The 142562-nt window shown below is 49.3% G+C and overlaps 1 protein-coding gene, 2 long non-coding RNA genes and 3 pseudogenes across 3 annotated transcripts; 5 read left to right on the top strand and 1 right to left on the bottom strand.

Moving 5' to 3' along the window:
• Positions 1-5976: 5976 nt before the first annotated feature.
• On the top strand, positions 5977-14959 carry LOC143677438 (uncharacterized). The gene is made up of 3 exons (XR_013172604.1): positions 5977-6151; positions 13259-13354; positions 14688-14959. It is a non-coding gene; the product is annotated as an uncharacterized LOC143677438 (long non-coding RNA).
• Positions 14960-18390: 3431 nt separating this feature from the next.
• On the top strand, positions 18391-21588 carry LOC143677437 (nuclear pore complex protein Nup153 pseudogene; annotated as a pseudogene).
• Positions 21123-22366, top strand: LOC143675680 (nuclear pore complex protein Nup153 pseudogene; annotated as a pseudogene).
• Positions 22367-34362: 11996 nt separating this feature from the next.
• On the top strand, positions 34363-95769 carry LOC143677439 (kinesin-like protein KIF1A). Its single transcript, XM_077153390.1, is given in 38 exon segments — positions 34363-34608; positions 39901-40066; positions 47190-47266; positions 48099-48278; positions 48814-48879; positions 49336-49499; positions 49501-49512; positions 50463-50574; positions 51422-51499; positions 52156-52221; positions 52806-52823; positions 58892-58967; positions 60626-60704; positions 61314-61456; positions 63154-63287; positions 64327-64406; positions 64569-64644; positions 67107-67186; positions 67523-67629; positions 68715-68798; positions 70853-71033; positions 71368-71440; positions 71828-71921; positions 72523-72671; positions 73270-73448; positions 75187-75324; positions 82951-83069; positions 85429-85514; positions 86124-86262; positions 86501-86672; positions 86854-86944; positions 87241-87359; positions 88039-88094; positions 89269-89377; positions 90167-90233; positions 90327-90411; positions 92806-92911; positions 95514-95769. Coding segments are annotated over 37 exon segments (3774 nt in total). The 5' UTR covers positions 34363-34608; positions 39901-39960; the 3' UTR covers positions 95587-95769.
• LOC143677440 (uncharacterized) lies at positions 44287-45261 on the bottom strand. Its single transcript, XR_013172605.1, has 3 exons — positions 45101-45261; positions 44655-44895; positions 44287-44387 (listed from the first exon to the last, which is right to left on the bottom strand). It is a non-coding gene; the product is annotated as an uncharacterized LOC143677440 (long non-coding RNA).
• A 40625-nt stretch (positions 95770-136394) lies between the features above and the next one.
• On the top strand, positions 136395-139996 carry LOC143675681 (tyrosine-protein kinase RYK pseudogene; annotated as a pseudogene).
• The last annotated feature ends 2566 nt before the right edge of the window (positions 139997-142562 follow it).

Below are 142562 nucleotides of genomic sequence, written 5' to 3' on the forward strand. Positions count from 1 at the left end.
TAAACTGTTCTGTAATTGAGGGAAAATATAATTGCTTGCCTACTGAAATAGCCACCTGTAGGATTATTAAACTCTGTCCCCCACAAAGACATGCTCAGGTCCTAATCTTTGGTCCTTTGGGTGTAAACCCTTTTGTAAATAGGATTTTCAAAGATCCTTTTAGTTAAGGTGACGTGAAATTCAATCAAGATGGGTCTTGATCAATTATGACTGGAGTCCTTATAAACAGGAAAGTTTAGATACAGAATCAGGAGACAGATTGCTACATGTTATGGTTGTAGAGATTAAGTTATGCCAGCAAGCCACCACCAGAATCTACAGATTTCAGAGAAAACTTTATCCTGGTGACACTTTATTTTGAACTTTATCCTCCAAATAGAATAAATACTGGTTGCTTGATTACGCCATCTGGTCTGTGGCATTTGTCACAGTAGCTCTGGCAAACAAGTACTACCCTTTTCATCACTTGAGGGATTTTAAGCGTGAATGAAACATGACCCCTGCTCTGGAGAAACTCACTGATAAATGGGAAAGACAGAAACAAACAAGCTCTTAACACTTTGTGGTAAATATTAGGAACATAAGCTCTTATGGGAATGTGGGCAAAGAATGGTTTTCTTAAGGGGATGTTACTGTTTTTCAGTATTTATCTGAAAATTTAGGTAAAAGTTGCTATGTATTATGGAAAGATGCTATCGGTTTTTTTCTTTGAAACCTAATTTTTAAAGATTACTTATAGACCCATCGGTCAAGAGAATTATTTTTTTAATTAGTTTTTTAAATTAATTTTTAAATTTTTAAAAAATATAACAAACACAAACATTCTTAACTTATGATCATTCTATTCTACATATATAATCAGTAATTCACAATATCATCACATAGTTGCATATTCATCATCATGATCATTTCTTAGAACATTTGCATCAATTCAGAAAAAAGAAATAAAAAGACAACAGAAAAAAATTCATATACGCAATACCCCTCACCTCTCTCTTTCATTGATCACTAGCATTTCAATCTAAATTTATTTTAACATTTGTTCCCCCTATTACTTATTTTTATTCCATATGTTTTACTCATCTGTTGATAAGGTAGACAAAAGGAGCATCAGACACAAGGTTTTCACAATCACACAGTTACATTGGGAAAGCTATATCATTATACAATCCTCTTAAAAAAATGTGGCTACTGGAACACAGCTCTACATTTTCAGGCAGTTCCCTCCAGCCTCTCCATTACATCTTAACTAACAAAGTGATAGCTATTTAATGCATAAGAATAACCTTCAAAATAACCTCTCGACTCTGTTTGGAATCTGTCAGCCATGGACACTTTATTTTGTCTCATTTCGTTCTTCCCCCTTTTGGTCAAGAAGGTTTTCTCAATCCCTTGATGCTGAATCTCAGCTCATTCTAGGATTTCTGTCCCATGTTGCCAGGAAGGTCCACATGCCTGGGAGTCATGTCTCACGCAGACAGGGGGAGGGTGGTGAGATTGCTTGTTGTGTTGGCTGGAGAGAGAGGCCACATCTGAGCAACAAAAGAAGTTCTCTTGGGGGTGACTCTTAGGCCTGATTTTAAGTAAGCTTGACCTATCCTTTGTGGGGCTAAGTTTCATATGAACAAACCCCAAGATTGAGTGCTCAACCTTATAGCTTTGGTTGTCCACACTGCTTGTGAGAATATCGAGAATTCAACTTGGGGAAGTTGAATTTCCCCCCTTTCTCACCATTCCCTGAAGGGGATGTTACAAATACTTTTTTATTCACTGTTCAAATCACTCTGTACAAACCAACAAAATCTCATGCCCTGCTCAAGGTTCTGTGTACTTACAGTGTTCACTTAAGCTGTCTACAGAAGTTATATTAGGAAATGCATTATACAAATGTAAATTTTGTCCCAAATAAACTTTTTTTGCTTTAGTGTCACACATAAGTTGAAAATTTAAAATATTAATTACCATCTATTTTCCACACCCTGCAGTAATCACATTCCTTTGTTCTTCCTCATGCAAAAACATTTTTTTAATTTGTGCATTTAGTCACTATCATTGTACACTCATGGCATTCCTAGATTATACCATCTCAGTCTTTATCGTCTTTCTTTCTGATTTCATTTGTGCCCCCAGCCCTCCTCCCTCTATCATTCTCACATTCAGCTTCATTCAGTGTTTTAGCATAATTGTATTAGAGTTAGGTAGTATTGTGCCATCCATTTCTGAGTTTTTACAATCAGTCCTGTTGCACAATCTGTATCCCTTCAGCTCCAATTACCCAATATCTTACCCTATTTCTGTCTCCTGATGGTCTCTGTTACCAACAAAATATTCCAAGTTTATTCACTAATGTCAGTTCATAGCAGTGAGTCCATGCCATATTTGTCCTTTTATTTCTGACTAATCTCACTCAGCATAATGTCCTTAAGGTCCATCCATCTTATTACATACTTCATAACTTTATTCTGTCTTACAGCTGCATAATATTCCATCATATGTATATACCACAGTTTGTGTAGCCACTTGTCTGATGATGGACATTTTGGCTGTTTCCATCTCTTCGCAATTGTGAATAATGCTGCTATAAACATTGGTGTGCAAATGTCCATTTATGTCATTACCCTCATGTCCTCTGAGTAGATACCTAAGAATGGTATTACCTGGTCATATGGCAATTCTATATTTAGCTTTCTGAGGAACCATTAAACTGCCTTCCACAGTGGTTGTACCATTTGACAGTCCCACCAACAGCGGATAAGTGTGCCTTTCTCCACATCCTCTCCAGCACTTGTCATTTTCTGTTTTATTGATAATGGCCATTCTGGTAGGTGTGAGATAATATCTCACTGTGGTTTTGATTTGCATTTCCCTAATAGCCAGGGAGGTTGAGCATCTTTTCATGTGCCTTTTGGCCATTTGTATTTCCTCTTCTGAGAAGTGTCTGTTCAAGTCTTTTGCCCATTTTGTAATTGGGTTGTCTATCTTTTAGTTGTTGAGTTGAACAATCTCTTTATATATTCTGAATACTAGACCATTATCTGATAAATTGTTTCCAAATATTGTCTCCCATTGTGTAGACTGTCTTTTTACTTTCTTGACGAAGTTCTTTGATACACAAAAGTGTTTAATTTTTTTTAACATTTTTTATTGTGAAATATAGCATATATAAAAGCAAAGAAAGAAAAAACGATAATTTTCAAAGTACACTTCAACAAATAGTTACAGAACAGATTTCAGAGTTTGTTATAGGTTTCCATATTTCTATTTCAAATCCTTCCTTCTAGCTGCTCCAAAATACTGGAGTCCAGAAGGAATTTCAGTATAGTGATTCAGCAGTAACATTCGTCTGTCAAATCCTATTTTCTCTGTTATATCTTCTCCCTCTCCTTTGATCCTTCTCCCAATCTATAAGGCTCCTTAGGCAATGTCTGTTCTGACTTTTTCATGTTAAGAAGGGCTGTCAGCAGTAAAGGATAGGGGGATGTAATTAATTGATAATATTGAGGCTGGTACCTCTGAGTTCCAGGATTTATCTGATCTAGGAATCCTCTGGAAATTGTAGGCTTCGGGAAAGCAAATTTAGTGAATGAGACCCCTATAGAGTGTCATCTCAAGCCCTGTTGGTTTTCAAGAGTGAACAGGAGTGATGTTGGTTGAGGTTTAGCAAACCATGGCAATTAGCACTATCTGACTGAAGCTTGCATAAGAGTAGCCTCCAGAATAGCCTCTTGTCTCCATTTGATCTCTCTTGGCTACTGATGCCTTATTTTATTGCACTTCCTTTCTGCCTTTTGGTAAGGAGGGCATTGTCTATCCCACCGTGCCAGGGCCAGACCCATCCCTGGAAGTCATACCCCATGTTGACAGGGGGATTTTCACCCCTGGATGTCGTGTCCCACTAGGGGGGAGGTTAATGATTTTCCTTGCAGAGTTGAGCTTAGAGTGAGACTACAGCTAAGCCACAAAAGGTTTCCTGGAAGCGACTCTTAGGCTTCATTATGGCTTGTCTTGGCTTTTCCACTAGAGAAATAAGTTTCATAAGGGCAACCCTCAAAATCAGGGGTTTCACCTATTTTCTTGATAGTCCACAGTGGTTGAGAGGCTACAGAGTTTCCATATGAGATAGTTCCGTATTATATTTATTTCTTCTTCAGACCCTCAAGGGACTCGACCCATTTTTAATTATCAGCCCAGCATAGTCTGAGATGTGTCCTGTTATTACAGGAAGCTACACAAAATTGCAAGGCCCCATTCCCATTCTGAACTCCCAAGAGTTTGGGTTGTTTAAATGAGCTGTCCAGACAGGTTGATTAAGATTGTGTGTTACAGAAAATTTAGGTTCTACACATCATAAACCTCTCTGCTTTGGTTGCATACAGTAGGTGAAGGTCTAGGGTACATACACTATCATCTTTTTTCCTGTATTCTGATTTACATTAATCCCATCTTGACTAGCTTGTTTTTTTTTTAATTTATTTTATTAATGTTTAAGTTTAAAAAAATATATAACAAAGAAACACAAACATTCTTAACATATGCTCATTCCGTTCTACATATATAATCACTAATTCATGATATCATCACATAGTTGCATATTCATCATCATGATCATTTCTTAGAATATTTGCATCAATTCAGAAAAAGAAAAAGACAAGAAGTGTTTAATTTTGAGGAGTTCCCATTTCTTTCTGTCTTTCTTCAGTGCTCTTGCTTTGGGTATAAGGTCTAGGAAACCGCCTCCTATTATAAGATTTGTAAGATACTTCCCTACATTTTCTTCTAACAGTTTTATAATCTTAGATCTAATATTTAGGTCTTTTATCCATTTTGAGTTAATTTTTGTATAGGGTATGAGATATGGATCCTCTTTCATTCTTTTGCATGTGGATATCCAGTTCTCTAGGCGCCATTTATAGAAGAGACTGTTCTGTCCCTGGTGAGTTGGCTTGACTGCCTTATCAAAGATCAGTTGTCCATAGATGAGAGGGTCTATATCTGAGCACTCTATTCGATTCCATTGGTCAATATATCTATCTTTAAGCCAGTAACATGCTGTTTTGTCCACTGTAGCTGCATAATACGCCTTAAAGTCAGGTAGCATGAGACCTCCAACTTTGTATTTTTTTCTCAGGATACTTTTAGCTATTTGGGGCACCCTGCACTTCCAGATAAATTTGGTTATTGAAGAGAATTATTTTAAATGAAGATGATGAGCAAGAGATGTGGGTAATAGGGAATATTTGAAATGGGTTGAGTTGGTGGGCTATATGAGACTGTCAGATCAGGAGGATGGAGACTTCTAGCTCCTGGTCCAATGCCTAAGACAAAGTAGGCAGTAACCAAGTTAAATGAGCAAATAGTAGATTAGTACAGATACAAAACAGAATTTGAAGTACATTGTTAATATGTGTAATCAGAGACCTTGGCCTTATCTAAATGTGATAGTTCTTAAAATTGAATATAATACTAGCATTATAGAAATATAAAGAATATAAGCACATGCAAAGCAGAGGAAAATAATCCTTGGTTGTGGTGCAGTTTTCAGTCAGTAACTGGACTAATTAGGATAATAATGTATCATCATTTGTTAATAGTATGTCTACATTGGCTTCTTTGATGTCAGAAATTTACCTTACTCCTCCCATATTATCTAAATTGTAGCATCACATAGAGTCCAGTGTACTGTGTTCACTGTCCAGTGAACACAGTCCAGTCCAGTGTTCACTCGTGTGGATGAAAGTAAAGATACGGCATATAAAGCCTCTACAGTTCAGCAGAGGCAGAGATTTGCTGTCAGTCTCTGGTGCAGAATACTTAGAAGCAGACTTTTTAATGGAATTTAAACTTTTGACGTTTAAATGGAGTATAAAGACTCTAAAGTTTCAGCAGAGGCAGAGACTTGTCTCTGGTGTGAAATACTTAGAAGCAGACTTTTGAATGGATATTTTCAGTTGACATCAATTCTTTTCACACAGTTTGAAACTGCTGAGACACTTCTCAATTCAGAAGTTCATATGCTCCTAGAGCACCGAAAACAGCAGAATGAGAGTGCAGAAGATGAACAGGAACTCTCAGAGGTCTTCATGAAAACCTTAAATTACACAGCCCGTTTCAGCAGGTTCAAAAACAGAGAGACCATTGCCAGTGTCCGTAGGTGAGTGCTAAAAGGAGGTTTTTATTCATCCGAACTCTTGAGCTTCTGTATGTAGAACACAGTTTTCTTCCCCTTCCTCTTGAATTTAATGTAAATAAAATCATCTCTGAATTTAATGTAAATAAAATATAATGTCTCTGTCAAAAATGTAAAAACTGCTTGTAAGGCCAAATTCCCCCTTTGACTGCTTTCTCCTACAGTTACCTCCCTGCAAAGTCACTGCTTTTAGTTTGGTGAGAGTAGCCCTCCAGGTCTTTTCCATGTATTCACATAAACACCTCTAAGCAGATGTAGCACTGTTTTGTGGTGGTTTGTTTGCTTTTTAATAAGAGGAGCTTACTTCACTGTGTGTTAGTGAATTCAGATCTCTACGGGAGCATTCTCTCTCTGGATTTCTGTTTTACTTTTCCAAAGGTGACTGACTTCTAGTCTTGTTCCTAAAGTATTGCTTCTCAGGTTGGGTTGGGTGTGCTTGGGAAACACAATGATGTTCAAATGGATTGGAGGCCACAGGAATGCATATCTTCCTGAGGTACCAGTTTTACGTGAAAGCAAATAAATATCAGTATATCATGGTGTAAAAAAAAATAGTATATAAAATTAATCATGAGACTTAAAAATTTGCAGTTGCAGAAAGCCATTTCAGTCTGTGCCTCCAGATCCTGTGGGGATCCTCCTTTGATCTACTTTGTTGAAAGAGTTTGAGAAATGCTGTCATAGGAAAAAGGCAGATGGACAAAAAAATGTAGATATGCAGATATTCTTTGGAGAGCTGTTTATAATAATAAGCCAAATTTAAAAACCTAAACCTGCAACAGTGATTGAATAAATAGTGGTAAATCCATTTGGCGCACTACTCTATCATCATTAAATATTCTGGTAATACGTGAACTTGAAAGGTATTCACATCTGTTAAGTGGGAGAAATGAAGGAAGTAAAACACTATATGAAGTATAATCTGCTTTAAAAAGATTGGAAGGAAATATGCAGAGCTTCCATACAAACCACAATCTGTTGGACCCCATGACCTATATAAATAAAGGTGGACATGTGTGTTTGTGAATAAGAGATCTTAATATTGTAAAAATTTCATTTCTCTCCAAGTTAATGTATACATTTAATGCCATTCTAGGTTTCCTGAGGCATTTTGAAGATCTAGACTTAATAAAATGGTGAGAGGGATTTAATAAAATTATCTTAACAAATAAGAATTGTCAGTACAGTTTTTAAAAGAATAATGAAGGGGAATTTGCCCTACAAGATATTAAAATACATTAATAAATGAGAATAATTAAAATAATCTCACTTAGGCATCAGAATCGTTAGAAAAGAATAGCAAATTCAGGAACAGATGAAATATGATTCTACTATCATTTTAAATGAGTCCATGACCTAGTAAAGATCGTACTGTTAGTTGGGAATTTTTTTGAAACAGACTTTGTACTCTACCTTATAATTTGCGCCAAAAAAAAAAATGCCCAGGGAATTAAAGATTTAAATGTAAACTGATTGGTAAAAGTGCTAGGTGATAACATGAAGGATTGTATTTGTTGTCTTGGCTTTGGCCAGCAGGACTTCTAAGTGTGGAGAAAGCTGACAGGTTATAGTTGAATATAAGCCTCATGAGGGCATGGACTTTGTCAAGTTCACTACTGGCGTTTCTAGGTCATTGTAGGCACTAAATAAATATTTGCTGAATAATTAAATGAATTTGCACAAACATCTTTAAACTTTCTATATCAAATAAAATGCCATCTGTAAAATTTAAGTATAAATTGGGAAAGTGTTGATAGCCTTCATATTAAGAGCTCAACGAATAATTAAGGAAGAGATGGGAATCCTTAGATCTTCCCAATAGCACGTGGTTTTAGAGTGTCCATCCTGTTCCTTCTGCCACCCAGAAATTTTCCACTTGAATTTGATGCCTCCAGTATTCTTTTGTGCTTCCCACATTCTACTCCCAGGTCTAAAGTTCACTTTATGCAACATTTGTAATGTGCGGATTTATTTTAGTCTTTGCCTATGCTGACCTCATACCATTACATGTGAAGCTGAGGATGGCAAAATTCTTCAGATTCTTCATCTTCTCTCAATGATTCAAATGTTTCAACCATTAAAAAAAAGAAAGAGATGACATTCAATTTTATAAAATGAACTTAGTCTGTTAGAACTTCAGATGGCTCATTTTTTCACATGAAATAATGTTCATTCTCAAATAAATCAAAGAAATGGTAATATATCCAAGTAGATTTAAATAGGTTGAAGAGAATGGGAAACCCAATGTGCTAGTTTGAAAGGATGTGTGTACCCTAGAAAAGCCATGTTTTAATCCTAATCCCATTGTATAAAGGCAGCCGTTTCTTTCTAATCCCTATTCAGTACTGTATATTTGAAACTGCAATTAGATCATCTCCCTGGAGATGTGACTCAATCAAGAGTGGTTGTTAAACTGGATTAGGTGGAGACGTGTCTCTACCCATTTGGGTGGGTCTTGAATAGTTTACTGGAATCCTGTAAAAGAGGAAACTTTTGGAAAATGTGAGAGATTCTGAGAGAGCCAGAGAATGACATAGCCACAAGACGCAGAGTCCACCAGCCAGCAACCTTTGGAGATGAAGAAGGAAAATACCTCCCAGGGAGCTTCATAAAAGAGGAAGCCAGGAGAGAAAGCTAGCAGATGATGCTGTGTTCACCATGTGCCTCTCCACTTGAGAGAGAAACCCTGAACTTCGTCACCTTTGTGAATCAATGTATTATTCCTTGGATGCCTTAGACTGGACATTTCTATATATTGGCTTTAACTGGGATATTTTCTCAGCCTAAGAACTGTAAACTAGCAACTTACTAAATTCCCCTTTTTAAAAGTCTTTCCATTTTTGTTATTGCATCCTGGCAGCTAGCAAAAAACACCCAGTTTAACAAGTAAGCAGGCATTTCCTTCATTTCTGATTTCATTGAGCCGTTTTAAGGCTCAATTTGTTACTGCATCTCAAAACCCTTCAAAATGGGCATATCCTTGGTCTGAATAAATCTACTTTCAGGAATTTATCTTTAAGAAACACAATAAACAAGCACACAAGGAAGTATATTTATAATTATATTAAAAAGGTGTGTTTTAAAATAGTGAATAATAGGAAACTGCTAAAAGAATAGGAAATTTCATGTAAAAATCAGGGCACAGCCTTTCAATAGAATGCTGCATTCAAGATAGAGTTGTGCACTACCGTATTATCAAGTGAGAAAGAAGCCAGTTAGAGAATAGCATTTGTTATGATTCCTTTTGTTAAAAAAGTTGTGGGTACGGATAATCATAATTATATAATACATGTAATAATACACGAAGGGAGGGAGAATCTTCATGAAAACTTTAACCTTGATTATTATAATTTCATGTGATTTTCGGCTTATTGGTATTTTTTGGTATTTATATTGTTCGTGAGTGCATGTTCATTTCACAACAAGCTTCCGCACACATACACACGACATTTTGAACTCCTTCTCATGTAGCTAAGACTATAACATTGTGTTTATGGAACCAAAGTCACTTTATTAAGTGGCAATTAAAAAAACAGAAATTGGGCCATGGTGGCTCAGCAGGCAGAATTCTTGCCTGCCATGCTGGAGACCCAGGTTGGATTCCTGATGCCTGCCCATGCCAAAAAAAAAACAAAAAAAAAAAACCCAGAAATGTGTGAATTTATGTTCAAAAACAGAAAGATGTTTGAAATAGTATACCAAAATGATAATGTTAGTTAGGTCATGATATTAGTAGCTTTTACCTTTTTGCCTTTCTCTTTTTTTTAAATTTAGAGCATTGACTTACATTCTTGTAGTAGAATGATTAGCATAGTAAATGTTTTTTGTTTCTTAATGAAGAAGATCCACTGAGATTAATAGGGATTATTGATGATCCTCTCTGAAACTAAATTTACTATAAATAAGCTCTGTTTTAAGAGATGGATTGAGAAAATCCGTCTTATATTAACATTCCTTTATGTAGTTTGAACATTTCTAGTACATTTAAAGGATGATGCAGTTAACACATATTTGCACAAAGGCAGGCATGCCTGTATTTATTAATCGTTAAATAAATGTTAAAGATGTTAGAACACTGTAACTGAAGGAGAACAAACGCTCATCCAATTGTGGAGGAGAAAATTTATTCCTCATCTTGTGAGAAGGGGCACCTAGCCTAACACAAAATGGTGGCTGGCTGGCGAGTCAAATAGTAGAATGCCAAGAAGGTATACCTGTGCCTGACCCGCAGACCCTCCCCTGTTTCTCCATTGATTGGATACTCTAGGGGTTACAGCCTATCCTGGAAATCTAACTAATTTGAGCTTCCCCCTCGAAGTTTCCCCCTTTGATTATGTTTTACATTTGTAATGACCCTGGCCATTAAGGATTTGGTGCCAATTCTAAGCTTACATCAGAGGCCCTCCCTTTTCCTTGCTTGTGTCATCCTTGTGAGAGCTAAGCTTAGTTTGATTCTTACAAAAAGAGAATTTCCTTCAAGTCAAAATATCTGATAAATTTATGGTACTCTGTGGAAGCAGCCAAAATGTCCATCAACAGATGAGTGGCTAAAGTCGCTGTGGTATATACATATGATGGAATATTTTTCAGCTGTAAGACAGAATCAAGTTATGAAGTATATAACAACATGGATGGACCTTAAGGACATTATGCTGACTGAGATTAGCTCAAAACTAAAGGACAGATACTGTATGGTCTCTGATATTGTTCTAGTTTGCTAGCTGCTGGAACACAACCACCAGAGATGGAGTGGCTTTTAATAAAAGGGGATTTATTTTGCTAGGTCTTCAGAGGAAAGGCAGCTAACTTTCATCTGAGGTTCTTTCTTACATGGGAAGGCTGAGGGTAATCTCTGCTGGCCTTCTCTCCAGACCTCTGGGTTCCAGCAACTTTCCCCAGGGTGATTCCTCTCTGCACCTCCAAGGGCCTGGGCTGAGCTGCAAGAGCTGAGATATGAGGTATGCCGAGCTGCTTGGGCTGTGTTACATTGCGATCTCTCATTTAAGCACCAGCCAATTAATTCAAACGTCATTCATTGCGGCAGGCACGCCTCCTAGCCAACTTCAGATGTAATTAGCAACAGATGAAGTTTATACCGTTGGCTCATGTCTGCAGCAACAAAACTAGGTGCCTTCACCTGGCCAAGTTGACAACTGAATCTAACTACCACAGATATGAACTGACATTAGTGAGTAAACGTGGAGAATTTCATTGGTAACAGAGACCATCAGAAGATAGAAATAGGGTAAGATATTGGGTAAGTGGAGCTGAAGGGGTACAGATTGTACAACAGGACTGATTGTAAAAACTCATTAACGGATAGCACAATACTACCTAACTGTAATACAATTATGTTAAAACACTGAATGAAGCTGAATGTGAGAATGACAGAAGGAGAAGGGCTGGGGGCACAAATGAAATCAGAAGAAAAGATAGACAATAAAGACTGAGATGGTATAGTCTAGGGATGCCTATAATGATAGTGACTAAATGTACAAATTTTAAAATGTTTTTGCATGAGGAAGAGCAAAGGAATGTCATTAGTGCTGGGTATTGAAATAGATGGTAATTAGTATTTTAAAATTTTAATTTATGTGTGAGGATAAAGCAAAAAATGTTTATTTGGTACAAAATTTATATTTTGACTAGTGCAGTTCCTCATATAACTTATGTGGACAGCTTAATTGAACACCATAAGTACATGGAACCTTGAGTAGGGCATAAGAGTTTGTAGGTTTGTCCAGAGTGATGCCCCAATAAATCCCAGAGTGATTTGAGCAGTGAGTAAAAAAGTATTGCAAAGTCCCCTTCGGGGAATGGTGAGAAAGGGGGAAAATTCAACTTCCCCAAGTGGAGGATTCTTGATATTCTCACAAGCAGTAGAGACAACCAAAGCAATAGGCTGAGCCCCCAATCTTGGGGGTTGTTTATATGAAACTTAACCCTGCAAAGGATAGGTCAAGCCTACTTAAAATAAGGCCTTAGAGCCAACCCCGAAAGAACCTCTTTTGTTGCTCAGATGTGGCCTCTTTCTCCAGCCAATGCAACAAGCAAACTTACCACCTTCCCCCATCTACATGGGACATGATTTCCAAGGGTGTGGACCTTCCTGGCAACATGGGACAGAAATCCTAGAATGAGCTGGGACTCATCATCAAGAGATTGAGAAAACCTTCTTGACCAAAAGGGGGAAGAGCAAAATGAGACAAAATAATGTCAGTGTCTGAGAGATTCCAAAGAGTCAGTAGGTTATCCTGGAGGTTATTCTTAAGCATTAAGTAGATATCACCTTGTTATTCAAGATGTAATGGAGAGGCTGGAGGGAACTGCTTGAAAATGTAGAGCTGTGTTCCAGTAGCCATGTTTCTTAAAGATGATTGTATAATGATATAGCTTTCACAGTGTGACTGTGTGATTGTGAAAACCTTGTGTTTTATGCTCCTTTTACCTACCTTATCAACAGATGAGAAAAACGTAGGGAATAAAAATAAATAATAGGGGGAACAAATGTTAAAATAAATTTAGATTTAAATGCTAGTGATCAGTGAAAGGCAGGGGTAAGGGATATGGTATGTATGAATTTTTTTCTGTTGTCTTTATTTCTTTTTCTGAATTGATGCAAATGTTCTAAGAAATGATCATCATGATGAATATGCAACTATGTGATGATATTGTGAATTACTGATCATATATGTAGAACGGAATGATTATAAGTTAAGATGTTTGCATTTTTTGGTTGACATAAAATTAAAATCAAAGGAAGCTGAAGAAAAGCAGGGAACAGAGGACAAAATTCTGGGCAAAAGTTTAAGTTCCTGAGTTGTACCTATAGAGGCTTTTCAAAACTTGTAGTCCTCTGCCCTTTTTGGCCTGTGACTGATTTACTGGAACTTCCCTGTTCTCCAGGATTAGGTATAGGAGATGATTTGAAAGTAGGATTTTGCAGCCATACCTAGCCATAGTAGAAGGATTTTGAGTGCTCTACTTTTTCTTTGCTAGCTATATTTGATGCCCCCTTTTCCTGTGGAGCAGTCTCTGATCTTTTCTTTTGGATTCTCTTCCTATGATCAGCTTGTTGCTCCAGAAAAAGCTTCATAAGTTTGAGTTGGCCTGTTTGGCCAATCTTTGCCCAGAGACTGCTGAGGAGTCCGAGGCCCTCATACCAAGGTTAGTAGTGGGAGGTAAGAAATTCTAAATTTTAAATTAAGGTTAAAATTTAGGTATATACGGCCGGCGTACCACACCAAATGTTAGGAAGAATGGCAAGAGTGTAAATTGTTGCAGTAACTTTTGAGAGAATTTGGCTACATCTAGTAAAGTTAATGCCATGTGATCCAAAAATCCATTTCTAGGTATATGCTCTCAAGCAGGTTTACAAGAAGACATATATTATATATTACAGTGTTCATTGCAGCTTGGTTAGTAGTTACAGAAATTTGCCGAATGTCAGTCAACAAGAAAATTGATAAATAGCTTATTATATCTTCATACAATGTGGATTTTACAGCAGTAAAAATATTAATGAATTAGAGTACTTCAGCAGTAGAATGTTCACCTTCCATGCAGAAGATCTGGGTTTGATTGCTGGACCATGCACCTAAAAAAGAAAAAAAAAAAATTAAAGAGTTAAAACAGCATAGAATGTGTATTAAAATTAATCTTGAGAGAAAAAAGTTGCAGGAAGAAACCATGGTTATGATGCCATTCCTTATAAAGTTGAAAAATAATGCTATATATTGTTTATGGATACTTATGTATAATAAGTATAAAGGTTTGTATAACAATGATAAATGCCAAGTATAGGATAGTGGTTACTTCTGGGGGAAAAGGGAAGGTACTAGGATGGGACAACATACGCAAGGCCCATCAGTTTCTGTCAGGTTTTAGTAAAGAAATCTAAGTCAAATAGGGCTAACTGTTAAGGTTAACTTATTTTGTATTACCTTTTATATGCTTGAAATAAAAGGAAAAGAAACAGATAGAAAAAATATATAGTAAAAAGTGTTTATGCATAAATATACAGTGGGTTTCACCCCAACTCCAAAGTTATCTTGATAACCAAGACTGAATCTAACCAAAATGGACCTGCCTGACATGTGCAGTAGCTTAGACTTCAACCTACAAGTCACCTGTACCCCATTCTTCCATTTTCTTAACATATGTTCTGTGACTAAGCATGTAATCAATCTGCACATGCTCAATAATTAGGTCTCCTTTAATTACATCATCTGGGGCCACTGTTCTCATTACCCTAAACCCTGCCCATCTTTTTCTTTAATAAAAACTTACCAGAATTACTGCAGTTCTGGGAGACAGATCTTGGGCTGGTAGGCTATCTGCTCTCCTACTATGTGCCTAGTAATAATCTCTTTGTCTCTTTGAAAAAAAGTAGAAAATAACAACAGAATGTGTGGCAAGCTCATAGATAAGCGTGCATTAAAGAAGAGTGTGGGGAGACCCTTTAATCACTAATTATCCCTTTCTTTTGATTTTCTTGTAGCCTGGAGGGGCGATTTGAAGATGAGGAGCTGCAAGAGATTCTTGATGATATCCAGACAAAACGTAGTTTTCAGTATTAATTTCCAGACCTCACTGCTACTTGGAGCTGACATCTCCAGCCCTGGAGCTGGGGCAGAAACTCAAGTCCAGAAAACACATGGGCTTCCTATGGCGAGAAAAACACAGCTTGATGTTGGTTTTGTTGCCATCTCAAACTGGGCTCTTGGACCCACGTGACCATGTAGTCTTGGAGGGATCTTGCAATGGCTGTCTGTGAGTTCCTGAGCATGCTAAATTTTCTCCAGCCTCTGAGAAGGTGAGGTGGGACGATTTGAGTATAAGCTACAGTATTGACTATCTCATACCATGGTATTTGGCTCCTGTGTTATTTTTGTGTTTCCTGTTTTAGTTTCAGTGTGTTTGTAGTTTTGAAACTAGGCTAGAAGATGTAAAACAGGTTTTGGGGAAAAGATAAAAAAAGGAAGAATTAAACCAGACAAGTATGTGGTTTGGAATTCTTAAAGAAATGATGACTGTTAGTGACTGAGATCCCCTCAGCACCATTGGGCCTAACCCAGGAGAAAAAGTTCACCATGGAAAGCAGTTCCACCTGAAGACAACAGTGTAGCATGTTGGGGGTGGCCATAGCCTTGAAGTGAGGCAGATACTTTGCCTTTCTTTTGGAATGTCTGGCAAAATGTGAATTTGGAATAAGTGGTCCTGAAGCACTGATTTGGTTAGCTCAAACCAAGATTTTTTTTCTTCAGAGGCCAGACCTTATAGGTCTGACTTTGAAGTCTCTTCCTCTTCGAGGGCATCCAGTATAGATTCTGCGACTGCTGTGAGCAACTGGTGTTCTTTGGTGGGGGTGATTGGGAAGGAGAGAGTTGGCCTTTCCTCAGCCATTCCAGATGAAGCCACTTGCTCCAAGGCTAGTTCAGGAAAAATGCTGGGAGCTTTCTTAGCATTCTTCTGATGGGAAAAGGCATGTTTTTCTCACAATTTGGGTTTCTTTTCTTTGGAGCACTTGTCAGCTGGATATAAATTCATGATCCAAGAAGAAGTCTGGGGACAGAACACAGTTGGCTTTGAAAGTTGAGAGTTTTTTTTACCAACACTGCTGGCTAAAGTAAAAATAAAATACTCTTGTTTTCAGAAGTTTTTGCTCTTTTGGAAATAACATGGTTCCTGAGTCACCAGTATTCTTGGTCAGTGTTACAATTATCTTTTTTCCCTTGGGCAGCTTCACTTCTTGGCAGGCTCAGTGTTCTCAACTGTAAGATATGCATAATGATAGGACCTACCTACCCCATGGATTTTCTGAGAAGATTTGATGTATAAAGAGCCCAGTGGTGTGTGACACACAGTGTGCCTTCACTTAAAGTTGGCAGCTATCATTAGCTCCATCACATGAACAGATATAAATGGTGAGCCAGCTTGCTTCTCTAGATAAAAATTGCTGCAGAAATTTGGTAGTGTGGCAACTGATACTTGTATCAGACTATGAAAAGAAACAAAGTCTCCAGAATTACTTTTTTCCAAACATTTTTAAAATTGTACTAACAATGTACAACCTCAAATATCCTATTTTAACCACTATCAACTGTATAGTAGTATTACTTGCACAGTAATTTGCTTCCATCACCAGTATTCATTACCCCAACTTTTTTATCACCTCAAAAAATCTGTACCCATTAAGCAATAACTTCCTCTTCTCAGCCCCTGGTAACCTATTTCAGAATTGCTTTTTTTTTTCATTTATTAATTTTAAAAAATGAACAAACAAAAATATTAACATATCATTCCATTCTACATATATAATCAGTAATTCACAATATCATCACATAGTTGCATATTCATCATTTCTTAGAATATTTGCATTGATTTAGAAAAAAATAAAAGGACAACAGAAAAAGAAATAAAATGATAGGGAAAAAAAGATTATACATACCATACCCCCTACCCCTTGCTTTCATTTATCACTAGCATTTCAAACTAAATTTATTTTAACATTTGTTCCCCCTATTATTTATTTTTATTCCATACATTCTACTCGTCTGTTGATATGGTACAGAAAAGGAGCATCGGACACAAGGTTTTCACAATCACAGAGTCACATTGTGAAAGCTATATCATTGTTCAATCATCATCAAGAAGCATGGCTACTGCAACACAGCTCTACATTTTCAGGCCGTTCCCTCCAGCCTCTCCACTACATCTTGAACAACAAGGTGATATCTACTTTAATGCATAAGAAAAACCTCCAGGATAACCTCTCGACTCTGTTTGGAATCTCTCAGCCATTGACACATAGTCTCATTTCACTCTTCCCCCTTTTGGTCTAGAAGGTTCTCTCAATCCCTTGATGTTAATTCTCAGCTCATTCTAGGGTTTTTCTCAATCCCTTGATGCTGAGTCTTAGCTCATTTCAGGATCTCTGTCCCACGTTGCCAGGAAGGTCCACACCCCTGGGAGTCATGTCCCACGTAGACAGGGGGAGGGTGGTAAGTTTGCTTGTTGTGTTGGTTGGAGAGAGAAAGGCCACATCTGAGCAACAAAAGAGACTCTCTTGGGGGTGACTCTTAGGCCTAAATTTTAAGTAAACTTGACCTATCCTTTGTGGGGTTAAGTTACATATGAACAAGCCACAAGACTGGGGGCTCAGCCTATAACTTTGGTTGTTCACACTGCTTGTGAGAATATCAAGAATTCAACTTGGTGAAGTTGAATTTCTCCCCGTTCTCACCATTCCCTGAAGGGGGCTTTGCAAATACTTTTCCACTCACTGATCGAATCACTCTGGGATTCATCGGGGCATCACTCTGGACAAACCAACAAACTCTCATGTCCTACCTGAGATTCCAAGTACTTATGGCATTCAATCAAACTATCTACATAAGTTATATTAGGAAATGCACTAGTCAAAATATAAATTTTGTAACAAACATTTTTTGCTTTAGTCTCACACATAAGGTGAAATTTTAAAATATTAATTACCATCTATTTTCAGCACCCTTCAATAATGACATTCCTTTGTTCTTCCTCATGCAAAAACATTTTTAAAATTTGTACATTGTACATTTCACTATTATTATACACTCTAGGCATTCCTAGATTATACTATATCAATCTTTAACATCTATCTTTCTTTCTGACATCGCAGGGCTTAGGCATAAGAAGGCAAGCTAGCTCTTAGGGATGAAATGGAGATGGCACACCCAGGAAAAAGTGTAAAACAATCAAAATGGTTTCCTGTGGGAGAAGGACATGGGGTGAAGCATATAGTGGTGTTGTTTTCTTAATAAAGAATTTTAGAACTATTTAGCCCCCTAAACTAATCCCTAGGCAGCCTGTAATCTTTATCCAGGGGGTCCCAGATATTGAAGGTTTGATTCCAGACTGCTGCAATTCAGCAAACATTGCAATAAAGTGAGTTCCACGTTGTTTTTGGTTTCCCAATGCATATAAAAGTTATGTTCACAATTTGCTATAGTATATTAAGTGCTCAATAGAATTATGTTTGAAATAAATGTGGACATATCCTCATTAAAAACAACGGAATAGGCAGAGCTGCGCTATCTACCGCGGCAGGGGCAGGCGCTGTGCACAAAGGGGTAGGGAAGGCGGGTGGCACCGGGGGGCCTCAGGTGCAGCAGCAACCACCTGAGCAATGGAAAAGAACAGGCCATGGGTCCAGCTGGAACTCAGCAGCGCGAGGAGCCTCCCAGCCTTTCTCTGCGGGGCATCTCCATGGAGACCGTGATGTCACAGACGGGGGCTCCTGCGGGGGACTACCGGACAGGAGCCAGCTTCGCGGTCTCTCCACCGCCAAGCCCCCCCTCTGCCAGTGCGCACTGTTGCTCTGCTCGTATTCTCAACCTCGCGGTCCCTGGGGTGCTGTGTCCCCATCCGGGCGGCCATCTGGGCCAAGCCCGGGTGGGGGATTGCCCCAAGATCCCACTCCCCGCTCTCCTGCCCCTCTCACCTACCCCCTTACCCGCCCGGTCGCCGGCACGACCAGGAGCCGCAGAGCCTCGCCATGGCCTCCGGAGCCGGAGGACTGGGAAGGGGCAGCGGCAAGATCCGGACACGAACTATCCACAAAGGGCTGATTAAGCCTTATATGCAGGGGCGACCGAGGCGGGGGGGAATCCTTAGAAGGCTTACAGAATCCATAAGGAATATTGTGCCAGGATGGCTGCAGAGATACTGCAACACGAATGAAGATGTACTCAGGTGCTCAGCAGACACAGGGGAGGTACCACGTGGGCAGGAAAATAGAGAAGATGAGCGTCTCACGCAGGCCACTGAGGAGAGCTCCAGTACTAGTGATGGGAGGATCACTCCTGCACCAACAGTCGATAATACAGAAGAACCTTCAACAACTAGCTCTGCTTCAAGTCATGCAGATGTGTCAACAAGGCCTTCTCTTCATCAGAGCCATCTGCGGTTCTCCATGTTGGAATCCCCTGCCTTATACCGCCGGTCGACTGTATCATTGGCATTGCCAATTGGCGGTTCTGGATTTTCCTTTGTAAAGAAAAATCAGCATGATGATAACAGCTCAACTACCAGTGATTTTTCTTCAAGAGCTTCTGATAAAGATATAGCTGCTGCAAAGTATCCTTCAGTCCCACCTCTGTGCTCCATAGAACCTGAGGCTTCTCCAGCTGCCCCACAGCACATTGCCACCAGCTCAAAAAACCCAGCATTCAACCTGTCTGCCTTTGAAACATATTCCTCTTCACTTGGGAATTCTTCGATCCTTCAAACAAATCAGTTTGGGGATTCTCCTTTTTATCCTGGAAAAACAACATATGGTGCTGCCTCAGCTCCTGCAGGATGGTCTCAACTACAGAGTACTCCTTATCAGGCACCAGTTAGAAGACAGATGAAAGCTAAGAAACTCAATGCACAATCTCTGGGTGTGACTAGTTTAGCAGCTCGGCGAATATTACAATCCTTAGAGAAGATGTCCAGCCCTCTACAGGATGCAAAAAAAATACCTTTTGCTGTTTCGTCAGCTGTGAATTATCTTGATAGAAGTGATATATATTCCACAGATTTTCAGGCTAAAAAGATTAAGCTGGACTCTCAGTATCCCCCTGTTAAAGGACCTTTGATCCCAAAGCCAGTTTCCATAGCAACAAATCACACTGTTCATTTTAAACCATCTGTGATCCTTACTCATAAATTGAGAAAGACTTATCAAAGAATAGCTGACAACTACAAGAACAATACTCAGTATGAAAAAAGTGTGACACCAGGACAAAATAGACAACAAGAAAGTGGATTTGCATGCCCAAATTTCAGTCCACCTACAGCCTCTGAGTTATCTTCTGGAATAGGGAATGGAGGCAGCAAAACAAGACAAGACAGAACACACTTTGCTGCAACTAAATTGCCAGAGGAGAAGGGAATGGAAGTACCGGTATTATCAAAAATCTCTCCACCAATCACCAGTTCTTCACTGACTGCCTGCAGTTCAAGTTCCTCTGGAACCACACTTTCCCCTCCATCACCCATCAGTTCTTCACAACCATTACCAAATAAGGAACAAATGAACTCTCCAAGCAGGACCAGCAGTCCTGAGTTTAGAGTTTCATTTCCAGTTGTAAAAGTCCCTGAGGCAGATATACAATCTCCACCATCTAGTGTGCCTGCTACAAAAGCAGAAATCTCTGACACCACTAGTACTTCAGACGCAGTGATAAATACTTCAGCTCAAAATATCACTTCTGTGAGTAATACAAGCTGTAAGAAGAAACCAGATGAAGTTTGTGAAGGCCTTTTTAGTCAAGCAAAATCTGTGAAAGAAGGAAATGTCCTAGATTTTGTGGAAAACCCTGGTATCATATCACCGAAGGTAGATCCTTTTGCTGCTCAGCATACTACGACAAGCCAGGTAGTTGATACAAAACCAGCAATAGGTAGCTTTACTCCTAGTGTAATTGGACTTGAGGAAAGTTTAAAAGGTCAGTCATCACGGCGGCGTAAAACATGTCTACTCCGGAACAAAGTTCCGGAGAAGTGCCTGGTCTGTGAAGCTGCAAAGTTGCCATCAAGAGGTGCTGCTAAACAGTCTGGAAGTGGGACATCAAATATAAATGGCAAACCAACTGTCTCTGCATCCGGGTCCGGCTTTGGACACAAATGTAATCCAGCAGTAGGAACATGGGATTGTGATACCTGTTTAGTGCACAACAAACCTGAAGCACTAAGATGTGTTGCTTGTGATACAGCCAAACCTGGAATTGGTGTTAAGTGGTTTCTTACATGGCCAGTGACTTCAGAAAGCCTGTAAATATGACTGCTCCATCTTCTAGCTGCCCTGTGACCACTGGTACTTTTGGATTTCGAGATGAGCTCAAAAGACCCACAAAATCTTAAGAGTGTCTAATAGGCTGCCTTTTTAATAATGCAAAAGAAAATCAGGATGTGTTCTGTATGTCTGCCAAACCAGAGAGTTTAGTACCTGCCTCAAGTAGCAGCACTCTAGCTGACTCTCTGTCATCTGGAAGCCAGCTTGAATTGGACAAGTTTAAGAAACCAGAGGGAAGCTGGGACTGTGAAGTATGCCTAGTGTAGAATAAAGCAGTCTTTCAAATGTGTAGCATGTGAAAGTGCAAAGCTGGGGAGAAAATATGAGCTTAAAGGCTTTGGTATTTCTTCTTCGTTTTCAAATTCAGCATCCTCAACCTTCAAATTTGTGATCTCATCATCCCCTTCCTGGCTTCTCAGACTTTAACAAACACTGGAAACTTTTAAAGGAGGCTTCAAATTTGGTGTGTCATCAGATTCTGGGTCCATGAATTCTATAAGTGAAGGATTAAATTTTCTAAACACATAGGAGATTTTAAATTTGGAGTTTCATATCACTGTTAGCATTTTGGTAGCACCATCTATTCCTCCAATCCACCTGTGGCCACTTTTGTGTTAGGACAGGTCAGCAATCCTGTGCGCAGCTCTCTCTTTGGTAACTCTACTGAATCCAGCAAATATCAATTTTTGCTATTTTCTCAAGATAAGAAACCAGCAGCCTCATCTAGCATTGGTAGAGCTGTCACCCCATTTATCTTTGGTCTGGGAAAGCAGCCAATAAACTTCAATCCCTGGTTTCAACTTTGGAGCTACAACCACATCTAGCTCTGCAGGATCCTCCTTTGTATTTGGCACTGGACCTTCAATATCTGCCAGTCCAGCATTGGGTGCTAAGAAGTCTCCAACATTTGCATAAAGTCAAAGTGCCAACCGGCCTAATCCCCCAGGCTTTAGATCTGTATCATCTTCAGTAGCATTATTTCCAACTGGTTCTCAGCCTGAACCACCACCTACTTTTGGCACAGTATGAAGCAGTACGAGCCTCCTGTGTTTGCATAACAGCCTAGTCAGTCTGCATTTGTCTCTGGAACAACTCCTAATTCCAATTTGGTTTTCCAACTTGGCATCAGCACTACAAATTTCAACTTCACAAACAATAATCCATCAGGAGTGTTCACATTTGGTGCAAATCTGCCACACACCTGTAGCCCCAGCCCAGCCTTCAGGCTCAGGAGGATTTCTATTTAACCAGTCTCCAGCAGCATTTACAGTGGAGTCAAATGGGAAAGATATGTTTTCTCTTCTGGAACTTCAGCTTCTGCTTGTAAGATAAAGACTGCTCTCAGATGTGGGAAATAGTCACAATGGTTTTATACCCAATAGTTTTATTAACAAGAGCTGGTTCCCTGCGTTCAGAGAAGGGATTATACTATGTGCTGGAGTTATCTGAAGTGAGATCTGCCGGACATCTTTAATTTTGGGATTTTCCTCCTCGCTCTTTCTTTATGCCTCACCCCTTAAAAAAAAAAAAGCTGGACTGATGGTTGATTCTTCAGCAAGAATATTATATGGTCCAGAAAATTACTCACTGATTTTACCTGGTCTGGTTGTACACAAGAATCGAGGCCAAACGTGAATGACTTTGTGTAAAATCTCTTTGTTTGCACCATTCGTCTATTTCATTTATGGAATTCATAAATTGCATTTATGGAATTCTTTGAGGTTGTAGTTATATTTCAGGAGTTTTGTATTTATTAGAGGGTGTCGAAATGAATGATTTCTATGCTGAGTTTATGCTGCGTATGTGTGAAGTGAGTGAGTTAGGTACATGGGGCACTAAAATTTACTGATAGAAGAAGGCTGACTGAGACTGGCCCATGCACAGGACTTGTTAGATCTATCTACTTCTCAATCTAATAATTATATGCTATTTCTATATTCTCCTTGTTATGATTATCACCTACCTTGTTTTTTTCATTGTTTATTATAAAATGTGTAAACACTATTTTGTTTCTATACTTTTTTGGCATAAAATAAATCTTGAACTTGAAATTTTAATTTTGTGTTAGAAATTTTTTGTTGTTTGTTTAATCTTGTCTCAGATCTTATTATGGAAATCTCATTATTCAAAGTTGCCTTAATCCATTTGTTTTTACAATTGAGGATTGTTGATGTGAATTTATTGGCTTTTTTGATATAATTTTGTTTGGACAAAAATCAGTATTGCACAAAGTATTAAGCAAATGTTTTTATATGTACTGAAATGGACATGATGACTTTTTTAAAAAGCTTTTTTTATTAATTAAAAATTAACAAACAAAACATTAAAATATCATTCCATTCTACATATACAATCAGTAATTCTTAATATCGTCACATAGTTGCATATCCATCATTTCTTAGAACATTTGCATCAATTTAGAAAAAGAAATAAAAAGACAAAAGAAAAAGAAATAAAACAATAATAGAGAAAAAAAGATTATACATACCATACCCGTTACCCCTCGCTTTCATTTACTACTAGCATTTCAAACTAAATTTAACATTTGTTCCCCCTATTATTTATTTTTATTCCATATGTTCTACTCTTCTGTTGATAAAGTAGCTAAAAGGAGCATCAGACACAAGGTTTTCATATTCACAGGGTCACATTGTGAAAGCTCTATCATTGTTCAATCATCATCAAGAAACATGGCTACTGGAACACAGCTCACTAGTTTCAGATATTTCCCTCCAGCCACTCCAAAACACCATAAACTAAAAAGGGATATCTATATAATGTATAAGAATAACCTCCAGGATAACCTCCCCACTTTGTTGGAAATCTCTCCGCCACTGAAACTTTATCTCATTTCTCTTCCCCCTTTTTCTCACCACACTTGCTTTTGAGGTCTCAGGTGAGAAACAAAGGAAGCACTAGTATCTGGGAACATGGAACTGTATCTTAAAATCCACAATCGGGGGCTCGCCGCCCCCATGGCCCGTTAACCAGCTTAGCACAGGCCTGTCACCCACCATTCCTGAGGGGCCAGGGGCAGCGGGCCCAGGGCAGCCACCCCCGCTCTCTTCCCTGCACCCCTCACTCCTGGGCATGCAGACTGAGATGGGGGACCCCACAGGTGGCAGGAGGCCGTGGGCCCGGCCGCCCCCTTGCCCATCCCCCCCAGACACAGCTGTTCTGCAGACCCCAGATGCTGCCCTTGGAAGAAACTGGCTGTCCTGGGGCCTGTCCGGCACGGACAGATTCCTCAGAGGAGGTGTCTGAGAGTCAAGGGCAGCCTTTCATCGTGCGAGTCCATTCAGGACGTGCCAGGCCCGGACTCCAGGCCACGGCCCACCCCACTCACAGCCTGGCAGGCCCCGCACGATAGCAGCACCATCCACTCACGGGCACTGTGCCCAGGCCCAGCTGCCCTTGCCAACTGCGGGGTACATGTGCGGACCCTGGGATGTCGCTGGGGGTCAGCTTGTGGGGTTGGGGGAGGGACGCTGGGTGCAGGATCCAGGGTGGGCCGGGGCCAGCTGGGCTCCTCCACAGCTTGGGTGGCTGAACCCAGTGGGGGATTGGAGACCTCCCACCTGGAAGGCGTGGACAGGTCAGCACCAGGCTGGCCTGAGTGAGGACGGCGGTGGGGTGCCCCGCAGAAACCCTAGCTTTGGGTGCTCCCCAGACACCGACTGGGGAGGTGAATCAGGGGGAGTTCAGCCACACAGGGAGGGGCTGTAGATGGTGAGATGGGTTGGGGGCCTTTCCCAGCTTTGGCTGCAGTGGCCTGGGCAGGTGGCTGTACCCTGAGAGCACCCCAGGCCCTTCCTCCTTGTCCCTAACCCCTGCCCCTTGGCCCCTCCTGTTGTCACCTCCCTTGTCGCTGGGGGTCTCTCACCTTCCTGTACCTCCTCCTTCCCCAGCCCCCCCACTGCTTCACGTGGGCCTGGAGGTTGCCACAGGGACCGTGGCCCCAGCTGCTGACCCCAGCCAGCCCTTCCTGCTGGCAGCCAGACCCCGTCACCTGTAGATTGTAGAGTTGGCGGCCCAGGGAGGAGGGGTGGGGAGGGGGCAGCGGTCAGAGAAGACTTGGGGAGACCGTGGAGAACCATGGGGCACCTGTCTGCTGCCGGCCACGTCTGAGCCCCGCTGTGAGATGTGGGCCTGAGCCTAGGTGACAGAGCACAAGGCAGCTGCCACTTCCCCTGTGGCCTGAGGCAGGCGGCCAGGCGGTGGCAGGACGGCGTGGCTGGGGGCAGTGCCCACCTCTGAGCCCCGAGGTCCAAGAGCCGGACCTGAGAAGCTGGCACCTGAAAACATGGGGTTCGGGGAGCTTGCCGTGACCCAGGCTGAGGGCTGCTGCAGGGTCTCAGCTTCCCGAAGACCCAGAGGCGGGTAGGACCTGAGGACCCTGCCCCGGGGGCAGCCCTGTTGCCTGTACCAACCACCCGGGGTGGGGGCTTGGAAATGGAGTCCTGCCCCCCTGAGGCCACTCTCCCCTGTAGGGGTGCTGGGCTGCCCCTTGTGGCCCAAGAGTGCACGTGCCCCCAGGGGTGCTGCATGGAAACCCAGCAAGCAGGGCGGCCGCGGGGCAGAGGCCGCCTGCGAGAAATCAGATGGGAATGTTCCAGAAAGGCCCAGAGGCCGGGGGGGTGTTATCACCACCCCACCTCGGGGAGACCAAGCACAGCCACTCCAGGGATGCCAGGCGCCCTGGAGGGGAAGGTGCCAGTGCCCAGCAGACAGCGCCAGGCTCTGGAGGAGGCTCTTTGGAGCTGAGGAGGGGTCTGCTTTGCTGTCCACAAAAGCATCATTTTCCTATGGGCCCAAGGGAACAAAGAATGACACGGCCTCGGAGACTGACCCCTGACCCTCTCTGCACTTCTCAGCTGAGCTGAGGACCCCCCCACAGCGACCACAATCACCCAGAGGTGTCCACTCCAAAGCACGGGAATATTCTTTTATAAACATGACTACTTGATTTGAGGGTCCTAAAAAAATGGTTTCTGCAGAGCAAGAGTCCTCCGGAAGAGAAATAACTTCCCAATTAACACTAAACTTTCTAGATGGCTCCGGAGAAGTAAGACTTTAACCAAGTTCAACTCTCCAGTCGCTCTGGCCGCCCCGTCGGGCCGTTTTCCACAGCAGCTGGGGGAGTCTTTTTTTTTTTCCCCCAATACAGTCTTTTATTTATTTTCTTCAGATTCAAAGTTTGTGTGTTTTAATCATATAAAGATGAAGAGTTGATTTTGCAAACTAAAAATATTTACTTATTAAAGCTATATTAATACTTTAATAAACTATACAAAAAAATGAGACAAAACATGTGCATTTATAGACCCGCATGTCAGTCCTGCCAGATCCCTGCAGAGGGAATTCCCAGCACGCCCTCACTCATCTGTGTGAGGACACAGAGCAATTCCTGTTTAGACACACACATTCATCCATTTGTCCAGCATGGTCTGCCCTCCTGTTCTTAATGGTTTCCTTCCGCTGTGAATGTGCATGTTCAACTGTCTGCTTTTTAGAGCAGACATTGACCTTCCTCACCCACCAGCCATTGGAGGAGGACTCGGTCCACGCAGATGATTGATTCGACCCACTCTGCGGGGAGGGTTTCCTGGTGACCCTCTTCCATCATCATATCTGGAATCAGATGAGCTTCCACAGCCTCTTCTTTTTTTGTCCAGACGGCTGTCCGGTGCTCTCAGTCCGGTCAGTTGGTGCCAGACTGGCCCCGGGTCCAAGCCCTGTCCCCTTGGGCCTGGGGGTGAATGAGCATCTGGATGGCGAAGGCCAAAGCAAAGCGGGGCGCCCCTCGCTGGCCCAAGACTCCAGGGCTCAAGTGTGCAGGAGGGCACAGACCTGAGCCCAGCTCAGGAGGGCCTGGGGGCCCCACACCTCCAGGGGACCCCAGGCCACCCTGCGTTTCCAGCTCCCAGGCCCCCTTCCCAGAGCCCTGAATGAGGGGTGCCCAGAGAGGCCGAGGTGGTAGGCCTGGGTGGGGGGACCTGTCCGAGCAGGCCCCACAGGGGAGTGTCATCTGCCTGTGGCACCCCCCTCCCAAAGACCCAGACCCCAGAAGGTTGGGGGTGGCCCGGGAGGCCCCTGCAGGGGCAGCTGTGCCCAGGGCTGCAGGCCCGGGAGGGGCGTGGGGGGTGCCTGAGCGTCTACTGCCACCGCGTGGTGAGCCTCCACGTCCCGGGGGGGGGGGGGCAGGCCCGCCGGGGTGTCCCTGGGCTCCCCCATGGGCTTGTTAACGAGACTGATCTTAAATGTATGGGACTAGGTAGAGGTGTTGGTAGTATGTTAGTGGGATTATAAGTAATAGTGCCTGAGAAGGTGAATATGATTGAAAGGGGTTCTTCAGAGCAGATTAACACTACAAATACGAGTTCTTGCATGAACTACTTCAAAGGTATGACACTTGTACAAGAAGTTAATAATGGAGGGTTATATGGGAAAACTACCTATGGTGTACCATGGTTTATATTAACAGGAATACATCACTAGAACTGCAGCAATACTAGAGGTAAATATTTGATGGGATAAGAGTTATGGGGTGTTTGGGGTTTTCCCTTTGGTGTGGGTATGTCTACCTGGTACTTTTCTCTTTGGAGCAATGAAAATTGTCTAAAATTGAGAGTGATGATGATTGTACGGCTAACTGAGGCTCCTCTGAGACACTGATGGTTTATTTTGGATAGAATATGTGCTGTGAATATATCGCAACAAAATCTGCAGATTCAAAGTATGTAAACAGAAAGATGAAGTGCCAGAGAAGACGTGGAGAGACGTACACCTAATCAGTGTTGGGAGGGAAGTGGAATGGGGCAGACCCTCCGGAGGGGAACGTAGTATCCACAGGAGGCTAAATATAGGGTCGTCACAGGATTAGGCAATCTCATTACCAGGAACATACTCAGCAGAACTGAAAGCAAGGACTCAAATAGACATTTGCACACCAAAATTCATGGCAGCATGATCCATGATGCCCAATGGATGGAGGTGGCTGAAGGATACATATATGACTGAGAAGTAGATAGGTCAGCCGTGGTATAGACAGATGATGGAATATTGTGGCTACAGAAAGGAATGAAGTCATGAGGCAGGCAATGAGGTGAATGAACCACGAGGACATGCTGAGCAAAATAAGCCAGAAACAAAAGAAGATTGTCATTTTAGAAAATACTTATAAGAAAATTGGGGCCTAGATTGTAAGCTCTTATAGCAGTCACATTTATTCCTGAGCTTTAAGTGTTATTTCTAGATTCTGAGATGCTGGGCTCTGTGTGTGCAACCTGGCATTTTCCTGGCACTTTGGGCACTTGTGACAACTAAGACTCAGCTGGATCCAGTAGCTCTGAGAGTCAGCATTGCTAGATACAACTGTTAGAAAGAAACCAAAAAAGGAAATCAGACTTTAATTAGAGGTAAGAATGAAGCCTATTGGGTTGGGACTAAGGTAAATCAGAATACAAAGTAAGGGTGATATTATCTATATTTTAGAACTTCACCTACTGTATGAGACTGAAGGAAGAGATGCTTATTCTGTCCCAAACTTAAAATTTCTGTTGCACACAATCTAACTTAATCTTGCTGGCCAGTTAATTTAAACAACTTAAACACATGGAGGCTAGAATTGGGAATGAGACCTTGTAATTCTGGATAGCTTAATGTAATACCCTGATCCATTCTAGAGTGTGTTGGGCAGATAATTAAAAAGCATTGGCAAAGTCTCTTGAGGGCCTGGAGAAAAAATATGGAAGTGTTAAACTTCCACACCTCAGAAAAAATCCTGATACTCTCTCAAGCATTAGAGACTCCCAAGTTAATAGACCAAATCCTTGATCTTGAGGTTTGTTCTTATGAAACTTATTTCTATAATGGGGAAGCTAAGCCCATCTATAATTATGCCTAAGAATCACTTCCAGAGAACCTCTTTTGTTGCTCAGATGGGCCTCTCTCTCCCTCAGCCCAACTCTACAAGTGAACTTAGTACCCTCTATTTTAGTGCGTTGAATGCTGCCAGAGCACAATCTGGGAATGGAACAGCTTTTTAAAAAGGGAATTTATTAAGTTACAAGTTTATAGTTCTAAGGCCATAAAAATGTCCAAACTAAGGCATCCAGGTAAAGATACCTCGACTCAAGAAAGGCTGATGTCTGCCATGTGGGAAGGCACTGGCTGGCGTCTGCTGGTCCTTGTTCCTGGTTCCACTGCTTCCAGCTTCTGATGCCAATGGCTTCCTCTCTGAGTGTCTGTAGCCTTCACTTAGCTCCTCCAGGACACAGCGCTGGGCTCTCATGGGTGGTAACACCTGCTGGGCTCTGCATCTCCAAATGTACTGTCTCGGCATCTGCTCTTTCTGCCGGTGCCCCAAGCATCTCCAAATGTCTGCATCTCTGTCAGTTCTGAAGCAACTGTGTTTTCTCCAAAATATTTCCCCTTTTAAAGGACTTCAGTAAATTCATCAAGACCCACCTTGAATGAGTGGAGTCACATCTCCATTTAATTAAAAAGTCACACACCCCAGTTAGGTGGGTCACATCTTCATGGAAACAATCCAATCATAGTTTCCACCCTAAACAATAGGTCTACCCCCACAAAAATTGGATTAGGAAAGAAAATATGGCTTTCTGGGGTACATAATAATTTCAAACCAGCACACCCTCCCCCCGACATAAGACATGATGTCCAGGGCTGACAGTCTCTCTAGCAACATGGGACATGATTCCCAGGGATAAGCCTGGCCCTGGCACTGTGGGATTGACAATGCCTGTCTGAGCAAAAGGAGGAAAAGAATTCTAACAAAATAAGGTATCGGTAGCTAAGAGAGATCAAACTGAGTTGAGAGGTTATTCTGGAGGCTGCTCTTATGCAAGTTTCACTTAGATATTGCTAATTACCACTATATGCCAACCCCGAACCAACAGTATTCCTGAAAACCCTAAAGAATACCCCAAGCTCTATCTGAGACTCTATAAAATTTCACTCATTATTTTTCAGAAACCTAAAACCTCCAGGCAGTTTCTAGGACAGATAAACTCTGAAACCCAGAGTTACCAGTCTCTCCAAAAGCATCAGCCAGTTGCATCCCCCTGCTCCATAATATCAACAATCCTTTTCACCATGAAGAAGTTAAAATGGTCATCGTCCAAATGTGCTGATCTGAACCTGTCATGCACCCTGGAAAAGTCATGTTATTTGAAACCTAGCCCAGTCTTGCTGGGGCAGCCATGCTCTTTCAATCCTGATCCAATATTGTAGGGTGACACCTTTTGATTAGGTTGTTCCCATGGAGATGTGACACACCCAAATGTGGGTGCAACTTTTTGGTTATATTATTTCCATGGAGGTGTGACACAGCCCATTCCAGGTGAATCTTGATTACTTCACCAGATTCCTTCAAAAGAGAAAACACTTTGGAGAAAGCTCACACACAGACCCTTGGAGATGAAGAGGAAAATGCCGGAAGGACCCCCAGGACCTGAGAGAGTCATCTGAAACCAGAAGCTGGGAGAAGAGCCCAGCAGACGTCACCACGTGCCTTCCATGAGCTGCTGAGCAAGACAGAATCCAGAGCTGTGCCTCAGGGAAGCTCAGTGAGGCCCACAAATGCTTAGGGAGGAAACCACTGGACCTCTACTGCCAGCCACGTGCCCTCCCAGCTGACAGGGAGACCCCGCACGCCACTGAACCTTTCTTCGGAGTCAAGGTATCTTTCCCTGGATGCCTTACTTTGGACATTTTTATAGCCTTAGAACTGTAAACTTGTAACTTAAATCCCCTTTATAAAAGCCACTCCACTTCTGGTACATTGCATTCTAACAGGAATAGCAAACTAAAAGACCAAATATCCCTGAGGATTGGGAGAAGGACCAAGTGAGAGGGAGGAGTTGTAACAGAGAAGAAAGCGTTGAACAAGTGGTTGTGACTATGAATTTCTATATTGGTATTTCTCGTTAGTCTCTAGTGTCTTGGAACAGTTAGAAGGAAATACCTGAAATGGTGGAACTTGGAAATTTGCTATTTGTTAAACTATACTTCTAAATTTATCACTTTTCTGCATATATGTTATATTTCACAATAACAAATGTTAAAATTTTTTTAAAAAGTAATCTGGCAAAAAAAGAAGTAAAAAATGAATAAAGAAATAAAGCAAAGCAAATATCAACTCCAGGAAAAACAAAGAAAAAAGTAAGCAGAGCCCACTACCTGGCTCAGCAGGGAACACTATTTATGGATTCACAATCATGTAACCAAAAATTATGAAATAACTCATCTGAGAAGATGAAGGAACAGAAAGAGGGGCAGTCCCTCACCCTCCAAGAACCACTCACGTATCTAAGCCCTGCAAACCAAGGAAGGGCAGCGGAGCACATAACTTAGAAATATGGACTTAACTGAGACAGGAGGAACCAAGGGGGGCCTGGGTGCTGGCCCTGGGGGGTTGGTGGGCAGGGGGCATCCAGGAGCCCCACAGCTTTGGGGGAACTGGCCTCACCTAGGTCCTTTGCCTTCCTTTTATTATGTATCTGCACATCTTTGGTAGGAACCAAAATAAACAAATAAACCAGAACGCTAAATTAAACATAAAAAACATAGAAAAACTGGCTCATATTCCCAATCAAAACACAAGACCATTTGGGACAATAAAAGACACACACTTTAAATAAATCATCAATTAAACAAGAAATCAAAATGGAAACCACCAAATGTCTGAGTGTTCTGCTGTCGGTCGGAATTGCTGGAAGCAGCTCAGGTGGTACTTGTGGGTTCACAGCCTTCAGTCCACGTTGCAGAAAACAGGCAAGTGGGCTTTGCCGAGTGGAGGAACTACAGATATTTCCATTTTTTTTCTTTCTGCTGATCTGCATTTTCCGGCTTTCCACGAACACTGCTTGGCGACCTCTCCCTGCTGCTCTCTCCAGACATGGGCCTTTCTGCTGGGAGGGTGGGTGTCGGGGGTGGGTGGTCCTGGGGTGGGGACCTGTGAGGGATGGAGCGGCCAGCCCCCACTTGCCCATCTGCCCCTGAGGCTCGGCCCCAGGCCCCGGCCGGCCCAGGCCCACCTTTGCCACTTGGTGGGAGTGGGAGAAGGGAAAGGTGGGCCCTTCTTGAGCAAAGCAGAGGCTCCCGCGGCCTGCTCCAAGGCTCCCTGCACGGTCAGCCTGGCTGGTCCCCGCCCTGGGCAAAGCTGGCCTCTCGGGGCCTGGGCAGGGGCGTCGAGCAGCCCCAGGAGCCAGGAGGTTGTCTTGCCACATACCCCCGCCCACGACGCACGTTCAGGGGGCCCGGCCAGGCCGAGGCTGCAGATGCAAAGCCAGCGCCGAGACCCTGTCCATGCAGGAGCCAGAGCCCCCAGGGACGCTGCACAGGGGACAGAGAGGCTGAGGGGCCATGGGAGGGGGGCCCCCAGGGGCTGGGAGGTGCACCTGGGCCTCCGCCAGTCTGTCCAGGGCCTGCTGCCCCAGGCCAGCTCCCGGCCTGGCCCTGTGGACACAACCTCAGCCTCTGCACGGGAATGGCCCCACTCGGAGGAGCCGGGTCCTGGGCCGTGGTAAGAGGTTGCACGTGGGTGTCCGTGCCCTGCACCCCTTGTCCCTCCAAGCCCTGCAACCGGGGCGTCCTGTGCCGCTCTGGTGGGTGGCCTCTGTGCACTGTCCGCCTGGCAGCACCCCGCCCGCAGATCACAGGTGGGTGGTCCCAGCCCAGCCCAACTCGCGGAGGAAACCCCATGGGGGCCTGGGGGGGAGTCTGAGCTGGTGGGTAGTGGGGGGCCTGCCCTGGCAGGAGGGCAGAGGGCAGCGGCCAGCACCCCGAGAAAGGCCACCTCCCAGGCTCCCCAAGCTGCCCCTGGGAGGGTCTTTGGGTGACCTGGGCCCTGACATCCCGGCCTAGCTAGTGCCTGGGGGGGGCGGTGGGCAGGGAGCGCTGGGTGGCCGCGTGGCCAGGAGCCCGGGGGGAGGGCACCTGCCAGTCCCCTGCAATGCCAGAGCCCCACACCCATGGCCCACAGCCACCTCCCCTGAGCCATCTCACCCCGCTGTCCCGGGCAGGCCCGCGGTGAGCTCAGCCCTTACATAAGGCCTGGGAGACGCTTCTCCGGCCTCGGCCCCAGGACGTGGGGCTCCATTTCCCTCTCCTGACCGCAGCGAGCCCCGGCACCTGTGCCCGCCAGCTGGCAGGGCCTGGGCTGCATCCTGAGAACAGGAGGGGTGGGGCTCCCCAAGTCCCAGGGTCCTGGCGCAGTGTGGGGTGGGCAGAGCCCCCGCCTCGGCCGGCCTCATGCCCAGAGAGGAAGAGGCGTCCAGCCGGCCCAGGTGGCGATGGTGGCTGTGGTCAGGTCTTCCCTCTCCTCTCGGGGTGGGGGCTCCCCTGGGAGCGCTCGGCCCATTGGGAGGCTCCTGGGTGACCTGAAGGCCTCGAGCTCAGAAGACCCCCTTCGTGGGGGGAGCCCGGAGCACCAGACAGGCGGTGCCCACCATCTCCCAGGGGCAGCAAGGACTCCTCCCCACCCCAGTGAAGCCCCCACCTCCGCTGCTCCCACAAGTGCTGGGAGGGTGGCATCCCTTTCCCAGGGGGTTGGGGCGGCCAGAGAGCAGCAGCTCAGGCCTCAGACCTCCTGCCCCCCTTGGCATGGCGGTTGTTTCCAAGGCCCAGCCACCCCCCTGGCCTGCTGGGCCACCCCCTCTCCAGGAAGTGGTGTGGGGCAAAGGGGGGCATGCACTCTTCCCCAGCCCCCAAACGAGGCCAGAAAAGAGCAACATGGGGTGCTTGGTGCCCTCAGCCTGTCAGAGGCCCCTGGCACCGCCCCCCCGCGCCCAATGCCCCCTCAACGTGGGGCCCCCTGAGGCTCCTCCTGGAGAAGCCAGTGTGCTGCTTGGGGACCGTCCAGGCCTGAAGACACCAGCCCAGGGGGCAAGCTCAGGGCGGCCCTCCCCTTGGTCCCGGCCAGGGCCCTGCTGCCAGCGGCCAGAACATGTCTTCCCTTCTTTCCTGACTTGCATTCTTGGAACTTGCACCCTCTTTGCTTTGCTATTTTTACCCACCCTGAGCCTTCCGGTCTCCATGGCGACGCCTCCAAACAGCAGATTCCAGGCGGCAATGACGTCACCACTCCCTTTCCTGCGGCCTCCCCGCCCCCCACCCCTCCCTGCCCCAGACCCCGAGTTTCTGGGGGCACCACAGCTGGCCCTGAGTGGCCTCCGCCCCCCTTTCCCCCTCCCCCTTCCCTTTTCCCTGCTCCCCCTCCCTCCCTGCTTCTCTTCCCTCCTCTCCCTCTCCTCCCTCCCCCTGTGGCCCTCTCCCCCTCCCCCCTTTCTTCTCCCCCTCCCCTTCTGACCCGCCTCACTGGCGGCCCCTGGGACCTGCCGCAGCGGCCAAGGGGGCAGAAAGCAGGCGGTGCTGGGCTGCTGGGCCTGGCCTGGGAAGCCCCCCGCTGACCGCCACCCCATCAGAAACTCATCCCCGAGAGAGAGCAGTGTGGGGGGCACGAGGGACCCACAGAGGGGGCTGGGACACAGAAGGCCTGTGGCCTGGCTCATGGGGGCCCCCCCGTCCTGGAGAGATGCTGGGGGACGGCCAGAGCCCACACTCCTCCCTACGCCCGGTGAGGACCCGAGCCCCGGGGGGCTGCCAGGGCATCGGAGACACTGGGGGGCCTTGGGCTTCCAGTGACCAGCTTCTCTTAGGACTCCCCGGGCCCCCCCATCCAGTGGGGAGTGTGGGGAAGGAGCCATATCTCCGAGGGAGGCTGGAGGGCTGGCGGTCCGGGGGCACTGTCCTCAGGCCCCAGAGGAGGGGGCTTTGGGGTGCCCGGACGGGGGGCTCCACTCCCTGAAAAGGACACAGATCCAGGGGGAGGCGCGCGACGGGGAGGGTGGGAGGCCCCGGGGGGCTCAGTGAGGGACCCCATGGAGAGAGGGCTGTGAGGTCCAGTGAGGGGCGCTGTCGCAGGGGTGCTGTGGGGGCCAGGGAGGAGAGGCCGCCTGGGAGATGGGGGCTGCACCCCATCGGTGCAGACATTCATCTGGCCTCGTGCCCCTCTACCCTCCCCCACGAGGCTTTTAGGGGACAGCTCAGGCTCGGGGGCCACTACAGCCCCTTCCCAGGCCTGCCCTGCTGTCCCCTTGGCCTGCTGGCCCCGCCGGGGGACCCCAGGGCTGGGTGCAGGGACCCAGGTGTCAGGAAGGGCCACACCCCAGGAGGAGTGGGCACCGCGAGGGTGCCACCCCATGCTAGGGGTGTGTGCAGAGTCGACTGGGCCCCCAGACTGACTAGGCGAAGTGCGGCTCGCAGAGCCCCTGGGGTCTGTGTGGCGCCATGGCGGGCAGCGGCTGCGCCCTCCAGAGGAGCTGGACAGCCAGGCAGGCGGGTGCTGGGCCACGGTCCCCGAAACCTCACTTGAGCAGAGCCCTTCAACAGCTGAAGGAGAGTGCGTGGAAGGGCATTCAGGCAGGGGAACAGCAGGTGCCAGGTATGGGTGCCTGCAGAGGACGGAGGCGGGAAGGTTGAACGGCGGAGCGAAGCGGGGCTGGGACGGGTGGACCAAGACTGTGGCGGCCCCCCCAGCTCCCCCTGCTCCCCAAGGGCCCCGACCCAGGGTGATGCTCCAAGCTGGCCCTGAGGCCACAGCTGCACCCTGCGTGCAGGCTGGGGAGGAGCAGCTGCGGGGCAGGGCGGGGGGGGGGGCTTGCCTGGAGGGGGCGGGACGGACCCCCCCTAGATAAGATGAATTGATTCACCACAGCCGAGGCTATTTTTCTGAACATTTTGTTCCCAGTCCCACCCCCAGCCTGGCACAGAGGTGGAGTGACTGCCAGGGGAGGGGGGTCTGCTGGAGCCCCCGGTTGGGCCCCTGCTCCTGCCCGGGGAACCCCCGCACCTGTCCCCAGCTGCAGCACAGGGTTAGGCCCACAGCGCGCTGGCGACTTCAAAGGACGGGGCGGGAGGCCCAGGGGCGCGGGTGCCTGGCCTGTGGCCCAGAGCCCACCCCTCCACTGCCCACAGGCCCGTTTGCCTGTAGCCCCTGCAGGCGGCCTGCGGGCTTCCGAGGCAATGAGTAATATTTAACTTGAAGGGCTGTCTGACAACTGCAGGGGGTTAGCAGCAGGTTTGCATTATATGTGCTGGCAGGGGGAGGGCAGGGGAGGGGGGAGGGCAAAGTCGAGAGGGAGCGGAGGGTGGGAGGCCGTGGGGGACCAGGACCCTCCAAGGGGTCGGGACTCAGCAGACAGATGGACGGGCCTGGGGCCCCAGCGCCGCTGCCCGCCTGTCCCTGGGGGCCTGGACCCCAAGAAGCTGGGGCCGGGACACCATTGCCCCCAGACCCTGCAGGTCTGGCCGCCACACCCAGGCATGTGCTGAGCCCACCGAGCCTTGGTTTGGCCAACGGGACCACCCTGGGTCAGGCAGAGCCTCAGGCTCCAGCTCAGGACAGACAGTGCCCCACGGCTGCAGACAGGCAGTACCACCCGTGGCCCCTGCCAGGACCTGAGACCCGGCGCCCCTGGCCATGCCCTTCCTCTCTGGGCAGTGGCTGCTTCTGCGGACCCTGGGGACTGAGATGCAGCAGGCACGCATGGCAGGGTGGGCACCCCGGCGGGGGGCGGAGGCAACGAGTTCACAGGAAGGAGCCAGGACCAGGGGCCTGGGGCACCGAGAAGCCGGGTGTGGCCCAGGGCTGGCTCCTGTTTTAACAGACAGGGTCGGGGGTCCTGTGTGCTTGTGATGGGGGCCCCTGCCAGGGGACACACTGCAGGGTCTGCCCGGGCTGCCCCAGCCCTCACTCATTTGTTCCCACATGGAGCAAATCTAAGTTTCTAGAACAACTCGTTTTTTGCAGAGGCACATTTTCACAGGGAAAACTGCCCTGTCCCCCAACATCCCATTTATCCTGACTTGCCCCCTTCTCGGGGAAGGGCTGCCGCCCTGCGGGGAGGGTCACTGTGGGCCCCTTGGGCCACGCTGCTTCCCTCCCCCGCGCTGCCACGCTCCCGCCCCCTCCTTATTGGGTTCTGCCCTGAGTGTCCTCCTCGGTCCCGGGGGTCCTGCCAGGCCCTGGAAATGTGTTCCAGGGCTCCCTGAGGACCCCCGCTGGCCGCCTCTGGGCCACAGCTCAGCATCCACCATGGGACAGTGACCCCTGTCTATGCTCCACAGGCTGGCCGGGCGCGGGCTCTGGAAGGGAGGAGCTCTCAAGCCTCGGGGGTCCTGTCCGAGGGCCCCCAACCCAAGAGATGGGAGCAAATGACCATGCAGGGGGGCGCAGCACCCGGCAAGAGCTGGGAGGCATGGAGGCGCCATGGCCAGGGTGGAAACCCTTTGTAGCGACCCCCCACAAGGGCAGCAGGGCAGAGGCACTTAGCTTCGGGGCCGGAATGACCCCACGTTTCCCCGTCCCCCAGGGCTACTCTGTCCAGCTTGCAGCCACTTGCTGCCCTGTCAGGCCACGCCAGGACGTGAGCCCAGGGAAGCCCCCTCCGTTCCAGGGCTCCTGTCTCTCCTGCCTGGAGGCGCTTCCGACTTGCAGTGGGGGTGCAGGCCTGGGGCATCCCAGGTCCTGCAGAAACCAAGGGCCGCCTGGGTGGCACAGGGGGGCACAGGCCTGGTTTGCTCCAGCCCGAGCTGGAAAGTGGACACTGCCTCCCACTGTGCTTGGGGGTGGGGGAGGGGCCCCCAATCCAGCAGGGTAGGCCCCAGACCAGGTGGGTGGCCCTCCTCGACAGGGAGGGGGTGTGGGCTGGTGGGGACTCCTGGGGGCAGGTGGATGAGCCCAGGGGCAGGTGGTAGGTGGAGGACAGGTGCCGTGGAGGGGAGCTGGGAGGCCTTGAGATCCTCTTTTGAATTCACATGGTTGGGACTAGGGAGTATACCTTCTTGCTGAGCTGAGGGATGCGCTGTGACTTTATCTTCTTTCTTGTAGAGCATCCTAGCTGGTCTGTCTGAAATAAGTGGTAGCACACGTTCCCACAACCCACTCCTCATTCCACACCAAGCCCTCCGCTGGCCGTGCTCCCTGTGCAGCCAGGTGGCTGCAGCACGCACACCCCACATCTTCCCTACCATGTCTCTCCGTAGCCCCTGCACCCCTTCCCCTCTGTACTTACCTTGAGGCAGCACGTCCTGGGACTTGCCTGGCCCTGGTCCCGCATCTTCCTCGCTTCCTGGCAGCATGTTCCCTCGTGGACCAGAGCACGGATCCTAGGGTCTTCCAGAGGTGCGAGGGGAGACCCTCCTACCCTCGCCCTTGGCTAGGGCTTGGCTGAGCAGAGAACTCATAGAACTACGTTGAAAATCGTTTTCCTTGGATGTATGCCTTGGAGCCGCTCCATTCTCTGTCCTCTGCATCACCCTTGAGAGGTTGTTTCAGTTTGCTGAAGTTGCACCAGACCAGAATTGGACTTCCTTTTAACAGTGGGGATTTATCAGTTCGCAAGCTTCAGGCCATGAAAATGTCCAAATCAGGAACCAACAGCCCGCTCAGCACCTGGGGTTGCTCTGTCACGTGGCCAGGCACATGGCACCTCCTCTTCCAGGCACCGCTGCTCCAGCTCCCGGCTTCCCTATCTGTGGCCTTCTCTCTCAGCTTCTTTATCTTTCTCTCTATTTCATGCTCTTTAAAGGGCTCCAGTTAGAGGCTTGAGACACACCTGGTGCATCCTCAGCTGAAATAACCTAATCTAAAGGCCCTACCCACAGGCCTCTTTCGGGATCCACTCAACTGCAAACCACCACAGAGACATGATGCCATTTGGGTCCTGCCTGATCCTTTGGGATCTGTTCTTTTTTCTTTCCTCTGGAAGTTTATGGAATCTTTCTTTAGTCGTGAGCTTCTGGAATTTTACAGTAACTTGTGTTGTTGTGAGTTCTTTCTTTATGTGGGGAGGGTGTGTGTGTAGGGGGAGCCCTTCAGCTTGAAAACTGATGACTTTTAGTCCCATCAAGTTTTCTTGAATTGTTTCTTTAATAGTCTCCCGCCCCCCCAACCCTTGATTCTCTAATATTCTTTTCTATTCTTTCATGGAAAATTCTTCAAGTTTAAACCTTTTTCTTGACTCTCTAAATTTGTCTTCATATTTTTAATGTTCCTGAGCTTTTATTCTTTAAACATTCTTTTTTGTAGCATCCTCCAGTCAACCATGGATGGAGTACCTTCCCTTTTCTTTCTGAGGATATATGTTGCAAGGTTTTATTATTTTTTAGTTTTCTTCTGTCCCCTGCATTCACTTCCGCTGTGCTGCTCTTCCATTTGTTTTAGTCTCTGAAAATGTTGTCAGAGGATTTCCCCTAACTGACCATGGCCTGTCCACACTTATGAGTGAGGTGGGGAATGCTGAGCAGATACCCTGGGATCTGTCTGGAAGGGCTTGTTGTCTGACCATTGTCATTTGTCTGTGTTCGTGCCTGTCCTGGTCAGTTTTCCCGGGGAAGAATCCTCCACTCTCCCGCCAGGGCCCAGGAACAAGAGGAGGCTGTGTTCCCACATAGCATCTGGGGCATAGCTCAGCCTCCTTGGGCCCACCCTCAGCTGGTCCTTGGACCCTCCAGGTTGGATGGGGCCTTGGTGGGGTCCGGGGTCTTGGGTCTAACCCACTTTCCACAGATCCCCTGATTTGGGAACCTGCCCCAGGAGCTGGCCTGCGGATGGGTATCTCAGGTCTCTCTGGGGTCCCAAATTGGCTTGTTTCCTGTGTTGGGTTTCCATTTCCTGGGCTTTCTAAGTCATATTCCACTGGTCCCACTGCTGCCCATTTTCTAAATGATTTGATTTGTGCCTTGGGGATTGTCATTAAGCAGCAGCTTGGAAGGGAGTGGAGAAAATCTGTGGGTTCAGTCAGCATCCAGCAGCCCTGTCCTACTTCCTCGGACATTAACCTCTGATTTGCTTTCCCTTCTCCAGGTGCCTCTGTCCTCGCTGGGGCTCCCGCTGCTGTAGGAGTGACCGACAGAGGCCACAGACATGGCCGGGGCCTCGGTGAAGGTGGCGGTGCGTGTCCGCCCCTTCAACTCCCGAGAAATGAGCCGGGACTCCAAGTGCATCATTCAGATGTCCGGAAGCACCACGAGTGAGTAGGCTGAGCCAGGCTGGGGCTGACAGTGGGTGTCTCAGGCTGCAGATCAGCAGCCAGCCAGGCTCGAGTGCTGGAGCAGTGGCCTCCCTGGTGGCCCTGGGCATGTGGGCGTGTTTCCTTTGCCTTTTTTGCTTTGCTTCTAATTGTTAATCCTCTCTGAACATCTGGAAAGTCGGAGGTCTTCAGGAAAGATGACTAGGAAGTAGTGAGAGAGAAAATGGCAATTCTGAGGACAGAAAGACAAACAGAGGTAGATAGAAGGCAGACAGTCTCCTTGCAGGCAGAACCTTAACTGCTAAGGCAGGTAGAGAAAGGCCTTAGTGCCGAGCTTCCCCCTTTACTCTTTCTTGCACTATCAATTTTTTCGTGACATGTAACATACATGCAGAAAATTGGACAGACCACTTTTAGGGATTTTTGCAGTCAGCCCGGCTTGGGCTCCTTTCACCATTGCTCCTGGCGAAGGCAGTCTCGGCCTTCTCCCAGCACCCTACACCAGGAATGTTTGTTTGGGATCCTGGGTTTTGGTTTCTTTCTTCTGCATAAATAAGATGTAAACTTGGTGGCTTACACCAAGACAGCCACTCTCTCTTCTATGCTCCCCTGCCTCTGCTCGTGGCTTGGGCTTGAGCTCCTTGTGGGGTGGTCCTAGAGTAGCAGGGGCTGCCACCATGCACAGGGTGGCTGTTGTTACCTGCACTGAGCCACCCACCTGCTCCTGCACCCCAGGGCTGGGGTCATCGCAGAGCTGGCCACACACGCAGGCCTCCATGCCAAATCCTACGCTATCCATTGTCAGTTAGGTGGAGGCGGGGTCCCCTCAGGTGGTGGCTCAGGATTGGTTTCTTGGGCTGAGGAGGGTGCTCTGGGGCTTCTTTTGGCCCTGTGGGAGTGAGAGTCAGGGCCGGGGTGACCTTGGAATTGGTGGCCTTGATCTTGAGGTGGACAGGTGCAGAGGCCCCCCTTAAATTCAGGGGAGGCGAGCTCACACGGACAGCTGCTCACCTGAGCTCATGTTGCTGTTTTGCAGAGCCTCAAGTGGGGATTTGGGCATGAGAAGTCGATCTGGGGGGCGACCCCAGGAAACACCACTGGGAGTGGGGGTGTCTCGGCCTCGCGGGGGCCCTCTGACATGCAGAGCATGCCCTACGCCATCCCCCGGGGGCCAAGGCCAGGGTGTTGTCCCACATCTCCACCTGCATAAGATGACCGAGGACATTAGAGTCCCCAATGGAATCCCCCATCCCGGGGCCACTCATGACATAGTCGTCCCCAAATAAGAGCTGGAGGTCCAGGCATGAGGGTCGACAGGCACCTCCAGCCTGTGGAGTTACCCCACTTGAGTGGTCAGAGATCTGCAAAATGGGCAGAAAGAACCAGAGACAAAACCTACATCTCTCCTGTACTTGACATGGGCCTGGCATCAAGCCAGGGGCTGAAGTTCAGGGTCAGGGGAGCAGGTGGGGATCTAAGGAGAAAAATGTCAGAGAAGAGAGTGGGCTGTATGGGGCGAGCAGTGCCACCAGAGCCCTCTGAACTATCCCCCACCCCTGCTCTCTGTAGTGACTCTGGAGACAACCTCCCACCACCACCACTTTTGATCTTTCCCAATGTCTCTAGCAGCAGGCAGGTGGAGGACAGAGGTGAGTTGGCCTGGTGGAGCCCTGGCAGCAGGAGGTGCTGCCCCATGGATGAGAGTCAGAGCCAGGCTGCAGGTGGACCTGTGCATGACCATCTTCTCATAAGGACAGGTGGGCCTGGATGGAGGTCCCAGGCCTGACTGCCCCCACCCTGCCCAGGCTGCCCCTCCTCCGGCCCCCAGGAACGCTGAGGGCAGAGTTTGCCCTAGGGCCAGAGGTCGGGGTCAAATTTGTGGGCAGATGCTTTGTCTTTGTCTAGCCAGGCTAACCCGGGATTTAGATGCATCAGGCAGGGGGTGCCCTGGGCAGGGTGACCGGCTGACCCTGAAGCTTGGAGATTTGGAGTTTTCCTGCTGACCGGTGATCTCTGCTTCCCCCAGAAGTTCTGAGTGAAGGCCCCTTCAGGTCTTTGGAGATTGGAGGGGACTCGAAGAACCTCCCATGCTATTTTGGAGCAATTTGCAGGTTCTGAAAGAACTGTCCCCAGTCAGAAAGTACACCAATGTATGTGGGGGATGGCGATAGCATTCTTAAAGAAAGAGAAAAGGAACACAGATGACAAAAGCAGATGGAAGGAAAGCCAAGGAAATGGCGACATGCTTTGGATGACAGCAGTTTAATTCTTGCGGAAGTTTAAGAGCCCATGGACTCCTCAAAACAAGAGTTAAGACAACAGAATGAGACCTACAGTCAGCTACCCTGATGTCAAAGACACACAAAGAAAACCAGCCACGGGAAGCCACGGGACAGCAGACTCATCAGAATATAAAAATACAAAATCCAGAACAACAACAGCAAAATCTGTATACAAAAATCCAGAACTCAAAAAAAATCCAGAATCCCGAATCCAGAACACAAAAAGTGACTTACAGACAAGAGGGAAAGGGGCAGTAGGCTGTGGGCGCCTTGTGGCTGGAGGCAGCTGACAGAGTGTGGGGTGTGCGGGCCAGGCAGGGGCTCTCTTTTTAGGAAGATTGTCATGCGTGTGTTTGGAGACGTGCCCTCAAAAATGACCCCTCAACACTGTTTTGCCATCTGGGGGTGACGCCCTGGAAGTCGGCTGGCCGGGAGCTGGTCAGGGTGCCAGGATAATCCCAGCAGTGTACTTTGGTGGGACTTACAAGGCAACAATGTGGCTTTGTGCCTGCGGCTTGGGAGAGCTCCAGCGTGATGTGGAGTGAAACGGCCACACCAACATGGAGATAAGAGTGTGCTCAGGAAGAAAGGCAGGCACACATGCATTGTGCTGCACATTTGCTCCGAGCATGCGTGTGCATGTGTGCAGGGTAAGAGGAGAGGGAGAGGGAGAGGGGAGAAGGAAAAGTGGGGGAGGGGGAGAGCAGAGGGAGAATGAGAGAGAGGGAGAAGGTGGGGGAAGGGAGGTGGAAGGGGAGAGAGAATGAAAAACAGAGAAGGAGAGGGAGAGAGATCTAGAAAGAGAGACAGTGGAGGACAGAGTGGGGAGGAAGGAGGGAGGGAAAGAGGTCTGCAGGAGAGTGACTAATCAGGAGAAACCCTATGAAAGTGATGCTCATTTGGAGAAGACAAAATGGTGGAAAATGCTAGAAGTTTGGGTGGTAAGCTGAGGGAACTCAGGAAGGTGTGGCCCAGCCCTGGTCCAGGGAAGCCCACCTCTTGCCCACATCTCTGTGAAGCTCTGGGGTCCGAGCTGGTCTGCTGGCCTGGGTGGGGTCCCCAGGCCCCACCTGCCCTCCTCATCCCACGCTGCCCGGTGGGGGTCACTGCCCATTCCCCAAATCCCAAAGTGGCCACACAAAGGCATACTCAGCTCTCTCGAATGCTCTCCTGGTGGCTCCTTTGTGACACGAAAACGAGAAACATTTGAAAGTAAATTTACTTTGTCAGCATGTAATCATGGCCAGGATAAATAATACTTATTGTGTGAACCTCACACTGTACCTCACAGCTTACCAGCTGACCCACAGGACGTGCTGTCTGCCTTGCTGTGAGCCGAGCTGGCCTGGCTGCAACACTGCTTACAGCCCACGTGCACAGCCGTTGCACGCTTCCTCCTCTTGGCCCTGCCCCCCCTCAGCAAAGGAGCAGACCCGGAAACTTCTAAAACGTCCCTCTCCCCCCCAGCTCTGTCACAGTCTCTCCCTAGAGTGATGGGGGGAGATCCTCAGGCTGGTGGGCACTGCAGCCCCTGGGAAAGTCCAGCCCTAGAGAAAGGCCAGGGTGGCAGCAGCCTCCAGCCCGCCCTGACCCTGTTCTATGGGTGGGCACTGGACTTGACTGTGGGGTGGATGTGGGTGCACAGTGGCCTCCATCCTGGCCTCACACTGGAAACCCCTGCAGGTGAGCCCATCCCTGCACCCATGGAAAGATGGTGCCTGTGGGGGCAAGGGACCAGGCCAGGCCGGCACCGCTGTGTCCAGGACCTGCCCTGGACCTGGCCTTCTTGTCTCCTGGGATTCAAGGAACAGCCCACCATTCTGAGCGGTCCGACGGTACGTTCCAGGGCCCTCACACTTTGCCCATGGCAGTCTCTCCCATGAAGGCAGACATATCTGCCCGGGCTTTGTAACCAGCAGCCCAGAGTACATGGTTTCAGGCAGCATCTAGGTCTGGTCATCTGAGAAGTCGGCCGCATTTGCTGTCACTGTCCTTGGATGTCCTGGGCCCTGATAGAGCGAGGCCTGGGATGGAAGACCCTGGAAGGGAGTGTGGAGGTGGCCCAGGAGTTGTGACACAACTCCCGGCTTTGGTATTGGAGGACGGGCTCAGAGCATAGAATGTTCAGGCCTGGAGGAGGGTGGTCAGTGCCCCGAGGCTGGGGGCACCGGGATGGGGTCCCTAGTTGGCGCTGGGTCAGGTCATTCTTGGCACTCTCTGCTGGCCACCTCTGTGTCCTCCGCCTGGATCCCCACTAGCCTTGTGCTGCAGCTTCCTGCTGCAGGGCAGGGATATCACCATGTTACCTCCTATTCCCGTGGCACAGGTGGGGAAACCGAGGATCCACGAGGCTACAGAGCTTCACACAGCTGTGCAGGGGACTGGGCCCTCATGGTGGCAAAGCCGTCAGACATGAGCGAGCTGAATGAGACCCTTGAGGGCCTGGGAATGATACGTGGGTTGGGGCAGAAGGAGCTGTCGATGGCCACGTGTCGCGCCGAGGTGCCAGAAGCCCATGCGGGGTGGTAGTAGGGCAGAGTCTGTTGCCTGGGGAGACCTTGGGTTCCAGCCTGCTTTGCTCTGGAGCCTGGGGTCGCTCGCTGATAGCAAAGCTACCTTCCCACCACACCTCGGGGCCTAGGACAGGGGCGAGGCGGGTGGGTCCAGCAGCTCTGCAGGGGGTGCAGGTGCCACCTCTCCCCAGGAAACCAGCCTCCCGCACCAGGACCTGCCCCACTTTGCTGGCCCCTACCTGCCCAGCCGGCCCTCCCGAGGGAGCCCAGCATCCATGTGGGTGTAAGACCGATCCCCAGCATGAGGACCCTTCCAGGAAAGCTCAGTGTTCCTGGGGCTGGGCCAGGGTAGCTTGGGAGGGGAGGGGGCTGGGGGTACCCAGTGTGGGGACAGGGATGGTGGGATGGGATAGGGGTACTGGGGTGGGCAGCATGGCCTGCCACCCAGCGAGATGAGGAGAGGGAGTGGATGCTGCTGTTGGAACACTGTGGGGGAGGAGGGGACCTCCCTCCTTGCTGCCACAGCCACCTGAAGTCTCAGCTGGGGTCGAGCTCAAGAAGGGGTGCGATTGTGGTTTACATGGTGCTGGCATTGTCCGGGCATGGGGTTCCGGCAGCCTCCTGCAGACGCCTTTCCCCCCCCGTGTTGAGACCAAGGTGGAAGCCAGGGGGCAGCATGGACAGAGGTCTGTCCCCACCCCTTCTGCTGCCCTTCCCAGAGCCTTGGCCACCCCCAGGTCCTCAGGTGCAGGCTCCAGGTGCTGCTCAGCACTGAGGAGGGGCTCTGAGATGCTGAGTCAGCCCTGGGGAGGGGGCTCTGGGTGACACTAGGTACTGGGTCAGCCCTGGGAAGGGGCTCTGGGTGCCAACGGATCAACTCTGGGAAAAGGGCTCTGGTCAGTGCTGCGTCTACCCTAGGAGGGGCTCTGGCTGGTACTGGGTCCTTGGTTGGTCCTCGGCAGGGGTCTCTGCCAATATCCCCTGCTGTCTGCAGGATGCTTAGGGAAAGCAAACCACCCTGGTGCCTGCAAAGCAGCTGAACCTGGGGAAGTTATAGATGTGGGGCAAGGCCGGTGGGGTCTCATTCTCTTTGGTGCTCAAGGTCAGGCCTCCCTGGACATGCTCTGGGGGGGAAGTAGGACATCCAAAGCGGAGAGGTCGTGGTCTCCTTAACTGAGCAGAGACTGTGGGCCTCACACACTTTCAGCTCCAAGCAGGGGTCTGTGGGGAGGGGTGTTCGATACCCTGATGTTGATGGGAGAGCGGGTCTCTGAGCCCTTCCAGACCAGGCCTGGCCTGTGTTCTTTGTGGACAGGGCTTCCCTGAAGCTTCCAGAAGCCAGAAGGGGCAGCCACAGGAAGCTGAAATGGGGCCCCAAAGAAGCAAGCTCGTCGCCGGGGCAGCCGGCCCAGAGTGCAGACACCAGTGGTCTTCTGGGTGCTTCTGAGAGATGCTCCAGGGCAGAAGCATCAGAATCTGAAATGGGGGATGGGGGCAAATACGGACCCCAGAGATGGGTGCACAGCTGCTGGGCTCTTCAGCTCAGCCCTTGCTGGAAGGGAACGGCCCTGGGCTGCCTTCTGGGTAGAATGGGCTGGCCCTTAGGGGACATGGAAGCTTCTGGCCCTGGACACATGTGGGTATCTGGAGGATGAGGGCTGGACTTGGGCTCACTGCCCTGAAGGGGGCCAACCCTCCCTGTAGGATCAGCTTGTCTGGGCAGCCTGTGGCCTCTGGGCTTCCCTACCTTCCTGCTGCCAGTGGTGCAGATTTGGGGTGGGCCTGGGGTCCCTCTCAGCTTTGCCTCTGCAGAGACCCCTCCTGTGTTAGTTCCCTTGGCTGAGGAAGCAAATACCATGAAAAGGGTCAAGTTAAACAGTGGGAATTTATATGCTCAGGATTTTGAGCCTGGGAAAATGTACAAGTCAAGGTGTCATCAGGTGATGCTTTATCCTTGGAGACTGGCGTCCTGGACCAGTGGCCAGCCATCCTTGGTCCTTAGCTTGTCACATGGTGGGTCCCCTGTCTCTCCCTCGCTGCTGGGTCCTGTCATTGTCCAGCTTTTGGCCCCCCCTCACTGTCTCTCTCTCTCTCTCTCTCTGAATCTGATTCTCTTAAAAAGAGCTCCAGTAATAGGGTTAAGACCCATCCTGATTGGGCTGGCCATACCTTAACTGAAGTCACCTCTTTAATGTCCTATTCACTATGGATTCATACCCCAGGAATGGGTTAAATCTAAGGACATGTTTTTGGGGGTGCACACAGCTCCCATCCACCACACCTCCCTAGGCCTGGCACTAAGCCAGGTGCCTGTCTCCCTCTTTGCAGCTACCGTCAACCCCAAGCAACCCAGGGAGACGCCCAAAAGCTTCAGCTTCGACTACTCCTATCGGTCACATACCTCGGTGAGTTCCCAGGTCTCTGGGGATTAGGGATCTTTCTGAACCTCACGCTCCCCACCCTGCTCTCCTGGGGCCACCACAAGAGTGGGATCCTAAGCTGTCTCCTCTGAGAAGATCATCTGGAGCTGAGATCCACATTCTCCCAGCTCCCGGGGTGGGAGAGGGCAGGCAGAGGTGTTTCACCTGTCCCTGACCTCTCCACTGTCCCAGATGTCCCTAACGTCCAAAGCAGAATCCCAGACAATCCTACTCCCCTCCACGGGGATAACTCCCCCTCTCTATGCTTCCAGCCGGGAGCCTAGGGACTTCCGGAATCTTTTCTCTCCCACACCACTAGTGTCAATCCACTAGCGGGCCTGCCTGAATTGTTCTGGGTTCAGCCCCCAGGGCCACCAACTACTCATCCCCAAGCCCTGGCCTCCCAGGGCAGCCCCAGCCACTCTTCAGTCCATCCTCACCTGTTTCTGGGTGATCCTGGGCCTGACTTGCTGTCCCGCTGCCTAAACCTGCCTTTGGAGTAATGCCAGACACAGGGTTCCCTGGTCTCCAGACCCTGTCCTGTCCCCTTGTCTTGACACTCCCATGCTGCTCTCCATGACCCTGCTGACCTGAGCCCCTTTGATCCTGAGCACTCCATGTCCTCTCACTTCTGGGCCTTGTCACCTGCTGTTCCCTCTGCTGGAAGGCCCCCACCTGGACCTCTGCCTTACCCTCCGGGAAGCCCCTTCCAGTGGAATCCATCTTGCTCTCAGGGGCCCGTGTGTCCAGGGCAGGGAGAGGGTACGGGGCGCCCTCACAGTGGCTCCGCCCCAGCTGCTGACCCTTCGTCTCCTAGCCGGAGGATGCCCACTACGCGTCGCAGAAGCAGGTGTACCGGGACATTGGCGAGGAGATGCTGCAGCATGCCTTTGAGGGCTACAACGTTTGCATCTTCGCCTACGGGCAGACGGGGGCTGGCAAGTCCTACACCATGATGGGCAAGCAGGAGAAGGACCAGCAGGGCATCATCCTGCAGGCACATGCAGCGGGCACAGGGGTGCACGGTTGGGAGAGGGCGCCATGGGAGCTGCCCCCCCAGCCCTGCTGCCTCCTCCTCTGAGGGGAGGACAGACTCCCAAGAGCATATGAGGTCGTGGTCTGGTGGGGGATGGGCTGTGGAGGGTGGGCCACAGGAAGACTCAGATGTCCCATGGGCTTGGGGTCCAGAGTTCAGCCTTTGGGATGGACTGTGAGAGGAGGTGCAGGAGGGCCATGGGATGGACTGTGAGAGGAGGGTGCAGGAGGACCATGGGATGGACTGTGAGAGGAGGTGCAGGAGGACCATGGGATGGACTGTGAGAGGAGGGTGCAGGAGGACCATGGGATGGACTGTGAGAGGAGGTGCAGGAGGACCATGGGATGGACTGTGAGAGGAGGGTGCAGGAGGGCCATGGGATGGACTGTGAGAGGAGGTGCAGGAGGGCCACTTGGGGGTCAGCAGCCCCCCAAACCTGCCCCCTGCCCTCATCTGCCATGTGTGTCTGATTTTTTCCCTTTTCTTGGCCCTGCAGCTCTGTGAGGACCTCTTCTCCCGTATCAACGACACGACCAACTCCAACATGTCCTACTCTGTAGAGGTGGGCCTGGCAGCCGTCTTCCTTGACTGGGGCTTCGGGTAGGGGTGCGGGCGCATCCTAGTTTGAGGCATGGTCGCCGTGCTGACAGGGCAGCCTGTGCCCTGGCTGGTCACTCACTCACTTGTGGCCCTAGGGTCCAGCAGGGCCCTGTGGGACAAGGGGTGTATAGAGCCCAGGGGGCTGGGGACAGGGTGTTGAGGAAGGGGCATGGGGGCCCTTCCTCTGCTCAGCATCTGATGTCTGTCCTGGTACAGCAGGTCAGATGCCCCTGAGCAACAGGGCCTGGGCTATGCTGCCAGAGGGGCCGTGGGCTGAGCACATGTGCCCCCCGGGAGAGCTCATGGCCACACACACTCCCTCCAGGGTCTGTGGCACCCGATGGGAGCCCCCTGCCTGCCCCCTGCCTGCCCCTGCACCTCTCTCAGGGCTCCCTGATGTCAGCCTGCACCTCCGCAGGTCAGCTACATGGAGATCTACTGCAAGCATGTCCGCGACCTCCTGAACCCCAAGAACAAGGGCAACCTGCGCGTCCGGGAGCACCCACTCCTGGGACCCTACGTGGAAGACCTGTCCAAGCTGGCTGTCACCTCCTACAATGACATCCAGGACCTCATGGACTCGGAACAAGGCCAGGTGGGGGCCATGCACTGAAACCCCCTCTCCCATGCCCTTAGCTGAGGGTCTCCCTGAGGAAGCCCCCACCCCTTCCCTGGGGTCAGCCAGGCCACAGCCGGGCCACAGCCTCCATCGTTCATCTGCACGGGGGTTGTCAACACCTGTGGGCCAGGGCATCTAGGGAGGGACCAACAACGGGGTACATGGGGCAGAGGTCTGGAGATGCTGGGGGACAGTGCGGGGTGGCATGAGGGGGCCGGTCAACCTCAGCCCTGCAGCCATTGGCAAGCCCCCGCTCTCTGCCCACGCTGCCCCCAGGAAAGGGATACCCTACTTGTCATGGCAGCAGCCCCCTTCTCCACAAACTGATGGCTCCCAGGGAGGTGAGGCAATTCCTGACATTATATTTATGGGTCCCCTGGGGGGGTGGCTCATCCCTGCCCCTCTCTGTCCCCATCTCATCATTTGCCCAGTGAGCTGTTTTCCAGTCAGCTGAGTCTCGGGGGTCCCTGGCCCACCAGGTGGTGTGGGCACTGGCCCCAGGCCTCCCCTCACCTCTCCTGGGCCTGTCCTCCCTCAGAATCATCTGCTGACCCTGGGGCCTCCTGTGGGTAGGGCCCTGGGACCTGGGGGGTTCCCCAGCACAACTGGTACGTGTCATGGTTCCTCCCTGCGGTGTGGGGGCCGGGGGCCGGCTGGGGTGCCTGGCCCATTGCGGGGAAGCCGGCTTGTACACTGCTGGTGGAACCTGGGCTTCAATGCTCCCTGAGGCAGGGTGACCCCCCCTTCACTGTGCTGCCCCCTCCCATGTGCTAGGCCCCGCTGGGCCCCCAGAGTCTGAAGAGAGGGACTCCCCACCAGCTGGGAGTAGGGAGCCTGGGGAATGCCAAGTGGCTGCCTGCAAGGCCACTGGTCTGGCGAGTTGTGCTGTCCTACCAGACACATGCCGCCTCCTGTCCCCTCTCCAGAACCGTGGCGGCCACGAACATGAATGAAACGAGCAGCCGCTCCCATGCTGTCTTCAACATCATCTTCACACAGAAGCGCCACGATGCAGAGACTGACACCACCACAGAGAAAGTGAGGCAGCTGCATGTCCTCTGGGCAGTGGCGCGGTGTGGTAGGGTCGGGGGCGTCGTGCCTGGCAGGGTGGGCAGGGCAAGGCCGCTGGCTCTGATGCGCCCGCTAAAGAAGCCTGAACCGAGTCCAGGCTCAGGAGGTGCTGGACATCGACTGTCCCCTGCCCAGCATGGGTCTCAGGCCTGTGCGCCTCCTCACTCCACATTGGAGGCCCCTGTGGGTGGGATGGGCCCGGAGTAGAAGGCCATGGCCCTGGGGTCTTCCTTTACCTTCACCTGCAGCAGGGCGACCCCGGTGGACTGTGGATGCAGCTTGGACACTAAGTGAGGGCTAATGGCAGTGGTCTGGGTGGGGGTCTGGGGAACAAATGGGGTTCGTGGGGGCTGGGGGCCCTGGGTCTTCCCGGCTGCATGCCCCTGTCTGCTCTGCTCACCTTGCCTACTGGTCAGGGCCCTAGGAAGGGCACAGCAAGGTCCACGGCTCCTGGAAGTTTGCAGGCTGGGCTGTGCCTGAGGATGCCATGGTGGCCTTGTGGGAAACCCTAGCTCAGGGCCTGCCACAGCCTAACAAGGAAGGGGATGACAGTGAGGGGGCACCTCATGGGGCCCCGGGGAGGCTGAACCTCTTTGTGGGGAGCAGCAGGCCAGCCGCAGTGGTTGCAGGCTTTGCTCCCTGGGCAGTGCATCGGTGCAGGGATTGGAGGTGCAGGGGGCACCCATGGAGGTGCAGGGGGCTGAGGTCCAGCCCTGGAGGCCACACCCAGGCGAGGGCTGTGCCTGGGCCACAGTGAGCCCCCATTTCTGCCCAGGCCGGCGCTGGCACCAAGGTACTCTGCTTTGGATTCCAGGTGAGCAAAATCAGCCTGGTGGACCTGGCGGGGAGTGAGCGGGCAGACTCTACGGAAGCCAAAGGCACGCGTCTCAAGGTAGGAATGGATGGATGGCCACGCCATGGAGTGTGCAGGCCATAGCACCGGTGGAATCCAGTGTCTGGGGCTGGGGCTGGAAACGGGTGACCTGAGTACCTGTTCCCAAGGGCTCCACTGGGGCAGGAGGGTGTTGGGACCTCTCCCAAGGGCACACCTGGCAGGTGGGCAACAGGCACAGGCCAGGTCCAGCTGCTCCCGCTGCCAGGGGCCTGACTCCAGGTCAGTGGGGACAGAGTACCCTGGCTGGAAGGCGACTCTCTCCCGAGTCCCCATGGTCTCATGTCTACTGGGCTCTGCTTTCCCCCACCTTGGGTGGGATTCAGACTGCGGTGTCTGCTGGTAGACGAGTGGGTGGCTAGCTGATGAGCTGGTGCCAGTGTCCGAGGGGCACCCACTCTTGGGAATGGTCCTGGGCCTCAGGAAGGAGCTTTTGTTTTTATGTTCCCGTGTCCCTGCTTTTTGGCATCCCCCATCACTGGATGGGTGGAAGGGGCCCTGGGAATCCTTCTGGGTGGGGCACATGGTCTTGTGCTTCCAGACAGGGGTCCTGACTGGCTTCCTGCTGCACCCCACGCTCAGGGCTGGGCCATGAGGCCCAGCATTCACTCTGGGGTGGGGGCTCCCGGATGTCTGACTGCCTCCTCCCCCCATAGGAGGGAGCCAACATCAACGAGTCCTTGACCACGCTGGGCAAGGTCATCTCTGCTCTAGCTGAAATGGTGAGTGGCTCCGGCCTTCTAGCTTCAGATGGGTGGGAGAGGCCTTCCCTGGGGGGTGCTGTCCGCCCCTCACACCTGGGGCCCAAAGGACAACCCAAGGATGGGGGTCATGAGGCTGGAGATGGGGCAGGAACCCCTGTTTCTTCCTGGTGCTTCAGTTTCCCACCTGTGAGAGGGGGTTGGCCCACACTGCTGCCTTCCTCACAGGGCCCTTCCTGAAACCCCCGTGGGCCAGGGTGGGGGTGCTGGCTGGTGTCCTCCTGGGGGACCCACGACCCTCAGGGGTAAGGGCCTGGCTCAGTGAGCCCCATGAATAGGTAGCAGTGTCCACTCATCAGGACAAGCAGTTCTGAGCCATGAAGGATGGATCTTGGGAGACCTTTGCTTCCGTGAAGGTGTTGGGGTGGGGAGGCGGGGCGGCTGAGGGGTACACTGCTGCCTGGCTGGCTGATTGGGCGTGGAGGGTGATGGTGGCATCCCGGCCTCTGCTGTCCCTTTGTCCTCTGAAGCCAGCGCCCCCCATCCCTCGCTAAGGGGCCCGGCCTTGCTTCAAAGCCTCAGACTTTTCCGTCTTTCTCTTCCAGGACTCTGGGCCCAACAAGGTAAGCTCCTTCCTCTGCTTCCACAAATGAGGGCTTTACTCCCAGCAAGGGGCAGGGCTGGAAGCGAAGCACGCCCTTGCTTCCAGCCCTCCTGGGGGAGTTCTCGCCAGTGAACGCCATCCCTTCATTTGTTCATTTGATAAATGCACAGGCCAACTCCGAGCCAGGCCTGTGCTGGGAGCTCGGCTTAGGGGGTGGACAACCCCGGCTTTATGGGGCCGCAGTGCCGTGAGGAGGCGGAAAACAAACAAGGAAACCGACAAATAAAAATGTAATTACAGACGGGGGTGAATTCCATAGAGTGAGGAAGTGGCTGTGAGGAGAGTGACCGCACACCTTGTCTGTGTGGACACGGCAGCTTCTCGGGGGTGGCCTGACAGCAGGAGCCCTAGGAACGCAGAGGACCCAGCCAGGCGTGAGGGGAGTGTGGCGCCCCGTGTGGTGGGAGGGCCAGTGGAAGCACTCGAGCAGAAACAGGCTCGTGTGCAAGGAACTGTGGAAACTGTGAGGACCCGGGTAGAGACCCGGGTAAGGAACTGTGGAATGGTGTGAGAAGCTGTGAAAAACTGTGCAAGGAAATGTGTGGGAAACAATGTGCAGACAGTGAGGAAATGTGTGTAACTGTGAAGAATTGAGAGGAGCTGCGTGGCTCCCTGGGAGGGACTGAGTGAAGAGCCGTGTGGGGAGCCGCGCGGGAGTGTGGCGCGCAGTGTGGGGATCCGCGCGGGAGTGTGGCGCGCCCTGTGGGGAGCCGCGCGGGAGTGTGACGCGCCGTGTGGGGAGCCGCGCGGGAGTGTGGCGCGCCGTGTGGGGAGCCGCGCGGGAGTGTGGCGCGCGGTGCGGGGAGCCGCGCGGGAGTGTGGCGCGCGTGTGGGGGTCCGCGCGGGAGTGTGGCGCGCGTGTGGGGAGCCGCGCGGGAGTGTGGCGCCCAGTGTGGGGATCCGCGCGGGAGTGTGGCGCCCAGTGTGGGGATCCGCGCGGGAGTGTGGCGCGCAGTGTGGGGAGCCGCGCGGGAGTGTGGCGCGAAGTGTGGGGAGCCGCGCGGGAGTGTGGCGCGCGTGTGGGGAGCCGCGCGGGAGTGTGGCACGCCCTGTGGGGAGCCGCGCGGGAGTGTGGCGCGCGGTGTGGGGAGCCGCGCGGGAGTGTGGCGCGCGGTGTGGGGAGCCGCGCGGGAGTGTGGCGCGCGGTGTGGGGAGCCGCGCGGGAGTGTGGCGCGCGTGTGGGGAGCCGCGCGGGAGTGTGACGCGCGTGTGGGGGTCCGCGCGGAATGTGCCGCGCGTGTGGGGAGCCGCGCGGGAGTGTGACGCGCAGTGTGGGGAGCCGCGCGGGAGTGTGGCGCGCGTGTGGGGAGCCGCGCGGGAGTGTGGCACGCAGTGTGGAGAGCCGCGCGGGAGTGTGGCACGCAGTGTGGGGAGCCGTGCAGTAGTGTGGTGCGCCGTGTGGGAGAGTGGCGCGCCGCGTGGGGAGCCGCGCGGGAGTGTGGCGCGCAGTGTGGGGATCCGCGCGGGAGTGTGGCGCGCAGTGTGGGGATCCGCGCGGGAGTGTGGCGTGCGTGTGGAGTGCTGTGATGGACTGTGGGATGACGTGAAGGGCTGTCGGGGAACGATGTGAAGGTGTTTGGCTGACTGTGTGAGGATATGCATGAGGTACTCCATGAAGAGCTGAGAGGAGGAATGGGGATCTGAGAGAGGGGCCGAGGGAAACTGTGGGCAGTGTGTGGGGAGCTCTGAAGGACTGTATGAAGAACTGTACAAGGAATTATGGAGAACTGCGTGAGAAACTGGGGTGGGAGCTGTGAAGAGCCGTACGAGAAACAGTGAGGGCAACTCTGTGAGGAGTTGTCAGGACCTGAAAGGATCCTGTGGAGAACTCAACAGGGAACTGAATGACTGTGTGAGGGTTTGTGAGGGACTATCTAAGGAATTGTGTGGGTACAGTGCAAGGTATGTGAGGACCTGGGAGTGAAACTGTGAGGACTGTGGGGAAATGTGAGGAATTGTTTGGGGAACCTCTGGGGAATGATAGGAGAAGCTGTGAGAGGAACTGAAGGGGACTGTGTGGAGAAGAGTATAAGGAGTCATTTGGGAACTGTGAGAAACCGTGTGAGAAAATGTGTGAGAATAGTGAGGAACTGCGTGAGAAAATGTGTGAGAAAAGTGAGGAACTGTGTGAGGAAACGTGTGAGAACCGTGAGGAACCGTGTGAGAAAACGTGTGGGAAAAATGAGGAACCGCGTGAGGAAACGCATGAGAACCGTGAGGAACCGTGTGAGAAAACGTGTGGGAAAAATGAGGAACCGCGTGAGGAAACGCATGAGAACCGTGAGGAAACGCATGAGAACCGTGAGGAATCGCGTGAGAACTGTGAGGAACCGCGTGAGGAAACGCATGAGAACCGTGAGGAAACACGTGAGAACCGTGAGGAAACGCGTGAGAACAGTGAGGAACCGCGTGAGGAAACGCGTGAGAACTGTGAGGAACCGCTTGAGGAAACGCGTGAGAACCGTGAGGAACTGCGTGAGGAAACGCGTGGGAACCGTGAGGAACCGCGTGAGAACTGTGAGGAACCGCGTGAGGAAACGCGTGAGAACAGTGAGGAACCGCGTGAGAAACCGCGTGAGAACCGTGAGGAACCGCACGAGAAACCGCGTGAGAACCGTGAGGAACCGCAGGAGAAAACATGTGAGAACCGTGAGGAACCGCGTGAGAAACTGTGTGAGAACTGTGAGGAACCCTGTGAGCAAACGTGTGAGAACCGTGAGGAACCGCATGAGCAAACGTGTGAGAACCGTGAGGAACCGCGTGAGAAAACGTGTGAGAACTGTGAGGAACCGCGTGAAGAGCTGCGTTGGGTGTGTGAGGAACTAGGGGAAACACTAAGGAACTGTGTGAAACTGTGAGCAAGCGTGAGTGGGTGTGTGAAGAAGGAACTGCATGGGGTGCTGTGAGAGGCTGTGTGAGGAACTGTGAGTAGCTTTGTGATGAACTGTGTGGAAGACTGACATTTTGTAGGAACTGTGAAAGGCGCTTTGTGAAGAAGTGAGAAGAACGGTGTAAGGAACTACGTGTGAAATTGTGAGGCGAGCTGAGGATCTGTGTGGAAACTGTGAGGAACTGTGTGAAAATCTGTGGGAGGAATCGTGTGAGAAACTGCGTGGGAAAATGTGGGGAGAACTGCGTGACGAAGGGCGGTTGAATCTGTGGGGACCCGTGTAGAACTCGGGGGAAATTCACGAGGAACGGTGCGGGGAGCAGTGTGGGAACTCTGAGGAGCTCTGGAGCAATGTGAGATCATGAGGAACTGCGGGAAGGCGTTTGAAGAACTGCACCCAAACTTGCGGGAATCATAAGAAAGCATGTGGGGAAACGCGAGAGGCCGCGGTCCCCGCGCAGCCCCCAACACAGCGTCCCTCGCCCAGTCGTCGCGCAGTCCGCCGTGCGGTCCGTCCCAGTTCCCACACGTGGGGGCTGCGTGGAGAGCCGCGTGGGGACGTGTGGGGACCGCGAGGAACTGTGGAGGGAACTATGTAGGACTTGGGTGAACTGCGTGGGGAGCTCCAAGCAACCATGTGTGGAATTGGGAGAAAATGAGTGGAGGACTGCAAGGAATCGTGTGGGGATGTGTGGGGAAGTATGAGGGGCTGTGCGAGAAACCTGCGGGACTGTGTGAGGCATTTTGTGGGTCTGGATTTGAAGGAAGTGAGGAACTTTCTGGGGAGCTGTGGGGAACTGTGTGCTTCTCCGTGTGATGGACCGGGTGAGCTGCTGCGTGGGGACCTGTGTGGGGAGCCATGGGGAGGGCTCTGTCAGGGACTGTGTGGGGAACTGTGTGAGGGATGCGCGAGGTGCTGTGAGGGAGCACGTGAGAAACGTGACCGTGAGGAGCCCTGAAGTACTGGAAGGACTTGCGGGGAGCTGTGTGAGGGTTGCGCGAGGTGCTGTGAGGGAGCACGTGAGAAACGTGACCGTGAGGAACCCTGAGGCACTGGAAGAACTTGCGGGGAACTGTGTGAGGGATGCGCGAGGTGCTGTGAGGGAGCACGTGAGAAACGTGACCGTGAGGAGCCCTGAGGCACTGGAAGGACTTGCGGGGAGCTGTGTGAGGGATGCGCGAGGTGCTGCGAGGGAGCACGTGAGAAACGTGACCGTGAGGAACCCTGAAGCACTGGAAGGACTTGCGGGGAGCTGTGTGAGGGATGCGCGAGGTGCTGTGAGGGAGCACGTGAGAAACGTGACCGTGAGGAGCCCTGAGGCACTGGAAGGACTTGCGGGGAGCTGTGTGAGGGATGCGCGAGGTGCTGCGAGGGAGCACGTGAGAAACGTGACGGTGAGGAACCCTGAGGCACTGGAAGGACTTGCGGGGAACTGTGTGAGGGATGCGCGAGGTGCTGTGAGGGAGCACGTGAGAAACCGTGACCGTGAGGAACCCTGAGGCACTGGAAGGACTTGTGGGGAACTGTGTACGGGACTGTGAGGAGCCGCATGGAGGAGTGTGAAGAGGGATGTGCGGGAGTGTAAGGCACTGTGAATGGAACTGTGAGAGGAACACTTTCAAGAACAGTTTGAGGAAGTTGCTTTGAGGAACTGGTGGTGGAACGGTGCCTGGAGCGGGAAGCAGCCGGGTGTCTGCGTGTGGAGGCTGGAGAGGGGACAGGGTCCCGGTCTGAAGACCTCGACCTGTTGCCAGAGGTCAGCTTGAGAGTGGTTGAGTAGGAGGCGGTGGATGGTGTTTCGCAGGACTCGTGCAGTGTGATTTAGTCGCACACGTTCTCAGGCTGCTGTGAAGAACAGGTTGGGAGGGGATGGCAAGGTGTGGCAGCCAGAGATGCCAGAGGGAAGGTCGGTGTTGCGATGGTCTAGATATGAGACGGCGGTGGCTGGAAGGCAGAGTAGAGGTGGATGCTGGAATATGACTGGGCAAGTGCTGCTGCGTGGATGCAATGGGAGGTGTGAAGGAGCAGGTGAACCCAGGGTGATCAAGGGTGATTTTGAGAATGAGAATGAAATCCAGTTTTTCGCTTATTAAGTTTCCAAAGAAAGAAAAGAAACAATACTGATGGGCTGTTGGGAGATAGATATCCCATGCCCTGTACACAGAGAAGCTGTACAGCATTTCCGGAATCTACTCTGACAGTGTGTATCAAGAACATTCAAAATTTCATCTCCTGTGAGCTCCTCCTTAAAAGCAATGAGAACATGGCTTCAGAGAAGCAGAGCACCCCACGCCCCACGCCCCCGTGTGTCTCCCTGGGCTTGTAGGGTCAAGGTCCACTTTGCTGGCTCCAGCAGATCCTCAACAAATCCTTCTTAAGCCTGTGCATACGTGAATGAGTAGATACTGAAAACACCTAAATATCCACCAGGAGTGGGATCGTTGTCAGTTCCAGAATGTCCAGAAGAAGAGATTCCTGCAGCCATTACATGCAATGGAGTCCTTATTTGGAGTGGGAGCTATTTGCTTTACTAGAGAAAGAATGAGCCATAGAGGAGCAAGCGTGTAGAGGGTGCTGCCTTCTGAGGCAGGGCTGGTGAGAAGAGGTTGGTGAAGTAGTGCCTTGACCTGGCCTCTGAAGATGGTAGGGATTTGATGGGAACAAGTAGTAGGCTGTGTGCGTGGAGAGGTGAGCTCGGTGACCTGGCAGAAGCCGTAAGAGCCCGGTGTGCCATAGTAAGTGATGGGTCTCTCTGCCTCGGGTAGAATTGGCCACTGAAGTCGTCTGAGGATGGGGTTAGGGCTCAGATCAGTCTTTCTGCCAGAGTGAGGTGGCATCCCGTCCATGGTGTCAGACTCCGTGCTCAGTTGGGCAGTGAGACCTAGACAAGAGCAGGGATGGAAGGAGGAGAAATGTGAGGATGTTCCAGCAAGTCCTCCAGGTGCTTAGGGTGGTGCCCTGGGGTTCATCTGGGAGAGGCCTTGGGAGGCAAGAACTGACCTGGACCCAGCCCTGCCAGACCACACCCCCAAACTTGATTTTGGGAAGCCACTTGGCAGGCCCTGCTACTTGCCCGTCCCCATCCCTTCCCCGCTCTGGGCTCAGGGTTGACCCTTTGCATGTTTCTCCCCCACAGAACAAGAAAAAGAAAAAGACAGATTTCATTCTGTATCGGGATTCTGTGCTGACCTGGCTTCTCCGGGAAAACCTGGGTGAGAACTCATGATTGTAACCTCCAACCTGGCCACTATCCTGTCCTCTTCCTCCTGCCGAGGAGGGTAGCAACCTCCAAGAACCAAGGTGGTCCCACAGTGGTGTTGGCATTCCTGGTCCATGTTACCTGTGAAACCCAGACCAAGCACCTGTCCCTCTCTGGGCCTTGGCTTCCTCTGTAACCAGGGTCTGGGACTGGATGATTCTGGGGAGCCATGTTTGCCTGCTGGGTTTTTTTTTTTTTTTTAATTAAAAAAAAATTAACTAACACAACATTTAGAAATCATTCCATTCTACATATGCAATCAGTAATTCTTAATATCATCACATAGATGTATGATCATCATTTCTTAGTACATTTGCATCGATTTAGAAAAAGAAATAGCAAAACAACAGAAAAAGAAACTGACCTGCTGGGTTTTGAGGAGCTGTGATGATTTGTGTTGACTCACACACTTCCCCCCTAGACCAAGGAGGGGCCAGTTGATAGACACTGATCTCTCCCTTCCCAAAGATAACCTCAGGGGTCCTTCCTGACTCTGTCACAGTTGGGGAGGCTGAGGCTCAGAGAGAGAAACTGAGCCTTGGGCTGACCTGATGAACATGGACATCTTGGGGAGGGGGTGGGGCAAGGTCTTTGGTCGTCCTCAGCTGTGTGGCTGCAATGTACAGAGCTCCAGCTGGCTGACTGTACACCCCAGAACCAACTAGGGTGAACCCCAGCATTGGGTGTCACATCAATCTTCCCAGGAGTGGGAAAGGGGAAAACTGAGGGGAGGACAGGAGTGTCACAGGATCGTGCATCTCTTCATCTGATACTTGATCCTTCCTACAGGGCCGCACCCAGGTTTATCCTCTGGGGATTAAAGGGGGCCCTTAGGGGCAGCTCCCCAAATTCTTCCCAGGGCCTGGCACAACTTTGTGTTCCAGGCCCTTCATATCCTGAGGATGATATAGCCAGGACATGGAGTTAACAGGGGGCCTTGACAGGACCACAGAGGCTACTGACTCCCGATAGGACCCAGGGCTCCACGCTCACTGTCAGGACCCTCCAAGTGATCCAGGTTTTCCGCACAGTGCAAATCAAATGGCCAGCTTTCTCATAAGCACAAGTCAGTCAGGAGGCTTTCCCACATGGCGTAGGTCAGGCAGCCGGCTTTCCCATATGGCGCGAGTCAAAACAGCTGATTTTTCTACGTGGCACACTGCGTGAGACTGAGATTCTGGCTTCTCGGTGCTAGGATCTGGCGTTCAACACTGAGGAAAATATTTTAAACTAAACCAATAGAGAAGCATAAAAATTACTGAACATAGACACTTCTTATCTTGGAGAAGATGCTGTGAAACCTTGTTCTTCCTTATGGGGAAAGGAGGCCCTGGTTCTGGTAAAATGACCCCAAATGTAAGAAGAACACTTCACAGGAGAAAAGTAAGGGAGGTGCCCAATGAAGGACGAAGGGGTGGCTGAAGAAGGCGGGGGCCCTGACTGACTGCTGTGTTTATCGGGGGCAGTCAGTCTGGGACTTGGTTTACCTCTCTGGGCCTCAGCCTTCCCAGCTGTAAATGTAACAGGAAGGATCCTTGAGGTTGTTTTTGGGAGGGGAGGGGATGTGACAGTGGGCTAGACCCTCTGTGGAGGTGACTGGGCTTCCCACAGGTGGTAACTCAAGGACGGCGATGGTGGCGGCCCTGAGCCCTGCGGACATCAACTATGATGAGACCCTCAGCACACTGAGGTGGGGTTTCAAGGGGGCGGTCCTACACCCCTCCCCCCTCTTGGGGAGTCTCACCTGGGATTCAGTGAGGCTGGAAGAGGCTGCTCTGGGGCTTCTGGGGCTTTGTGTTTCATCCCTGCTCCCTGAGGGGGTGCCCTTGGACCCCTGGGTGTCCAAAGGTCCCATGGTGTTGGCTCCACCTGTTGGTAGTGGTAACCACGAGAGTTTTTAATGAGGGGGGCACAGGCATTTTTTAGCAGCTCCCTCTGGCTGCAGTGCTGGGGTGGGGAGCCTGGGCTACCTGCAACCCAATGCAGGTCTCTGTACCAATTTGTGACATACAGATAAACACATGTTTGCTGTCCCTGGTGTGGTTTAAAACATACCTAATGTCCACATCGTCCTGTGGCCCCCAGGAGTAGGACTTGCTCCCCCCCAGACTAGAAACACAGGTGTTCTCTCCTTCATGTGTCTGCCACCCCGTTCCTTCTCCTCCCTGGGCCTTGGTTTCCCTGAGAGTGTGAGCCAGGGCTGGGTGACTTCCCTGCAGATGTCCTCTGGCCAGGGGCTCCCTCAGCCGCCGCTGCTGTCTCCTCACAGCCCCCCCCCCACCACCACTTTGTGGCACAGGTATGCAGACAGGGCCAAGCAGATCCGCTGCAATGCCATCATCAATGAGGACCCCAACAACAAGCTGATCCGTGAGCTGAAGGATGAGGTGACGCGGCTGCGGGATCTGCTGTATGCCCAAGGTCTCGGTGACATCACTGACAGTGAGTATCTGCGCCACCCGTGTGTCCACACCTCCTCCGGGTCCCACTGGGCAATGCGTACTCCCTCACGGCCCACAGACCCCTGCAGCCCCCTCCCAGTCCCTGCTCCATGTCCCTGGGCAGCACTGCCATGTGCTGGGAGTCCAGGAGGGGGCCTTGCTCTGGATGGATCCTCCTGGGGTGGGCTTGGGGCCAGCCCACACAGGCCAGAATGGTATTTGCAGGAAGCCACTTCTGCAGGCCATGGCTGGGGCCCTGGTGGTCCCATTGCCCCATGCGGAAGACATCATGGCCATGATGCCACCAGGCCCTACTCCCTGGACCCCTGGAGACAAACCTCTTCTTCTCTTTCTGTCTCCCCCCACTCCTCCCCCTCCTCAGCCAACACTGTGCCTGGAGGACCTAAATGTGTGTATTCCCCTTTGCAGCTCTGCGCAGTTCTGCTTCTCCCGGCTGGGGTGGGCACAGGGCAGCACGGATGGCCGCACAGGCCCTCTGCCTCACTCTCCTCTTTTGGGGTCCTCACTGCTCACAGGTGACCCCCTAGTAGACTGGGGCCATGTCTGACTAGTGAGGCTGGGATCCTGGCTCACCCTGTTTTTATATCGGGCACCAAGGCCTAGCGAGGCCCAGGTCAGCGGAGCCTTCTCAGGCGTATGTGACCAAGGCCCTCTGACCCCTGTGCTCCTGGCCGTCCCCTAGGCTCAGAATGTCAGTCCCTGGTCCCATGGTGGAAACTGAGGCAGCTGAGGGCTGGGCTGTCTCTTCAGGGTGTAGCCTTTGGCACTGACCCTCCAGCCCCAAAGCCCCTCCCCAGGAAATACCATGAATCCAACCCAAGTATCTCCTGCAGGCCAGGGCATACCTGACTGTATCCAGAGGTTCTTCTTGACCCTGGGGCAGAGGGCACCTTGGTTTCCCCAGGGCCCATGCTGCCCTGTGCACACGCTGCTCTGCTGCCTGCCAGCTTCTGCTGAGTGTGGGACTTGGGTTGGGTGATGTGCTGGGGACGTTGTGTGGGGGATCTCACCGCCTCCACTCCCTGAGATCTCAGGGTGCCAGCAGCCTCTTTGGGTGGCAGAGTGGAATTTCCCAGAGCCCTCTATTCACCTTCCCCTTGGGGACAATCTTTGGCCCAATTTCTCTGTGCAGCTGGGCTGGCCAGCCATGCATGCCTCCTGGGTGGTGTTGGGGCATGAGGGGACAGGGCAGAGGCTCCTGCAGAAGGGATGAAGGCAAGCTTGGAGTCTGGGAGCAGGTGCATGGAGGCTGCCAAGCAGCCATGGCACACTGTTGCAGCCAAGAGCAGTGGACAGGGTGGGAAAATGTGTGAGGGGAGGAGAGCAGTGCCTCCGTCTGTGGGCAGGCCCCTCAGGCTCAGGTGCGGCTGTGGCTGTGAGATGGGGCAGAAAGACCAGGTGTGGCCTAGGTCAAATTGTGGGTGCTGGGGCCCGGGAGTCCTGCATGTGCTTGTGTCCCCGCAAGGGGTCGCCTGCTGCACACCGTCTACAGCTTCCGTCTTCTGTCTTCTCTTGGGTCCACCTCTGGCTCCTACCCAATGCTGTCTTTCTTTTCTCTCCTCCGTCTGTCTGCCCGCCCCTCCCCACCTTCCACCCTAGACGTGTCCGACCTTGAGAACAATAACCGAGCCCGCGGCGCAGCCGAGCTGGGTCAAGCCCCTGGCAATCTCTCCACAGTGACCAATGCGCTGGTGGCCATGAGCCCCTCGTCCTCGCTGTCGGCCCTGTCCAGCCGCGCAGCCTCTGTGTCCAGCCTCCACGAGCGCATCCTCTTCGCCCCAGGCAGTGAGGAGGCCATTGAGCGGCTGAAGGTGAGATGGGCTGTGGGGGCCTGGCAGGAGCTGGGCCCAGGTCTCAGACTTCAGGTCATGCGGTGCAGGGGCTGGGCCTGGTCACTGGGCAGCTACAACTCCCGTGGGGAAGGCACTTTGTCCTGTGGGCCTGCGACCCCCAACGCCTACAGGGGCTTGGGTTCTCCTTGGGTCATCTCTCTCTGGGCTGGCCTGGGCGGGATTCAAGGGGTGAAGGCACAGAGGTCAGTGTCCAAGGCTGTGTGGAGGAGGGGTGTATAGGGGCCTCATTACCTTGGAGAAAAAGGCCCATTTGTGGTGAGGGGCCCACTTGGAGTCTAGGGATCCACTTGAGGTCTAGGGGTCCATTTGGGGTGCAAGGAACCTCTTGGAGTTTAGAGTCCCATTTGGGTCGAGGGGCCCACTTGGATTGAGGGTCCCTCTTGGCATCTAGGGACCTACTTGGGGTATGAGGCCCCTCTTGGTGTCTAGGGTCCTACTTGGAGTCACGGGGCCCACATGGGTCGTGAGGAACCTCATGGGGTCTAGGGGCCCACTTGGGGTGAGCGGGCCACATGGGGTCTTGGATCTCACTTGGGTCTAGGGGCCCACATGGGGTCTACAACCCTCTTGGGTCTAGGGACTCACTTAGGGCGCGAGGACCCTCTTGAGATCCAGGGGTCTACTTGGGGTCTGTGGGCCCATCTGGGATGAGGAGCTTGAGTAGGAATGGGCGAGATTATGCTGACCTTGGAAAGTGGCGGCTGTGTCCTTAGAAGAAATGTGGACCCTCCACGGGTGGGGTGGAGTTAGGAAGGCCTATGTTCCGAGCACCCCTTCCCATGGCCTCACTGCACTCATCTCTCCAGTTGGTTTTGCCTCTCTTCTCCCTCTCTCCCAGGTGTGCACAGCACCCAGGGCCCTGGAAACTGCCTTCTTTAGGTGTCCCATCCATCTGGAAGGGCCCAGAGTGCGGTGCTTGTACTCTCGCCCCCTTTACTGGCCAACTGCCTCTCACCCCCCAGTCCCCAACCTCACTCTGCTCTGTCCTGGCCCCCAGGAGACTGAGAAGATCATTGCTGAGCTGAACGAAACCTGGGAGGAGAAACTGCGGCGCACGGAGGCCATCCGTATGGAGAGGTGAGTGCTTGGTGGGGGGGGATCCGAGGCCCAGGGAAGGGTGGCCAGGGGGCTCACAGCCCGCAGGACCAGCCCCAGCCCTGGGATGACCCCTCCCTGGATCCCCTCCATCAGTGGTGCTAGCAGCACCCTGGGCTCGCTGACCCAGACTCTGTCCCCCAGGGAGGCGCTGCTGGCCGAGATGGGTGTGGCCATGAGGGAGGACGGTGGCACCCTGGGCATGTTCTCTCCGAAAAAGGTAGGTGGGCAGGCTTTTGAGGGTGCCCCCATTCTGGGGTGCTGTGTGCCGAGCAGGGCTGTTGCCATGCAGCCCTCTGGGGCCAGACACCGAGGGCAGCCACCACCCACCAGCATCCAGAACTGCCATTGGGTGGGAGCCCGTGGCCTGCATCCTTGTGTGTGGGGGGGGAGGTGCCTGATGCTTGGGCACAGTGGACAGGCCTCTTACCTGCTTGAGGAGTAGACCAGGCCCCCCAGGCTAGGGGCCCTGGGGAGTGCTGTGGTGTGTGAGGCAGGATGCCTACTGGGGTGCTGCACACGAAGTGGGTGGGACTTGGGCAGGGCTGAGTGGGATGAGGCTGGTAGCCCACTGCTTACTGTCTTGGACCTTAGCTGGTTTGTGCAGGGTACCCTCATGGCGAAACTGGGCCTGGCTCCCTTACTAAGAGAAGGGCCTCAGGTAGGGGTTTCAGCTGGGGTGGGGCCCTCAAACAGAGTAGAGCCCCCAGGCCCCATCCCCAGAGTGCACAGAAGCCACTGTATGCCCCATGCCCCAAATTCAGTGTGCCCAATGGGGCCTGCCTGTGCATTTCGGGAACAGTCTCCCCTGTGATTCCTAGAGCACAGAACCCCCAGGCCTGCCCTGAAGGTGGCAGATCAGTCCAGGGCCCTCAAGAGCCGAACCTACACTCTGGAAGCCTCCCTGGAGGTGGTGGCAGTCTGTTCTGTCCCCCACCGCAGGGGGCTGGCCCTCCAGGTTCTGGCTCCCACCTGTGATTGAGAGGAAGCCCCCACCCACCTTGTGAGGGTTGAGGATGCCCCACTGTGGTTGACTTTACACCCTAGCTTTGGTGGGGGTAAAGGACTTGTGTGTTTGTAATCCTGAGGCCAGCGCCACGTGGAGACCCTTCCACCCGTGTTATGGGCAGCTCCCTGGGAGGAGGAGTGCAGGGCACTGGCACACTGAGCCTCAGTGACAGCAGCCACTCCCTGGGGAGAGTGAGGCTCCTCAGGTGCCTTCTGCCCCCTGCTCGCCCTTCTGTTCCATCTCGAGGCTGCCCTGGGGGGCCTTGGGGGATCTGAGAAGCCAGATTGAGAACCACAGAAATTCAGCCCTTTGGACAGTGGGAGCTTGCCCCCAGCCAAAGCCTACCTGCTGTGGGGAAGGGCTGGCTGGGGCAGGGGACTCCCTAACAGCCTTGGCAGCTGGGACCCCTGGAGTGAACTGCTGGCTCTGCAGGGCTGGACACTGGGACAGGACTTCCCCAATTCCTGGACCTGGCCTGGCCAAGACATTGCTCATCAGATGGTAGCACGAAAGGGCCATTGGGGGGATGGTCTTCCTGGGGTACCCAGGACACATAGGGTCTCAGCCAGACCCGCTGAAACTGCCATCAGCTAGCCTACTGCACACACGGAAGGTGTTGCTTCAGCTTTTCTGTTATATCAGACACTTTTGCACTGAACCTGTCCCCATCTCCCACTTGCCAGAGCCCTGATACCCCCTAGCATGGCTGTGTACCTCTTCCCCACTGAGGGCTGGCTGTGTGCTGGGCACAGGCGGGTGCTGGGAAGGAGTCATGGTCCCGGGGACTTAGGCAACTGGAGAGTGGTTTGTGGCACAGCAGCTTGGTGGGCAGGGCCATACCCAGGCAGGGGGAACAGCGAATGCGAAGGCACAGAGGCAGGGTTGGTGCCTGGAGGAGCGGCAGTTAGCGTGGGCGGGGCAGGGACATGTGGTGGTGAGCAAGCTGCACAGGGGGCCTTTGGATTTCACTTGGGATGGATTGTTCCTACCTGACAGCCCCTCCTGGGGGGCGGGGGCATATCCACAGCTGGGGTAGAGGGCTGTGTAGGTAACCCGGGATCCTAGAGTCCTTTGGCCTCGTTGGTGGCAGAGGTGCAGGTGGCAATGGGACTCCGGGGTGGCCCTCCTAGAGCCACAGGGTCCTGGGGTTGGAGGAGCAGCCTGTAGTGGGATCCCAGACTCACACGTCACCTTGCAGCCTCCTTGTCTCTGGAGAGGTGGGCTGCTGGGGAGTGGCTGCTCCCATATTTGATGATCCTTTCCAAGGCTGTTCTTCCCCTGTGTGTGAGGTGGGAAGCTGAGGAAGTAGCAGGATATGTTGGCTCCAGAGGGACCCAGGGGTGGGAGCTGTAGAGGAGGAGAAGGTGGGGGTCCCTGGGCCCAAGAGGCAGGGCCTGCAGCTGCCTGGGTGCAAGAGCAAGGGGCAGAGGGCAGCACTTGGATGTGTACTGGGCAGGGGCTCACATTGGACTGTCCTACTTTGTGGCCTGTGGGCAGGGAGGCTTGGGTGTCTGGTCTCCAAGACCTGGGGTCTCCCCTTCTCAGCCCCCAGGGTCAGCACCTCCCGGATTGGGGTCCTCAGCTTTCCCAAGCTCAGGTGAGGCCACCAGGGGAGGGGCCAGGGGGCCTGACATTGGGCTTCCAAGAGAACTGACCCTCCTGTGCCCCTGTAGACCCCACATCTTGTCAACCTGAATGAGGACCCTCTGATGTCCGAGTGTCTCCTCTGCTACATCAAGGATGGGATCACGCGGTGAGGAGTGGGGGCAGGGGCACGGGAGGAAGGGAGGTCCTGGGGGTATGGGGTGGGGTGGGGGTCCTGGCAGCATGGGGTGGGAGGGGGCCTGAAGGTGGCAGGAGACGAGGTGGGTCGTGAACCCCTGCCCTGGGTTTGCTTCCCTTGATGGTTCTGTGGCCGCATGGGCCCAGTGGCTTCCCTGTCTGGAGGTTTGGGGGCCTCGGTCCTACTCTTGCTCCCACCACATCCCCCTGATACCTTAGAGCTTCCCCTGAGGATCCTGGGTGTGGCTGGAGATGGCAGTGGGGATGCAGGGTCTCTAAGCCATGCTGACAGCTGTCCCCTTTGCAGAGTGGGCAGGGAGGACGGTGAGCGGCGGCAGGACATTGTCCTGAGTGGGCACTTCATCAAAGAGGAGCACTGTGTCTTCCGGAGTGACTCCAGGAGTGGCAGCGAAGGTACCACTGCCTTCTGGCCCACCTGCCCCTCTGTCCCCACCCCCTGCACTGTCTCCCAGTGCTGCTTATTATCAGGCTGGAATGAGTCTTTCTGGGTCAGTCCAGGTGAAGCCGGTCACCCTTCATGGCCTCCGGGCCCAAAGGCAGTCCTGTGTTATGTGTCTGGGTGGTATAAGGGATAGAGGAAGGGGCAGTTGGGGCTGATGCTCCCTTTTATACTGTTGCAGGGGTACTTCCCTGAAAGGTGCTTGGAAAAGCACCTGGCTGCAGTTCAGGTCGATGCCGCCCAGGGAGGCTGGGGTTGAAACTGGGATGTGGGTGGCTGCTTTCTGCCCCCTATCCACTTGTGCCCAGGACTGCCAGGCAGGAGTCTGGGCCGGGGCCCACCTGAACAGGTGATGGTGAGCCACAAGGAGTGAGAGCCCGGAGCTTGGCTGGGAAACTAAACAGACTATTTTTTAGGGCAGTTGCAGGTTGACAGAGAAGGGAGACTATTTTTAGACCTTGTTTTCCTGTTGGTGGCAGCCAGCCATCTGTCCTGTTCTCCCTGCCTGCCTGCCAGCCTCCCTCTTCAGCTTGAGTCTCCCCTCACTCACGGCTGTGTCTGAGCTTCTCGCATGGCCAGAGTGGAGGGTGAGCTCCCAGCAGGCATGGCCCATGGCCCATGGGCTATATGAGACCCTGTTGGGGTGATGCTGTCCCCTCTGCCAGAACCCCTGCCCGAGTCTGTGCAGGTGACCAAAGCCTGGAGAGGCACCAGGATGCCAGGAACTATGAGCAGGCACTCCCATCTGTGCCCTTGACCAGACCTGCCCTTGCACAGCCTCCCCAGCACTGTGATGTGAGCCCGTGTGACTCCCCCTCTTCTATTAAGTGGGGTGTGCCCCCTGCTGGCCTCTCTGGGGCCCAAATGAGGTGCTATTAGTGGCAGAGCTTTGCGGCTACAGGGAGGGGAGAGGCCTGTGATGGCCACACCTGGATGGACAGGTGGACAGAGCCACTGCGGTGGAAGGAGGGCGTGGCTGCTCAGGACGGACAACTGCTCACCGTCCTCCTTTCTGTTCCTCACCCTGTCTGTCCTTTAGCGGTGGTGACCCTGGAGCCCTGCGAGGGGGCTGACACCTATGTCAATGGCAAGAAAGTCACCGAGCCCAGCATCCTACGCTCAGGTACAGCCTGGGGCAGGGGACAGGCCCTTCGGCTAAGGCCCCATCGAGCCCACCCACTGCGTCTTGGCCCTGTCAGGGGCTGAGGGGGTATGTGGGGCATAAGGCGAAGCCCTATCTTGTGTCCCTTCTGGTCCCAGGGCTGCTGTGACCTGGTGGGGGATGAGGCCAACTCAGTGATCCCTGACTCTGCCCCTCACCCCTGCTCTAGGTCCTCCAGCATGAGTCCGAGAATGGCACTGTGGGCCTGAGGGAGTGGGGGCCCTTTCACAGAGCTCTGGATGCTCAAGTAGAAGCTCTGAACTGGGGGAAGGTGCATGGGGAGGAAGAGTCCCCCTAGCGGGGCTGGGCTTGGGGTAGGAGGCAGAGGTGCTGTGGATCAAAGTGTGGCCACTACAGAGTGGTGAGCAGGTTGGCGGTGGCAGGGGCAACTCGCCTCTGAGCACCAAGCCCTGAGGTTACAGAGCTCATGTGCTACCTGTGAGGCTCTGCTGTAGGAGAAGCAAGGTGGCTTTGCAGGGTGGCACGTGCTTGCCGACCATCAGCCCGTGTTCTGCCCGAGAGATGGAGCTATAAGGTTTATGGATTTCAAGGAATTGCTCATGATTGCAAGGGCTGGCTTCACAAGTCTGAAATCCATAAGGTTGGACATTAGGGCATGCTGGAAGCTCTGGGGCAAGAAGTGAGGCTGCACCCTCAGGCGAAATTTCTTCTCTAGCAAACCTCCGTTTTGCTCTCCTGGCCTCTGGCCGAGGAGCCGAGACTACCCACGTTGTGGAGTAACCTTTACCTGGTCAACCCCACTTTAAAGTACCTGCTCTAGCACCTAGGATGGTACCAGGATAACTGGGTGCTCACCCTCATATGTTGGAATGAGGAAGATGTTCCCTATCCCACCGCAGCTCAGGGGGACACAGAGGGGTTGGGGGGCTTGGGAATAGACATTGTCCAGTAGCCTGATCTACAGCCCATTTCAGGAACCCCTGATGGACTTGGGTTTTACATTCTTATAGAAGCTTCTAGAACTCAGATATCCTGCCCTTGGGAGTCCTTAGAACAACTCCCGAGGGACTGAGGTACCTACTCATCCCAATTCGTTGGCGTCTGCCGTGCAAGCACAGCTGCCTCATTGCTGGTTTGGGAAAGGGTGTGATCAAGCCCGGGGTGGCATCAATTTAGATGGAGAGCTCTTTCCATCCTGATGAGTTGTTTCGGGAGGAACACAGGCTGAGAAGGGAGGCCTCGTCTTGGGATTTTGCTCTCAGGGCCCGAGCTGGGCTGCACACTGGGCCCTGTGGGCAGAGAGGATGCAGAGGTGACAGGCTGGAGGGCGGCCAGTGAGGGAAGATTGAGGGGCAGCTGAGGGAGGCCTGGGGGGCCTGACCTGCAAATGTGGGGGTTCGGGTGAGATGAGGGGCTCAGCCAGCATTGTGGGGCTTGAGCAGAGCTAGGACCCTTGGAAAGTTAGAAAGAAACTGGTCAGTCCAGAAGGAGCTCCTGCAGTCAGATCCATCCAAGACTGGCCCCTGGCCTGGTTCCCGGGAGACCTGATCCCCATCTAGCAGGGAAGGGATGGGAAGGAGGCGGCTCCCCGAGCTGCGCCGGCATCCTGTGTCCTGTAGGAGATGCCTGAGCAGAGCCTGATGCCCCCCAGTGTCCTGGTTAGGGAGTGGCTGTGTGCATGGGGAGGTCACAGGGCCTGGTGTGAACAAGGGCCCCGAGCCAGGACGTAGTGGCAGGAGTGGAAGGATGGTGAGGAGGGAGACACGTGGTAAGGCTTGGGGCTATGGGAGAAGCATGAAAGGCGCCAGGACATGTGTTGTGCTGACGTCGATTGATGTTGAGTGGGGAGCAGCTGTGGGCCCTGGGTTTGGAGATGTGCACCCAGGTGAGGGCGCAGCGGGGGGTGCTGTCACTGAGGAGAGTGTTGAGGGGCCCTAGCTTCTGGTTCTGGCAGCCTCCCTCCCCTGCTCCCTCCCTCCCTCCCTTCCTTGGCCCAGAGGCCACCCCATGGTGTGACCCACAGGACCCCCAAGGCTGCCCTCTGTCCTCCTCAGGAAACCGCATCATCATGGGAAAGAGCCATGTGTTTTGGTTCAACCACCCAGAGCAGGCGCGGCAGGAGCGGGAGCGCACGCCTTGAGCCGAGACGCCTGCTGAGCTCGTGGACTGGGCCTTCGCCCAGCGTGAGCTGCTGGAGAAGCAGGGGATCGACATGAAGCAGGAGATGGAGCAGAGGTGAGGCACGGCCTGGGGCTACACCCAGTGCCCTCACTGCCCCGCATGCCCTCCCCATCCTGCGTGACCTCCCCACCCGGTGTGACCTCACCGCTCTGCACGCCCTCGCCATCCTGCCCCATGTATTCTCGCCATCCTGCCCCACACGCCCTCCCCTTCCCATGTGACCTCCCCTAACCGGTATGACCTCCCTGCCCACTGTGACCTTACCGCCTTGAACACCCTCGCCGTCTTATGACCTTGCTGCCCCACGCACCCCCGCCATCCCTCCCCGTGCACCCCTCGCTGTCCCGCATCCCACAATGCCCCGCTTACCCGTGGCCCCTCTCCGCAGGCTTCAGGAGCTAGAGGACCAGTACCGGCGGGAGCGGGAGGAGGCCACATACCTGCTGGAGTAGCAGAGGCTGGTGAGGAGCCCCCACAGACCTCCGGCCTTGGGCCCCCCTCAATGGGCCCTCACACAAAGCCCCATACCAGGTCCCACATTGGGCTCCCACACCACCCCCCATGCCAGGCCCTCCACCCCCGAGGAGCTGCCTCTTGCTCTCAGTGGGCAGAGCAGCCCGGGACCCAGGTGGTAGGGCTTTGTTTTGCCACCTGCTCTGCTCGTGTGGCCTGGCTCCTCCCCGTTCCAGGGCTGGGACACGGTGGCATTGTCTGGGTGTGCTGTGGACAGGCCCCACTGTCCACAGGGCACGAGGGCTTGGCGGGTCCACACCCAGACTACAGAGGGGCTGCAGATGCACGTGGCCTCGGGTCTCTGCGGCTGAGCTGCTGTTCTTGCTTTTTCACAGGACTATGAGAGCAAGCTGGAGGCCCTGCAGAAGCAGATGGACTCCCGGTACTACCCTGAGGTGAACGAGGAGGAGGAGGAGCCCGAGGATGAAGGTGAGTGGGCTCTTGGCTGCGCCACTCACCTGGGAGGGGCCTGAGTGTGGAGGGGGCAGCACCTGGCCTCGGCTGGGGACAGGCCTTGGAGAAGAGGCCCCCGGCCCCCCTGCAGATTGGCCATTGGCCAAGAGCCCTGGGGAAGTCGGGGCTGCCGCAAAGGAGCACATGCACACGAGCACACACACACACACACACACCTGCCCACTCGTGCATGGGTGCACACATACACATGTGCACATGTGGTATGCATGTGTCGACTGGTGGGAGTGGCGTGGGTCATGGGCAGGTGGGGCTGCATAGGGAGGGAGGGGCTGGGGGGTTGGGAGGGGGTGTGTGGGGCCAAGAGTAGAAAGGGGCTGTTGGAGCCCCTCCTGTGAGGCCAGACCTGCCTCCCCATCCCTCTCCAGCCACAGTGGCTACAGGAGGGGAGGGCCTAATGTTTTTCTTCCGGTCTGTAGCCTTGGCCTTGCTGACCATGCCACATGGGCAAGGGGCACGGGTGGGCTGTGGGCAGCTGCACTGAACCCCAAGGCCATGCGGCCTCTGGGTGGGGTGTTGGGCACTTCCCTCGCTGACCGCACCTGGCCTCTCTCCATAGTCCAGTGGACAGAGAGGGAGTGTGAGCTGGCGCTGTGGGCCTTCCGAAAGTGGAAGTGGTACCAGTTCACATCCCTGCGGGACCTGCTGTGGGGCAACGCCATCTTCCTTAAGGAGGCCAACGCCATCAGTGTCGAACTGAAGAAGAAGGTGGGCACTGCCTGGCCGCCCACCGCTACTCGGACGGGGGGCAGTGTGTGGTTACCCCACTCATGTTGTGGGTGTGGTGTCAGCATCCGGGGGTGGTGTGGTCATCCTGCTTGTGCTGGGGTGTGCTGTGGCTGCCTCACTCATACCAGGGGACGATGTGGTTGCCTCATTTGTACTGGGGGGCACAGTGTGGCTGCCCCGCTTGTACCAGGGCAGTATGCTCATCCCACTCATATCTGGTGTTGGTGTGGTCACCCCACTCATAACGGGGAGTGCAGTGTGGTTGCCCACTCGTACCAGTTGGCATGGTTGCCCTGCCTGGGACACAGCACAACTGGCTCCTCTGGCACTAGGGCACTGATAGTCTCTAAGTCACCCCAGGGAGAGGGAGGGACCCCACCAGCCTGGAACCCTCAGGGGAACCTCATGGCCAGGTGTAGCTTCCTCTCTGGGGGCTGGAGGAAGGTTTTGGTGAACTGCTGTTGGAACGTTGCAGCGGAAACGTTGGGGCAGGACTCCGGGATGTGGGAGGAAGCTGTTTCGGGGACTGGGCTCCCCCTCAAAGGGGCTGCTGAGGGTCATCCCTCATCTGCCACAGGTCCAGTTCCAGTTTGTCCTCCTCACGGACACCCTGTACTCCCCGCTACCCCCGGACCTGCTACCCCCAGAGGCTGCCAAAGACCGAGAGACTCGCCCCTTCCCCAGGACCCTCGTGGCTGTGGAGGTGCAGGACCAGAAGAATGGGGCCACCCACTACTGGACGCTGGAGAAGCTCAGGTGAAGGGGCCGGGAGGGGGTGGCCGGGGTGGGCCTGGGTTGAGGCCCCAGCGTGGGGGTGGGGTCTGGAGAGTGAGCACACACCCCATCTGGAGTCCCCTCGTGTTGACCTCCTGGGCCCTGGAGGCCCGACCTTCTGTTTGTGCCAGTTGGGGTCCCTGTAGGTTCAGGTGAAGCCGAGAGTGTATGGAGGTGGCCGACAGGGCCCAGAGCCCCGAAGCTGCCTTAATTTTTCTTCAACTCACAAGAAAATGGTGAATGGGTCCTGATCACATGCTCCCTTCTCGAGGCAGGCAGGACACCCGAGGCCGCCTGGGTAGAGCAGGGCGAGGCTGTATTCTGTGGGTTGAGGGCAGCCGAACAGGCGGGACAGGCCACTGCCAGCTGGGCCTCAGGTGCCCAGGTCCTGGGGTCTTTGGGGCCTAGCCAAGCTGGGCCGCCAGCACCTGGGTGTGGAGAATGGTGGAGAGGCAGGAAGGGGGCAGAAGGGAACCCCATTCTCAGTGGGATCCATGCTGGGAGACGCCTCCCCATCAGTAAAAGTCAGAGGCTCTGGGAGGAAGGAGCCTGGGGGCTGGGGAGGGAAGCGGGGGAGGCCTTGGGGAGGGTAGGTGCCAAGCTTCTTCCCTGGCTCCAGGGGAGACCCTATCTCCACCTCCACTTTCCTCACATATTCATCCATGCACTCACAACCACACACTCACACACTGAGAACTCACACTCATGCACTCAAAACTCAAAGGCTCATACACATGTATTTATACACACTCAACTTCTCACAGTTATACACACTATCACACTCACAATTATACACTCATAACCCCAACTCATACTTATAAACACTCATAACTCCACTCACTTATATCCATACACTTATATGAACACGCATATAGAAATACATTTACATACTCACAGTCATCTTGACATAAATACTCACACTCACAGTACTCAAAACACTCATATACACACGCATACATCTACTCCTACACACAAGCACACTCATACTCATATACTGGAAACTCATCTTTTTACACAGTTAACCATACTCATATATACACTAATGCACTCAGATGCTCACACAATAGCTCACACACCAGCCATGCACATGTATATACTCATATGTATGCACATGCATATACTCACATGTATGCACTCTCATGCACGCTCACTGCCCTTCCCAGCTTTCCAGGCCTGTTGCTCTCTGACCTTTGGATGGATGTCCCCCTTTATTTGTCCTTTTATACCTGAACCCCAGTATGCATGCTGAGTGTATTTCCTTTCTCATAAATTTTACTTTTTGTTTTTCCTTGGGACAATTAAAAAAAACTACTTTCTGTGTCCAAAATCCCCATCACCAATTTGTCCTTATTCCTTGAATTTTTCAGAGGCCCTGTGAGATGAACACCCCATTTCTGAGCTTACCCTCCTGCCGGCTTCGGTTGGGATCCTCCCCTTTCCCGCCCTCTCTTTCCTGCCCTGTAGCTGCTGCGGCCCCTCCATTGCTCGCCTGTGGCTCATCCTCTGCATTATCCTGACATCACAAATCTCTTGCTTTCATTTTGCTGGATTTGAGGAGAAATCAGTGGTGAATGTGCAGATTTAAATGGAAAGCCTTTGCTCATGGGTGGTTGGTCCAGAGGCCACGTCGGGGCTCCACCAGGGGTGCCCCATGAGGAGGGAGAGTTTGTGCAGTGCTGGCCCCCTCCCACACTGAGCCTGGCCACCCCTGCTCCCACAGGCAGCGCCTGGACCTGATGTGGGAGATGTACGACCGGGCAGCAGAGGTGCCCTCGAGCGTCATTGAGGACTGCGACAACATGGTGACTGGCGGCGACCCCTTCTATGATCGCTTCCCCTGGTTCTGGCTGGTGGGCAGGTGGGCACGTCCCTCTCTTACCTGCTGAGTGAGAGAGAGGGAGAGAGAGAGAGCAAGAGAGAAGGGTGTGGGGGCAGTGGGGGCAAGGAGTGGCCACCTGCCAAGGCCTGGACCCTGGTTGGGCCCTGGTCCTGAGAAGGGAGCTGGCGGATAACCCTTTCTCATGCCAATTCACCCTGGCCCATGGTCCCCAGCCTTCCATGTCCACATGCTGACTGGGCCCCAGTATTTTAGGGGGTCTAGGGTGAGTCTACCGTGGTGAATGTGTACGATGGCCAGCATTCCTGGGTCCTGGGTAGGCCTTCTGGGGTCGCCCGGTGGCCTTAGAGTGGAAGCAGGGAGGCAGGGCTGGGTCACTCTAGAGAGCCTCAGAGTCTACCACCTTTTGTCCCCATGTGCCTGGTCTCGGGGGGGCACACCCAAGCTCTGTACCCCATGGATGGGACCGTGGGTCCTGAGGCCTCAAATGGTCTTGCCCAGCTGGGACCCTGTTCTTGATCACGGCTGCTGGTACCTTCCGGAGCCCTCCAGAGCCTTCTGGCTGACCATGCCTTGTGGTTTCTCTCTCAGCCTGGGGAGGGGTGCATTTTGGTTCTCTCATCTTCTAACGCAGCATTGGTGACGGTCTGTGTGTTTAGTTTAAACTGCAGCCCGCCCTGCCGGTCCCTGCGAGTAGCGGGTGTTAACCTCTCTCTGTCTTGTCATACTAACCTCAGTTCAGTCATCTCTGGCTGCAACAGCTACCCTCTTCTCAACACATGCATGAGCGAGCGCATGGCTGCTCCCACCTCCTCCCCCACCTTCTCGAGCCCCGACTCCGACGAACGTCACCGAGCCTGCCGAGGAGCAGAGCGTGGGGGAGGAGGAGGAGGAGGAGGAGGACCTGGAGGAAGACGTCTTTGTGGAGCACGCGCTGTGCGACGGCCGGGACCCGTTTTACGACCGGCCCCCCCTGTTCAGTTTAGTGGGAAGGTTGGTGAGGCCAAGGAGCGCATGCTGGGAAGGAGCCAGCTCTTTTGCACAGGAGCACTGCGGTGGGGACAGATCTGAGCCCATGGGGCAGCCCCAGCTAAGGGGGCAGCCCCTCTGACCCTGGGCTGAGCAGGCGAGGGCATGTGAGAAAGTGCCAGGTCCCTCCCACCCCTTGCACCTGGCATTGGGGACTTGCTTGCTTGTCCCTGAGATGGATGCTGTGGCCGAGGTGTGGGATGTCGGGGTCCCGGTTTATGGACGAGGCAGCACAACCTAGGGAGTGTAGGTGGGATCAGGTCTGCAAAGAGCCTGTAGGAGATCCAGGAAGGGACATTTGGAAAGGTACAGGCAGGTCACCCCAAGCTAGTTGCCCCAGTCCTGCGGGTCAGAGTTTACCTCCTGAATCTTCCCAGCAGATGCCGCTTTGCCTCCCTCCTCTGTCCTCTACAGGCAGTGGAGGCTCCTGGGCCTGCTCTCTGAGGGAAAAGGAGGAGCTCCCCAAGGAGATGTTGGGGAGCAAAGGCCAAGCCAGGTTTGTCCTCAGGCAAGGAGAAGAGGGGCAGACCCTGCCTTCCTGACCTCTCTCAAAGCCTGTCTCCTAGTCTGAGGGTGAGGGCAACGAGCACCCCCTACCCCCCACCATCTTCTCAGGTCACCATGGCAGCAGAGGAGGGCCTGAGCCCCCCAGCCTGTGTATGCAGGAGCTGGGGAGCTGAGCAGAGGCTGTGGGGGTGCTGAGACAGGAGCAGAGTGCTCCCTACAGGCAGATTTGGCATAAACAGCTGCCATTCATGGTGACTTTTGTTATTATAAACAAACGGAAGCATGATAAGTGAAGAAAAGCTCTAGAAACCCAGCTGTGGTAGGAAAGCAGGCTCACAAAACAGCAAACTTTTGTATATTTAGATATATAAGAAGATACAAGATAATTTTTCATAGAAACCATTTCTGGAGTTTGAGATTGCTTCCTTGGGCTAGCTTGATGGAAGCTTCTGGAAGTCTTGACCTTGGTGCACTAGTGCTGAAAGTTTAGGCTAAGGTGGACCCCCAGATAGTGGTTTATGTTGTGTTCCCTTGGGTGTTGATGGTGGCATAAAAGCCCCATCTCTCATCTTGCCTTGGCCGTGGGAACATGCTCCGGGGGGGGGGTCATGGATTTATTCTGATTAGTTTTCCCTGAGTGGTGTTCAGCTGATTGTACAGGTGAGGTACTAGCCTATGGGGAGAGAACTAGCAGCTCCCTCTGAGCAAGATGCCCCAACAGTGAGGTGCCCCCAGCCCAGGTCGGTTCCACACAGGCCCCTCTTCCAGGGGCCGCAGGACCAGACCCTTCGCCTGCTGGGTGAGAAGTCAGGGTGCAGGGGAGAAGGACACTGGGGAGAAATGGGGCATGGGCTCGTGCAGTCTCGGCTAGAAAGAGCTGGGTCCTTCCGATTTTTTTTCCCTCTTGTGGATCTGACATTTTGCAAACAACCAAACTGAACTAAAGCATCCATGAGAGGCCTGGGCTGCCCTGTCCTATGAGGCACTCCGCGATGGGCTTCGTTCTGAAATGGCCTGATTTCTGGTCTGGCAAGAATTGGCTTCTCCACACAGCAGCTGTGCAGCCTCAATCCCGGGCGGCCCCCATGAGTTATGAGTGGGCCCCCTCTTTTGGTTTTCCTTTGATCCTTTTTGTAGCTGCTGGCTCTCTCTCTCTCCAAAGCTTAAGCGAAATTGGGGACATTCACTCATGTCTTCCTTTGGAAAGGCTTTCCGGGGTCCCAGCATGCGTCTCTGCACCTCACCAACCTCGCTCAGCGCCTGCCTCCTCCCCGCTCCGCTCTGCCCCGCCTGCCTCCTCTCTCTGGGAGGGGCTTTCAATCTGCTTCAAGGGATACTTGCCTCCGCGGACAGAGCCCGTCCTGTGGGGTCCTGGGGCATCTCCCTCTCATGGTCTGGGTTGTGAGCTGAATTGGGGAGGTGGGCGTGTGTGGCAGAGGGTGCAACTGAGCCTTCTTATCTGGCCCAGCCCTGGGAGCAGCAGTTTGGAAACAGGTCTGGGGCTCCGCTTTCCCATGGCTAGTCTTTCCTACCTCGATGCAGGGATGCTTCTGGAAGGCGTGGCTCAGGAGAGGGGTGGGTAGGTAGGAGACTGCAGGGAGAGGAAGGAGAAAAGAGTCTGCCTGGCCTGGAGTTTGCAGGGACGGAGGTGAGGGAGAGCATGCTACTGCCGAAGGGTAGTGTCCAGGACACAGATACGTGAATAACAAGAGGACCGGGCTTGGTGCCCGCTCTGTGCTGCCTGGGGGCTGGTGGGCTTGCTCCCTCAGCTGCTATGGTGGTGCCCTTTGTGTACCCAGGGGACGTCAGTGGTGGAGTGAAGTGGGGCCCAAGTGTGACTGGGGCTGGGCTGGGTTCTGGCTGCCACAGTTGCTGGTGCTGATGTCCAGTTGTCTCTGGCACCTGGAGGGTGGGTGGGGGTCATAGCCTGCCCTGTCACAAAGGGCACAGGGCCAAGGAGATTGTTCCCTGGGGCTGGAGGGGGTCCTGAGGCTCAGAGATGTGGCCTGCTCCCTCATATCTGTCGATGTGGGTGCAGACTTTGTCGGGTGGGCTCCACACAGGTCAGGTCTTACAAACTTGGGGAGAAGCCCATGTCCTACCACAGCCCTGTCTGTGCCTCCCAGCTCCCAGGCCCAGCTCACAGTCCCTGCACAGCCTGGCTGGCCATGGGGGGCCTGATGGTCTCTTTCAGTGGAACATGTCCATCACTGTTGCCAAGGGGCCAGGTCAGGGCAGCAAGGAAGGGAGGAGAGCAACCTCCTGGGCTTCCTGTGGTTACCCTGAGTAACCAGCCCTGAGTACCCAGCTCTAAGCACTCAACCCTGAACACTCAGCCCTGAGTACCCAGCCCCAGGCACCCAGCTCTTAGCACTCAGCCCTGAGCTGCAGCCAAATTCCGGTCTGAATGTGGTCAGTGGAAGCCTTCAAGGCCACAGGTTTCTGAAATGAGAAATCCTGAAGGATCCTCAAGGAACTGATCTAATTGATTAATTAGTTGCATTAATTAAGTGGGGTTTGGAGCATGGGGCCTGCACAGTTGAGAGCTAGAGGCAGAGCCACTTGCCAGGTCAACCCCCGACTTGGCCCGAGCTACCAGACGCCAGAAGTTTACTCAGTCCTTTTGTGCCTCAGCTTCCTTATCTGTAAAATGGGGCTCTGATGACATGTTTCATTTGCTCTAAATGCCATCTTTTGTCAAAGACGTGTTTTTTTTTATGTGTCATGGGAGATGCAGGAAGCAAGCCAGTGTGGGACCCTGCAAGCCCAGAAAGGGGAAAAGTACCCTGCCCTCCACAAACCTCTTCAGGTCCTGGGGAACCCAGGAGCCTGGGGCTCACATCATGGCTACATGAATGGGGGACCAGTGCCTAGTAGCAAGTCTGGGCGGCCCCAGAGGTCCCAGCCCCCGGAAACCCCTAGCCCCAGAGCTCCCTTGGCCCAGAGATCCCCCAACCCCAGAGTCCCCTGCCCCAGAGCTCCCTTGTCCCAGAGCCCCCAGCCCCAAGAGCCCCCCACCCCAGAGCTCCTTGCTCCTGGAGCCTGGCCTGCTTGGTCCAAGCCAGTCCCTCTGGGTTTACTCTGAGCCTTCCAGGTCAGAAGATTCTGTCCCTGCCCAGCCAGTCTCTGCCTGAGCCCTGTGTGACCTGGGCTTCTGCTCTCTGGGCCTCATTTCTCTTGTTACCTGGGCTGGAGTTAGGTTGGGCTGCAGCTTCCAGGAGGGGCCAGGTGGGTAAGCGGGGGCCATGGAGCCCAGGCCACCCCACCCCACTGTGTGATGCAGAGCCACCCACAGCTGTCTGCTCCTCTGACGGCTCCAGGAAGGAAGGGGTATGTGATAGTTGCTCCTCTGGGGTCCCCAGAAGGGTGCTGTGGGCCCACGCTCTCCATACCCTGCTGGGGCAGAGAGGCTCCAGGAAGCAGGGCCAGGAGGGTTCACCCCATGACTGAGCTCTGTTTTGGCACCGGCGATTTTGCCATGAATGAGACAGGCAGGGTCTTTGCCCCAGGTGCTCCTACAGCAGCAGGACAGAGGCTCAGAAAGCCAGAGAGCAAGAGATGGGTGGACCAACAGACATGTAAATAAGGGGAGACGGTGACGGTGACGAGCCGAGCCGAGAGGAGGGTACTGGCAGGACCTGGGGCAAAGCCGGGGTGGGGAGGCCTCTCTGTGGAGGCGGCCACAGGCTGGAACCTGACGGTGAGAGTATGGTGGCTGCACTGGGGAGGGCAGAGGGGAGCCTGGGGTGTCCCAGAGGGCACTTCTGGCAGCTGGGCAGCAGTGGGTGGAGGGGAGGCAGGCACTGGCTGGCCAGGGATCATGGGTGTGCCTATAAGCAGCTTGATGTCATCAGGGGTGTGGGGGGCTCTGGCCAGCACTCTGGCTGCCGTGGCACCCCCAGGGCCATGGGAGTGTGGGAGGGCTGCTGGAGGCTCCATGCACGGGGCGATGGTGGGCCTGCCCGGAGGACTTCAGAGGTTGAAACAGATGGATTTGCTTAAGAGAGAAGAGGGAGAACAGCGCCCAGGTTTAGGGCCTGGTGGGGAGGGGAGGGGGAGTAGGAGCAAGAACTCACCTGAGCACACTGAGGTCACTCTGACGGCCAGGTGGGGGCTCTGGTGGGCTGCGGACCTCCCTGGTTTGGCTCACCCCTTGTGAGCCCCCACTTCTGGGTCTGCAGCCTGCGGGTGCCGCCTCTCCCTCCCCTGTGCCCACAGTCAGCTAGCTGGGGTGACATGTGCCCCCCCCCTGCTCTTTGCCCCCTTTTGGCTCTAGCAGGCAGCTCCACTGTGCTCGCTTCCGCCCTGTTCCTTCCCCCACCACCCCAGCCCCTCCCCATCTCCCTGGCTATGGCCCCTGGGCCTCTTGGCTGCCTCCTCCTTCCCAAGACCCCCCTCCAGCCTCTGATCTCCACCTCCTCACCCCTCACCTCCCATCTTTTGTCCCAGCGTGGAACACTGTGTCCTACTCTTAACTCCCAGTGGCACCTCTGAGCTCCCTGCCGCCACCTCCTGGCCCCAATCTGCCTTACACCTGCAATGCCATCCCTGCTTAGACCCTTCCCAACCGCCCCTTAACTTGGCTTGGCATGAAGGGTCTCTGTGAACGGCTAGGCTTTTTGTACCCCCCACATTCCTCATATCCCCCCGTAGCATGGCGGGGAGAACCAAAGGCTCCAGGCTGTTCCCCAGATGCAGGCTTGGCCTGTCATGGGCGCGGGGCCGTGTCTAAGGCCATGGGTAGCATCCTGAGATGACATGGGAAAACAGGCCTTTGGGTTCGGGTAGTGGCCCCCAGCTGTGAACCCCAACAGTGTCTGAGGCAGAATGTCCTGGCTGAGGACACTGGTGCCGAGCCCTAGGCTGTTGGAAGGGTCCATGTTAGCCCCCACTAAGGGCCATGGTCACTGTTGTCTGTGACCCTGTTAGGCTCTGGCCAGCTGCCCAGCACCTGAGTGTGACCCCACGTCCCTCACCCTCCAAGGGTCAAAGTCCTGCCCTTCGACCATCCAAGCAGGGCCCCTCCTTCAGGACACCTTCCCGGTGCTTCCTCAGGAGGAGCTTGGGGGCTCTTGATGGCTACACCTCTGGGGCCAGGTCAGCAGGTCAGCATGGGGGTCAGGAGTCAGGGATGGGGCTGGGGAGAGCAGGCGCTACCTCACCTACAGTGGGCTACGTGAACTAACTGCTTGCCTCTGCTTACCTGGGCCGGCCTTCTGGTGTCACCCCGGGAGGGTTCCCCATCCCCAGGAGGAAGGTGACCCCACCAAGAAGCTGTCCTGACCACAGAAAGATGCCCCCTACCTCAAGGGTGTTCTCCCAACCCAGGAGGGTGCTCTTGAACGGGGGGAGTTTTGTGCCATGTCTGCCACCCACCTGGATGGCACAGGGTCGCTGGGCTCCTCCCTCTGTCCTGGCTGCCTGTGGCCACCTGCATGCTGTCACCTGGCTCAGGGAACAGGGACCCAGTGACCGCGGCCTGTCCAGGACCATCGTGGTCCCAGCTGCATGGCACAGCTATGCTCTGAGGAAGGGTGGCCTCAAGGCCCTCCGAAGTTCATGCAGCCCACCCCCTGGGCACTGGCCTGGGGGGCCGCCCAGTCTTGGCGGCTTTTCCGTGGAGCTCCCGCCCACTGTGCATCTGCGCCGAGTTCATGGAATGGGTCAGACAGGACTCTGGGAAGTCCATGAGTATCAGGGCCCACTGGGATCAGGGATGGGGCAGGGACACTGTCTGGCTGCCAGTGCCAGATAAGGGTCATAGTCCAGCATCTCCCCAGCCCGGTCAGTCCTCCGTCCTTGAAGCAGGCTCAAACCCCTCCTAAGCAAGTCCTCAGACTGGACAGGTATGTCCGGCAGGCTCTGTCCTGCTCAGCTTCCCTCTTCTGTGTGCCCCCCGTCTCTCCTCTCTGTCCCCTGTCCCCTGAGCCTCCAACTCCTTGGGTCTCCTCTGAGCACCATGAAACCTCCCAGCCCACCCGCTCTACCCTCCTGCCCTGGCTGCTGCTTCGCTCTGCTCTGCAGCCCTGTGTTGTGTCGTGAGCTGCGCGGCCACCTCCAGTGAGAGCATCCACCTGGGCTGGCCAGTGACCGTGGCCTCTGCTTCCCTAGGGCCTTCGTGTACCTCAGCAACCTGCTCTATCCCGTGCCCCTGGTGCACCGTGTGGCCATCGTCAGTGAGAAGGGCGAGGTGAAGGGCTTCCTGCGCGTGGCGGTCCAGGCCATCTCAGGTACATGTGACTGCTGGGCAGGAGGGGTCTCCCTGGGTAGTGTGCCCTCTTTCTGGCCCCCCGGCCTCCTCTGGGCAGCTGAAGCTGTTTCTCTCTCTCTGTGGAACTGACCACCAGGTGGACCAGCTCTTGGCTCTGGCTAACTGGGCCACCCAAGCCTGCCCAGGAGCTTTTCTGGGGCTGGGTTTTTGGAGCCCACTCTGATACGGGCCCCCCATTCCCATCAGGCAGCCCCCACAAGGTCCCAGAGACTAGCTGTTCCTTGGTGCTGGGTACGGCACGGATGCTGTCTCCCAGACCACCTGCCTGCCAAGGCTACCCTGTCGTCTCTCCAGCCCCAGGAGACGGGCACAAGGTTCAGAAGGCCAGGCAGGCAGACGTCTAGCCCTGGGTCCCCGCCTCCCACCCAGCGCAGCCCTGCCGGCCTCTCCATAACCTGCCCTCTCAGACGCCTCTGTTCAGTAGTGGGCCTGGAGATAGCCCTACTGCTGAGGGGAGAGGGTGGGCCAGGCTAACGCCACCACCAAACAGATAAGGAGAGCCTCTAATCTCAGTCAACATTCTCCCCACTGTCAGCCAGCATCTTCCCCACTCCTGGCCTGTGTCCTCCCCACTCTTAACTAAAGTCCTCCCCGTTCCCAGTCAGCATCCTCCCCACTCCCGGCCTATGTCCTCCCCCCTCCCAACTGGAGTCCTCTCCACTCAAGCCAGCTCCTCTCCACGCCCAGCTGGTGTGCTCCCCACTGGTCATTCCCAGGGAGGGAGAAATCCTCCCAGTGACTGATTCCCACTGACCAGAGCCCCCTGGCCCAGCTCCCTGGGGATGTTGAAGGGTCCTCATGTTCCTGTCCCCATGGCCACCCCGCCAAGAGCAGGACCACATCAGAGCCCATGGAGCTGTCTCAGAGCCCAGCTTGGTGGTTAGGCGCTGGCCCCCTGGGCCGTCTGCTGTCCTGGACTGCCTTTGGTGGGAGCGCTGGCCTCTGGGGGTCCATTTCTGAGCAGTGACTGTGAGTTCTGTAGGGAGTTTTCCCTCCAGGCTCACTGTATCCCTGTATCCCAATTCTCAGGTGAGGGTCTCCTGCTGGAAAGCTGCAGAAGCAGCTCTGGCCCCAGCTTGTCTACCCACAGCCCTGCATTTTTGTCCTCAGCCTTGGACACCCGGGGCTATCCCTGCATTTTAGAGATGGGACTGACAGCTTCCTGGCCCAGGCTGCAGGGTAGAGTCCCGTGTGAGGTTTTCTTGCCTATGCTGCATGCAGGGGAGAAGCAGGGAACAAAGGGTATTCAGCCAGCAGAGCTCCGTGGGAGACTGCTGCAGTGCTAGAGAAGGAGGCCTGAATGCAGAGGGCAGACCAGACAGTGGGGAGCCTCAGGGAGAGACTGCCAGAGGATCACTGAAGCTATGGCTGTGAGAAGGGGGTCTGTGAGCAGGGTGGGTGGGGGCTCCACTCCCCTCTGTAGTCCTCCTTGCATCCCACCCCCTGCAGCGACCGGCCTGGGCCAGGATAGCCTGGGTCCCTCTGAACCTCGTGACATGTCTAGGCCATGTGTGTGGGGTGACCTGAACCTGGGAGCACTTCACAAGGGTCTTGAGTGGGGCTCAACCTCTGCGGTCACAGCCCCCTGGGCCCCCATGCCCCCGGGACTCCTGGCACCCCTGATTCAGGTCAGCTTGTCCACCCTCAGGCCTATGCATCATTGCTCTCAGCAGCTCTAGGCTGGAGCACCCCAGGACCCCACAGATCCCAGAGTGCAGTGTGCTCATCCTTGCCCTTGTACCAGGCGGAGGGTATAGCTGTGGAGGCCATGGCAGCTTTAGGGCATCAGCCAGAGGGGCTGGAAGGGGGAATGGGACAGGGGAGTTTGGCAGGAGCCAGGTCTGGGGCCTGCAGCCAGCAGGAAAATGTTTGAGTTTTGTCAGAGGGAAACCACTGAGAACCTTTGCTGGGGAAGGAGCGGGGTGGAGCGCCTTATGAGTCCAGGAGGGGGATCATGGTGGCTTTGCAATGTGGGGTCAGAGGAGTGGGCACAATTTTGGAGGTCAACTGGCAGAACTTGGTGGAGGGGCCTTTTGTGCTAAGGTAGGGGTCAGGGTGAAGGGACCCCCAGGTTCTGGCTTGAACATCTAGGGGTGACCCTAGGGGTCCAGGACTAGGAGACAAGGGTGTGGGGTTGTAAGCGTGGTTCTGAAAATGCTGTGAGCCTGGTCCCTCAACTGCAGTGAGGAGGCGGTGGCTGCTTTGGGCCCCTGGGTGGCACAGGTGCCCAGTCCTGAGTGCCTCCGTGCCCTGCTCTGCCCATGCCACCTCTAAGCACCAGCCGCCGTGTCCTGACCATCCTCTTCGTCTCCTTTCAGCTGATGAGGAGGCCCCCGATTATGGCTCTGGTGTCCGCCAGTCAGGAACTGCCAAAATCTCCTTTGATGACCAGCATTTCGAAAAGGTACTGACTAGTGCCCTGCCCTGGATGGACCCCTGCTCCCAGCCACTGGTACCTGCCTTTTAGTGGGATGGTGGAGGAGACCCCGTCAGGGTAGTCAGGCCATCTCCACCCTGGCCCGGAGTCCCCTCCCATCCCTTTACCTGCTTAGATCCTGCCCTCTCACCTTCCTGCACTTTTCGGCCCTGCACTGATTTCTGAGGCCAGGGAGGTGTGTCTGTCCCCAGACATCTGTCCTCTCTCCCAGGGTTGCCCTGAGGGTTCTATACCCCAGAGCTGCTTAAAATGTTGGGATTGACGTGGGTACAGAGGGTAGTGGGTGAGGGCCGAGGGGGCATAGGTAGGGGCTGTGGCATGTTCGGGAGTCAGTGGGCAGTGCAGGGGGCAACAATGGGTGCTGGGCAGAGCAGGGGTGGGGGTGGGGCAGCAGGAGGGAGGGGCAGAGCAGCAGTTAATGCCTCTGTGCCTCTCATGGTGACCCTAGACCTTTAGAACCCAAGGGGACATGGAGGCCTGTTCACTGTGGAGAAACCGAGGCCTTGGGAGGCAGGTGGGTGTGTCTTTGGAGGGTGGGCTTCAGCCGTGCTGCCTGATGCCATGCCCCCCGTGCAGTTCCAATCCGAGTCCTGCCCCATGGGGGGGCTGTCGCGCTCTGGGACCTCGCAGGAGGAGCTGCGTATCGTGGAGGGCCAGGGCCAGGGCACTGACGTGGGCCCCTCGGCTGACGAAGTCAACAACAACACCTGCTCAGGTGAGTGGTCCTGCCCCAGCACTGGGCTGGGGGCCAGGGAGTCCAGTAGGATGGGGTGAATGAAGCTCCTGAGTCCCTTCTGCCACCCCAGTCTGGCTGCTGGAAGGGCCTTGTGCCACCCCTACCTGGGCACAAACAGGGATGAGGCCAGGGCTCCCTACACCCCCCAAGCCCCACTGCCCTGTGCTGGGGGGTGCCTCTGGGGTCTGTCATGCCGCCCTGCCCCGGTTCCCAGCAGCAGTGTCTCCGGAAGGCCTCCTCCTGGACAGCCCAGACAAAGCCAGCCTGGACGGGCCCCTGGACACTGGCTTGGACCACCTGCGCCTGGGGACCACCTTCACCTTCCGCGTGACTGTCCTGCAGGCATCCAGCATCTCTGCTGAGTATGCCGACATCTTCTGCCAATTCAAGTGAGCCTCCACTGTATCCACCCTGGCGCTGCGGCTCTCCCCTCCTTCAGCTGGACATGTGCTCGGCCCAGCATGCAGCCCCAGCATATTCCCCCAGTCTCTGTGCCCCTGGTCTGTGGAGAGGTGGGGGCCCTACCCCAAAGCCCCCACCCGGGCCCAGTGTGTCCCTCTGCACCCGCAGCTTCATCCACCGCCACGATGAGGCCTTCTCCACCGAGCCTCTGAAGAACACGGGCAGGGGGCCGCCGCTCGGCTTCTACCATGTCCAAAACGTAGGTCCCTGGACCCTGGAATGCCCTCTGCCCCCACGGGGAGCATGTGGGGATTTTCGGATTGGGGCACTGGGACCAGGTCTGGCATCACGGGAGCAAGGCGGGGTATGAAGTCCCCAGGAGGGTCGGGGTCACCTGCCCTTCATCTTGCTCTCAAGCTCTGCGTTCTGGAGGGGCAGCTGAGCCCTGGCCTGGTGCCCCCTCCCCAGCCTGTGCTCTGTCTTTCCTGGGAGAGAGGCAGAGGGGTTCCCTAGGAGACAGCCCCCTCCTGAAAGCAGCCCGTCCCCACCCCCTAGATCGCAGTGGAGGTGACCAAGTCCTTTGTTGAGTACATCAAGAGCCAGCCCATCGTCTTCGAAGTCTTTGGCCACTACCAGCAGCACCCATTTCCCCCACTCTGCAAGGACGTGCTGAGGTCAGCGGCCCAGATGGTGGGGATGGGGTCAGGCTGGGGTGGCTGCCTTCCTCAGGCCCTTTCCAGAGCCCATTCTTCCCACTCGAGGAGGGAGGCTGTTTGCATGTGGCCTGGTGGGCCCGACTGAGAGCCTGTCAGAGCTCTGGGCTTGCATCCAGCTCCTCTCTAAAACTGGGGTGGGGTCTTCCTGCTGTCAGGACTTGGGTTCCTGCACTCTCACATCGTGAGCATCCCTGAAGCCTGAAGATCAGGGGACTCGGGAGCCTGTGGGGTGTGGCCCCTACTTGCGGGCTCCTTCTTGTGGTGGGGGAGGGGGCCACCCCCTTCCAGCCCACCCTCCATCCCACAGGCAGAGAGGACTGTGGGTCATCCTCAGGGGGCTTTGGGATCTTCCTGTCTCTGTTCTGGATCCCCCTTCTCAGCAGGCCCCAGAGCTCAGTCGGGGCAAAGAGGAAAGCCAGGAGAAGCTTTGATTTAGGGACCCCAGGAGCCCTGCCTGCCCTCAGAGGTGCTGAGGGAGGTGCCATCCGGGCCCTCTCAGGCCTTGGCCCCCTGGTCCCTGAGGGTCCCTCCTCTCCTACCCCAGATGGGCCGCAGGAAGCAGGGCTTGGGCTTGGCAGCCTGCCACCTACTCTGTGCCCCTTGGGCCCATCTCACAGCTGCATTTCCTTCTCCACAGCCCCCTGAGACCCTCGCGCCGCCATTTCCCACGGGTCATGCCACTGTCCAAGCCAGGTAGGGGGGCATGCCCTGCACCTGTCACACCTCACCAGGCCCCCATTCTGCAAGGGCACCCTGCTAGGGCAGGGTGGGGACATGGGGCCCCCGGCCTGTGCCTTGGTGCCTCTGGGCACACACCAAGCAGCGGGGTGCTGGTCTGATAGGCACCTGCCCACCACTGTACAGTGGCCAGAACAAGGGACAGGGTGGGAGCAGGGGCTTGGCTGGATCCTGAAGGGTGACCTGGGTATGGGGTGGAAGGCAGCCTGAGGCGATAGCTAGAACGTGGGGGTTCATTGAAGAAATGGTGCTCAGAACCTGCGGATGCCATCTCAGGGCTACTGAGCTGCGCAGGAGTGCTTGGCCTTTTGGATATGGGTTAAAGATGTAGTTTTTTTCCTATGAGTTGAGAGCCAGAACCCAGGTCTACGGTGGGTGGGCATGCAGAGACAGCTCTGGGGTGGACTGTGCGTCCAGGGTCCCTTGTCGGGAACCCCGTGCACCACTAGGAGATGGGGGTTGCTGCCTGTGGTGGGGGTGGCTCTCTCAGGCATTCCTCTCCTTCTGCCCTTCCCATGAGGTAAGGTTTGTTTTGCAGCCTGGGGACACTATTGAGAGCAGCTCCTAACAATCCTGGGCCTGATAACCCATCAAATGGGTCACTGCCTTCTGTCTGTGGTGGCTCCTGGTTTGCAAAGAGCATGTCCCGTCTTACGTGGTGTCCCTGAACCTGCAAGGGGACGCTCTGACCCACAGTTAGAGGCTCAGGTGGGCTTTGAGAGGGTTAGGGTCCCCTGAGGTGGAGCCTGGAGGACAGAGGTGGGGCCTGTGGGGCAGGGTTTCGGTGCTGGCAAGGGGAGCCGGACATGGTGCAGAGTCAGGGGCTGCGGCTGGGCAGAGCTGCTTCCCAGGGGGTCCTGAGCAGGTCTGTGGCTGCCCCTGCCAGCTCCGAAGGCCTCTTCAAGGGCCTGCGCCAAGGTGCTTTGGCCACACACTTTTCCCACCTGGGGCAGGAGAGTCTGTGAAAGTGTCCATGTGTCCCCTGAGCCTGAGCGCCCAGGACTGGCTGATCCCGGTGTGGGAAAGTGATTGGTCGTGTCTCCTGGGGGAGTGGGTGGAGAGGGAGCCACACACCTTCCCTCTCCTGGCCCCACTGAGTGCCCTGGATCACTGCCTGCCCCTCCTCCAGTGCCTGCCACCAAGCTCAGCACGCTGACGAGGCCCAGCCCCGGGCCCTGCCGCTGCAAGTATGAGCTCCTAGTCTACTTTGAGATCTGCGAGCTGGAGGCCAATGGAGAGTGAGTGGGCCTGGGCCGCCTCAGGGATCACCTGAGGGTGGGACTGGGCTGGGGGCCCCCAGGGATTGTGGTAGGAGATGGGGGGTGAGGCAGAGGAGGAGAGAAAGGAAGTGCTGAGCTGCCCTGGGCCATGGGTACAAGCTGTCATTCTTTCAGATGTTTTTCCATCTGGTGCTAGAAGATGGGACAGACAAAGCCCTGCCTTTGAGGAGCTGACATGGGGGGCAGCAGGGGAGGGGGCAGCTGGATCCCGGGCACAGGAAGTGGAGGGGCAGCTGAAGCCTTGGGTGGGGCTGGAGCAAGTGAACGAGGGGCTGGAAGGAGCTGGGTGGAGGGGGCAGGTCCCTATGGGCAGGGCCTCCGGGTGGAGGGGACTTTGGATCTTGCCCTTTGTGGAGAAGTTTTGGGGGCTAAGCAGAGGGCAGGAACAGTCTTCAGGGTCTGTCTGGCTGGGGGCTGTGTGACTGTTGGGGCAAAGGGGAGCAGGAGACTGACTGGGGGCTGTTGCCAGGGCCCAGGCCAGAGGGGCCAGGCCTCGTTTGTCTCCCCATTAGACAATACTCCCAGTGCAGTATTCTCTGGGGCTGGGTAGGCTAAGGATGAATCAGTGTGTAGCTGACTCTGGGTGCATGGCTGTGCCCTGCCCTCCCCCGCATTCTTTGCCCAAGACAGCTACTGGCTTTCTTGGCTCTCACCCCTGTCTACTCCTCTGGAGCCCAGTGCCCCTGGCAGGGGGCGGGAGGGGAGGCGGGCTAGGGGGCGTGGTCCTCATGCATCGCTCTCTGACAGCTACATCCCTACTGTGGTGGACCACCGCGGTGGCATGCCCTGCATGGGGACCTTCCTGCTCCACCAGGTGAGAAGCCCCCTGCCCTGCCCACCCTGAGCCCCCCAGCCAGCCTAATCCTCAGTCCTTTCTGACCATGTCATCTTTCCTGGTGCCTGGCAGGGCATCCAAAGACGCATAACTGTGACGCTGCTGCACGAGACGGGCAGCCACATACGCTGGAAGGAAGTGCGTGAGCTGGTTGTGGGTGAGTGGAAGAACAGGAGTGGCAGCTGGGGGCATGGGTGGGGCTGGGGACAGGAGCCTGGACCCTACGCTGGAGGCCCGGGTTCTCCCACAGCTGTGTGACCTTGACTGAGCCACTTAACCTCTCTCTTCCTCAGTCCTTCACCCGGAAGACTTGGACCTGGGTAATGACCCCAAATTGTAATGGAGTCACCAGGATCTTAGACTTTTTCTCCTACCACCTCATGCTCTGAGCTCTTTGTTCTACCAGAACCGTTTCCTTCCCAGGCTTTGCCATTTTTCTTCTGTTTTCATTCATCTAGAACATGCACAGTTGTCCATCAACGTGTGTACTCAGCGTGAGGCCCCCCAGCCCCCCACCTGTGCCCCGGGTTGACAGGCATCCCCTGGAAGCAAGCCTTGGCATCTTGGGGGCACCAGAGGGTGCCCATAATGGGGGGTGACCAGGACACCCACCCCCCAAATGCAGGATCCTGAGCAAGGAAGTTCTAGGCACAAAGACAGAGCTCTTAGTTTAGAAGTCTGACCTATTTTCACACGTCAGAGGAGCTTCAAGCAAATGTGCCACACCATTGATTTCAGCTGTGGTCCAGGACACTCTAAAATGAGTTTAAACACTCTTTAAACGTTAGTTTAAAGGGAGATGTGATGCAAAGGCATAGCTGACACAGGGCCCGGGGCACGGTGGGGTGATGAAGGATGCCAGGTGCACTGGGCCCTGCCCCCAGCAGCCGTTTTGTCCTTGATGTGTGTCTGCACCAGAGAGAAGGAAGGGCAGGTTCCCCTAGCACAGGGCTTCCGGGGAGCCAGCCCTCCATCCCTTCCCGACCACCTGGTCCCTAGGAGAGAAAGAGCTAGAGGTCTCTTTAGAGGATCCCTTGCTGGCCTCCAGAGCCAGGGATGGCTCAGCTTGCCTCTCAGGCCCATCTGGCTTCCACCTTCCTTCCCTCTCCACCCCCACTGGGCTGCCTCCCGTCCTGAAATGCCGGTGAGAGTGAGGGTCTGTCTGTCTGTGCCCCCATGTGTGTGAGGGGTGGCATTTAATGGTATTTTGAAAGACACTGGTGCTAATGCCAGGGTCCCAGTCCCAGGCTACCTGACCGAGGTTCCATCTCAGGGCTTCACAAACTAAAACAAACCTGTGACTGGATCCAATCTTGCACCAGGGTCTGTTTTGGGGTAGGTGTCACCCCCTCTCTCTTCGGGCTTCCCAGTACCCTGAGCTCCTTGTTTACAGTCTCCCCTATAAAACCAGCATGTTGTGGCCTGTGGGGGTTGGGAGCCCTGTGATGAGGACACATGGGGAGAGCAAAAGAGATGAGACCCTCCCCTATACTGCTGAGGGTCAGTAGGGGCTTCTGGCCTGGGGCAGGGGGAACAGCCGGGAGCTGTGGGTGGGTGGGCCTCTCCACGCTGAGAAGGGGCTGGCTGGGCAGAACCAGAGCCTGTAGGGCCCTGGTCCCTAGGTCTGCCCGTGTGCCCCCACTTGGACCCCACTGCTGTCTCGTTCTGACCTGGCCCCATGGGTGTGGGCCAGGCAGGCTGGCTACTGGGTCAGACTCAGCAGTAAGAGAGCTGCTGCCAAAGCCCCTGCCCCAGAGGCTGGGGGCCGCCCCCTAGGCAGCCTCCGTCCTGTGTTTGAGCCCCTCCCCAGTGGTTGGCTCTGAGCCTTCAGCCTCCCTACCCACTTCCAGCCATGGGGATACCTTGTGCCCAGGCTAGCCCTGGAGGGCCCAGACTTGGAGAACAGGCCCCTGGTAGCTGGAATCAGGAAGGTCCCAGAATGTGGGGCAAGCAGTCCCAAGGGTCACAGAACCAAAGTCTCACCCGGGGTTGTATTGCCTCTCCACACATGTGGAAGAAGAGGGAGGGCCCAGGGAATAGGCACAAGTGCTCACTTGCTCCTTTGGATGAACGCGCAGCTCTTACATCCAGGGCGAGGCCCGAGTGCAGCCCCAGCCACATGTTCCCTTCACAACAACTGTACCCTGAGTCTAAGAGTCTTGTGAGATTCCTCTATTGGAAACTCCCCTTGCAAGGAGAGATCTTACGGCATGGAATTGTATTTCTGATTTTTATAGCTATAAAATTGCTTTGCTCAGATTGTCTTTCCCAACAGTGGGAGGTTTGCTGCTTCCCAGGCTGGGTATGTGGCTTTCTCAGGAGATGGAGAGAAAACAGTTTACGGTTGAAAAACTCAGAACTTAGACCTTGAAAAGGAGGATGGGAGAGCAGGGACCTGCTGACCGCCGTGTGGTAGCCTAGTCCTCCCCTGGGGTCACCTCCTACCCATAGGCCTGTGGCCGCAGGCGTCAGTTCACATCTATGAACTGTGGTTTCGTGCTCTACCTGCAGAGAGGTGGGGAATGACAGGCGCTCCTTACTTTTCCTGCAGGGCGTATCCGAAACACTCCAGAAACCGACGAGTCTCTGATCGACCCCAACATCCTGTCTCTCAACATTCTCTCATCTGGATACATCCACCCTGCCCAGGATGACCGGTGAGTCTCCCCTTATGGGAGGCAGCAGGCTCTGTACCCCAAACCCCTGGAGATAGGGCTGGATCAGGGTGGCCGCTGCCTTCCTGCCCAGGGGTGTTCCCAGACCACCAGGCCCTTGGTTGACCCAGCTGTGTGGGATGCAGTTATGCACGACATGTCCAAGCCCCAAAGCTTTCCTGACATCCTTTTCTCACACCTGAATGTGCTGGTGCAATGTGGGGAGGGAGGTGAGGACCTCAAAGGTTCCTAGGCTCATCCACGCATCGTCTATCCATACACTCACCTGTCCGCACGCTCACCACCCATGTATTGCCCATCTGTGCACTCACCCATCCATGTACTCACCTATCCATACAATCACCTGTTCACATACTCACTTGTCCATACCTGTCCATGTACCTGCCCACATACTCACCTATCCATGCACTCACCCATCCACGTAGTCACCTGTCTGCACAATTACCTATCCACATACTCAAGCATTCATACACTCACCCATTCACACACTCACCTGCCCATGCATTGACCATCCATGTACTTGTCTGTCCATACTCACACCCATCCTTGCACTCACTGTCCGTTCACTCACCTGTCCACACATTCATGTGCCACACACTTACCCATCCACACATACACACCTGTCCATGCACTTACTGTCTACACACTCACTCATCCATACACTCACCTGTCCATGCACTCAACTGTCCACACACTTATCTATCCACAGACTCACCTGCCCATGCAGTCACGTGTCCACATACTCACCCATCTGTGCACTCACCTATTCACATACTCGCCTGTCCACAATGCACACATCACGCACTCACCTGTTCATGAGCTCACCCATCTACACACTCACCTATCCACACACACACTCACCCACCTATTTACTCACCTTTCCACATTCACCTGTTCTCATACACTTATCTGTCCATGCACTCACCCATCCATACATACTCACCTCTCCACACACTCACTCATCCACACACACTCACCTGTCTATGCACTCCCCTGTCCACATGCTCACCTGTCCATACACTCCGTCCTTCTGCAGAAGGGCTGGGTGGGAGTTGCTGAGTGGGTGAGCTCAAGTCCTGTCCTCAGAGTTTGCTTGGTCCTGGCCTAGGGTGATGGGCAAACACACAGACCTGTGTTCCCGAGGACTGCTCTGCCGTGGATGGTCTTCTGGCAGGGTGGGGTTGTAGATGGGGGTCTGGAAGGCAGTTCCAAGGTGTGCTGGCTAATGTTCTGGTGCTGTTTGCCCTGCGTCCCGGGCTGGCAGCATGGCCGTGCTGAGCATGTGCTCCTCGCCACTGGCCTTTTCCTTTCTGCCTCCTGGTGATGGTTGAGATCCTTGAGCTGTGGCCACAGCCTGGGCCTGGGGTGGTGGATGGGGGTTTTTGAGCCGGAAGGCCCTCTGCAGCTGGGTCAGGGTAGTTCTGGACGGGTGCACCAGGATTGGTGGGATGTGTGCTAGGGGGTGGCTTGGGGGCCATAGCTATATATAATAACAGCTGAAACAACCAGGAAAGAGATCAGGCCTCAATTAGAGTTTAAACTGAAGCCAATCTGGCTAGGTCAAGGTAAATTAGAATGCAGGGTGAAAAATGATGGTGTATGTACTCTAGACCTTCAGCCGCCATATGAGATCAAAGAGAAGTTTATTACGTCTAGGACCTAAGTTTTCTGAAACACGTAATCTGAATCAGCCTCTCTAGATAGCTAAATTAGATAACCAAGGCTCCTGGTGTCCAGAACAGGAATGAGGCTCTGTAATTCTCTATGGCTTGGCATAGTGCCAGGATACATTTTACACTGTGGTGCGCTGATAATTAAAAAGTATTAGTAGACTCCCTGGAGGATCCAAGGGGGAAAACTTTATGTAGATAGATAGATAGATCGATAGATAGATAGATAGACAGATAGATAGATAGATGGTACTATCAAACTCCCATCTTGGAAACCCTGGGTATCCTCCCAACCACTGGGGACTCCCCCCAAAATAGGCCAAACCCTGGATTGTGAGGCTTGCCTTCACAAATACTTATTTCTATAAGGGAGAAGCTAAGACTACCCAAACCAAGGCCTAAGAGTTGCTTCCAGGAAGACTCTCTGTTGCTCAGAGGTGGCCTCTCTCTCTTTAAGCCCAACACTGCAAGGAAAATCATTACTTTCCCCCTATGTAGCACTGGCCATTCAGGGGTGAAAGTCTCCCTGGCAATGTGGGCTGTGGTTCCCGGGGATGAGTCTGGACCTGGCACTGTGAGATTGATGTCTTCCTGACCAAAAGAGGGAGAAGAAATGAAATAAAATAAGCCATCAGTGGCCAAGAGAGATCAAATGGAGTCAAGAAGCTATTCCGGAGGTAACTCCTATTAGATAGTTCTAATTGCCATGGTTTGCAATTAGTGACCAACACCACTCCTGTTAATTCTTAAGAACACCCAGAGCTCAAACTGAGACTCTATAAAGGTTTCATGCACTAGCTTTGCTTCCCTGGAAAATATAATTCCCAAAGGATTCCTAGGTTAGATAAATTCTGAAACCCAAAGGGATCAGCCTTTCCAGGATTATCAATTAATTACATCCCCCTATCCTTCAGTGTGGACACTCCTCAACACGAAAAAGTCAGACCTGCATTTCCCAATGATCCCTATAGAGTGCAAGAAGGATGAAAGGAAAAGGAGGAGGTATAACAGAGAGAACAAGATCTAACAAATGAGTATGGCTGCTGAATCACTGTATTAATATTCCTTCTAGTCTCCAGTGTTCTGGAGCAGCTAGAAGGAAAAATCTGAGATGGTGGAATGGTAGTACATGACAAACTCTGAAATCTGTTCTGTTGCTGCTTGTTGAAGTGTGCTTTAAAATTATTGCTTTTTTCTTTGTTTCTTTGTTTTGCTTTGTCTATATGCTATATTTTACAATAAAACATTAATAAATAAATAATAAATACTTGAGTCTGTTTCTGAGCTTTTCTTTAGGTTGCGTTGCCCTCTGTCCTTGTACCTCATTGTGCTGCTCTTTCTGTCCTTGTAAACCATGGAGCACCTCCTGTCACCTCCCTTTCCAAACTTATCTTGGGTAATTTTCTCACCTAAATCTTCCAAATGAATTTTACGTATATGTTCTCAGACTAGAGGGATTTAAAATTCAGAAGTAGATAGCACAATGTAATCTGATGGTAGCTCAATAATGTAAGTGCACTAAATGAAGCTGAATGTGAGGATGGTTGAGGGAGAAGGGCTGGGGGCACACATGACACCAGAAGAGGTAAACACTGAGATGGTATAACTTAAGAATGCCTAGAGTGGACAATGATGGTGATTAAATGTAAAAATAAAGAAACATTTTTGCATGGAGGAAGAACAAATGAATACCAACATTGTAAGGTGTTGAAAAGGGGATGACGTGCTGGTTTGAAAGGATGATGTGCCCTAGAAAAGCCATGACTTAATTCTGATCTGATCTTGTGGGAGCAGATGTTTCTTTTAATCCCTATTCTATAATGTAGGTTGGAGTCTTTGGATTAGATTATCTCCATGGAGATGTGATACACCCAGTTGTGGGTATTAATTTTTTGATTAGATGGAGATGTGATGCCACCCATTCCAGGTGGGTCTTGATTAGTTTACTGGAATCCTTTAATAGAGGAAACACTTTGGAAAAAATTTGAGAATGACAGGCCTACAAGAATCACAGAGCCCACGCAGCCAGAGACCTTTGGAGATGAAGAAGGAATACGCCCCAGGGGCGCTTCCTGAAACAAGAAGCCTGAAGAGAAAGCTAGCAGACATCACCATGTTCACCATGTGCCTTTCCAGTTGAGAGAGAAACCCTGAAAGTCTTCTTGAGCCAAGGCATCTTTCCCTGGATACCTTAGATTGGACATTCCTACAGTCTTGCTTAAATATTGGATGTTGTCATGGCCTTAGAGCTGTAAACTTGCAACTTAATAAATCTCTCCTTTTAAAAGATGTTCCATTTCTGGTATTTCACATTCTGGCAGTTAGCAAACAAGAACAGATGGTATACAGAGAAAATATACAATCTCTGCATGCTAGGGTCTATAGTCAACAGTAACATTGTAATATGCTTCAACTGAATGTAGCAAAGGCAATATGTCAAAACTAAATGTCAACAATGGGAGAGGGATATGAATTCTTTGCAGAAGAAAAGGAGATGTCTTCCTATAGGTTATAGTGGCGAAGGTATGTCTATTAACTTAGGTTGGATTGTATAATGTGTGATTAAAACTGTTTAAAACTGAACAGAGAAACAAATGCTAGAGAAAATGTGGAGGAAGAGATACCTATTCACTGTTGGTAGGGAAATGAGAGATGCAGCCCCTTGGAGGACAATGTGGTGGTCCCACGGGAGGCTAGGGGTGGGGTTGCCACATGATCCTGCAACCCCTTTGCTAGGTATATAACTGGAGGAACTGAGAGTGGGGACAGGAATGGACATTTGCAAACTAGTATTTATGGCAGCAATGATTCACAATTGATAGAGGTGGCCAAAGTGTATAATGACTAAGGAATGAAAGGAAAAACTGTGGTGCATACATACAACAGACTACTGAGTGGCTGCAAGAAAGAATGAAGCTGTGAGGCAAGAAACTGGGTGAATGAACGGTGGTGACATGTTGAACGAAAGGTCAGAAACAAAAAGACAAATATTATTATGTCTCATTCATATGGACTAACTATAATATACAAACTCAGAAAATTGAAGTCGAGGGCATGGGTTATCAGGCTGGGGTCTATTATAAAGGGTCCTAGATTGTAAGCTCTTATAGAAGTCACATATATGCAAGAGGTGTAACTGTCATTTCTAAATTCTCAGAAACTGAGCTATTTATGTATAACCTGGTCATTCCCTGAAACTTTGGGTATTTATGTGACACTTTAGATTCAGAATTAGACCATTGAAACTATAAAAGTCAGCATTACCCCATTCAGCAACTGTTCAAAAAGTTGAAAAAGTGGTCAGACTTCAACTAGAGATATGAATGATGCTGAGGTGGATAGGGCTAAGGTAAACCAGACTAGAGGGTAAGGATGATATGGCTCATATTTTAAAACTTCCTCTGTGTGAAACCAAAGGGAGAGATACTTAATTGGTGCAAAATTTATATTTTTCATGGTGCATTATCTAATTTAACTTGTGAGTTCAGTTTATTTGAACACTATAATCACATGGAATCTTGAGTAGGGCCTGAGATCTTGGTTTGTACAGGTTCGTGTGATGGCTTGATATATTCCAGAGTAATTTGGGCAGAGAATAAAAAAGTATTTGCAAAGTTCCTTTGTGGGACTGGGCAGAAAGGAGGAAATATTAAATTTCCCCATCTGAGGAATTCCTGATATTCTCACAAGCAACAGAGACAACAAATTCAATAGGATGAGCCCTGAATCTTGGGGTTCACCCCTATGAAACTTATTCCTGCAAAAGAGAATCTAAGCCTGTTTATAATTATGCCTAAGACTTGCCTCCAGAGAACCTCTTTTGTTGATCAGATGTGGTCTCTCTCTCTAAGCCAACTTGGCAGGTGAACTCACTGCCCTCTCCCCTGTGCAGGACATGACTCCCAGGGGTGTAAATCTCCCTGGGAATGTGGGACAAGACTCCTGGGATGAGCAGGGGACCTGACATCAAGGGATGGAGAAAGCCTTCTTGACCAAAAAGGAGAAGAGACAAATGAGACAAAATGAAGTTTCTGTGGCTGAGAGATTTCAGAGTTGAGAGGATATCTTGGAGGTTATTCTTATGCATTATATAGATATCCCTTTTAGTTTATGGTGTATTGAATGGCTAGAGAGAAGTACCTGAAACTGCTGAGCTGTGTTCCAGTAGCCTTGATTCTTGAAGAATATTGCTTAACTATATAGCTTTTACACACATGTGACTCTGAAAACCTTGTGTCAAGAAATGGATAAATAATGAGGGGGGATAAGAGGTAAAAAAATATTGGCGATTGAAATACTTGCGGTCACTGAGCAGAGCAGTAAGGGGTTTGCGATGTATGAGTTTTTCCTGTTTTCCTTTTATCTCTTTTTTCTAGAGTGATGCAAATGTTCTAGAAATGACCATGGTGATGAAAATACACTTATGTGATGATATTGTGAATCACTGATTGTATACTGTGGATGGACTATAAGTGTGTGAAGATTTCTCAATAAAAATATTTTTTAAAAAGGGCTTTTAAACTAAGACTCAATAACAGGAAGATATTTGGAAAACTACAAGTTTCTCTATATTAAGAAAATGAAAAGACAAACTAAAGACAGGAAAAAAATATGTGCAAATCATGTAGTACTCATATCCAGAATATAAAACACTCAATAAGAGGGGTGCAAGGGTAGTTCAGTGGTAGAATTCTCGCCTGCTGTGCAGGAGACCCAGGTTCAATTTCTGGCCCATGCCGTTCCTCTCCACCCCCCCCCAAAATTCAAATGGGGTTGCAATAAGGGGATAGTCACAGGGGAAATAGAATGAAATGTGACCCCCACCATTCAGCATAGGAAAAAAAAATAATAAGAAATAAAGCAATCCAATTTAAAAATGGAAAAGGTTACCACTACTTGCCAATTTGAATGGTTAAAGTAAAAGGCTGCTGACTGTACTAAGTATGGCTGAGGAAGCAGAGCCTCTACAACTCTCTTCTGTTGTTTATGAAAAGTAAATGGTGCAGACACAGTGGAGAATGGATAGGGATTTCTTAGGATGTTAAACAGACAGTTAAAATGACTCAGCAATTCCACTCCTGGATGGAGAAATGAACATTTATACACAGAGAAAAGCCTGTACACAAATGTTCATAGAAAATCTATGCATAATGGCCACTACTGGAAACAGCCAAACACCCTTTGATGGGTGAGTGGTTAACTGAATTGTGGCGCATCACACCATGGAGAACCACTGGGCAACACAAAGAAAAAGAAACAAGCTACAGGTGAACACAACTTGTAGGGATCTCAGAGACATTACTCTGAGCGAAAGAACTAATCTCTGAAGTTTCCCTGCTGTATGATTCCATTTATATGGCATTCTCACAGCAACACAACCTCAGTGATGGAGAATGATGAGTGGTTGTCACAGGTTAGAACTGGGGAGCATGTGAGCCTGTGAGAAGTTTTGGGGTGAAGGAACAGTTCTGTATCTTGATTATGGAGGTGGTTATGTGAAATTTAAAACTCATAGCCCAATCCCCAGTGACCCACTGGCTGATCTCAGAGGTCCCTGAGCCTTGGTTTTCTCATCTGTACCCCAGGAACCCAAGCATTCCTGGGTACCCAGACATCTGTGGGCCCAGGACACAAGGACGACTGGAGACCCCCACACACATCTGAGTTATGTACGTTTGTGTTGAGCTGCCTTCCGAGCCTGGCCATAGTTCTGCCCAGGGGTCACTTGGACCCAGAAACTAAAGGAGTCCTGCCCCCCTCTCCCCCAGAGCTCAGGTGAGGACAGAAAGGATGGGGTGGGGGGTGGGGGGTGGGGGCCAGGACTGGGGAGGGCTCTCCTGCTTGGGGGGCAGGGCCGAACTGACACCCTCTCACCCTCATACTTTTCAGACCTAGGATTTCCAGGGCTCTCAGATGGCCCAGCTGAGGAGGCGTCCGGAAGGACCTACCCTGCTGCACTGTCTCTTTGAGTGACTCAAGAGAAACAGCTTTACATGGCAATCCCAGCCCGAATGCGTGAGGGGGCACTGGTGGGGAAGGCGGGGGCGGCTGGAACTCGGGTGTTTGATGTAATTAAGGTCCATCCAAGAGTTCCACGTTGCCCCAAATGGTCACTCGTCTATTGCCAGCATGCTGCGACCGCTCTGGCTCGGATTTGATAAAATTTATAAAGTTTTCAGAAGAGTAATACCTGGGCACTGCCAAAATGAACGGGAGTCGTGTGGGGCTGCCTTAGGGACCTGGAAATGAGGACTCTGGTCAGGGGAGGGGCAGAGGGCTCCATGGGCGGGCAGGAGCGACGCCTCTGAACCTGTCCCTGCAGGGATGATGCCGGCAGAGACCGCTAGGGGAGCGCAGCCCGCCACCGGGTCTGCGCAGGAGGGACACCTCGGGTCGGGAAATGCCGGGCAGGCGGGGGCCTCGGCAGGGCGAGCGGGGAACTAGCTACTGGATTTGGATTTGTGTTGGGGGATCCCGGGCAGCTCCGGGGCAGGAGTGCGCTCCAGACAGGTCTCCAGACAAGGGCGGCGGCGCGCAGGGGTGGAGTCGTCTCCAGAGCGGGCGGTGGGCGCTCGGCTCGGGTCAGCAGGCGGGTGCAGGGGCTGCCCTTAGTTGGTGACGCCTCAGGCGCTGAAGCTGACCTCCTGTGAGGCGGCTCGCCCTGCGCAGGGACATGGCCCGTAGGGAGGGACAGGGCGGCCTGAGGGCTGCTTTCTCCTCCGCACCCCCTTCCAGCAAGGCCCGAGGGGAGTAGGACCTCGAACCTTTATTTGCGATGCCTGATTCGCCGCTGGGAAGGGTCAGCGCTAGCTGCTAGTCTCTCTGCGGGGTCAGACCTGAGCCCCAGGAGACGGGGGAGGGGCTCCAGGCAGGGTCGCAGGAGCTCCTCCGCGTTGGGTCGGTCGGAGGTGCCTCTGGCTGCAGGGATGTGAGGGTGAGAGGGGCAAGAAACGGGGCTGACAGGGCAATGGGGAGGAAGCCGGCGATGCAGCTGGGAACCCGGCTGGGCACTGCGGGGAGCAGGCACCACACACAGGGGAGGGGCCGGAGGCGTGGCGGTGTGCCGACCTCTTCCCACCCCCCGGCCGTGGGGGGAGGTTTGAACAGAGAGAGAGAGAAGAATGTGAGAGAGGAGGTGGTGGCAGGTGGGGGTCGCGGTTGGGGAGTGGGGGTAATGGGAGGGGCAAGGGGAAGCCTTGTTTGGTGGTCTGGACACCAGCCTTGCTCTGTCCCCAGTGGGAGCCAACAGGGTCCCCTGTCCCTCAATGCTGATAGGGTTTCTGCACGCTTTGCTTCCCAAAGCTTGGGACTCCAGTTCACTCAGGGCTCCTGCAGGAGGGCTGCAGGTGGCAGCTCTCAGGGAGGGGGCAGAGGGGCAGGCTCTCAGCACCCCTCAGATCTGAGTCTTGCAGTTGTCTTCCTATAGGGAGACCCCATCTGGGCAGGGATCTACCTGCTGGGCAGAACCCAGCACCTCTGTCAGTGTCTCGAAATGAAATCCTGATGAGCTGAACCACATATCGCAGGTCTGGGGAGGGGGGAGTCCCCGCGTGGCCCTGACCCGGTCGCAGAGCCCCCTGTGCCCTCAACGCTTTCTTTTTTATGGGGTACCCTTGGGCCTTACTCAGGGAGGAGGGCTTCCAGGTGAGCCCAAGTGGATCCTGCCTGCTTGGTGCCTGCTTGCAAGACCCCAGAGGGGGTGGCCACAGGGAGAAGAGCCGCATCTTGCAGGTCAGAGCACATCTTGCTCCATCCCAGCCCCAGGTCCAACAGAGCCCCTCCATGGTCCCTGGAGGCCTGGTCGTCTCTGTCACCGACAGGCCTGGGAGACTCTCCCTAAGGCTGGGCATATCCACAGCATCTTCGGGCCATTGGATGGAGACTTGTGGACCTGGTGGACCTGTCCTTCCTTCACTCGCCTACATCTGCGACTGATCACCAGCTGGTGATCAAGGTGGCAGGCGGTGGTCACTGTCAGACTGGGTCTGTGCACAGTTCTGCACATGTAGGCTCCTCTCTGGTCCTTGTGGGCAGTGAGTTCTCCACACCACCCAGGAAGGGACCACGCAGCCCTGCTCAGCCACAGCTTACCGTCCTCCTGGACTGTCTGGGGCATGGGGAGGTCGTCTGCTGGAGCCCAGGTGCTGGGGACTTTGCTGTGACCTGTGCAAGAGCACCACCTTGAGGACAGATGGCAGGAGGATGCGCATGGTTGGGCATGTCTCACGGTAGCCCCACCCAGGGTCAGGAGAGGACATTGGCCCCAGAGAGGTGGGCCTCAGTGCAGCTTGTGTCTCCTGGGACAGGGGCCCTGGCGCTGCCCCGAAGGAGGGCAGAATTCTCAACTTCCCACTGTCATCAGCTCAAACTGTCACCTGATGTGGCCTCACAAGGCTGAAGGAGAGGCCCAGGTTGAGAGGGAAGAGGACAGCTTGGCCTCTGAGGCCTTTCCAACCCCAAAACCAGATTGGGAAGGGGGAGGCAAAGGAGACAGATCAGGAAAGGAACCCAGAGGTCTGAGATTGTCACCTTCTGATGTTGCTGGGGTCAGGCCTGGCTGAGGGGTGGTGGGTCTGACCTGTGAAATGTCAGGCCTACCAGGGGCACCTTTCCATATTAGGGTTAGCGGTCTCCCCAGCAGAACACCCTGGGGAGATTAGCTGAGGGAGGGTGAGGCTACCTGTGGCCTTGGGGTCACTTTTGAGTCCGGATTCCATTGGGAATATCCCAGACCCCACCCCATGTTTAGGAACTATCCCTACGGCTACTGTGTGAAATGCTGGGTCTGCGAAGTTACTCAGGGTTATGGGGTTGGGGGCAGAGAAGGCTGCTGTGGAAAAACAAATTTGTGGAATGGGGTTTTCCTCCCCAGGCTGTTAACCCTTGTCCAGAGCTGGACCCCAGGATTGAAGGACAGAAGGAGGCAGAGCTGGGCACAGGTCACCTGGAGCAGATAATACCCGAACATGCATGATGCGTATTGCAGGAAGGGAGGACCTGCATTCCACAGAGTTTTCCAAATCTCTCACCTGTTCTTTACAAATGCAAAATACATTCATTCCACCAAAATATCAAAAAATCCTTAAACCATTTCAACAGCAATACAATATATAACACTGTTCTATTTTGGTAGCTGCCAGAATGCCAATAAACCAGAAATGGAATGGTTTTTAAAAAATGAATTTAGGAAGTTGCTAGTTTACAATTCTAAGGCCAAGAAAATGTCCCAATTAAAGCAAGTCTATAAAAATATCCAAATTAAGGCACCAACAAGAGGTTACCTTCACTCAAGAAAAGCCAATAAAGTCCAGGGTTTCTCTCTCAACTGGGAAGGCACATGGTGAACATGGTGATTTCTTTCAGCTTCCTCTCCAGGCCTTTTGCTTCATGAAGCTCCCCCAGGGGCATTCTCCTTTATCTCCAAAGATCTCTGTTCGGTGGACTCTGTAGTTCCTGTGTGTCTGCTGGTCTCTTCATTCTCAAGCTTTCACCAAAATGCTTCCTCTTTTAAAGGATTCCAGTAAAGTAATCAAGACCCACATGGAATGGGTGGAGTCACATCTCCCTCTACTCAAAAGTTACTACCCACAATTGGGGAGTCACATCTCTGTGGAGATAAGCTAATCAAGTTTTCAACCTATAGTACTGAATAGGATTAGAAGAAACATTTGCTACCATGAGATTGATTAGGATTAAAATGTGGCTTTTCTAGACTACATAATCATTTCAAACCAACACAAATACCAAGTCAAAAATAGTACCAAGTCACACCAAAATCAGCTACAGGCATGGTCTGTCCTAAAACAAAATTCTCCTCTGGCTGTGGGCCTGTAAAACTCAGAACAAATTATCTGCTTCCAATATACAAAGGAGGGACAGTCATAGGATAAACATTTGCATTTCCATGGGAACAAATAAGAAGGAAAGCAAGGGTCACTGAACCCAAACAGTTCTGAAAAGCAGTAGGGCAAACTCCATTAGATTTTAAGGTCTGAGAGTCATTTACAGAATGATGTTTCATTCTAAGAGCTTGAGAGAGTGGTTGTCCCACCCTTTCCAAGGGTTTACACAGTGGCTTTGCTGTCTCCAAATGCTGGGGTGAGTGCTGCAACATTGGGATATGTTGGGAAGAACATTTGTTCTTGGCCTCACCCTCTCCAAGCTACTGGGTGGCACCTGGACTCCCTGCCATCTCTGGGGCACATGCTCAACTCCTTCAGAACAATGAGGTGGTGGCCAGGTTCTCTCCAATCCCTGGGGAATGTGTTCCACCCTTTCTAAGGCAAAACTCTTCCTGAATATCAAGGTGGAAATCACACCTTCTGCCTCGGGGACAAACACCCTTTCCATATGCATGGGTGGATTTGCTCTCCTGGCTTGAGATTTGAAGTTCTGCTTTTTTAAGTAATTTTTCCTTCAATCTGCCCCTTTTCTATTCCCTTCAGTACAGACTGGAAGTGGTTCCATGTATACAGATCCCACAAAACTCTTGCCAGTTTTCCATGCAGTATACAGGGATCACAGCTATCAGACAGTAGAATTTTCCACAAATCCTTTCTGGAGTTGACTCCATGTCCAATCCTGGCTTGTCCTGTAATGGCTGACTGCCTCCATGTTTAGTTAAGTCCTCATGTGAGGCACTATTCTCTGGGGTCTCACTTTCTGGAGGCCCATAATTTTCCAGACCATCAATTTCTGGTTTCTTTGTACCTAAGAGTTCAGTTCTCAGCTTATTTTTTTCCTTTCACATTTACTATGAGTTGCAAGTAGAAATCAGGCTGCATTTTCCACATTTAGTTTGGAAATTTCCTCAGCTAGATATCCAAGCTTGTCACTTTTTTTTTTTAATGTGTTGTTGGATTCGATTTGCTAGAATTTTGTTGAGGATTTTTGCATCTATATTCATTAGAGATTGGCCTGTAGTTTTCTTTTTTTGTAATATCTTTGCCTGGTTTTGGTATGAGGGTGATGTTGGCTTCATAGAATGAATTAGGTAGCTTTCCCTCCGCTTTGATTTTTTTGAAGAGTTTGAGGAGAGTTGGTACTAATTCCTTCTGGAATGTTTGATAAAATTCACATGTGAAGCCGTCTGGTCCTGGACTTTTCTTTTTAGGAAGCTTTTGAATGACTGATTCAATTTCTTTACTTGTGATTGGTTTGTTGAGGTCATCTATTTCTTCTTGAGTCAAAGTTGGTTGTTCATGCCTTTCCAGGAACCCGTCCATTTCCTCTAAATTGTTGTATTTATTAGCATAAAGTTGTTCATAGTATCCTGTTATTACCTCCTTTATTTCTGTGAGGTCAGTAGTTATGTCTCCTCTTCCATTTCTGATCTTATTTATTTGCATCCTCTCTCTTCTTCTTTTTGTCAATCTTGCTAAGGGTCCATCAATTTTATTGATTTTCTCACAGAACCAACTTCTGGTCTTATTGATTTTCTCTATTGTTTTCATGTTTTCAATTTCATTTATTTCTGCTCTAATCTTTGTTATTTCTTTCCTTTTGCTTGCTTTGGGATTAGTTTGCTGTTCTTTCTCCAGTTCTTCCAAGTGGACAGTTAATTCCTGAATTTTTGCCTTTTCTTCTTTTCTGATATAGGGATTTAGGGCAATAAATTTCCCTCTTAGCACTGCCTTTGCTGTGTCCCATAGGTTTTTTTTTTTTTTTTTTTTTATTAACGGAAAGAAAAAAAAGAAATTAACACAACATTTAGAAATCATACCATTCTACATATGCACTCAGTAATTCTTAACATCATCACATAGATGCATGATCATTGTTTCTTAGTACATTTGCATCAGTTTAGAGGAACTAGCAACACAACAGAAAAAGCTATAAAATGTTAATATAAAGAAAAGAAATAAAAGTAGTAGTAATAGTAAAAAACAACAACAACAAACAAACCAACAAGCAAACAAAAACAAAAAAAAACCCTATAGCTCAGATGCAGCTTCATTCAGTATTTTAACATGATTACTTTACAATTAGGTATTATTGTGCTGTCCATTTTTGAGTTTTTGTATCTAGTCCTGTTGCACAATCTGTATCCCTTCAGCTTCAATTACCCATTGTCTTACCCTGTTTCTAACTCCTGCTGAACTCTGTTACCAATGACATATTTCAAGTTTATTCTCGAATGTCCGTTCACAACAGTGGGACCATACAGTATTTGTCCTTTAGTTTTTGGCTGGATTCACTCAGCATAATATTCTCTAGGTCCATCCATGTTATTACATGGTTCACAAGTTTATCTTGTCTTAAAGCTGCATAATATTCCATCGTATGTATATACCACAGTTTGTTTAGCCACTCTTCTGTTGATGGAGATTTTGGCTGTTTCCATCTCTTTGCAATTGTAAATAACGCTGCTATAAACATTGGTGTGCAAATGTCCGTTTGTGTCTTTGCCCTTAAGTCCTTTGAGTAGATACCTAGCAATGGTATTGCTGGGTCGTATGGCAATTCTATATTCAGCTTTTTGAGGAACCGCCAAACTGCCTTCCACAGTGGTTGCACCCTTTGACATTCCCACCAACAGTGAATAAGTGTGCCTCTTTCTCCGCATCCTCTCCAGCACTTGTCATTTTCTGTTTTGTTGATAATGGCCATTCTGGTGGGTGTGAGATGATATCTCATTGTGGTTTTGATTTGCATTTCTCTAATGGCCAGGGACATTGAGCATCTCTTCATGTGCCTCTTGGCCATCCGTATTTCTTCTTCTGGTAGGTGTCTGTTTAAGTCTTTTTCCCATTTTGTAATTGGGTTGGCTGTCTTTTTGTTGTTGAGTTGAATAATCTCTTTATAAATTCTGGATACTAGACCCTTATCTGATATGTCATTTCCAAATATTGTCTCCCATTGTGTAGGCTGTCTTTCTACTTTCTTGATGAAGTTCTCTGATGCACAAAAGTGTTTAATTTTGAGAAGCTCCCATTTATTTATTTCCTTCTTCAGTGTTCTTGCTTTAGGTTTAAGGTCCATAAAACCACCTCCAGTTGTAAGATCCATAAGATATCTCCCAACATTTTCCTCTAACTGTTTTATGGTCTTAGACCTAATGTTTAGATCTTTGATCCATTTTGAGTTAACTTTTGTATAGGGTGTGAGAGATGGGTCTTCTTTCATTCTTTTGCATATGGATATCCAGTTCTCTAGGCACCATTTATTGAAGAGACTGTTCTGTCCCAGGTGAGTTGGCTTGACTGCCTTATCAAAGATCAAATGTCCATAGATGAGAGGGTCTATATCTGAGCACTCTATTCGATTCCATTGGTCGATATATCTATCTTTATGCCAATACCATGCTGTTTTGACCACTGTGGCTTCATAATATGCCTTAAAGTCAGGCAGCGCGAGACCTCCAGCTTCGTTTTTTTTCCTCAAGATGTTTTTAGCAATTCGGGGTACCCTGCCCTTCCAGATAAATTTGCTTATTGGTTTTTCTATTTCTGAAAAATATGTTGTTGGGATTTTGATTGGTATTGCATTGAATCTGTAAATCAATTTAGGTAGGATTGACATCTTCACTATATTTAGTCTTCCAATCCATGAACACGGTACGCCCTTCCATCTATTTAGGTCTTCTGTGATTTCTTTTAACAGTTTTTTGTAGTTTTCTTTATATAGGTTTTTTGTCTCTTTGGTTAAATTTATTCCTAGGTATTTTATTCTTTTAGTTGCGATTGTAAATGGGATTCGTTTCTTGATTTCTACCTCAGCTTGTTCATTACTAGTGTATAGAAAAGCTACAGATTTCTGAATGTTGATCTTGTAGCCTGCTACTTTGCTGTACTCATTTATTAGCTCTAGTAATTTTGTTGTGGATTTTTCTGGGTTTTCTACATATAGTATCATATCATCTGCAAACAGTGATAGTTTTACTTCTTCCTTTCCAATTTTGATGCCTTGTATTTCTTTTTCTTGCCTAATTGCTCTGGCTAGAACTTCCAACACAATGTTGAATAATAGTGGTGATAGTGGACATCCTTGTCTTGTTCCTGATCTTAGGGGGAAAGTTTTCAATTTTTCCCCATTGAGGATGATATTAGCTGTGGGTTTTTCATATATTCCCTCTATCATTTTAAGGAAGTTCCCTTGTATTCCTATCTTTTGAAGTGTTTTCAGCAGGAAAGGATGTTGAATCTTGTCAAATGCCTTCTCTGCATCAATTGAGATGATCATGTGATTTTTCTGCTTTGATTTGTTGATATGGTGTATTACATTAATTGATTTTCTTATGTTGAACCATCCTTGCATACCTGGGATGAATCCTACTTGGTCATGATGTATAATTCTTTTAATGTGTTGTTTGTGTCCCATAGGTTTTGATATGCTGTGTTTTCGTTTTCATTCGCCTCAAGGTATTTACTAATTTCTCTTGCAATTTCTTCTTTGACCCACTCGTTGTTCAAGAGTGTGTTGTTGAACCTCCATGTATTTGTGAATTTTCTGGCACTCCGTCTATTATTGATTTCCAACTTCATTCCTTTATGATCTGAGAAAGTGTTGTGTATGATTTCAATCTGTTTAAGTTTGTTAAGACTTGCTTTGTGACCCAGCATATGGTCTATCTTTAAGGATGATCCATGAGCACTTGAGAAAAAGGTGTATCCTGCTGTTGTGGGATGTAATGTCCTATAAATGTCTGTTAAGTCTAGCTCATTTATAGTAATATTTAGATTCTCTATTTCTTTATTGATCCTCTGTTTAGATGTTCTGTCCATTGATGAGAGTGGTGAATTGAAGTCTCCAACTATTATGGTATATGTGTCTATTTCCCTTTTCAGTGTTTGCAGTGTATTCCTCACGTATTTTGCGGCATTCTGGTTCGGTGCATAAATATTTATGATTGTTATGTCTTCTTGTTTAATTGTTCCTTTTATTAGTAGATAGTGTCCTTCTTTGTCTCTTTTAACTGTTTTACATTTGAAGTCTAATTTGTTGGATATTAATATAGCTACTCCTGCTCTTTTCTGGTTGTTATTTGCATGAAATATCTTTTCCCAACCTTTCACTTTCAACCTATGTTTATCTTTGGGTCTAAGATGTGTTTCCTGTGGACAGCATATAGAAGGATCCTGTTTTTTAATCCATTCTGCCAATCTATGTCTTTTGATTGGGGAATTCAGTCCATTAACATTTAGTGTTATTACTGTTTGGGTAATATTTTCCTCTACCATTTTGCCTTTTGTATCATATATATCATATTTGATTTTCCTTCTTTCTACACTCTTCTCCATACCTCTCTCTTCTGTCTTTTTGTATCTGACTCTAGTGCTCTCTTTAGTATTTCTTGCAGAGCTGGTCTCTTGGTCACAAATTCTCTCAGTGACTTTTTGTCTGAAAATATTTTAATTTCTCCCTCATTTTTGAAGGACAATTTTGCTGGATATAGGAGTCTTGGTTGGCAGTTTTTCTCTTTTAGTAATTTAAATATATCATCCCACTGTCTTCTAGCTTCCATAGTTTCTGCTGAGAAATCTACACATGGTCTTATTGGGTTTCCCTTGTATGTGATGGGTTGTTTTTCTCTTGCTGCTTTCAAGATCTTCTCTTTCTCTTTGACCTCTGACATTCTAACTAGTAAGTGTCTTGGAGAATGCCTATTTGGGTCTATTCTCTTTGGGGTGCGCTGCACTTCTTGGATCTGAAATTTTAGGTCTTTCATAAGAGTTGGGAAATTTTCAGTGATAATTTCTTCCATTAGTTTTTCTCCCCCTTTTCCCTTCTCTTCTCCTTCTGGGACACCCACAACACGTATATTTGTGCGCTTCATATTGTCATTCAGTTCCCTGATCCCCTGTTGAAATTTTTCCATTCTTTTCCCTATAGTTTCTGTTTCTTTTTGGAATTCAGATGTTCTATCCTCCAATTCACTAATTCTAGCTTCTGTCTCTTTAAATCTACCATTGTAGGTATCCATTTTTTTTTCCAGCTTTTCTACTTTGTCCTTCACTCCCATAAGTTCTGTGATTTGTTTGTTCAGTTTTTCTATTTCTTCTTTTTGTTCAGCCCATGTCTTCTTCATGTCCTCCCTCAATTTATCGATTTGGTTTTTGAAGAGGTTTTCCATTTCTGTTCGTATATTCAGCATTAGTTGTTTCAGCTCCTGTATCTCATTTGAACTATTTGTTTGTTCCTTTGACTGGGCCATATTTTCAATTTTCTGAGTGTGATCCGTTATCTTCTGATGGCATCTGGGCATTTAATCAGATTTCCCTGGGTGTAAGACCCCGCAGGTTGAAAGATTTTTCTGTGAAATCTCTGGGCTCTGTTTTTCTTATCCTGCCCAGTAGGTGGTGCTCGTGGTGCTCATCTGTCTGCGGGTCCCACCAGTAAAAGATGCTGTGGCCCCTTTAACTTTGGAAAGCTCTCAATGTAGGGGGGGGGGTCGCCAGCCGAAGCGGCTTGGGGGAGTGCCAATCCGAATCTCCCAGCTGGCCCGGGGATCCGCGCGTGGGGAGGGTCGCCAGCCTCCGCGGCTTGGGGGAATGCCTGTCCATATTTCCCAACTGGCCCGGGGCACCAAGCGTGGCAGGGAGGCACCAGCCGCCGCGGCTTGGGGAAGTGTCTATCCACCGTTCCCAGCCGGATCAGGAAGCCACGTGTTTGGAAGGGACCGCGGTTGCCGTTCTCCACAGCTTGGGGATCTCCGATCCAATTCTCCCAGCTGGTCCGGGGGGCCATATGTGGTGGGGGGCGCCAGCCGCCACGGCTTGAGGGGACCGCCTGTCCAATTCTCCCAGCTGGCCCGGGAAGGAAGGAGGGAGGAACTCCGGCCGCCTGCCACCCCAGCCCGGGGAAGCCCGTGCCCCTCGGCGATCTCACCGGAGTGGGTTCTCCCAGCCAGTCAGCCATTCCAGAATGGGGTGCGCTGTCTTCTTGGTCTCTGTTGTGGCTCCGGGAGCTGTTCTGAATTGTTTCTACTTCTCTAGTAGCTGTTCTGGAGGAGGAACTAAGACCCGCGCGTCTTACTAAGCCGCCATCTTCTCTGGAAGTCCAAGCTTGTCACTTTTAAATTCTGCCTTCCATCCAAAACCAGGACTCATTTTTGCCAAATTGCTTGACACTTAAAAATAAGGATCACCTCCCTTCCAATTTGCAAGAACACATGCATTATTTCTGTCTAAGTCCTCATCAGAGTTATCTTTAGAGTTCATATTTCTACCAAATCTCTTCAAAACAATCCAGGCCTTCTCTATAAAACATCTCACAATTTTTCCAGAATCTTTCCCTTATCCATTTATAAGGCCATTCCAGCCTTTCTGATATTTGCAATTGCTGTTTCTATGGTACCAATGTTTCTATAGTACCAAAATCTGTTTCAGCTTGCAGTTGTCAGAATGCAATACACCAGAAATGGATTGGCTTATAAAAGGGGGGATTGATTAGGTTACAAATCTAAAGTTCTAAGGCCATGAAAATGTCCGGATTGAGGCATCAACAAGAGGATACCATTGCTCAGGAAAGGCAATCACGGCCAGGGGTTTTCTGTCAGCTGGGAAGGCACATGGCTGGCATCTCCTGTCTGTGCTCCCAAGTTGCATTGCTTTCAGTTTCTGATTCCAGTGGCTTTCTATGTCAACTATCCTAGCATTTCCAAACATCTGCATCTGCTCTGCCTGTCAGCTCTGAGCTCTGTCTATGTTTCTGTCTTTTACTTTCCAGTTAAAGGATAAAGACCCACCTTGAATGGGGGGCATGTCTCCATCCAATCAAAAGGTCACACCCACAGTTGAGTGGGTTACAGTTCCATGGAAACAACATAATCAAAAGGTGGTTAATGAATTTACCTGTGATATAGAGAATAGTCCTTATTAGCCTGGCTTTAATTTGAAATATAATTTCAAATTTATTTTAATAAATTTATTTTAATTTGAAATATAATTATAATTTTATTATAATCAAAAGATCCCACTCACAATAGGTTTGCTCCCACAGGATTCAGTGAAAAAGAACATGGTTTTTCAGGGGTACATAGCAGATTCAAACAGCACAGGCTTTTGGGTTTAAAATAACTCAAGGCTACTTGAGCAAAATAACCATAATTTTCTAGTCACTGAAGACTATACTAAGCATTTTTAGTTAAGGGTTTATATTGAGTATTTTCTATCTATTCAACTATCAAATCCCCTCTCTTTTATGTGATATTTTCTTTTTCATAAGAAACGGCACCTCATGAGCATTTCTTATAAAGGGAAAGTGGGTGAATGTCCTACCTTCTGTAATTGCTTCCTGCTGAGCAATGATAAAGAAGTTCTTATATTAATCTGGAAGATGTCTGGACACAAACCTATGGATACAATATAGACAACAGTAAGATAAACATGCCCAGTAAAATAAAAGGCAGGCTAATAAGGGCTATTCTCTATTTCATAGGTAAATTCATTAACCATTTAGAAAATAAGTTGTTTATTATAATTTTGATGTGATAATATCATTTTGTATATAATTTAGTATTGAAGAGATGTTGTCATATTTATCTGGTATATATGTGCAGCACTTAATACTTTTTTGCACAAGTTTTTGCATCTGCTGCATTGTGTGTTAAGCTTACAATACTATATATATTATCCCCTCAAAGAAGCAGGCCTTAAAGCTAATTGTCTTTTTAGGTTTTAACCACATCACTCTGGTAATAGCTTTGGGAAATATGTTATTTGTACAGTTGTTGTAGCACAGCATTGTTCATCCTCTGGAAAACAGGACGGTGGTCTCTAGGGTTCCATTATACTGCCTCAGTGCACCCTCTGGCACTATGCAACAGAACCAGTCTGAAGGCAGAGTCTACTGAAGAGCTAAAGCTACTGAGCCTTTTCTGGCAGGCAGAGCTACAGGTGTCCATGATACAAGGTGTTTTCAGTAAGAACATGTTCCCATCTACTTCTGTAGCATATCTATGTGATGTGGTTGATATTTTTATTACAAGGAGCCTGGTTTAAACATGTAAACTCCAGTTAAAACAAAGGTTCAATTTTTAAATTTACCTTTCTGTTAGGGTTATGCTAGCTAATGGGTAGAGCATAATTTACATATTTGCCTTGCTTCTTTTTAAAAATCTCTTTTTGTTGAAGATGAACTTTTGACTTGTAGTTAACTACAGGCAATTTTAGAGAAGCATTAGAGTAAAACAATGTAACCAACAAGGAAATTTGGATGTTTCTGTGACATAATATTTTTTAGATAATTAAAATGATAACTAGCAACATCATATCGTTTTTTTAATATTTTGTAAATAAGTAACTTACAGGCAGTTAGTCATCTTAAAAATTTTATAGCATTGTCCAAACATTTTTATGCAACTTATAATACATTTAATGAGCTTTACCTTTTAGTACTTTGGCCTTTACAAGGTGAAAGAACAAATTTTTTTGCAACTGTTTGTAATAAAAGTATATTCCTTAGTGTTTGACCTTGAGAAAGTAAAATGTTAAAAGCTGTCAGGTTTGACCAACTAGAATCACACCTGTTGACTCATGAGAACACTTAGGGATTGAACTGAGACTCTATAAAAGTTTCATGCACTGTTTGTGTTCCTGCAACCTACAATTCCCAGAGGGTTCCTAGGTCACATATATCCTGAAATCCAGAGGGACCAGCCTCTCCAAGATTAGCAATTAATTACCTCCCCCATCCTTTAGCATTGACACCCATTCTCTATGTGGAAAAGTCAGAATCAGTCTTACCTGGGGATGCCTATAGCTTGGGAGTGGGATTGGGGGAGAAGGAGGATGTATAACACAGAGAATAGGATTTAGCAAACAAGTATGACTGCTGAATCACTATATTAATATTCCTTCTAGCTTCCAGTGTTTTGGAGCACCTCAAAGGAACAATCTGAGGTGATGGAATGGTAGCCCATAACAAGCTCTGGGATCTGTTCTGTAACTACTTGTAGAAATGTGGTTTGAAAATTATTGCTTTTTCTTTCTTTGTTTGTTTATATGTATATAAAATATGTTTTTCTTTCTTTGCTTTATATTTACATAAAACATATGTTATATTTTACAATATAATTAAGTAAAAAGAGAAAAAGTTGTCTTGTTTAAGTAATATTTGGTTTATTATTTAACTAAAGTTAAGGAAAAGACAGCTCTTTTACAAGTGAGAAGATATTTTAAAATAACTAAGGACATGATAAAGTTAACATAAAGTACAAGAAGTTATTCTGATAAACCACAGACTTTTTGCCTTTTACATTGATTATTTAGAAAAAGGCTTTTATAACTTTTTATTTAAAAAGAACAGTAATTCAAAGAAACTTTGTTACTTTAGTAGAGAGAAGACTAAATTGTAGTTTGCACCAATGCATTATTTGATAAAAAGGCTTTAAAATTTTATAGGTAGACTTAAAAATGTTTCCTAACTTTGACTATAATTTTTTTCCTGAGAACTTTCTGTGACTTACTGTATTTATTCAAGTTTTGTTTTACTTTTATTTTGTAACAACCAGAAATTTAGGACTTAGTTGCCTTTACAAAATAAAAATACATTTTTATATCTTTTATACTTAAGTAATTAAAATGACACTGAAAATGCTTTTAAAGCAAACATTTTACAGTACACAATTATTATTAAAATTGAACTTGTCAGAATAGCGCAAGATACTTAAAACACTTTAGTCAATGCATTTTGAAACAGTAATATATCATTTTTTGACAAGGATTAATGGACCATATCGGCATTGCATAGTTCCCACCAAATTTAAACAATGATTCAATCTAGAAGGTGTTTTATTTTTACAGTTTTGTTAAATCTTTTAGGGGCATGTTAGTTTTATGTACTGTTGTTTCATATGAAATGGAGCTCCAAGGATATTAAGGAATGATGAGAAAGAAAGGAAGGAAGGAAGGAAGGAAGGAAGGAAGGAAGGAAAGAAGGAAGGAAGGAAGGAAGGAAAGAAGGAAAGAAAGAAAGAAAGAAAGAAAGAAAGAAAGAAAGAAAGAAAGAAAGAAAGAAAGAAAGAAAGAAAGAAAGAAAGAAAGAAAGAAAGAAAGAAAGAAAGAAAGAAAGAAAGAAAGGAAAAAAGAAAGAAAGAAAGAAAAAGAAAGACACAGACGGGCTCAGGGGGTCTGAAGCTTAAGTTTACATCAGACAGACTTCAGACAATTTTATTCTCATCCAGATCCTGATTAAATACTGCAGGGTGACAAAAGGCATGCATGCATTTCTTGAAAGAACAGAGAGCTTATTTTTCAGTGCTCTCTTCCTTCATACTTACCATAACCATTTGGGGTAAACATTCTCTTCCTCCCAGACTGCTCCACATAACAATCTCCACAGTTTACTGCCGCCATCCTGAGGTCAGCTGCTCCCAACAAATTCTGCAGGTCTTGTTTTAACATTTGACTCCTACAATGTACATGTTCACTATTATAGGGTATTGAATGAGGGTGAATCCAGGAACAAATTTTATAATTTGTATAGTTATCAAATCAAAGTATTTGAGAAGGAAGTGTAATGTTTTTCCATTTGTTACCCTATGGCTGCTCCTCTCTGCCCACCCTCTTAAATGTATTATAAAGCAGCCTCCTCAGTGGATGTAGGACCTATTAGGAGGATATGGGCTAAAGCATTTGCTTCTTGGTTGCTAGGAGAAATTTCCTAATTTAATTACTTACCCAGCAGAGTATTTCTCATAAGCATAGTTTTATTTATTGGCCAAACAGGGTTGTTAAAAGGCACTTGGCACCAGTCTGACAATTTGTACTTTTGCCAATTCTTAAGTTGTATCAGTAATTTTTCTTAACTTTTTTTATTGTATAGTATAACATATACACAAAGCAAAGAAATAAAGAAGGAATAGTTTTCAAAGCACTCTTTGACAAGTGGTTACAGGACAGATCCCAGAGTTTGTCACGGGCTACTATATGATTCCCTCTGATTTTTACTTCTAGCTGCTCCAGAATATAGGAGGCTAGAGGGCTTAAATATTTTTTTTGTGCAAATCACAATCAACATTTTTTCCTTCTTTTTTTTGTGAAAAATGACATATATACAAAAAAAGCTATGAATTTTAAAGCACAGCACCACAGTTAGTTGCAGAACATATTTCAGACTTAAACATGGGTTACAATTTCACAATTTTGGGTTCTTACTTCTAGCTGCTCTAAAATACTGGAGACTAAAAGAGATATCAATTTAATGATTCAGCATCCACGTACATTTGTAAAATCCTATCCTCTATGTATAACACCACCATCACTTTGATCTTTCCATACCATTTTTTAGGGTTGTTTGGGCTATGGCCATTCTAAATTTTTTATATTGGAAGGGTCTATCACTAATATGGGGTAGTGAGATGAAACTATCTGATGTTCTGAGTCTGTGCTAGGTTTGAGGACTTATCTGGACCAGGGACATATCTGGAAGCTGTAGGTTTCTGGAAAGTTACTCTAGTGCATATAACCTTGTGGAATCTTATATACTGCCCTAGGTGTTCTTTAGGATTGGCTGGGATGGTCCTGGTTGGGGGTTGGCAGGTTATGATAAATAGCAAGGTCTACCTGAAGCTTGCATAAAAGCAACCTCCAGAGGAGCCTTTTGCCTCTATTTGAATTCTCTCTGCCACTGATACTTTATTAATTACTCTTCTTTTCCCCTTTTTGGTAAGAATGGAATTGTTGATCCCATGGTGCGAGGTCTGGATTCATTCCTGGGAGTCATCTCCCACATCTTCAGGGAGACTTTCACCCCTGGAGTTCATGTCCCATTGCGGGGGTGGGCAATGATTTCACTTGCAGAGTTGGGCTTAGAGAGACTGAGGCCACATCTGAGCAGCAAAAGAGGCCCTCCAGAAGTAATGCTTAGGCATGCCTATAGGTAGTCTAAGCTTCTCCACTACTTACATAAGCTTCACAAGAGTAAGCCTCATGATCGAGAGCATGGCTTATTGATTTGGGTGTCCTAAAGTTTGACATATTATCAGGGGATTCCCTGATGGTAAGATTTAATAGTTTCATAGTCTTTCCTCCTTCCCTCAGGGAACTTTGTGAATACTTTATGATTATCTGCTTAATATACTCTAGGATGTTTCCAGACATTACAATAATCTTTACAGGATTAAAGGACCTCATTCTTATTCTGTGCTCCCTGTTTCAATTGTCCAAATGAGTGATACAAATAGGTTGAATTAGATTATGCACTACAGTAATTTCAGTTCCAAATCAAATAAATCTTTTTCTCCATTGGTCTTAAAGAGTATGTGTGGCTCTAAAATATAGACAGTCTTCCTTACTCCTATGTTCTGAATTACTTTAACCCCAACCTGGTCAGCTTCATTCCTATCTCTAAATATCAGGTATATATATATATATATATAAAACAGCCCCTCAAAATCCAGAAATAATAATCATGACTCCAGACTTAATGTGTCTGCTCCAAAAATTTACAATCTAAGCCTCTGTTTTCTTATACGTATTTTTCTAAAGGTGACCATAGCATAGTTGTTCTTTTGTTTCTGGCTTATTTTGTCTCACCACATGTCCCACATGTTCCCTCACATCATTGCATGCCTCACGACATTGTTCCTTTTTGTAGTAGCACAACCTTTGTTCATAAATATACACCATCGTCTTGCAATCTATTTCTCCATCAGAGCATCCTTCAGCCATCTGCATTCATCAGGCATCATGTAGAGGGCCCAAAGTCAACAGTTCATCAACATTCTCAATTTTATATAATTCCATTGCTCCCAAGAGAAAGAAAATCGATAAATACAGCCTCACAAAATAGGAAATATAAACCTCCTCTTAGCTCTTGTTCCTCACCCCATTATTTACCTCTGCTATTGCTGTAGTAGTGCTGATGGTTTCCTTTTGAATATAGCTCATAGCATGCAATAGCAGTTTTCCCTCATGTACACTGGACTTAAACACTCTTTACACAAGATTCATAACTTTGAAGTAATTCTTATGAGAACTAATTCATATTTCTAAAGTGAATCAGTGTGACACATAGGTCTATTCAACCCCTTTCAATCTTGTTCATCTTCAATATGTTAACATTACTTATAGACCCACTAGAGAATCACCTTTGCTCCTATCTATTCCCTTACATTGGAGTTCAACCTCATTAGCTAATGGTTCATCCATCTCTAGTTTCTATGTATCTCTAAGTCCCTTATATTCTGTATTATAAGCCTCTGATTATACCTTTATGTTGGTCATAAAAGTGTAATCATACAATATCTATCCTTTTGTGTCCAGCCAACTTTGCTCAGCACTATGTCCTCAAGGCTCATCCATCTTGTCATGTGCTTCAGGATGTCATTTTGTCTTACTGTTGCATAATAATCCATCATATGTACATACCACATTTTGTTGAGCCACTTGGCTGCTGATAGGCATTTGGTTTGTTTCCATCTTTTTGGCAATTGTGAATAATGCTGCTGTGAACATCGGTGTGCAAATGTCTGTTTGTATTGTTGCTTTCAGCTCTTCTGGTTATATAACAAGCAGTGCTATTGCTGGGTGATAGGGCAACTCAATATTTAGTTTCCTAAGGAACCACCAAATTGTCTTCCATAGCAACTGCAACATTATACATTCTCACCAGCAATGGCTACATGTCCCAGTTTCTCTGCATCCTCCCCAACATTTATTGTTTCCTGTTTGTTTAATAGCAGCCATTCTTATAGGTGTGAGGTGGTAGCTCATTGTAGTCTTGATCTGCATTTCCCTTATAGCCAGTGAAAATGAATATCTCTTCATGTGCTTTTGAGCTGTCTGTATTTGCTCTTCAGAAAAATGCCTTTTCATATCTTTAGCCCATTTTATAATTGGGTTGTTTGTTCCTTTGTTGTTGAGTTGTATGATTTTTTTGTACATACAGAGAATCAAACCTTTGTTCGATATGTGATTTCCAAATATTTTCTCCCATTGAGTTGGCTATCTCTTCACTTTTTTGAAAAAGTCTTTTGAGGTACAGAGTTCCCATTTATTTTTTTCTTTTGTTGCTTGTGCTTTGGGTGTGTATTAGTTAGGGTTCTCTAGAGAAACAGAATCAACAGGAATTATTTGTAAATATAAAATTTATAAAAGTATCTCATGTAACTGTGGGAACGTAGAGTCCAAAATCTGTCGGGCAGGCTGTGAAGCCAACAATTCCAATGGAGGGTCTGGATGAACTCCACAGTAGAGGCTCATTGGTCGAAGCAGGAAGAGAGCCTGTCTCTCCTGAATCCTCCTTAAAAGGCTTCCAGTGATTCGATTAAGCATCACTCATTAAAGAAGACACTCCCCTTCACTGATTACAAACGGAATCAGCTGTGGATGTAGCCGACATGATCATGATTTAATTCTATGAAATGTCCTCACAGCAACAGACAGGCCAGCACTTGCCCAACCAGACAAACAGGTACCACCACATGGCCAAGTTGACACATGAACCTGACCATGACAAGATGTAAAGTTTAGGAAGCTATCTCCTATTACTGGGTCTTGAAGATGTTTCCTAGCTTTTTCTTCTAGAAGTTTTATGGTGCTAGTTCTTATATTTAGATGTTTGATCCACTTTGAATTAATTTTTGTGTAGGGTGTAAGATAGGGGTACTCTTTCATTCTCTTAACTATTGATATCCAGTTCTCCTATGCTCAATTGTTGAAAAGACTATTTTGTCCCAGTTTAGAGGCTTTGGGGTCTTGTGAAAAATCAGTTGACCATTGTCCTAGTTTGCTAGCTTCCAGAATGCAATATAAAAGAAATGGAATGGTTTTAAAAAGGGAAATTTAATAAGTTGCAAGTTTACAGTTCTAAGACCAAGAAAAATGCCCCAATTAAAACAAGTCTATACAAATGTCCAATCTAAGGCATCTAGGGAAAGATACCATGGTTTAAGAAGGCCAGTGAAGTTCAGGGTTTCTCTCTCAAGTGAGACAGTACATGGCAAAAACAGCCAGGGATTCTCTTTCATCTGGAAAAGCACATGGCGAATATGGTGTCATCTGCTAGCTTTCTCTCCTGGCTTCCTGTTTCATGAAGCTCCCCAGGAGGCATTTTCCTACTTCATCTCCAAAGGTCGCTGGCTGGTGGACTCTCTGCTTCTCATGGCTATGTCATTCTCTGCTCTCTCAGAATCTCTCTCATTCTCCAAGATGTTTCCTCTTTTATAGGATTCCAGTAAAGTAATCAAGACCCAAAGAAAAGGGTGGAAACAGGTCTTCACCTAATCCATGTTAACAAGCACTCTTGATTGAGTCACATCTCCAAGGAGATGATCTAATTACAATTTCATACAACACTGAATAGGGATTAGAAGAAACAGCTACCTTTAAAAATGGGATTAGGATTAAAACATGGCTTTTCTAGGGTGCATAAATCCTTTCAAACCAGCTCAACCATAGATTTGGTGGTCTGTTTCTGCACTTTTGATTCGATTCCATTGGTCAATGCTTCTGTCTTTGTGCCAGTACCATGCTGTTTTGACCACTGTGGCTTTATAATAGATTTTAAATACAGGAGTGTTAATCCTCCCATTTCATTCTTCTTTTTTAGGACGCTTTTAGCTATTTGGGGTCTCTTTCCCCTCCAGATGAATTTGGTAGTTAGCTTTTCCAAATATTCAAAGTATGCTGTTAGAATTTTGATTGGGACTATGTTGAATCTATAGATCAATTTGGGGAGAATTGGTATCTTAACTATATTTAGCCTTCCTATCCATGAGCAGGGAATATCTTTCCATCTATTTAGATCTCCTTTGATAATTTTTAGCAATGTTATGTAGTTTTCTGTGTACAAGTCTTTTACGTCCCTAGTTAAGGTCATTCCTAAGCACTTGATTCTTCTGTTACTATTGTGAATGGAACTTTTTCCTTAACTGACTCCTCAGCTAGGTCATCACTTGTGTATAGTAATGTTACTGATTTTTGCAGATTGATTTTATATCCCACCACCTTGCTGAATTTGCTTATTAGCTCAAGTAACTTTGCTGTAGATTTCTCAGGATCTTTTAAGTATACTATCATATCTGCAAATAATGAGTTTAACTTCTTCCTTTCCAACTTGGATGCCTTTTATTTCTTTGTCCTGCCTGATTGCTCTAGCTAGAACTTCTAGCACAATGTTGAATAATGGTGGTGACAGTGGGTATCCTTGTCTTTTACCTGATCTTAGGGGAAAAGTTTTCAGTTTCTCTCCATTGAATACAATGCTGGCTATTGGTTTTTTATATATTCCCTTTATCATATTGAGGTACTTACCTTTGATTCCTATATTTTGGAGCGTTTTTATCAGAAATGGATGCCGAATTTTGTCAAATGTTTTCTCAGCATCAATTGAGATGTTCATGTGATTTTTCCCTTTTGATTTGTTAATGCACAGTATTACATTAATTGATTTTCTTGTGTTGGGACATCCTTGCATTCCTGGTATAAACCCTACTTGGTCATGGTGTATAATTCTTTCAATGTGCTGTTAGATTTGATTTGCTAGTATTTTATTGAGAATTTTTGCATCTATGTTCATTAAGGCCTGTAGTTTTCCTTTCTTATTGCACCTTTAACCAGTTTGGGTATTAAAATGATATTAGCTTTATAAAATGAGTTAGGTATTCCCTCAATTTTGGGGGAAAAGTTTGAGCAGGATTAGTGTTAGTTCTTTCTGTAAAGTTCTTTCCCCTGTAAATCCATCTGGCCCTGGACTTTTCTTTGTATGAAGACTTTTGATGACTGATTGAATTTCTTTACTTGTGATTGCTTTGTTGATATCTTCTATTTCTTCCTGAGTCAGTGTAGCTTGTTTGTGTGTATCCAGCAATTTGTCCATTTCAATGAAGTTGTCTAGTTTGTTGGTTCATAGTAGCTTCTTATGATTAGTTGTTCATAGTAGCCACTTATAATTTCTTTAATTTCTTCAGGGCCTGTGGTAACAACACCCTTTTCATTTCTGATTTTGTTTATTTGCATCCTCTCTCTTTTTTCTTTGTCAGTCTTGCTAGTGGCCCATCAATTTTATTGATTTTCTCAAAGAACCAACTTTTGGTTTTATTGATTCCTTCTATTGTTCTTTTGTTCTCCCATTCATTTATCTCTGCTTTAAACTTTGTTATTTCTCTTCACCTATTTGCTTTGGGGTTATTTGCTGTTCTTTCTCAAATTCCTCCATGTTTGCTGTTAAGTCTTCGATTTTTGCTCTTTCTTGTTTTTTAATATAGGCATTTAAGGCAATAAATTTCCCTCTCAGCAAAGCCTTTGCTGCATCCCATAAGTTCTGATAAATTGTATTCTCATTTTCATTCATCTCCAGATAGCTACTGATTTCTCTAGCAATTTCTTCTTTGACCCACTGGTTGTTTAAGAGTGTGTTATTTAATCTCCATATATTTGCAAAATTTCTCATTCTTTGGTGGTTATTGAGATCCAGCTTCATCCCCTTGTGATCAGAGAAAGTGCTTTGAATAAATTCAATATTTCTAAATTTATAAAGACCTGTTTTCTGCCCAAGCATATGATCTCTTCTGGAGAATGTTCCATGAGCACTAGAGAAGAATGTATAACCTTGTGTTTGGGGTGCAATGACCTACATATGTCTGTTAGTTCTAATTCATTTCTCAAGTTATTTAACTTCTCTATTTCCTTGTTGATCTTATGTCTGGTTGTTCTATCTATAGAGGAGAGTGGTGTGTTGAAGTCTCCTACTATTACTGTTGAAACATCTACCACTCCGTTCAGTTTTGCCAATGTCTGTCTCATGTACTTTGGAGCCCCTTGACTGGGAGCATAAACATGTATGATTGTTATATCTGCTTGGTGAATTGACCCTTTAATTAGTATATATATGTCTTTCTTTGTCTGTTATGATGTCTTTGCATTTAAAGTCTATTTTGTTTGATATCAGTATAGCTACTCCTGCTTTCTTTTGGTTTCAGCTTGAACAGAAAATCTTTTTCTGCAGAAATTATTCACTTTCAATCTATTTGTATCCTTGTGTCTAGGATGAGTCTCTTGTCAGCAGCATATAGCTGGATTATGCTTCGTAATTCATTCTACCAATCTGTATCTTTTAATTGGTAAGTTTAGTCTATTAACATTCAAAGTTATTATTGAAAATGTGTTTCCCAATTCCACCATCTTATCTGTTTTATTTTACTTGTAACATTTATGTATTCTTTTCCCTCTTTCTCTTTATATTCTTTAAATTACCCTTAGTAGTCCGCTTCAATTCTGTGCCCTCTTCCAGACCTCCCTCTCCTGTCTTTTTTTTTCAACCAACAGAACTCCTTTTAGTATTTCTTGTAGGGCTGGTCTCTTGTTGACAAATTCTTTCAGGACTTCTTTGTCTGTGAAAATTTTAATCTCCCCCTCAATTTTGAAGGACAGTTTGGCTGGGTACAGAATTCTTGGCTGGAAGCTTTCTCTTTCAGGATCTTGAATATATCATACCACTGCCTTCTTGCCTCCAGGTGCTAGCTGAACTCAGTCTCATTTGATTTCCTTCATATGTAGTAGATTGATTTTCTCTGCTGTTTCAGGATTTTCTGCTTTTCTTCAACATTTGACAGACTGATTGTATGTGCCTTGGGGAAGGCCTATTTGGATTTATTCTGTTTGGAGTTCTTTGGGCTTCTTTGCCTTGTATATTTATGTCCTTTATGAGGGTTGGGAAGTTCCCCCCTTTATATCCTCAACTACTCTTCCTAGCCGTTTATTCCTTCCTTCTCCTTCTGGGACACTCATGATTCTTATATTTGCATGCTTTGTCCTGTCTATCATTTCCCTGAGTTACAATTCAATTTTTTCCACCTCTTTTGCCATTTGCTGTTTTTAGTCTTCAAAGTCAATTATCCTGTCCTCTATATCACTTATTCTTTCTCCTGTCTCTTCAACTCTGGTGTTGTGTGCCTCTAGTATATTTTTATTTGGTCAACAGAGTCTTTAATTTCTGTGATATCTGCTATTTTTCTATTTATTCTTTCAAATTCCTTTTTATGCTCTGTCACTGTCTTCTTGATCTCCTTTATGTCATTTGTTATCCCACTTATTTTGTTAAGTAGAGTTGTATGAACATCTTTGACTAGTTGTTCCAGCATCTGTGTCTCCTCTGGTGTTTTAATTTGGTTATTAGGAAGGGCTCTATCTGTCTGCATTGTGATATGCTTAGTGATCTTCTGCTGTGTTCGTGACATGTAAATATCTTGATTGATTAACTTTGGGAGTTGATTTATTTCAGTAGTCTAAAGCCTTGTGTTTGCAGGATGGTTGTACAGTAGAGAGCAGGGCATGGGGTGGGCACTCAGTGCAGTGATTTGTTTCAGGGCAGGTATAGGTGCAGGCTGGGGATATTATGCTGAGGCTTGTGAATGTGGGTGCCCAGCAGCCAGGAAGGATGTAGCTGTGTGGGTGCATCAGTCTGGGAGGCATAACCCTGGTGTGTGCTGTCTAAGGCATGGGGCCCTTTGTGTGCAAGTGTAGAGCTGTGGTAGCAGGTCGGTAGTATGCCTTCTTGGATTGGGGGCAGATAAGACCTGGCTGTGCAGGTCACACTTTCTCAGAGCTGGGAAGTGAGGCTGAGGGCTGTGTGCATGCACGGTTCTAGGGCTGCTATAAAATGTGGTTCCCAGAGCTGAATGACGTGATTGGGGAACCTGTGCACATGTGTGGGCCTGGGAGTGCTGTAAACAGATGTGCTGAGCTAAGGGAAGGGGGGGTGAGGCTGTGCCACAGTATAGGGGCAGTGGGTTGGGAGCAAGGGGGTGGACAAGGGCAGACTAGGTATGGAGGTTAGTGTCTGCAGCCTTTTACGCTCACAATAGCCTGCAGGGAACAGGGAGGGGGAGGTAGTGCTCAGGAGGAATGCAAGAAAAGTGGGTTGGGGTGCACTTAGCGTGGGGGTGTGGGACGGGTACATGCTCTGGGGCCTGGTGGGGTGGGTGCACCTGGAGTATGGGGTATGGGAGTGGGTGATGGGGTTCAGGTGTGTGTGGTATAGGGTGAGTTGCTGGTCATGGGGCTGTGCTGGTGAGGGTAGCATGTCCAAGGAATGTGGCCTTGCTTACTTCTTAGTCCTGCACTCCCTTCTGTGCACTCCCGTGGGCTCCGCACCTCCGCGCCAGACTCCAGCTTTCTGCCTCTCAGTTCTTCAGCCTCTGCAGCCAGCACTGCTGCATGTGGTGCAGAAGGCTCTCCCAGGTCAGTCACACTCCTGAATTGCCACTTCTGTTCTTTCTCTAACTTTTCCAAGGAGTTGGGCTAAGCTTGAGCTAGTCTATTCGGTCATCCTCCTGGAAGCCTCAGTTATCTTTTTTGATGCCTTCTCAGGGATACCAGGTTTTTGGATCCCCAATCCTTTTTTAAACTAAGTAGTTTTAACCTTTAGCCATGTCTTTTTTTCCAGTCTCCTAATATAAAAATCTTACAGGCCAATTATAGGAGAAAGACACAGAAGCTGAGAGAGAAAAGATAGGAACCAAAAGCCAAAAAGAATGAAGGTGGAAGCAACAAAACCCAGAAGAGAAGGGAGAGACCAGCAGACACTGCAATGTGCCTTGCCACAGAGACAGCAGTCCAGAATCACAGTAGCTGTGGTCAGGAGCAAGGTATCATCTGAATGATGCCTAGATTTGGACATTTTCATGGCCTCAGAAATATAAGCTTGTAAACTAATAAATCCCCATTGTCAAATTAAAAAAAAAAACACTTGCATGTCAGCACTTCTATGTTATTATTATTATTTTTATTTAATTACTCTGGAAGACTTGCCACTAAAGCAGAGGTGGAAGTCCACATATTTTTTCTAACTGTAACTTTTCCTTTAGCTTGCAGATTTCTCCTTCTTTCTTGAGATAGTCTGCTATAGCTAGGTTTACCACACATCCATGTTCAGCCAACTGCAGCAACAGTACATATGTTATTTTTACTAAATTTCATAGTCTTCTGTTCTTGTAATACAATTCCAATTGGACAATTACCTGAAGGTAATGATTCCCATTTCCTGGCCACTCTGCCCTTTTATTTAGTTTAAATTGTGGCCACATAGGGTTGCAATAATATGCTAACAATTTCTTCTTTAAATCTTGCTCTCCAAATTTAGACTAATTATTAAGAATTGCTCTCAAGGGAGATATAGCTGACACAGCTGGATAGTTTCCATAGCTGGGCAATACCAATGGAAATCATGAACACAGAACATCAGAGTAGGAGCACCTTAAACACAACTGGTTCCCCACATAACTGCAAACTGCACAAACTGTGCAAAATCAAAAGAAAAGCCACAAATCCAGGGCCATAGCTGGTGGAGCTCTAACCCACTGTGTCTGCATGCATGATCCTTAGATCAATTCAATAGCCTTCTTAAGCAATAGGCTAATTGAAATAAAATGAAGCAAACTAAGCACAACAAACAAGATCACACACTTACCAAGCACAGGAAAAGTGTTGACTGCAAAGTCACCTTCACCCAGATGAATCTGGTGTTTGTCCATGGCAGGTGCCTCCACCTGGACCTTCAGGAAAAATTCCTCCAGCAAAAAAAAAAAAAAAAGCTCTGATGGAGCAGAGGGGTCCAGGAGAGCCCTGTGGCTGACAAGCACAGACCAGGGCTGCATTTAAAGCAGTGGGGCTTCATTAATGGCTGTCAAATTGTTATCATCAGAAATCATGGTCCTAAATACATGGGCCTGCCTGATCCTGCATCAATTAGAGAAAGAAGGCTCTTTATTTTGGTGAGATGGTGAGATTATTGAAGATACATTGATAAGGAACTAGAGGAAAATAATCTTTCCAAGACCAGTTTGTAGTGAGAAGGGTGACTTGGACTTTTATAACCCCCAAAATAGACAAGGAAATGGCTAAGACCCAGAATAGAGCAGAATTAAAAAAAAGGAAAGAGAAGAAAAATAGAACAGGAAAAGCTGTTTGTTCAGCATGCCCTATAATCGCATAGGCCCTGCTTTTTGTTGACTATTTGGGCTTTTGACCTGGTCTTTCGAAAGGAGGAAGTGGTTAATATTAATTTTATGATGTTTCATTCCTACAAGCAGAGTAGGAAAGATTTTATTACTGTAACAGAAAAGGAACAGAGAATAAAGTTTTAAAATTAAATTAACAACAAACGATCTCAACAGGGCTTCTAGGTTTAAAATAAGACTCAATACTGCTTGAATGAAATTATTATAATAAATATTTTTCTAACTACTGAAGAGCACACCAAGTATTTTTAGCTAAAGGATTATGTTGAGTATTTTCTATCTCTCCAGTTTTCATAAGTAAACCTTCCATACTGGGGGTTGGTGCCTCTCCCTGATTGGCACAGCAGCCTGTCTTGTACTGTCTTGGGTGGGAATCAGAAGTCCTATATGCTAGGGGCAAGGGAAGGAGAGCTCAACCAAGCCCCAGTTGCAGATTTCGTTAACAAATTTGAACTGTTGAATACAAGCTTCAAGCACAGATAAATATATTATGCAAATAAAAAATCCAGAGGCCCACAGCAACCCTGCCTCAGTAGTGAGGAGGCAAGGCTGATGGAGCTGGCTGAGTTCAGAATACTGGAAAAGGGCTGTGCCCCAGGAATCTGCGAAGGATTTTCTTTTCTTTTTTTCATCTTTTTAAAGTAGCTGTTCTAGTTTGCTGGCTGCCAGAATACAATGTACTAGAAATGGAATGGCTTTTAAAAAGCAGAATTTAATAAGTCCCAATTAAAACGTCCAATTTAAGGCATCTGATAGATACCTTGGTTCAAGAAGATCAATGCAGTTCAGGGTTTTTCTCTCAAGTGAGAAGGCACATGGTGAACACAGTCAGCGTTTCTCTCTCATCTGGAAAGGCATGTGGTGAACATGGTGTCATCTGCTAGCTTTCTCTCCTGGCTTCCTGTTTCATGAAGCTCCCTGGGAGGTGTTTTCCTTCTTCATCTCCAGAAGTCGCTGGCTGCTCCGTGGCTCTGCCGTGTTCTCTGGTGTGGCTTTTCATGGCTGTCATTCTGCTCTGCTCCTCTGAATCTCCCGCTTTCTCCAAAATGTTTCCTCATTTATAGGATTCCAATAAAGTAATCAAGACCCACCTAGAATGGATGGAGGCATGTCTCCATCTAACCCAGTTTAACAACCACTCTTGATTGAGTCACATCTCCAGAGAGATGATCTAATTATAGTTTCAAACACATAGTACTGAATAGGGATTAGAAGAAACGGCTGCCTTTACAAAATGGGATTAGGATTAAAACATGGCTTTTCTAAGGGACATACTTTCTCTCAAACTGGCACAGTGACTCATTAAAGAAAGCAGGAATTCTCAGTCATTAACCCTCCAGGCAAGGGTGAAATTAAGGAATGACAAAGTAACTAATTAGATGGAAGAGACAGCTGCCTAAAGGTATGCATCTTCCCAAGAAAAGGGAGGGGCAGGGCCCAGCACAAGTGAGGGCTCTCATTCAGAGAACTTCAACCCCAGGGGCTGAGATTTCAGCAGCAGTTTCAACCTACAAAAAGGAAAGTCCAGTATATCTCAAACATGCTCTCAGCAGGAAGAAAGGGAGGCTGCTACAGAGTCCTATAAGAAGGATTCAAAAGCAACATCTCCCTCCCCACTCTCCAAATAATAATAATAATATTAATAATAATAAGTGGGGCAAGGTCCAGCACAGGTGGTAACTGTTATTTAAAGAATCCAACTCCTGAGGCTAGAAAACAGAAAGAGTTTAAGCTACATTCAGCCTTGGCCTCTGTCTCAACCACGCCCCTGGCCAAGATGGGGTCTGCTGAGAATTAAAGGCATTGCACCACTTTATGCCAGTGGGCAGCAGTGAACTGACAGGAAAGGAACCGAATTAAGGGGTTTCACAGGAAAGTCTGCAACCTGTTGCATCTCATCCTTGGGGAAACTTGATACTGATTACACCCTCTTTCTGGGTCTTGGGGAGACCCTCATCTGAGAGCAAGACCTCCAGACAAAAGTTGCTAGAGATAATGAAACAAGTGTTAAAAGCATATTGAGGTAAATAAGACAAAACAAAGCAAGCAGCAAGTCAACCTTCTCTGAGGAGGAAGAGGGAAGAGACAGCTTTTTTTTCCTGGGGTTGAATCAACTGCACACATACAAGATAAAGGGCAATCTCAAAATAATTCCATATAGTCAGGGCAAGAATCAGAAAAAGAACATCTGAAAAATTCTAATCAGTTAAACAGAAGCTATGCTAGAGATCTAGAATAAATTGAACTGAGTGTCAAAGAACAAGAGAACAAAGTCAACAGTGCTGGTTTGAGACTGTTATGTACCCAAGAAAAGCCATGCCCTTTTTCCTGATCCAATCCTGTAGGGGCAGTGTGCTGGTTTGAAAGGATGTATGGACCCTAGAGAAGCCATGTTTTAATCCTAATCCCATTTTGTAAAGGCAGCTGTTTCTTCTAATCCCTGTTCAGTATTGTGTGTTTGAAACTGTAATTAGATCATCTCCCTGGAGATGTGATTTAATCAAGGGCCGTTGTTAAACTGGATTAGGTGGAGACTTGTCTCCACCCATTTGAGTGGGTCTTGTTTGGTTTACTGGAGTCCTATAAAAGAGGAAACATTCTGGAGAATGAAGGAGATTCAGAGAGAACAGAGAATGCTGCAGCAACACAAAGCAGAAAGTCCATGAGCCAGTGACCTTTGAAGATGAAAGAAAATGCCTCTCAGGGAGCTTCATGAAACCAGAAGCCAGGAGAGAAAGCTAGCAGGTGATGCCATATTCACTAAGTGCCCTTCCAGCTGAGAGAGAAGCCCTGACTGTGTTTGACTGTGTGTGCCTTCTCATTTGAGAGAGAAACCCCGAACTTCATCGGTCTTCCTGAACCAAGGTATCTTTCCCTGGATGGATGCCTCTGATTGGACAATTCTATAGACTTGCTTTAACTGGGACATTTTCTCAGCCTTAGAACTGTAAACTAGCAACCTAAATTCCCCTTTTTAAAAGCCATTCTGTTTCTGGTATATTGCATTCCTGCAGCTAGCAAACTAGAATGGCCAGCCATGTTTCTTTTAATCCTGATTAAATATTGTGGGGTGGAAACTTTGATGGTATTGTGTCCATGCAGATGTGACAAACCCAGTTGGGGTGGGATCTTTTGATTGGATTACTCCCGTGGAGGTGTGACACCCTGAATTATGAGTGTGGCTTTTTGATTAGATGGAAATGTGACTGCCCGTTCAAGGTGGGTCTTGATTAGTTTGCAAGTCCTTTAAAAGGGGAAATATTTTGGAGAAACTTCAGATGCATACAGAGACATTTGGAAATGCAGAAGCCTTAGGAGCTGAGAGAGCTGATAAAAGCTATACAGGAACCAGAGCTGCAGACACTGTCAAGTGCTTTTCCATGAGACACTAAGCTAACAGATGAAACCTAAAGTTCTACCCTAAAGCAGTTAAATCAGGACCCACAGATGCCTAACAAGGAAACCACTGGAAACAGAGTGCCCCCAAAATACATGAGGCAAACACTAATAACACTGAAGGGAGAAGTGTACACCACCACAATAATAGCTGGAGACTTCAATACACCACTATCATCAATGGCTAGAACATTTAGACAGAGGATCAATAAGGAAACAGAGATCTTGAATAACATGATAAACTAGACTTAACAGATAGGATACAAATCTTTCTCAAGTTCTCCTGGTATTCACCAGGATGGACCATATATTAGATCATAAAACAGGCCTCAATTTTTTTTTGTATTTTTTTCAATAAATTTTAAAAGATTGAAATTGTACAAAACACATTCTCAGATTGTAATGGAAAGAAGTTGAAATCATTAATGCAGGAAGCCTGGAAATTCACAAATATATGGAGGCTAAACAACACACTCTGAAACAACTAATGTGTCAAGGAAGAAATTATGCCAAGAGAAATCAGTAAATATCAAAGAAAATGAAAATGAGAGCATAACATATCAAAACTTATGGGATGCTGTAAAGACAGCACTGAGAGGGAAATTTATTGTCCTAAATGCATATATGTAAATAAAAGAAGGACGGTGCAATGGTGGCTCAATGGCAGAATTCTCACCTGTCACGCCAGAGACCCAGGTTCAATTCCCAGTGCCTGCCCATGCAAAAAAAAGAAAGAAAGAAAAACTGAGGACTTTACTGCTCACCTGGAGGAACTACAGAAAGAGCAACAAACTAACCCCAAAGTATACAGAAAGTAAGAAATAGCACGGATTCGAGCAGAAATAAAAGCACACGAAAACAACAGAGAGAATCAACAAAGCTAGACATTTGTTCTTTGAGAAAATCAATAAAATCCACAGACCCTTAGCTGGACTGACAAAGAAAAAAGAGAGTGGATGTAAGTAAATAATATCAGAAATGGGAGGAGGACATAACTACCTACCCCACGGAAATAAAGAATATAATCAGGGGATACCATGAACAACTATCTGCTAACAAACTAGACAATTCAGATGAAATGGAAAACTTCCTAGAAAAGCATGAACAATCAACATTAACTTGAGAAGAAAGCCAATCACAAGTGGAGATTCAATGAGGTATCAAAAAGTTCCCCAAAAAGAAAAGCCCAGGACCAGATGGCTTCACATGTGAATTCTACCAAGCATTCATGAAAGGATTAGTATCAATACTGCTCAAACTCTTCAAAAAATTTGAAGAGGGAAAATTATTAACTCATTCTATGAAGTCAACATTACCCTAAAACCAGAGCCAGACAAAGCTACTACAAGTAAAGAGAATTACAGACCAATGTCTTTAATGAATACAGATACAAAGGATCTTCAACAAAATACTCACAGATCAAATCCAGCAGCACATTAAAAGAACCACATACCATGACCAAGTGGGTTTTATCCCAGGTATGCAAGGTTGGTTCAACACAGAAACAACAAATGTAATCACCACATCACCACATCACTAAATCAAAGAGGAAAATATCACGTGATCATTTCAATTGATGCAGAAAAGGCATTTGAAAAACTTCAACATCCTTTCTTGATGTAAACACTTCAAAGATTAGGAATAGAGGGAAACTTCAACATGGTAACTGGAATATATAAAGTCCACAGCTAACATCATACTCAAAGGGGAAAGACTGAAAGACTGAAAGCTTTCCCTCCAAGATCAGGAACAAGACAAGGATGCCCACTGTCACCAGTGATATTCAACATTGTTCTGGAAGTTCTAGATAAAGCAATTAGACAAGAAATACAAAGCATCAAAATTGGAAAGGAAGACGTAAAATTTTCACTGTTTGCAGATGACAATGTCATATATATTAGGATCAGAAAAAAAAAAACCTACAGCAAAGCTGCTAGAACTAATAAATGAGTACATCAAAGTGGCAGGATACCAAATCAACACGCAAAAATCAGTACTGTTTCTATATACCAGTAATGAGCAACCTGAGGAGGAAATTAAGAAAAAAATTCCATTTATAAGAGCAACCAAAAGAATCAAATATTTAGGAATAAATTTAATAAGGACATAGAATACTTATATGCAGATAACTACAAAAAATTGCTAAAGTGTTCGATTCCTGGTGCCTGCCCATGCAAAAAAAATCATTAAAAGGAATCAAGGATGACCTAAATAAAAAGAAAGACATATTATGTTCATAGATTAGAAGACTAAATATAGTTAAGATGTCAATTCTACCAAAATTGATTTATAGAATCAATGCTATACCAATTAAAATCCCAACAACTTACTTTTCAGAAATATAAAAACCAATATTCAAATTTATTTGGAAGGGCACAGTTCTCTGAATAGCTAAAAATATCTTGCAAAAAGAAATATGAAGTGGGGGGTCCCACGCAACCTGACTTTAAAGCATATTACAAAGCTACATGGTCAAAACAGCATGGTACTGGCATAAAGATAGATACACTGACCAAAGAAATGGAGATTCATATTCAGAAATACACCCTCTCATTTCATTTATTTGTTTGTTTGTTTGTTTATTGTTTTTCTCATTCATTTTTCATGAGGCAGCAAAGCCCACTCAATGAATGGCCCAGAGCAGCCTCTTCAACAAATGGTGCTTGGAAAACTGGATATTCATATCCAAAAAAATGAAAGAGGATCCATATCTCACAACTTATACAAAAAATTAACTCAAAATGGGTCAAAGACCTAAACATTAGAGTCAAGACCATTAAACTTTTAGAAGAAAATGTAGGGGAAATATCTTAAAGATCTTGTAGTAAGAGGTGATTTTCTAGATCTTACACCCAAGGAAAGATACAGGATAAAATCTGGGATGGTATAACTTAGCAAAATACAGAGCAGGAAAAGTTCAAGCAATGAAAGAAGAAATAGATAAATGGGATCTCTTCAAGACTGAATACTTTTGTGCACCAAAGACTTTGTCAGGAAAGTTAAAAGGCAGCCTATGCAATGTGATACAATATTTGGAAACCATGTATTGGGTAAGGGTGTAATATCCAGAATGCATAAAGAGATCTTACAATGCAGCAATAAAAATAATTTTTTTTTGTATACGGCGACCCTATACTTAGCTCCCTGTGGACCACTGCACCGCCCTCCAGAGGGGCTGCACTCATCTACTTCCTTACCAACAGGAAACAGTTATCTCTCTCTTTCTCTCCACATCTTCTCTAGCACACATATGAATCTGTTTATTTTTTAATCAGTTTTGATTGCACACCATAAATCCACCCTAAGTGTATAGTCAGTTGCTCCTGGTATAATCACATAGCTGTGCCTTCACCGCCACAACCTATTTGAGAACATTTCCATTTCTTCCACAAAGAAAGAAGAAGGAAAAAAAGGAGAAACTAACGAACATCACAAGAATCCCATATCCCTCCCATATGTCCCCCTCTTATTGACATTTAGCTTTGGTATATTGCCTTTGTTACAGTTAATGAAAGAATATTACAATGTTACTGTTAACTATAGACCCCAGTTAAAAATGGGCAAAAAACATGAACAGACACCTTTTCAAAGAGGAGATACAAATGGCTCAAGAGCATATGAAAGATGTTCAATTTCATTAGCTTAGGGAAATGGAAATCAAAACCACAATGGGATACCATCTCACACCTACTAGAATTACCATTATCAAAACAAACAAACAGAAAACTACAAGTGGTGGAGAGGAGGTGGAGAAATAGGTACACTTATTCAGTGTTGATGGGAATGCAGAATGGTGCAGCTGCACTGGAAGGCAGTCCAGAGTTCCCTCAGGAAGCTAAGAATAGAACTGTGGTATGATCCAGCAATCCTACTACTAGGTATATACACCAAAGAACTGAAAGCAAAGACACGAACAGACATTTGCACACAGATTTTATAGTGGCATTATTCATGATTGTCTAGAGGTGAAAACAGCCCTAATGTCCATCAATGATGAGTGGGTAAACAAACTGTGGTATATACATATGATGGAATATTATGCAATTGTAAGATGGAATAAAGTCATGATAAATGCAACAATGTCGATGAAGCTTGAGGATGTTGTGCTGAGTGAAATAAGCCAGAAACAAAAGTTGCTATATGGTCTCGCTAATTTGAACTAAATATAACAAGAAAACTCTGAGAGTTAAAGTTAAGAACACAGGTTAGAGATTGGGCATTTGCTGCGTGTGATGAGGATAAAATATTGGAAGCATAACGAACAAAGCTGAGTGTGAGTATGGTTGAAAGAGGAAGGCTGGGGGCATGTGTGATACCAGAAGGATGGTATATGGAAAAAAGCACAATCAATGAAAACTGGGGTCTATAGTTAACAGTAACATTGTAATATTCTTTCGTTAACTGTAACAAAGGCAATATACCAAAGCTAAATGTCAATAAGAGGGGAACATATGGGAGGGATATGGGATTCTTGTGTTCATTAGTTTCTCCTTTTTTTCCTTCTTCTTTCTTTGTGGAAGAAATGGAAATGTTCTCAAATAGGTTGTGGCGGTGAAGGCACAACTATGCGATTATACCAGGAGCAACTGACTGTACACTTAGGATGGATTTATGGTGTGCAGTTAAAACCGATTAAAAAATAAACAGATTTATATGTGTGCTAGAGAAGATGTGGAGAGAGCGAGAGAGAGAGATAGCTTTGTCCTGTTGGTAAGGAAGTAGATGAGTGCAGCCCCTCTGGAGGGCGGTGCAGTGGTCCACAGGGAGCTAAGTAGAGGGTCGCCATATGATTCTGCAACCTGGTGATTAGGAATACACCTGGAAGAACTGGAAACAGGGACATGAATAGACATTTGCATTCTGGTGTTTATGGTGGCATTATTCATGATTGCCAGTGGATGGAGGTAGCCTACGAGGACATTGACTGATGAATGGAAGGGTGAACCATGGTGTGTACAAGTGACATAATGTTGAGCTGCTGCAGGAAGCAATGAAATCGTGAGGCATGCAAGTAGGGGAATGAACACTGAGCACATTATGTTGAGGGAAATAAGACAGAAACAAAAGGACAAACACTGTAAGGTTTCACTAATGTAGATGAGCAAATTCTAAGAATTGAATTCAAGAGCATAGGTTATCACGATGGGGATAGAAAGGGGGCAGAGATTGGGCAATCAATGATTAAGGAGTACAAACTGTTCAGTAAGGCTTATTGTAAAGGTACCTAAATTGTAAGCTCTGACAGCAGTCACATCTATTCCAGAGTTTTAACTGTTATTTCTAAATTCTGAAATGCTGTGCTCTTTGTGTATTACTGCTAGTCCCATGGAACTTAGGGTTTCTATGTGATACTTGAGACTCAGAGTTAGAGTTCTGCAGCTCTGAAAGTCAGTATTACTCCATACAGGAAGTGTTAAAGAAGATGAAAAAAATCAGCCTTCAATTAAAGATATGCGTGAAGTCCTAACCAGATTGGTTAGGACTAAGGTAAACTAAGATGGGGTAAAAGAAGCTATAGCATGTATTTTAAAACTTCAGCTTCTGTGTGAGACCAATGTAAGAGATGTTTATTTTGTCTAAAATTTAACTTTTCTATAGCACACCATCTAATTTAACTTGTTGATCAGTTTATTTAAATAACTTATTTACATGGGACCTAGAATAGGGAATGAGATCTTGTTATTCTGTACAGGTTAATGTAATACCCTGATATATTTAGAATATTTGGGGCAGAAAATAAAAATGTATTTGCAAAGTCCCCTTTAGCAAGTAGGGAAATACGTGGAACTATTAAACTTCCCCACCTGGGGAACTCCTGATGTTCTCTCAAGCATTAGGACTCCCAATTTAATTAGCCAAACCCTCAATCTTGGGGCTTGTCCTTATGATACTTATTTCTGCAATGACGAAGCTAAGCTTACTTATGATTATGCCTAAGAGTCATCCCCAGACAACCTCTTTTGTTCAGATGTGGCCTTTCTCTCTTCCAGCTAACTCAGCAGGTAAACTCACTACCCTCCCCACTACATGAGAGATGATTCCCAGGCATATAAATCTCCCTGAAAACATGGGATATGACTTCCAGGGATGAGCCTGGCCTTGCCACCATGGGATTGAGAATGTCTCTTTGATCAAAAGGGGGAAAAGAAATTAAACAAAATGAGGTATCAGTGGCTAAGAAATTTCAAATAGAGAAGAGGGGTCATTCTAGAGATTACTCTTATGCAAGCTTTAGTCACATATTGCAGACTACTACAGTATGCCAAGCCCCAACCAGAAGTTTTCCTGAAAATCCTAGATTTAGAGTTTTGGGGAGACAGTGCCCTAGGCTCTATCTAAGTCTCTATACATGTTTTCCTTAGTAGCTTTTTTTCAGAAACCTAAGTCTTCCAGATTGATCCTAGGCCAGATAAGTCCTGAAACCCAGAGGTATCAGTTTCTCTGAAAACATCAACCGATTTAATTCCTCTACCCGGTAAGATAAAAAAACCCTTTCCAGACCAAAGAAGCTAAAATGGTCATTGCTCAGGTCTCCCTGAAGATTGAAAGAATGGTCAAATGTAACTGAGAAATTAAGATTTAGCAAATTATTAAGACTACTGAATCATTACATAGATGTTCCTTTTTTTTTTTTTTTTTTTTTTTTTGCATGGGCAGGCACCAGGAATCAAAACTGGGTCTCTAGCACGGCAAGCAAGAACTCTGCCACTGAGCCACTGCTGCCCGCCCATAGATGTTTCTTTTTAGTTTCTAGTATATTGGTATACCTTGAAGGAAATACCTGAAATTGTTGAACTATAATCCTGTAGCCTTGATCATTGAGAATGATTGTATAACTACATAACTTTTATCATGTGACCATGTGATTGTAAAAACCTTGTGACAGACCTTTTATCCAGTGTATGGGTAGAGGAGGAATAAAATAAAGACATGCATGGAAAATTTATACACTCTACCATACACACAAAATAAAGAAAACCTTAAGATCACATCAAATGATGCAGTAAAAGCATTTGATAAAATTCAACACGGATTCATGACAATAAGTGTCAGGACAACAGGAATAGAGGAGAACTTCCTCAATTTGATAAAGGGCATCTCCAGAAACCTGGAGCTACTTGTTAGTCTACTGGTGAGAAACTGGATGATTTCCCCCTAAGGTTAAGAACAAGCAAGAATGTCCCTTCTCGTCACTCCCACTCAACATCATACTGCCCCGCCGGCAGCCTCCCGCGTTGTTGCGCCCACAGCTGCGTGCTCCGGCGGTCTGCGGCGGCTGCGGTGGCCATACGCGGGACTGCGCGGCAGGGGCCGCTGGGCCAGGGCCGCCTCCTAGGGAGCCCCGGCCTGAGGGTCCCGCCGCCGCCGCCGCCGCCGCCGCCGCCGCCGCTCCTGCTTGCCCTGCTGCCGCTGCTGCCTGTGCCCGGAGCCGCCGCCACCCCTGCCCCACGGCGCCCTGAGTTGCCGCGGGTGGCTGCGGGGCCAAGCGTGAACCTCTACCTGAACCAGGAAAAGGTGCGCCGTCTAATCGGTCTGGATGCAGAACCTTATTATGTGAGAAACGACCTTATAGTCACTGCGCTCTGCCCTTTATGTTAGCACCCAGTGAGACAAATTTCCTGCATTTCATTTGGCATGCAAAGTGCAAGGTTGAATGTAAGCTGGGATTTCAAGTAGACAATTCTGTTGCTATGGACTTGCCCCGAATCAACATTTCTGTTCTGGGGAAAGTTCCACGCACTTTATCAGTGTTTCGGATCCAGCTTTCCTGTAGTGGCAAAGTAGATTCTGAGGTTATGATTCTAATGCAACTCAGCTTGACAATTGAGTTTTGAAAGTCTTCAAAAAGTTTTACAGTCTTAAATTTTAAACGAAGGAAAATGTGCTACAAAAAAAACTTGAAGAGGTAAAAATTTCAGCCTTGGACAAAAACACTAGCAGAACTATCTATGATCCTGTACATGCAGCTCCAACCACTTCTATGTGTGTGTTTTTATCAGTGTAGGGGTTTGCTGTGCAGTAATATTTCTTGTACAAATGGTATTAGCTGTTTTGCACCTTCATAGTATGAAAAGAATTGAACTGGATGCCAGCAGTAGTTCTCAAGGTATGTCTCAGCCACCCACCCAGATGACTCAGTACGTAAGAGCTGACACGCCCAACGACGCAACTCCCATTACCAGCTCCTCAGGCTATCTTACTTTGCAGATAGAGAAGAACAACCTAAGAAGTGTCACTCTTTTGGAGGCCAAAGCCAAGGTGAAAGATGTAACAATATCCAGAGTACTCTAAAAGATGTACTCCAAGAAGGTACTTTTGGGCATATTTTCCTTGGGATTTTAATATATAAAAAAGATCCAAATAAAGAAAAGCAAAAGCATTTGTAAAGACAATTAAAGATCAAGCTTCTGAAATTCAAGTGACAACGACGCTTACTGGAAGTTGTAAGCTACGAGGTCTTCCTCACGAAATCTTCTACCTATTACTCATGTGTGTATAGAAGCAGGGAAAAAATCCATGATGATATTGCCTTACATAAATTGGGGGAATCTTAAATTGCTCATAAGGCAGTGCAAATTAATAGAGGCCAATTATCCTCAGGTAATTTCTCAAGATCTGGGACACATGGCCATACTGATTGCCCGTGGACTGAGCTGTGTGGAATGAGCTATCAGGCCAGAGGAGAAGTCATCCATTAAGATCTAGCTGCTGGGCATCATGTCACTGATGATGCACTTTGAATTAAGATCACAGATAATGCCCTCTCCCCAGACTTGTTCCTCACGGACTATCACTGTCTAGGGGACAATGAGAACAAGCCAGTTTGGTGGACGGCTCTTGAAAGTCTAGTTAATAATGGGTTTTTCCAGCGCTAGTGGCATGTGTGTCTTTGGAGTGATGCTGTGGGAGCTCACGACTCTAGGCCAAATGCCATATGTGAGCATTGATCCCTTTGAGAAGGCCACATACCTGAAAGATGGTTACTGAATAACCTAGCCAGTCAATTGTCCTGATGAACTATTTGCTGTGTTGACCTGTTGCTGGGCCTTAGATCCAGAGGAGAGACCAAAATTCCAGCAGAATGGCCATTGTCAATAAAACAGAAAACAACAAGTGCTGGAGAGGATGTGGGGAAAGAGGCACACTTATCCACAGTAGGTGGGAATGTCAAATGGTACAACCACTGTGGAAGGCAGTTTGATGGTTCCTAAGGAAGCTAAGTATAAAATTGCCATATGACCTGGCAATACCATTGCTAGGTAGATACTCAGAGGACAAAAGGGCACACCACAAATGGAAACAAATGGACACAGACATTTGCACACCAATGTTTATAGCAGCATTATTTACAATTGCCAAAAGATGGAAATAGCCAAAATGTCCATCAACAGACAAGTGGCTAAACAAACTGTGGTATATATATACAATGGAATATTGTACAGCTGTAAGAGAGAATAAAGTTATGAAGTATGTAACAACATGGATGGACCTTAAGGACATTATGCTGAGTGAGATTAGCCAGAAACAAAAGGACAAGTACTGTATGCTCTCACTGATATGAACTAACATTAGTGAATGTACTTGGAGAATTTCAGTTAAGAATAGAGACCATCAGAAAATAGAAGTAAGGTAGATATTTGGTAAGTGAACTGAAGGGATACAGATTGTGCAATGGGACTGATTGTAAAAATTCACAAATGGATAGCACAATACCACCTAACTGTAATACAATAATGTTAGAAGATTGAGTGAAGCTGAATGTGAAAACGATAGAGGGAGGAGGCCTGGGGGCACAAATGAAATCAAAAGGAAAGATAGAGGATAAAGACTGAGATGGTATAATATAGTGATAGTGACTAAATGTACAAATTTAAAAATGTTTTTGCGTGAGGAAAAACAAGCAATGTTAATACAGCAGGGTATTGGAAATAGATGGTAATTCATATTTTAAAACTTTAACTTATATGTGAGACTAAAGCAAAAAATGTTTACTTTGTACAAAATTTATATTCTGACTAGTGCCTTTCATAATACAGCTTATGTGGACAGCTTAATTGAACACCATAAGTACATGGAACCTTGAGTAGGGCATGAGTTTTTGTAGGTTTGTCCAGAGTGATGCCCCAATAAGTCCCAGAGTGATTTGAATAGTGAATAAAAAAGTATTTGCAAGTCCCCTTGGGGGAATGGCAAGAAACAGGGAAAATTCAACTTCCCCAAGTGGAGAATTCCTGATATTCTTACAAGCAGTGGGGACAAGTAAAGAAATAGGCTGAGCCCCTGATCTTGGGTTTGTTCATATGAAACTTAACCCTGCAAAGGATAAGCCAAGCCTACTTAAAATTAGGCCTTAGAGTCACCCCCAGAGAACCTCTTTTGTTGCTTAGATGTGGCCTCTCTCTCTCAGCCAAGGTGACGAGCAAACTCACTGCCCTCCCCCTCTCTATGTGGGATATGAATCCCAGGGGTGTGAACCTTCCAGGCAACGTGGGACAGAAATCCTAGAATAATTTCTGAATCCTAGGACTCAGCATCAAGGGATTGAGAAACCTTCTCAACCAAGAGGAGGAAGAGCAAAATGAGACAAAATAAAGTGTCAATGGCTGAGAGATTCCAAACAGAGTCAAGAGGATATCCTGGAGGTTATTCTTATGCATTTATGTAGATACCACCTTTTCAGTTAAGGTGTAATGGAGTGGCTGGAGGGAATTACCTGAAAATGTAGAGCTGCGTTCCAGTAACCATGTTTCTTGAAGATGATTGTATAATGACATAGCTTTCACAGTGTGACTGTGTGATTGTGAAAACCTTGTGTGTGATGCTCCTTTTATCTACCTTATCAACAGATTAGTAAAACATTTGGATTAAAAATAAATAAAAAACAGGGGGAACAAATGTTAAAATAAATTTAGTAGATTGAAATGCTGGTGATTGGTGAGGGGGAGGGATAAGGGGTATGGTATGTATGATTTTTTTCTTTTTATTTCTTTTTCTGGATTGATGCAAATGTTCTGAGAGGTAATCGTGGTGATGAATATACAACTATGTGATGATATTGTGAGTTATTGATTATATACCGAGAATGGAATGATCATACGGTAAGAATGTTTATGTTTGTATGTTGTTATATTTTTAAAAAATTAAGAAATTTTTAAAAAGTCCACTTTTTTTTATTCATCCACTCAATGGGATACTATAAAGCAATAAGAATGAACAGTCTAGGACTATATGCAACATAAATGTACATTAACATAATATCGAGCAAAGGAAGTCAAAACACAAATCGGTGCATGCTGTATAATTCTCACACAAAGTTTAATCTGAGGTGGTTGGGGGTGCTTGGGGCACAGTTTCTTGAATGGGACAGGCTTGAGGGAGGATTCTGGGGTTTTGGTCCTGTTCTCTTTCTTAAGCCACCTGCTGGTTATATGGGTGTGTTCACTTTGTGAAAATTCATGGAGCTGTATATTTATGAGTTATGTACTTTTCTATATGCATATTATATGTCAACAAAAAGTACAGAAATAACAAACAGGCCAATGAATCTATGGTAACGGAATTCAAAACAGTGGTCACTTTTGTGGGGATGGGGGAAGGGCCGAATGGAGGAGGTCAGAGAGGCTTCTGGGGGAAAGTTCTGACCTACATCTTGATCTGGGTGGTT

This window comes from Tamandua tetradactyla, chromosome 3 (assembly GCF_023851605.1).
Source record: "Tamandua tetradactyla isolate mTamTet1 chromosome 3, mTamTet1.pri, whole genome shotgun sequence".
NCBI classification, from domain to species: domain Eukaryota; kingdom Metazoa; phylum Chordata; class Mammalia; order Pilosa; family Myrmecophagidae; genus Tamandua; species Tamandua tetradactyla.